The sequence below is a fragment of the Pristiophorus japonicus genome, chromosome 2 (assembly GCF_044704955.1).
Source record: "Pristiophorus japonicus isolate sPriJap1 chromosome 2, sPriJap1.hap1, whole genome shotgun sequence".
In the NCBI taxonomy this organism is placed as follows: domain Eukaryota; kingdom Metazoa; phylum Chordata; class Chondrichthyes; family Pristiophoridae; genus Pristiophorus; species Pristiophorus japonicus.
In genome coordinates this window covers 333,190,885-333,335,063 of record NC_091978.1, presented here as the reverse complement: position 1 = coordinate 333,335,063, position 144,179 = coordinate 333,190,885, and the positions used below count along the sequence as shown (strand labels likewise).

At 43.3% G+C, this 144,179-nt stretch overlaps 1 protein-coding gene across 3 annotated transcripts; it reads right to left on the bottom strand.

Annotated features, from left to right (window-relative positions):
• Positions 1–53,838: 53,838 nt before the first annotated feature.
• tbc1d9 (TBC1 domain family, member 9 (with GRAM domain)) lies at positions 53,839–133,380 on the bottom strand. 3 transcript variants are annotated; one of them, XM_070872138.1, is made up of 21 exons: positions 132,726–133,380; positions 115,683–115,793; positions 108,071–108,189; positions 106,781–107,009; positions 104,485–104,746; positions 104,133–104,340; positions 101,443–101,643; positions 99,264–99,440; positions 98,310–98,460; positions 97,364–97,578; positions 90,758–90,875; positions 80,891–81,176; positions 79,196–79,325; positions 73,999–74,106; positions 73,800–73,868; positions 62,385–62,625; positions 61,458–61,523; positions 59,130–59,219; positions 55,480–55,557; positions 55,145–55,251; positions 53,839–55,052 (listed from the first exon to the last, which is right to left on the bottom strand). In XM_070872138.1, exons 1-21 carry the CDS (start codon positions 132,844–132,846, stop codon positions 54,357–54,359), a joined length of 3,783 nt encoding a protein of 1,260 aa, XP_070728239.1. In that variant the 5' UTR covers positions 132,847–133,380; the 3' UTR covers positions 53,839–54,356. The 3 variants fall into 3 exon arrangements, with proteins under 3 accessions (XP_070728239.1, XP_070728241.1, XP_070728240.1); XM_070872140.1 differs by having other exon boundaries at positions 74,011–74,106; XM_070872139.1 differs by having other exon boundaries at positions 74,008–74,106; positions 132,726–133,379.
• Positions 133,381–144,179: the final 10,799 nt, after the last annotated feature.

Genomic DNA, 144,179 nt, shown 5'->3' with positions numbered 1-144,179 from the left:
GTCCTAAATGGCTTACCCCTTACCCTTAGACTGTGACCCCTGGTTCTGGACTTCCCCAACATCGGGAACATTCTTCCTGCATCTAACCTGTCCAATCCCGTCAGAATTTTATATGTTTCAATGAGATCCCCTCTCATTCTTCTAAATTCCAGTGAATATAAGCCAAGTCGATCCAGTCTTTCTTCATATGTCAGTCCTGCCATCCCGGGAATCAGTCTGGTGAACCTTCGCTGCACTCCCTCAATAGCAAGAATGTCCTTCCTCAGATTAGGAGATCAAAACGGTACACAATATTCAAGGTGTGGCCTCACCAAGGCCCTGTACAACTGCAGTAAGACCTCCCTGCTCCTATACTCAAATCCTCTAGCTATGAAGGCCAACATACCATTTACCGCCTGCTGTACCTGCATGCCAACATTCAATGACTGATGTACCATGGCACCCAGGTCTCGTTGCACCCCACCTTTTCCTAATCTGTCACCATTCAGATAATATTCTGCCTTCCTGTTTTTGCCACCAAAGTGGTTAACCTCACATTTATCTACATTATACTGCATCTGCCATGCATTTGCCCACTCACCTAACCTGTCCAATTCACCCTGTAGCCTCTTAGCATCCTCCTCACAGCTCACACTGCCACCCCCTTAGTGTCATCTGCAAACTTGGAGATATTACATTTAATTCCTTCATCTAAATCATTACTGTATATTGTAAATAGCTGCCTGCCATTCTGAAAAGGATCCGATTATTCCTACTCTTTGTTTCCTGTCTACCAACCAGTTCTTTATCCACGTCAATACATTACCCTCAATATCATGTGCTTTAATTTTGAACACTAATCTCTTGTGTGGGACCTTGTCAAAAGCCTTTTGAATGTCCAAATACACCACATCCTCTGGTTCTCTCTTGTCCACTCTATTAGTTACATCCTCAAAAAATTCTAGAAGATTTGTCAAGCATGATTTCCCTTTCATAAATTCATGCTGACTTGGACCGATCCTGTCACTGCTTTCCAAATGTGCTATTACAGATGATGGCTTGGAGTTCAGCCTCTGAGTGTGCGCAGAAGCAAGCATTGTCTGCGTGCTGTAGTTCGATGACAGAGGATGGGATGATCTTGGAACTAGCCTGGAGGCAGCGAAGGTTGAACAGGTTCCAATCAGTTCTATAGTTTAGTTCCACTCCAGCGGGGAGCTTGTGGTGGGTGAGATGAAGCATTGCAGCAAGGAAGATCGAGAAGAGCGTTGGCATATGGGTGGCGAGTTGATTTCTTGACGTCACGTTGGATGGATAGATATATAAAGGTGGATTGGAAAGTTTACTTTATGGTGGCTTTTACTTCAGCATCGTGGCCAAGAGGACATTCTGATGCTCAGTAACAGAGGGAAGGTTAGGTGTGGGACTAATGCAGAAGGGGGAATTGGGGTTGTGGTCACTGGGACTGCAGGCGGATGATTCATCCCGGATATACTGACCACAAAGGGACTGTCTGGGTTGCATCCTTCCTTTGGCTTCCCTCTTTTCTGTTTCCTCCTCTTCTGCATTTTCCTCTTCTGTGCCTTCCTCTTCCCTCTGCAAGCAGATGCTGCAAATATGAAATGACAGCATGAAATGCTGGAAATACTCAGCTGGCCAGGCAGCATCTCGACCTGAGACGTGAACTCTATTTCTCTCTCTAGGGATGTTGCGAGAGCTGCTGAGTACTCGCAGCATGTTCTGGCTTCTCAAAGGCCTTCATTTACCATCCGAGCCCTTGCAAGCATCGAGCAGCACTCCCTACACACTTAACAAAACTTTTCACATCTATCGTAGCAAGCCACCACTTCAGAAATGTTTTTTAAAAACAATCCAAAACCTTACATTTAAAATTACTTAATGATGTGTGTGTCCCTTCAAGAGGTGCAGATATCGCCACTGTTAACCTGCTTAACCTGCCGTGCTTAGGACCCAGTGCTGAATTCAGCACTAGGGTCGATGTTTCACGTTGGTGATAAGTCAGCGTTGCATGTCAATTGACGTCACCGCGCTGCCATTTTCTCTTTCAGAGCGCTACCAGTTACCAGCAGCGCAAAAGGGGACACAAATATGGTGGCCACCGCCAGACCACCACCAGCTGGCGAAAGAGCGTCCCCCGCCATTTTATTTCCATTTCATGGTACTGCGGAGTGGTGGTAAGTAGATAAATTTCTAGCCCAATGAGCCTGAGCAGCTCACAGGAAAAGTTTAACCACTCCCTCCTCTTTTTTTTTTGATCACAAGACTGGCAATATTCCAGCCACCATCCTTTTAGCTTAACTATGCAGTGCAGCCCTTCTCCAACTCTGGTTGCAAGCTAAATTGTAAAGACTCACTTTAACTTAAATGTAACTATGCTCATTGAAGTTCAGAAGAATGAGAGGTGATCTTATCGAAACGTAAGATAATGAGGGGACTCGACAAGGTGGATGCAGAGAGGATATTTCCACATAGGGGAAATAAAACTAGGGGACATAGTCTCAGAATAAGGGGCCGTCCATTTAAAACTGAATGAGGAGGAATTTCTTCTCTGAGGATTGTAAATCTGTGGAATTCTCTGCCCCAGAGAGCTGTGGAGGCTGGGTCATTGAATATATTTAAGGCAGAGATAGATAGATTTTTGAGCGATAAGGGACTAAAGGGATTTGGGGAGCGGGCAGGGAAATGGAGCTGAGTCCATGATCAGACCAGCCGTGATCTTATTAAATGCGGAGCAGGCTCGAGGAGCCAGGTGGCCTACTCCTGCTCCTATTTCTTATGTTCTTATACCCAAATCCTTATATCTGTATGTTAAAATAATTGAAAATTCAACAACATGCAAGAGTCTTAGCTACAATATACTTTCCACTCAGTGGTGTTTAAGAGGATTGCAACCTCCATCTTCATCTTTGATGTCACCTTTACAGTAACTTTTTTTTTTAAAAGCTTGATTTATGGGGAGAAAGCTATTCTTAAACTCTTTAGAAATTAAATTAGTAAAAGGAATGCTAGCAACAGTTTCACATTCGACTACCATCTTCAATATTGCTGATTAGGACTCAGTGCTGCTGGTATCAGTACCTGCTGTTCTCAACTTTTACCTCAAGCTCCTTTACCTCAACAGAAATGAAATATTGAAATTATAAAATGCCTTGCCATATTGTTGAAATGTCTCCACTTCACACAATGATTTACTTTTGACGTGTAGTGTCTGTTATTTTGTAGCAAGGCCGTGAATCATCTTTAGCTTTTCAAACCCTTTAGTCTCAGGCTGTAACTGCTTAAAATCTTAATTTTAGATTCAGAATTGCAATTTATCAAATGCATGAATTTTGTTCATTCTTGTCTGGGACACCAGGTGGCACATCATAGCAACTAAAGAATTGGTTCAACACAGACCAGTGATATGAAGCAACTGAATGTAGCTTGTGATTCTCAAGTTTACAACACTATGCACTTGACAATTGCAATTTATTATTCGTAACCGGATAGCTGTAAAGGTTATTTTGTTGTTACTTAAATTATTAAGTACCTCATATAAAGCAGGGCAGCTAGTTGGTTCCCAGGACACTGGGGCAGGGCCAGCAGCCAGAAGCCATGCAAGAGCAGCTCCGAGGTCATTTCTGATCCATCCAACACCTCCTCTCAGCAATTGAAATTGGAAAGACAACAGAATAGGCGCTGAGATTGGGAAAATAACAGAACCTGCATTGCTCCATTCTGTGCCACCATATGTTGGTACTAAAAAGCACTGTACATGTATTTTTAGTCCATTTTCCCATGCTTACAAATATTAACCAGCCATTCTAAAGTTTCTGCCAATGCCAAATATTATAGGTAACTGAGGGCCTAGCAGGGAATCACTTCAGGTTTCCTGCTATACCTACAACTTTTCAGCAATTTGGGACAAAGAGATGGCCTTGAAGAGAGTGGCCAGGGCCAGTGAAGGGAGATGGGCCTGGAATATCTGCGGGAGTTCTCCTGATCTCCAACGTAATTTTTGTGCAAGATCGGCAGACCATCTGGAGAAACAGCGCTGTTTACAGCCCCTCTTCCTCCTCTCCTCATCACCCTCCTCATTCAGAACGACCACCTTGGCTGACCTGTGTGAAAAAACCAGAAGGTTAGAATGGCTGTCTTTGTCAGTGCTGAGAAGTCCCACATAGTTGGAATGCCTTGTTCGCTGTCTTGTCCTGGAGTATTGAGAAATAGCAAGCGGACAAGTACTCACCTTGTTCTAGACACCCTTCCCCCTCCCCCCACCTCGGCCACAGTGGTGTAGCAGTCCATCAGCTCCATTGCCTTCTCCTCGAGGGGGTTCAGGGTTCAGAGGTTACAGTCATTCCCTCCCTCCTGTCCTGGGCATTATGACCCTGTAGAGACAAATCGAGAGAAAAATGAGGCTTGGAGTTATTTGAATGAGTGGAACAATTGAAGGAGCTACTGGGTCCGTATCTTTCCAGGGGTTTTTGCTGAAAGGTCACTGAGCAACTAGTTTCACCTCAGACTTGAGTGTGGTGCCCACAGTGGACAAGGAAGAAAGAGAGAGTATGCTCAGTGCCTTACCTTCCCTGCTCTGTTCATGTCATTGAATTTCCTGCAGCACTGCTCTGCCCTGCTGGGCTCTATAGCTGTGACACTCAGTGCCTCTGCCACCTCCATGCCCGCCTCCTAACCGCATGTGAGGACTGGGCTGTAGAGAAGCTGAAAAGCTGGTCATGCCTTCCCTCTGTCACATCCAAGAGGGCCTGCAGATCTTCAACAGCAAAGATAAAGGCCCACTTCCTGCCAGCCTTCCCTTGTGAAATCAGTCATCTGTGAGAAGGGGAAGATTTGAGACAATTGAAACTCTCTTCGAGCAATTTAAATGAATTAATTTAAAAATCATTATGATAGAGAGCTGTCTGCCACTTGCAATCCACAGCCTCATACTGTTGCCTGGACCCTAAGCTCTGGAATTCCCTGCCTAAACCTCTCCGCCTCTCTATCTCGCTTTCCTCCTTTAAGACATTCCTTAAAACCTACCTGTTTGACCAAGCTTTTGGTCACCTGCCCTAATTTCTCCTTATGTGGCTCAGTGTCAGATTTTTCATCTCATAATACTCCTGTGAAGTGCCTTGGGATTTTTTACTACGTTAAAGGCGCTATATAAATACACATTGTTGAAGGGAAACTTTTTTTTCTCCCACTTTTATCGTCCTACCCTAACAACTTGAGTCCCCATTAGTTCTGTTCCAATTATGCCTAAGGTGCACAGGTCAATTACGCTGATTTATGCACATTTTTTGGTTGGGCGTATTCTAATGAGATTGGCAGGATAGTTGGGCGTAATTTGACATCGACAGAATGGGTCATTTTCGGGTTCAATTTCCAGCAGCGCCCACAGAGGTAATTCCAAGCTAAGCAACGTGCCACTCATTTACTCCTAATGTCCTTCTGCCTCATCCAGGAATAAGTCTAAATTGTTTGCCCAATGTTGTCTTTCCTATTTGGTGGTAGCACCTTTCTCTTTCTTTCTCCGTTCTCTTTTGATCGTCAGTCCTGATATCTCCTTCTGTGACTCAGTGTCAAAAATGTTTTTATTGATCCTGTGAAGCGCCTTGGGATATCTTGCTCCATTAAAGGCACTATATAAATGCAACTTATTGTTGTTATTTCTTATTGTATCTATGTTTTCTTTTAATTTAGTTCTTTTTCACTCTTTAAAAAAATATACTATTTATTAGTTGGGGAAAGGGGTGGTGGGGGAAGTTAAAACACAGTAACATTTCCTGCCAGAAGATTTGTAACTTTGGAACTTAATGTGCTTGCACTATGTTCCTGTGGTGCTATTTTTACACAGGCATGACCTCATTTATACTTCAATTGCTCAAAATAGGGAATTGATAAATTGCTACACCACGAACAAAGATTTCAAAATAAATCGTTTCGAACTAGCAAGTGGACCAAACAATTACACAGCACTAGCATTCGCACTGAGGGACTGCCTAAGAAGAAGAGTCATCCTACTGGTTCTGTTATATCTCAAATAAAGCAATGTGACTCAGTACTGTAGACTTGAGTAAGTGTGACCTTAGTCTCTTTATTCTGACTCCAGAGTGCTGGCACAGCATGGGAGGCCTGCTTATATACAGTGCTCCCAAGGGATGCTGGGATCTCTTGGGACTCCAACAGATGCGCCCTCTGGTGGCAGTAGAATGCTGGTTACAAGGTGTTGCATACATAACATCACTCTCTCTCCCTTCCCCCCCCCCGCCCCCAAAAGTCAATAGTACACTTATTTACAGGGTGAGACGATCTGGGACTTTCCGCTCCCTAGTCGATCGTCTCGGTACAAACACAGCTGCAGGTGAGTTGGTTGGGCCTTCGCTGGGCTGCTGCGCAGCTGGCCTTGCTGGGCTGCTGGGGATGATGAGTTCAGCTTCGTGGTCAACCATGATGTCGGTTGCCACTTGTGTGTGTATCAGAGGATCGAAGTTGGTGGTGTCCTCTTCAGGTTGCTCGTGGCTGTCTGTGAATCGCAGTTTGGGTTGGTCCAAATGCTTTCTGCAAGTTAGTCCATTTGCAAGTTTGACCTCAAACACCCTATTCCCTTCTTTGGCTACGACAGTGCCAGCAAGCCATTTGGGACCATGTCCATAGTTGAGTACAAATACAGGGTCATTGACTTCAATATCGTGTGACAAGTTTGCGCGATTATGGTATATGCTTTGTTGACGCCGCCTGCCCTCGACATGATCATGGAGATCAGGGTGGACTAGAGAGAACCTTGTTTTGAATGCCCTTTTCATGATCAGTTCGGCAGAGGGAACCCCGGTGAGCAAGTGGGGTTTGTGCAGTAGCTGAGCAGGACTCGGGACAGGCGGGTCTGCAGGGAGCCTTCCGACATGCGTTTCAAGCTTTGCTTGATGGTTTGGACTGCCTGGCCATTAGATGCGGGCTTGAACGGGGGGCAGATGTGATGTGCTTGATCCCATTGCGGGTCATGAATTCCTTGAATTCAGCGCTGGTGAAGCACGGCCCATTGTCGCTGACAAGGACATCAGGCAGGCCATGCGTGGCAAACATGGCTCATAGACTTTTGTTTGTGGCAGTGGACGTGCTTACAGACATTATTACACACTCAATCCATTTTGAATAAGCACCAACAACAACCAAAAACATTTTGCCTAGAAACGGACCAGCGAAGTCAACGTGGATCCTAGACCACGGTTTTGAGGGCCATGACCACAAACTTAGCGGTGCCTCCCTGGGTGCATTGCTCAGCTGAGAGCAAGTGTTGCATTGGTGCACGCAACACTCCAAATCTGAGTCGATTCCCAGCCACCACACATGGGATCTGGCTATAGCTTTCATCATTACTATGCTTGGGTGGGTACTGTGTAGGTCGCGTATGAGCGTTTCCCTGCCTTTCTTAGGCAATACCACATGATTACCCCACAAAAGATAGTCCGCCTGTATGGACATTTCATCTTTGCGCCACTGGAACTGCTTGATCGCTTCATGCATCTCCGCTGGGACGCTGGACCAGGTCCCATGGAGGACACAGTTTTTTTACAAGGGACAGTAAAGGATCCTGGCTGGTCCAGGTCCTGATCTGGCAGGCCGTAACGGGTGACTTTTCATTTTTAAATGCATCCATCACGAAGAGCAAGTCTGCAGGCTGTGCCATTTCCACCCCAGCGGTGGGCAATGATAGCCGACTGAGAGCATCAGCGCAGTTCTCTATGCCTGGCCTATGGCGAATTACATAATTATATGCAGACAGCGTGAGCACCCATCTTTGGATACGAGCAGAGGCATTGGTATTAATACCTTTTGCTCTCTGAGAATAGCGATATGAGCGGCTTATGGTCAGTTTCTAACTTGAACTTAAGCCCAACAGATACTGGTGCATTTTTTTCACCCCGTAAAAGCATGCCAGAACTTCTTTTTCAATCATGCTGTAGGTCCTTTCGGCCTTGGACAAACTCCTGGATGCATAAGTGACCGGTTGCAATGTTCCCGATACGTTTGCTTGTTGTAACACACACCCGACCCCATACGAAGACGCATCGCAAGCTAGTACTAAACGTTTACATGGGTCATACAGAACAAGCAGTTTGTTGGAACATAACAGATTTCTGGCTTTCTCAAAAGCAGTCACTTATGATTTTCCCCATACCCAGTCCCTTGCATAGCAACATGTGTAGAGGTTCTAGCAAGGTGCTTAACCCGGGTAGGAAATTACCAAAATAATTGAGTCGTCCCAGGAACGATCGCAGCTTCGTCATGTTGTGTAGTCTCGGCACGTTCTTGATGGCCTCCATCTTGGCGTTGGTGGGTCTGATGCCGTCTGCCGCGATTCTTCTCCCCAAGAACTCGACCTCTGGTGCTAGGAAAACACACTTCGAGCGTTTCAACCTGAGTCCCACACGATCTAGCCCACTTAGAACCTCTTCCAGGTTCTGCAAGTGTTCGATGGTGTCCCGACCTGTGATCAACATGTCATCCTGGAAAACCACGGTGCGCGGAACCGACTTTAGCAGACCCTCCATGTTCCTTTGAAAAATAGCCGCAGCCAATTGGATCCCAAATGGGCATCAATTGTAGATGAACAGACCTTTGTGCGTGTTGATGCAGGTGAGGCCTTTCGAAGATTCCGCCAGCTCCTGCGTCACGTAGGCTGAGGTCGGGTCCAACTTGGTGAATGTCTTCCCTCCTGCCAGCATCGCAAATAGGTCGTCTGCCTTGAGTAGCGGGTACTGGTCTTCCAGCGAAAAACAGTTAATCGTTACTTTATAGTCCCCACAAATTCTGACTGTGCCATCGCCCTTGAGAACCGGAACAATCGGACTAGCCTACTCGTTGAACTCAACCGGCGCGATGATGCCCTCTCATTGCAGCCTGTCGAGCTCGATCTCCACTTTCTCTTGCATCATGTATGGCACTGCACGTGCCTTGTGGTGGATGGGTCGTGTACCGGAAACCAAGTGGATCTGCCCCTTCGCCTCCGAGAAATTTCCGATGCCTGGCTCAAACAACGACGGGAACTTGCTCAAAACCTGGGCACATGAGGCGTCATCGATGGACGAAAGCGCTCGGATCTCGTCCCAGTTCCAGCGGATTTTTACCAGCCAGCTTCTGCCGAACAGTGTGGGGCCATCTCCTGGTACAGTCCATAGTGGTCGTTCGTGCACCGCTCCATCATGGAGACTTTTACTGCTGCACTGCCAATTACAGGGATCAGCTCTTTAGTGTAGGTTCTCAGCTTGGTATGAATAGGGTTCAGCTTGGGCCTTTGTGTCTTGTTGCACCACAGCCTCTCGAAGGCCTTTTTGCTCATACAGTACTTGCCGATGCATCTTTATGCTGCAAAATTTGTTTGGTGTTATCGCTGGTGGACATAAATGCCTGGGCTATCGTTATGGCTTTGCTCAGGTTCGGTGTTTCAACAGGCAACTGTTTGCGAAGGATAACCTCATGGCCAATGCCAAGCACAAAAAAGTCTCTTAGCATTTGCTCCAGGAATCCACTGAATTTACAATGTCCTGCAAGGCGCCTTAGTTTGGCGACGTAGCTCGCCACTTCCTGGCCTTCAGACCGTTGGCATGTATAGAATCGATACCTTGCCATCGGATTGCTCTCCTTCGGATTTAGGTGCTCCCAGACCAGCATACACAGTTCTTCATATGATTTGGTTGTTGGTTTCACTGGAGCAAGAAGATTCTTCATGAGGCCGTAGGTTGTTGCCCCGCAGACGGTGAGGAAGGTCGCCCTTCGTTTGGCACTGCTCTCATTCCCTTCCAGCTCATTGGCCACAAAGTATTGGTCGAGTCGCTTCACGAAGGCTTCCCAATCGTCACAGTCTGAGAATTTCTCCAGGATACTAACAGTTCTTTGCATTTTTGCGTGATGGTTCATTAACTATTACTTGTCACCATTTGTTATTTCTCAAATAAAGCAATGTGACGGAGTACTGTAGACTTGAGTAAGTGTGACCTTAGTCTCTTTATTCTGACTCCAGAGTGCCTGCACAGCATTGGAGGCCTGCTCATATGCAGATGTGCCCTCTGGTGGTGGTAGAATGCTGGTTACAAGGTGTTGCATACATAACAGGTTCTATTATAGTATCCCGACTATTCCCTGGAGCAGTGTGGGTGGACAGTGTCAGGTTATACTGCTCGCACATATCACCCTTTAAGTTGGGAAATCAGGGCTCTGCACACAGGTACTTGAACACTGCACAGATTCTGCTCACTGACCTCCAGCTGCCAGAGTCATTTTGTTTCAAAAGATAGAAAAGAGCTGATTATCTGTCCTGTACGATTCTATGATTCTATGATTCCCATCCTCAAAATGTAAGATTCTAGCTAACTTCTAGCTAACCTTGTCTTCTTAGTTTAAGATTCTGGCTAACTTATCAATGGTCATATGCTGTACCTACTATACTAGTTAACCCACGATGATTTATGCTCATGTCAAGTTATCCTAACATAACTAAATGTTCTATTACCTCTAAAAGCTACGCAGTACAGCTACTACTGATTCTATTGGAAGACAACTCAGGATGTTGGCGTATGGATCCGATCCTGCTAATGAGCCAAAGTTCTGCCAGCTTGGATATTCATGTAACAGTAAGACATTAGCATGAAGGCCAGTTCTCCATCCATCGTGAACAAGTGGTTCTGGCATTGTTAGCATAAAACTCTGCTGCCCATATCCTAACTTGCACCAAGTTCCATTCGCTCATCACCTCCGTGCTCGCTGACGTATATTGGCTCCCGATCTGGCAAAGCCTCAATTTTAAAATTCTTGTCCTTGTTTTTAAATCCCTCCATGACCTTGCTCCTCCCTATCTCTGTAATCTCCTCCAGCCCTACAACCCGCCGAGATCTCTGCGCTTCCCCAATTCTGGCCTCTTGCGCATCCCCGATTTTAATCACTCCACCATTAGCGGCCGTGCTTTTAGCTACCTAGGCTTTTCACTGACAGCTATGGCTCAGTTGGTAGCACTCCCAGCTCTGAGTCAGAAGGTTGTGGGTTCGAGTCCCACTCCAAAAACTTGAGCACAAATATCTAGGCTGACACTCCAGTGCAGTACTGAGGGAGTGCTGCACTGTCGGAGGTGATGTTAAAGCGAGGCCCTGTCTGCTCGCTCAGGTGGATGTACAAGATCCATGGCACTATTTCGAAGAAAAGCAGGGTTTTATCCCTGGTGTCTTGGCCAATATTTATCCCTCAATCATCATCACTAAAGCACATCGTCTGGTCATTATCACATTGCTGTTTGTTGGAGCTTGTTGAACGCAAATTGGCTGCACTTCAAAAATAGAAGTAAAGCTGTAATAGTTGTAAAGCGCTTTGGGACGTACGAGGATTGTGAAAGTTGCTACAGAATACAAGTCTTTCTTTTTTCTTTTCTAGGAATTCCCTGCCTAAACCTCTCCGCCTCCTTACCTCTCTTTCCTCCTTTTAAGGGAGAAATTTAGAACTCAGCAGAGGAGGACAAAGGGTTTGATTAGGGCAGGGAAAATGGAGTACGAGAAGAAGCTTGCAGGGAACATTAAGGCGGATTGCAAAAGTTTCTATAGGTATGTAAAGAGACAAAAAGGTTGGTGAAGACAAACGTAGGTCCCCTGCAGTCAGAATCAGGGGAAGTCATAACGGGGAACAAAGAAATGGCAGACCAATTGAACAAGTACTTTGGTTCGGTATTCACTAAGGAGGATACAAACAACCTTCCGGATATAAAAGGGGTCAGAGGGTCGAGTAAAGAGGGGGAACTGAGGGAAATCTTTATTAGTCGGGAAATTGTGTTGGGGAAATTGATGGGATTGAAGGCCGATAAATCCCCAGGGCCTGATGGACTGCATCCTAGAGTACTTAAGGAGGTGGCCTTGGAAATAGCGGATGCATTGACAGTCATTTTCCAACATTCCATTGACTCTGGATCAGTTCCTATCGAGTGGAGGGTAGCCAATGTAACGCCACTTTTTAAAAAAGGAGGGAGAGAGAAAACAGGGAATTATAGACCGGTCAGCCTGACCTCAGTAGTGGGTAAAATGATGGAATCAATTATTAAGGATGTCATAGCAGTGCATCTGGAAAATGGTGACATGATAGGTCCAAGTCAGCATGGATTTGTGAAAGGGAAATCATGCTTGACAAATCTTCTGGAATTTTTTGAGGATGTTTCCAGTAAAGTGGACAAAGGAGAACCAGTTGATGTGGTATATTTGGACTTTCAGAAGGCTTTCAACAAGGTCCCACACAAGAGATTAATGTGCAAAGTTAAAGCACATGGGATTGGGGGTAGTGTGCTGACGTGGATTGAGAACTGGTTGTCAGACAGGAAGCAAAGAGTAGGAGTAAACGGGTACTTTTCAGAATGGCAGGCAGTGACTAGTGGAGTGCCGCAAGGTTCTGTGCTGGGGCCCCAGCTGTTTACATTGTACATTAATGATTTAGACGAGGGGATTAAATGCAGTATCTCCAAATTTGCGGATGATACTAAGTTGGGTGGCAGTGTGAGCTGCGAGGAGGATGCTATTAGGCTGCAGAGTGACTTGGATAGGTTAGGTGAGTGGGCAAATGCATGGCAGATGAAGTATAATGTGGATAAATGTGAGGTTATCCACTTTGGTGGTAAAAACAGAGAGACAGACTATTATCTGAATGGTGACAGATTAGGAAAAGGGAAGGTGCAACGAGACCTGGGTGTCATGGTACATCAGTCATTGAAGGTTAGCATGCAGGTACAGCAGGCGGTTAAGAAAGCAAATGGCATGTTGGCCTTCATAGCGAGGGGATTTGAGTACAGGGGCAAGGAGGTGTTGCTACAGTTGTACAGGGCCTTGGTGAGGCCACACCTGGAGTATTGTGTACAGTTTTGGTCTCCTAACTTGAGGAAGGACATTCTTGCTATTGAGGGAGTGCAGCGAAGGTTCACCAGACTGATTCCCGGGATGGCGGGACTGACCTATCAAGAAAGATTGGATCAACTGGGCTTGTATTCACTGGAGTTCAGAAGAATGAGAGGGGACCTCATAGAAACGTTTAAAATTCTGACGGGTTTAGACAGGTTAGATGCAGAAAGAATGTTCCCAATGTTGGGGAAGTCCAGAACCAGGGGTCACAGTCTGAGGATAAGGGGTGAGCCATTTAGGACCGAGATGAGGAGAAACTTCTTCACCCAGAGAGTGGTGAACCTGTGGAATTCTCTACCACAGAAAGTAGTTGAGGCCAATTCACTAAATATATTCAAAAGGGAGTTAGATGAAGTCCTTACTACTCGGGGGATCAAGGGTTATGGCGAGAAAGCAGGAAGGGGGTACTGAAGTTTCATGTTCAGCCATGAACTCATTGAATGGCGGTGCAGGCTAGAAGGGCTGAATGGCCTGCTCCTGCACCTATTTTCTATGTTTCTATGTTTCTATGTTACCTCTTTGACCAAGCTTTTGGCCATCTGTCGTAATATCTTCTTATGTGGCTTGGTGTCAAATTTTGTTTATAACCCTCCTGTGAAGTGCCTTGGGACGTTTTACTGTGTTAAAGGCGCTATATAAATGCAAGTTGTCGTTTTGTTGTTGTATATTACCTCCAGATATAAACATTGAAGCAATGTATTTTGAACACTGGTTTCAGAGATTTGAATATTTAAATAAAACTAGTTGAGCTCCTGTGATGTGCACATGAGGGGATGGATCTTGACAACACTGTGCGATACTGTAAAAGGGGTGATAGCAAATCAGCAGCCTGACTTTTATTTCCATTGGCTTCATTGGCTCCACCAAATAAATAAATTAACGAAAGTTGGCAATGATGGGGATAATAGAATTAAATCAACTGGGGAGCAGGTTGGCAAAATCAACTAAATAAAGATGAAATAAATTGAAAGACACCTTACACATCAATGACCTGAATTAAATAAAGACCTGGGCTTCAGTCAACAAAATCAATTAGAGATCGGGGCTTCACTGGGGAAAATTAATTAAATACAAGGTCATCATGAGGCCGATCTGCACAGATGAGAGAAGCAATGCTGGCAACTAGATTTTCTCTCTGGTTACTACAGAGACATTAGAAATGAGGGGCAGGGCTGCAGTATTGCAAGGCCAGTGGGCAGGTAGGTGGACTGACCGGCGAGTGATCAAGCGAAAGCAGCAAGGTGGCAGCAGGCAGAATGGCCCAGCGGATAGGGTGGCCATTTAATAGCTGCAGGAAGATGGACATAGCAGCAGTGGCAATATTGCCGCTGAACATAAGGGACTGGCAAGTGGAGGGAGCCCAGGAGCTGGCCCCACACTACTCAGCATAAACAGGAGAACCTGAGTTGTGTGCAACTGACATACCTTTACATACCTTCAGAGCGATATCTGCCATTCACTGACACATGAGCTACTGCAGGGCCACCCTGTGGTACATGTTAAATATGGCAGCGAGAACTGGCACAAAGGACTCAAATTCAGTTGATTGATGATCGCGTAGCATTAGATAGTGTAACATTACCTTCACAGCACCACCTAAAGGTGAAATTTGATTAGAATGCTGGGACCACTGAGCATTTTTAATATATATTAGGTGCACATATTTGGGTTGAATTCTATTCTCTTTTAGAGATTATTCTACTACCTTTTGGCATCTGTTTCTATTCTGTGAAATGTCATGTGCCATAACATGGATACATTACATTGCCATTAACTTGGACACAACATCACCCTGCCATTAACATGGGTATATCACAGCACCGTTAATATTCAAACCAGACAATGATTGGGCATTTACTGAACAATGGCCCAGATTTTATGTCAGCAATGAAGGAACGGCACTCACCATTGACCGTGAAAAAACTGCTGACAATTTTTAGCGGGCTCCGGAGTGCTCTATTCCGACGACAATTTGAATGTGGTGCCTTCTGCAGGGGATCTGTGGTATTGAGCAACACGCAAGCAGGAGGCAGGCTGATGAGCCAATCAGATTGCTCACAGACGGCAAAGCAGGGAATATAAATCACATTTAAATCATTGTACAGAATGCAAAATAAAGATTAGGACATACACATCGGATTAAGGGAGAAACTTAAAGGTCAGACAAACTTTAAAAAGAAGATTTTTTTTTTAAATCTGCAATTTTTAAATGTTCTTGTGAGGAATCAGACTCTACACTTGTAAAATTAGTTGTTCAGGGCCAGAGAGGTTGTTCAGTATTAATTATGATTTAGTACGCCGTTAAAAACTCAGTTACTCCTAATTGAACAAGGCTTAACTCTTTCATTGGTCCTTACAGCGAAAATAGTAGGTAAATATTTCAAGTTCACGACAAATCGGTGATTACTATTTTGATTCCATTGGCGAAGACTGCAACAGAGCACAGATATCACTGACAGCAACTTCCAGATTTCTGCGTTTAACTGCGCATGTGTGGATGTCAGAAGTTGCTGTCAGTTTTACCCAGTAATAATGGCAAGTGCTGACAGCCTTGCCTTTAATACTATCTTAAATTCCAGGCCAATATGTTATTCCTGTTTTCTTCAGTTCACCTAGAATATGCCACGCAACAATCAGTTGATTGAAAATGAGGAAGTGCCACCCTTATTATTGAATGCAATTTCAAAACTGTTGGAGGTTCACCAATATTTTCTCACTGTGGCTGACAAATATCACAAGTAGCAAAGTGGCCATGACATCTCTCACCCTGCCTACCTGTCTCATATGAGCATTTGAAAAAAAGTGTTAATTTCTAATCATGTGGTTTAACAACTAGACTCCTTTTTAGTCCATATAGTTCAACACCTTTACTTCAAAGCAAAGAGAAAAAATCCTGTCTCTTGCCAGTTTGTAACTAAACTATTGACTGCCGACATTCTCTGTATTAACACAGCATCAAGGTACAATTACATTTCTTTATATATAATACCAGTAGATCTACTGTAGTGTTGTTCATGTTGAGTCAAGGGATACGTCAGGAGCATCATACATAATGCAGCCAGAATAAAATGCTTCTCCCATCCTACAACTGTCTCATTCTTTTAAGCTCTCATGATTTCTGTATAGTACTTTCTGTCTTTCTGTTTGTCCTCTCCTTTCCCTTTCTGTGTGCAACTGTTGCAACACCTTTGTTGTTAGGTCCACCTCTTTATTTATCTCCAATGTTGTTTCTCACTCTTTTCCTCATTCTTTGTGTGTCTTCTTCCCTTTGTCGTTTCTATATGTCTCACAGTCTCTTTGTACAGGTCTGGCACATATTCCTTCATTGATGGATTCATTTCTATCTCATACTTTTTCTGAGCTCCAGGGTAGGCAGGAAATATGCGGCAGGGCAGTGCAACGTAGGTTTACTATATTGATTCCTGGGATGAGAGGTTTGTCCTATGATGAGAGATTGTATAGATTGGGCCTATACTCTCTGGAGTTTAGAAAAATAAGAGGTGATCGCTTTGAAACATACAAGATTCTGAAGGGTATGAACAGGGTAGATGCTGAGAGGTTGTATCCCCTAGCTATAGAGTGTAGAACAAGGGGGCATAGTCACAGGATAAGGGGTAGGCCATTTAAAACCATGAGGAGGAGGATTTTCTTCAGAGGGTTGTGAATCTTTTGAATTCTGTGCCCCAGAGGGCTGTGGATGCTGAGTCCTTGAAAATATTCAAGGTTGAGCTAGATACATTTTTGGACTCTAGGGGAATCAAGGGATATAGAGATTGGGCGGGAAAGTGTTGAGGTCGATGAACAGCCATGATCTTATTGAATGGCAGAGCAGGCTCGAGGGGCCGTATAAGCCTACTCCTGCTCCTATTTCTTGTGTTCTTCTTATATTCTTAGGTACCAGGATACCTGGCTCAGGCAGGCTGCGGGCGCCATGAACTGCTGGAACATGTGAGGATGAGAAATAAAATGGAGAATTGGGAGCTCAGACCAGAAAGGGGTTGGAGTGGGGCTGAAGCAGGTAGAAAAAAAGGTAGGCTGGAGCCTGCGTTTGGTATATTGAAGACAGTAAGTCGAGGGTTGGGACTGATAAAGGAGTTTGGAGAATGGAGACGGTGGGGTCTTACAGTGCTCAAAAGGAATGTAGTGTGGGACTTCAGAGCACCTAGGGAGATGGGGCCACAAGGTGGAGGTAAGGATTTGGGAAGCACTCGAGGGCTATTGTGCCTCTCAACACTGTGCAGGTTGTCTCCTAAAATGCATAACACACAGGTAGGCTTAGATCGGCACCCTATTTGCCATGAATGATCTTTACATATTATTAAGATTGCTTTCTGAGATCTCATAAGATGGCTCCCTACTTCGATATCCTCCTGATGAACCACGTGCAACTTCCAACGCCATTCAACAGAGGAATCTATTACAATCAGACAGTATGCATAAGTGTTTTGGGAGCATTCCCATTTTCATCTTTGCAGACCACGAAGTCTCATAATCGCTGTGAGCAGGTGTGGACAGGCGGCGGTCCGCCTCAGACCCTGCCACTCACCGACATTGAGGACTGGGGGTGCTGAACCCCACTCGGATACTGAGGGTAGGTCCTGAACACTCCCTGGGATAGGTTGGGCAATGTCCTGCACACTCCCTGCGATAGATTGGGGCAATATCCTCCAGTGTCTCTGGACTAGCTATAATGGAGTAGCGGTGGTCCTTACAATGAGTCTGTGTTATGCGACCTTCCTCATGTCACCCTGCCCCCTCCCCTGCTGCTAACCACTCGTCTGTTGCTTTCTACTTCCAGATGACCAGACACTGGCACTGCATCCCTCAAGGAACCTTACTATGTCAGGCCATCATCTGCAGGAGGGGGAAGAGGAAAATACAGATGAGCCGACTCCGGCGCAGCATCAATCCACCTCTGTTCCACCATCGGCACTCAGCTCCTCTGAGGACGAAGTGACCTTCTCAGGGTTCAAGGAATCCGAGGCTCCTGGTACCAGTGGCGTGCAGCAATGCAGTGTTGGGGTTGAATCCCGCAGGCCATCTCTCCGGAGGGTGAGTCGGTAAAGTTAGTCTGCTGACAGACAGGCAGACATGGAACTGCACTTGGTAGGAATGTCCAGGGAGAGCATCCAAATCAGCCGTCAGTTCCTTGATGTCTTGGGAAGGATTCCCGCGAACATTGACAGTCTGAAAGCGACGAATACAGAGGTAGGGTCGCAGATTGTCAGTGCGAGTCTTGATACCAGTGAGGCTATCAATGCCCACACGAGGCTGGTGGCCTCCAGCAGTGACAGTGAAGTCCCGGAGAGTGTGGCGCGAGGCTTTGCAGAATATGGCGCATCACAAGCACAAGCTCTGCTTCAGCTTGGGCAGGTGATGCAGTCCATGCCTGCCGCCATACTCTCTGCGTTCCCCACTGTCACATGGGGAAGTAACAGTTCTGAAGCAGGCCAGCAAAGTGTTAGTTTACATCGTGCTCTGGTTGCTAGGGGCCAGCCCCGTCGGCGACTGAGTGGCTCCAGGGATATGGGAGGTGGTGTCATTCCTCTGGATGACAGCATTCCGTCTCCCCCCACTCAGTCGCCAATCAAGCATCAGCGACGGTTGGCACCCAAACCACCCGTGACTGGCGACGCCGATGAAGAGGCTCGCCAGTCAGAAGCCGGGCCTTCCATGCCACAAACTGGTCCAGTTCGTCCCCAGATGCCGTCTCCACTATCTTTCCCCCCAACACAGCAGTGCTCTGGCAGCCTTACTGCACTCCTTGGTGCCACTTTGATTCAGAGCAAGGGAGGGGGGTGAATGGAAGGGGGGCAAAAGACAATGGGAAAAAATAGTGGGGCAGGAGGACCTTGAGACAATCACTATCACTAGGGAGGTAGTGCTGGACAGGCCAATGGGACTCAAGGTAGACAAGTCCCCTGGTCCTGATGAAATGCATCCCAGGGTATTAAAAGAGATGGCAGAAGTTATAGCAGATGCATTGGTTATAATCTACCAAAATTCTCTGCACTCTGGGGAGGTACCAGTGGATTGGAAAGCAGCTAATGTAACGCCTCTGTTTAAAAAAGGGGGCAGACAAAAGGCAGGTAACTATAGGCCGGTTAGTTTAACATCTGTAGTGGGGAAAATGCTTGAAGCTATCATTAAGGAAGAAATAGCGGGACATCTAGATAGGAATAGTGCAATCAAGCAGACGCAACATGGATTCATGAAGGGGAAATCATGTTTAACTAATTTACTGGAATTCTTTGAAGATATAATGAGCATGGTGGATAGAGGTGTACCGATGGATGTGGTGTATTTAGATTTCCAAAAGGCATTCGATAAGGTGCCACACAAAAGGTTACTGCAGAAGATAAAGGTACATGGAGTCAGCGGAAATGTATTAGCATGGATAGAGAATTGGCTGGCTAACAGAAAGCAGAGAGTTGGGATAAATGGGTCCTTTTCAGGTTGGAAATCGGTGGTTAGTGGTGTGCCACAGGGATCGGTGCTGGGACCACAACTGTTTACAATATACATAGATGACCTGGAGGAGGGGACAGAGTGTAGTTTAACAAAATTTGCAGATGACAAAAAGATTAGTGGGGAAGCGGATTGTGTAGAGGACATAGAGAGGCTGCAAAGAGATTTAGATAGGTTAAGCGAATGGGCTAAGGTTTGGCAGATGGAATACAATGTCGGAAAATGTGAGGTCATCCACCTTGGGAAAAAAAAACAGTAAAAGGGAATATTATTTGAATGGGGAGAAATTACAACATGCTGCGGTGCAGAGGGACCTGGGGGTCCTTGTGCATGAATCCCAAAAAGTTAGTTTGCAGGTAATCAGGAAGGAAAATGGAATGTTGGCCTTCATTGCAAGAGGGATGGAGTACAAAAGCAGGGAGGTCCTGCTGCAACTGTACAGGGTATTGGTGAGGCCGCATCTGGAGTACTGCATGCAGTTTTGGTCACCTTACTTAAGGAAGGATATACTAGCTTTGGAGGGGGTACAGAGACGATTCACTAGGCTGATTCCGGAGATGAGGGGGTTACCTTATGATGATAGATTGAGTAGACTGGGTCTTTACTCATTGGAGTTCAGAAGGATGAGCGGTGATCTTATAGAAATGTTTAAAATAATGAAAGGGATAGACAAGATAGAGGCAGAGAGGTTGTTTCCACTAGTCGGGGAGACTAGAACTAGGGGGCACAGCCTCGAAATACGGGGGAGCCAATTTAAAACCAAGTTGAGAAGGAATTTCTTCTCCCAGAGGGTTGTGAATCTTTGGAATTCTCTCCCCAGGGAAGCAGTTGAGGCTAGCTCATTGAATGTATTCAAATCACAGATAGATAAATTTTTAACTAATAAGGGAATTAAGGGGTATGGGGAGTGGGCGGGTAAGTGGAGCTGAGTCCACGGCCAGATCAGCCATGATCTTTTTGAATAGCGGAGCAGGCTCGAGGGGCTAGATGGCCTACTCCTGTTCCTAATTCTTATGTTCTTATGTAGGAACTGATGTTACAGTATCACACTGTTGGATTATGTTCTCGATGCTTGATGCTGGATTATGTTTTGATGTCATTGAATTATCACACTGCTGAATGCAGCTCATTATTTTATTTTATTTAAGTCTCACAATGAAGGTTACAAAGTTTACAATGTTACAATGTTCAATAAATATTTTCTTTACCTTAACCATTTCTGTGTAGTGTCTCATTTGCAGAATAAGAGGGGGAATAGTCAATATGGTGGGATAGAGTGGTCAGGCAATGCTCAAACATGCCGTTCACTCTTCAATCAATGCGTTCAATTATGAGCTGCCGACGTAAGGCTTTTGCAGTGGTGAAATCTCCACGATGCCTCCCCTGTGGTTGTGGTGGTGGTGGCATGGGTTCCTCGCCAGGCTCCTCTTCCTCATCTTCCTCCTCCTCCTTTGCCTCCTCTTTCTCCTGAGGTTGTCCTGCAATCCCCATTGGCAATTCCTGTCCCCTCATGATGGCTAGGTTTTGTAACATGCAGTACACCACAATGAACTCGGAGACCTGCTAAGCGGAGTATTGTAGGCAGCCTCCAGAGTGGTCCAGGCATCAGAAGCGTTGCTTGAGCACACCAATTGTCTGTTCGACGATGTTGCATGTGGTTATATGGCTCTCATTATAGCGATGCTCGACTTCTGTCTGAGAGTTCCAGAGGGGGGGTCATGAACCAGGTGGTGAGGCCGTAACCTTTGTCCCCGAGTATCCAGCTCTGGCCTTGTGGTTGATGCTGGAACATGCGTGAGACATTGCTCTCATGCAAGATGAAAGCATCATGGGTGCTCCCTGGATATTAGGCATTGAGTGCCATGATGCGCTAACTATGGTCACAGACGATTTGTACGTTCATGGAGTGGAATCCTTTCCAGTTTCGGAAAACATCTGCATTCTGTAAAGGTGCTCGCAGGGTGATGTGCGTACAGCCAGCAAATCATCCAAAACCCTCTCATTTTGGGTCTCCCTGGTCATTGGGAACTTTATGAAGTCCATCGTGTGTGTGCACAGTGCATTGCTCACCCGGTGAATGCAACAATGTGTAGTATGCTGCGAGATGGAGCATATGACCCCTGCTGATGCCTGGAAGGAGCCGGAGGCATAGAAGGCAAGTGCCGTAGTCACCTTCACCTCGATGGGCAGTGCAGTCCTTTTGCTGCTGGTAGACTGTAGGTCTGCCTGTAGGAGCTGGCATATCTCTGTCAGCACTTCTTTTCGGAAGTGCAGCCTTCTAACGCAATGTGCCTCAGAGAGCTGGAGGTATGAGCGATATTCCCTGTAAACTCGTGGGGGGTAAGGCCCCCTCCCCATATGTCCGAGACTTCTTCAATTAGCCGCCTTCCAGCTTGAAGCTGTATGGCAATAGCAGCCAGGATGAATGGATCCCATCTTTTAAAATGATCTTAAATGTCCTTTATAAAACAAACTAGAAACTCACATAAAACTTCACAATCAAAAGTATGCAGTAACGCAGCGTTCTTCTAATCCTTTTAATCACTTACAAGTGCAACTTTCTACTTTGCTTCCAACATGGCACAATTAGCGCCTGGTATGCCCTGGGTCCATCTGGTTTTTCTGGGCGGGTCCTCAAGCGATGCTATATCGGGCGAAATGCTTAGAAGTTCCGCCCGGGACGCGAGCGCAGTGATGCATGACGATTTACGTCATCCCAACGGTCAAGACTGTTGCGGGACGGTAACTTTTAGCACCGCCGCAAAACCATTGGTGAAAGTTCCGCCCGGGTGCCTCGTTTTACGCCCCCAAAAAAATTATTTTTGTGCCCCGCCGAGGCGTTAAATGGGGCACAAATCAGCTGAAAATCCAGCCCATCGTGCTTTAAGGAAAAAGAGAGCAGTGGACACTAGGAGCACTTCGTGGGGACGAGGACAGCGTTGAGCCACTATGAACAGGAGTGGACACCAAGGCCATCAAGAGCAAACAAAGTGCAATTCACGGATAAAAGGAGGAAGCCGAGTGGTCGGCACCAATCAGGGGAGAAAGATGGTCCACAGCCACCTGGGGGAGGCAGACTGGTCTTTGGCTGCCAAGGGAAGGAAAAATAGTCTGTGGCCACCAGGTTTACAAAGTGATTGAAATTTAGCGAGCTCAGCCAAGGAAGAGCCCAGGAAGTTAAAGATGCATCAGTAGCTGTGTATGGAGACACGGACACGTGGTGGCTCCTGCGCATTGAAATCTAGCTGATTGACATAATCCCGAGTGTCTGAGACAGACTCTTTTTGAAATGGGGCTAGAAGGCCCATGGGAGCCGAGCAGCAGTAATAAGACGGTGCATTCTGCAGAGGGCGTCAAGCAAGGGTCAGATGAATGACCTAAGATAAAGAAAGGAAGTCAACCCAAGCTACAGTTTCAGGAAAAACGGAAGGCCTGTGGTGAGAAAAATTGTGGAAGAAATTTCTAACAGTCCATGGTTGTATTGCACTGAATTGTTTACATCATTATTGGCCCAGATTTTGCTGGAGCATGCTCTGTTAGTCAGGCTTGTTTATACAATTTTAAGTTTTAAAATGTTTTGCCCATAATGTCACTGGAAGGGCGAGGTGAAAAACGGGAGGCAAGGGCAACAGGGCATCTGGGCATCTGGGACCTTCGTAAATGACAGGACAAACAGGGTATCTCATTAACCAATGAGATTAAAAGATTGAGAAATAAACAGAGGAAGGATTGAGAAGGAGGGTGCACTAGAGTGGGTGAATTCAATGTCAAATCAGGAACAGAAAGATAAATAAATAAAGGGAAAGAAAGATTAGAGTAAAAGAGGGAAAAAATAGAAAGGAAAAGTAAGAAAAAGATTGATATTTAAAACTTGACATTGTTAAAATCTCCAACAATAATTCACAACATGAAGGAATGAGAGTCCACACTTTTTTAAATGTTCACTTTCTAGGCAAACGAGGTTCATTGACAGTCATCAACAATTCATTCATTCATTCATTCATTCATTCATTCATAGGCGGTCCCTCGAAACAAGGATGACTTGCTTCCACGCCAAAAAAAGGACGAGTTCACAGGTGTTTCAATGAAGGACCTGAATTACATCCTGAAGAGTGGAAGGCGCCTGTGCAGGAATTTTTTTAACACGGGATGGCCGTTGCATGCCAGCCACCACATGGGCTTGTCTGAGCTAGGTCTTGGTCCAGTGGCAAGGATTACCCAAGACAATTGGAGACCAGCTCTGCTGCACGGACCTAGTGCGCACACGTATCGCAGTGTGGCCTGGTCCGTGCTGCACCTGGGCCCCTGGCCCTAAACTCACGTCTTCCCTGGGCCCCAATCACATCCCTCTACAGTCTCTCGCCGCTCCTGCTGTATCTGGCCACGCTCCAATCACCGACCTGGATCTTGATGACTTCACTCTTCACAACTGTTGCCCTCCTGCACCAGCTCGTGCTTCTCCCTGAAGTGGCCGCCATGCTGCATTAACAATTATCACGTTGTTAAAAGTATACTTACATTGCTAATTGCTAGACTTAAATTTCTGTGGCGAGTTTATTGGGCAATTAATGTGCAAATAAAGCAACTTCATGAAACCCATGAGGAGGCTAAGGGTGAGGTGCTGTTTTTGCGAAGCAAACGGCAGAGCAGTGGAAATCGGCCAGCAATCTGTGGCGATTAACAATTCATGGGGTGTCTCTTCCTTGCTACAAGTTGCTGGCCAATTATCTACATTAATTTTTTCAGTAAATTCTGGGCCACTATTTTATTAATTCGATTTTTAGTTGTACACATTGGCATTGGTGTACAATCAACATGGCCGCTCAAAAAGTTTGGAAAGAAATTGAGCAATTTGATTGGCTGATTTTATGGCGGTTGGTTCATAAATGATAGCTATGAAAAAAAATGATTAGGCGGTTTTGAAGTGGTTTTTGGTTGTTTGGTGGTTTCTTTTCCTTAATTGATTTGCATTTAGTGAATGCTTAACTTAATAGATAGTCATTTGATCATCTGGAAATTCATTTGAAAATCTACCGCCATGATTTTTTTTGTCAGACAAGTGTATGATCTTTTTGAGGTATGACATATGTGACATGTACTAGATGCCAGATTTTTAATTATACAGATAGGTTCTGTGTAATTTTAACATTTATTTATTTAAAATGATCAGTAAAATTTTTATATATTTAAAAGAAGTTTATATCATTTGCAGGAACTGTATTTACACATGTTTGGGTTTAGCTGAGAACCTTTTGATTAAACAGTGCTGATGTTATGGAGTTAAAAATAAAACAGTGATGCAGAAAGAAATGAATGACAGCGAACAGAATTGCACAAATGCACTGAGGCAGGGAGACTGTGCAAGTGAATCATTCACATTACCTCATCGTGGTACCTCAACATACTCTGAACACCAATAGCACGTGAGAACACATCAACATCTCACAGGAACATTGAGAGCTGAGCCTCCACCTTCAATTAACGTTTAAAAAGATTTTGGATAATGTTTTCAATTAAGTGATAACAACTGAGAATTGGTTGGTAAACGCAATTCTGAATTGTTCCTTCTTACTAGATGAACACTACATGAATCATTTACATCACAGTTTTGTCGACAGTATGATTTACTGTCAATAAACGACATTTGAAACAAGATTGGGACTGAGTTTGCAGCCTTTTGTTGTCAGACCCAGTCGAATGCAACATTGACAGTGCCCTTAGCAACATCGACAGTGCCCTTAGCAACATCTGTTGACAATGGAGGTATTTGACTGTGAATGTGACTGTGACAGTTTATTTTCTTACACTTTTACAAATGCTGTCTTTATTGACAACTGACTTTCTGGAGCGGTTTTCCCCGATATCCTGCCGTAATTTTGGTGGGAGAACCCCTGGAAAAATGGCATAGACAACAGCTGGAAATGGCTGTTTACACAATTTTCACATTGAAAGTACAGCACAGAAACAAGCCGCACAAGCTCCCTCCCACCCCATTTCACCTAACCCCATTTTCCTGGGAGGTTCACTGATCTCTCATTCAATATATGGCAGGAGACGGGAGAACCTCTCTGGATATTCAGGACCAATACCTTTGAGGAATGCCAGAGCAAGGATGCTTTTCCACCTTTCTCCATCCCCTTCCCCCGCCCTCTCTCTATCCCAGGGTTAATGGGTAGGGACCAGGAGCAGGAATGCTGGCTGATATTCCCCCTCTCAATTCCAAGTTAATGGGTGATGATCAGGAGCTGGGGCCCAGGCTAATGTTCCCTCTCTATCCCAGAGCAAGGATGCTTTTCTATCCTCCCCCCTCCCCCGCCCACTTTTTATTTCTTCTCCTGAAGGTGTTGACTCTTGCAGGAGCAGAGTTCCCTCACGCAGGTGGCCCTTAATGGTGCGAAGTTGCACAGCAGGTTTTGGCAGACTTTTCAACTGTCGGGAGCAGCACAGCCACACCAGATCTTTGCCCTCAGCCAACATCTACAAACTCACACCTTGAAGTAGGGGGGGGGGAGGTGGGGGTAGAAAGAGGGGATGAGCCATTGAATACAAATCAGGAACAGAAACCTGGCTGATTTTTTCCTCCACGGCAGGGGTACCAAAGCCAATTGTTGCTGCCCTGGCTGAGATCAGTTAAGTCAGCGAAGACCAAGGATCAATCCTGGCACCTTCTGGCCCATATAGTACCACACCAGAGATTGATTTATTCACTCGGGTGATGCTACCATTAGTGGTATGATAATCAGTAGTAGTGAATCGTTCCTTCACAAGTCTATTACTTTTCAGAGTTTTACATTGGTTTAGATGTGAGTGGAGTCATTGAGGTCTAAATTTAACACAGTTGCACCCTTTTTGTGGCTTAAAATGAGCACAACATTAATCAATTTAGAACTGCAAAGGCATCTGCATGGGAGTTTGGACCACTGCTAAATTGGTCAGGGCCTTTTTTTTTAGCATATCTGGCGATGTGCAAGTTTCAACTGGAATTTTAGGGTCTTGAGCAGCCTGAAAGTGACTGGAGGCTGCTCAAAATAGGCCCAGAAACTTGGAAATTTCTTAATAGTTTGTGCAGTTGACGATGAGTGCTGTTCCTGGCTCCACAAAGCAACTGTGGACCCTCTCCCTGTCATCTCCCACCACCAGATTTAGCTCTGGGCCTTGGTGCCGGCCAAAATCCTCATTAGAATAAATCAGGCAAGCTGCATTGGAGTGCTTCATTGGTGCCTGCAACTCACCTCATGAGGCTTGAGGACAAATTTATTTCAGTCTTTGGGCTTCTCCATTCCAAAATCAGGCCCAGGTTGGGGCACTAAGGAATGTCAATAACCAATTTTGGCACAAGTCCCCAGATGTTAGTGCGGAGGACTTTGCGGGGCCTTTTGTCGTTTCCAAATCCGATGTTGAGTGGTCCATCCGGTTTTATTCTTATTGTAATGTTTTGTAGCGGTATGACAGAACTGAGTGGTTTGCTCGGCCATTTCAGAGGCCAGTAAAGAGTCAACCACATCACTGTGGGTCACATATAGGCCAGACCGGGTAAGAATGACAGATTTCCTTCCCTAGAGGACATTGGTGAACTTGTTGGGTTTTTAACGACAATCCAATAAGTTCATGCTCATCATTACTGATACTAGCTTTTTAATTACAGATTTATTTAATTAATTGAATTCAAATTCACAAACTACCATGGTGGGATTTGAACTCAAGTCTCTGGATTATTGGTCAAGGCTTCTGGATTACTAGTCCAGTAACATAACCACTGTGCTACCGTACCTCTTCATGAAACTAATCGATATTGACAGACTCAGTGAGTGGGCAAAAATTTGGCAGATGGAGTATAATATGGGAAAATATGAGGTTATCCACTTAGATAGGAAAAATAAAAAAGCAAATTATTTAAATGGGGAGAGATTACAAAATGCTGAGGTACAGATGGATCTGGGGGTCCTTGTACATGAAACACAAAAAAGTTAGCATGCAGGTATGGCAAGGTAATTAGGAAGGCAAATGAAATGTTGGCCTTTATTGCGAGTGGGATGGAGTATAAAAGTAGGGAAGTCCTGCTACTATTGTACAGTGCATTGGTGAGACCACACCTGCAGTACTGCGTACAGTTTTAGTCTCCTTATTTAAGGAGGGATATATTTGCATTGGAGGCAGTTCAGAGAAGGTTCACGAAGTTGATTCCTGAGATGAAGAGGTTGTCTTATGAAGAAAGGTTGAGCAGGTTGGGCTTATACTCATTGGAGTTTAGAAGAATGTGAGGTGATCTTATTGAAACATATAAGATTATGAGAGGGCTTGACAGGGTAGATGCAGAGAGGATATTTCCCCTCATGGGGGAATCTAGAACTATGGGGCATAGTTTCAGAATAAGGGGTCGCCCATTTAAAACGAAATGAAGAGGAATTTCTTCTCTGAGGGTCATGAATCTTTGGCATTCTGTACCCTACAGAGCTGTGGAGGAAGGGTAATTGAATATATTTAAGGTGGAGATAGGCAGATTTTTGAATGATAAGGGAGTCATGGGGAGAGGGTAGGAAAGTAGAGTTGAGGCTAAGATCAGATCAGCCATGATATTAAATGGCGGAGCAGGCTCGTGGGGCCAAATGGCCTACTCCTGCTCCTATTTCTTATGTTCATATGTTAAATGATACGAATACTAAATGAAACCAATTAGAAAGTGATGTCAGATGCTCTTTTAGTAAAGTTACGGGAATGTTACTTTCAGTTGTTGAAATAGCACATTGGAGAAACCCAGAGAGACATTTTGAGTCAGTGTTTCAGGAAGTGTTCTGTATGTCCAACAAAGAAAACTTCTGCATTTTTATGAACACTGCTTCTTTCTTTATGATTTCAAGTCTAGAGCTAAATCACATTTGATATTTTTCTCCCTTTAGATTATTATTAAACATACAGATGCAGGAATGGAGTTTAAAAAGACATATACACAATACCCCTTTGGTATATACATCATGATAATATCCCTTTGGTATTAAGGCACATGGAAAAGACAGTTTGGTTTCACCTCCTGCCAAAGAGGCTGGCTGAGAGGACTCACCTTTCCCCCCCAAGAGCATCCCCTCTTAAGTACCTATTACGTTAGGTATTTCTGGTTGTCTGACTTTGTCAGAGCACGTCAATGGGTGTCCATTCCTATGTGATCACACAGCACTGGGCAATTAGTGTTAAATAATCGACTGACAATAATTCTGTAACTATCCACAAACCTGGTATAGATTTCGATATCAGATGGTCATCATATGTTTCTAGAAATAATAACTGGAAACTCGATATGGTGTGCCTTACAGGAACTAAACTATGTTTTAAATCACCCCCCTCCCCCCTCCCCTCCCGCGATCACTCTGTGTAAGATGGATATTTGGAATAGCAACAGAAAATGTAATTACAAATAAGCCACAAACTAACTGTGACTGTAATATAAGTAGGATTAAGTTGCATTTTTGCATAAGGTAATTCGACATGTTTAATCCTCATTTAAGGTATGTGTGGGCTATGTGCAATATGCAGGGACTCGACACTGATGGTGCCTTTCTTTCTGATCAATTTTGTTTCAGCAAAGCAGGGTTTAATATTGCAATCAATAGCGATGCTGACTCTCCTTTCTACTTTCTTATCCATGTGATGAACAATTTTAGCTGGATCAGATGAGTCATCAGCTCTCCTTCAGGTACATGTGTATACCTCTATTGCTCAACATCACATTTAAATACAGCTGAACATTATTAAACGTGTCATTAGATTGGTAAGAAACCTTGGGATAGAAATTGCGTAGCGCCTCTTTTGTGGTAGCGCAAAGGTATCGCCGGGCGCTAAGCAAGTGAAGCCGACGCAAACCTCCAGTTTAGTGCTCCAGGAGGGAAGTGGAGCATTAAATCAAGCTCTACCACTTCCCTTGGAGCACTAAAGCCAGCAAGCGAGCCGGTAGCGGTGCAGTGCTGCCCAATGTCGAGGGCAGCGCTGCCAGGATCTGAGGCTCCTTCCCTCCTTTAAAGGGAAGGGCCAATGCTGCAGGCTCTGCATTGAAACGATATCCCTCCTCGCTGGCAGTAGCCACGGTCTGCGGCGATCAGCCCCAAGCACTCTAACAGAGCGCAGGTCTCATCAATCACGGCACAGCAAAATGGTAAAAAAATTACCTAAGGGGTAAAAACAAATGTTTTACTTACCCAAGCGGCATTACCTTTAAATACTGCTCCATTACACGTCTCCTGCAGCTTCCGGTGTTGATGCCCAGTGATGCTACAGGGGTTGGAACCGAAGTTTGCATCTGGCACACTACTGGGGTGCTACGCTGTTGGATGATGTCATGATTTCCGGGGTGCAGGAGATTGTGGTGCTCGGGGTTACCACCACTGGAAAATCTCCATGGCAAGTTCGTGGGCGTTGGTACTCTCGCATAGCCATAATGCCCCGTTATCACCCCCTGGACGTGCTAACGGGAGGTGCAAAGGAGGCCAATTTCTCCTCCTTATACATTAATGAGCATTGCTCAATGACATTGATATTATTTTTAGAGCTTCCAAGATTGCTGTTCACATCAATGAAAATTACCGTGTTATACCACGTCTGAACTGATCAACCACCCATCCGTACCATACTTAAGTCTTCAGCGATATTGCAAGAACAGTTGGAAAGCAATGAGGGAGCCATACCTCAGGCCGCTGTACCCTTGGGAACTGGTCATTCTGGTCTCTTTCATCAAAATTTAATTTTCTATACGCTCATTTTGGGATAGTGGTTGGTGCAGGGAGTTGGAGTTCCATCGTGTTGTGCCGTGAATTAATAGACCAGATTCACTTAATGAGGCCCCGAGTTCAGTTGCAGCATCATGCAGGGGTGGCAAGCAGGGACAAGGTGTTTCTGTACAGGGAGGAAGGGCGGGAGGAATAGAAAACTCTGGTTTATAGAGGCTTTAGTTCTGCCTTTTAAACTTTCAACTTTAAGAGAAAAAAATCTATTGTTTTCATTTTTTCTCTTCTGTCTTCAGGGATATTGCTAACATACTAAAAGCAACGAGAAATCCCAGCCACTCATTGGCTGGTCTTGTTACAATTGATGTAATAAGCAGTAACAAATATGTTGCTCTTTATTGCTGAAAAGATGCGGTCGAACGTTGTATTTGCCTCCAGTTAGAAGATTCGCTCACAATGTTTGTGAAGAACCACATTTAAAGCTATCTCACTGGCACTAATACAAATAAGCTTACAGTACGCAAACATTAGATGGTATTAGTTTCAGACACTCAGGTTCAGCCAAGGTGATCTGTGACAATATTCTAATCGGCCTTCAAACCAAGAAGTGCCAGAAAGCTGAAATAGATGATATTGGAAATACACAACAGATTAGTCATCGTCTGAAACAGGACAACAACGTTTCAGGTGAAACCCTTCATCACCAGTGTTAGTCTGGTTCAGTAATAGCATTCTCACTACTGAGTCAGAAGGCTGTGGCTTCAAGCTCTGGTCCAGAATTTGAACATATAATCTATGCTGATGCTCAGTGTTATACTGAGGGAGTGCTGCACTGTTGGAGGTGATGTTAACATCCTTTCAAACAAGTAGAAGGAGTTTAAGGATCCATGGAATATTTGAGAAGGAGCAGGGAATTAACCCAGTTAAGATTCATCCCTTAACTATCGCCAAAAAAACTCCCAGATTAACTGCCGATTGTTTTTTGTGGGATCTTGCTGAGTGAAAAATGGCTGACAAGTTTGCTTAGCGAACAGTGACAATTTCAAAGTAATTGAATGTGATATGTTTTTTCTGAGAAACTTCCCAAAGCATAAGGTGCTTTATAAAATCAAGGGCTAGAAATTCCGTTGCGCCTTGTTTGGAGCGTTAACTTTTGATATCTGAGAAAATTATCGCCAGGCGATAATCATTTTTTGATTTCAGATTTTAGATTTTTTAAATTTCAGCTTCCAGCATCCGCTGTATTTTGCTTTTGTAATCCTTTTTTGATTCCGTGAACTTCAGCTTTAGTGCTCCGAGGCAAGTGGAGTGCTAAATCAAGCGCTAACCACTTCTCTTAGGGTGCCAAAATTGTGTGAGAGGGGCGTTAGCGGCTGAGCGCTGAAGAATGTTCAGTGCAGTGCTGCCAGCATCAGGGGCTCTTTCCCTCCCTTAAAGGAAAGGGCCAATAATGGGTTGCAACATTCTTCTTACTTCTGTGGGGCCACGGGACCTGCGTGACTCACATTACAGCCCCAAGCACTCCGAGAGAGTGGAGGGCTTCAGCAGCACGCAGCAATGAGGCTTCCAAAACTTTCATCAGGCATCAGACTGGTGAGAAGAATAAGGTTTGGCCTACCTGACCACCACTGCCTTTAATTATCGCTCCCCAAGCGGCCAGCTGAGGAAACAACGCCTCCTGTTGTTGACTCCCGGCGATGCAGCAGGGGGGCAGGAGCGAATATCACATCTGGGGTGGTAACAGGGTACTACACACATGTTGATGTCACAATCTATGGGGCGCTAGAGACCGAGACGGTAAGTGTTAGCGCTTCACTAAGCCACTCACAATGCAGCGCAAAACCGCCAGGGAAGTTCACGGGCGTCGCTGCATCCGATCGGTAACCCCTGAGCGTCTTGTTACCCTTCCCCGCAGACGCTAACGGAAGGCGCAAAGCAGCCAAATTTCTCTCCCCATTCTTTATCAGAACATTGTGCTGATTAGAAGTGTTCAATATCATGAGGGGTCTAGACAGAGTAGATAGAGAGAAACTGTTCCCATTGATGGAAGGGTAGAGAACCAGAGGACACTGTTTTAAGGTGATTGGCAGAAGAACCAAAGGCGACAGGAGGAAAAACTTTTTTACACAGTGAGTAGTTAGAATCTGGAATTCACTGCCTGAAAGGGTGGTGGAGGCAGGCTCAATCATGGCTTTCAAGAGGAAATTGGATAAGTAACCGAAGGAAAAAGATTTGCAGGACTGTGGGGAAAGGGCGGGGAAGTGTGACGAGCTGAAGTGCTCCTGCAGAGATCCTGCACAAGCTCGAGGGCCGAATGGCCTCCTTCTGTGCTGTAACCATTCTATGATTCTATGATGTGTATTTCTAGCATTTTTTATTTTTTATCTAACTAGTTGTGCATGAGGAGTCAGGACCATATGTAGTCTTGTGGTGAAGCAGGGATGTTTGTAACAGAACACGCATTTTTAAATCATACATTATGTCTTTAATTGTATATTTCTGTGATAAATTCTATGGCTATATTTATAATCGAAGCTGCCATTGGACCCTTGCCATAGGGGGAGGGTGTCATTACTGCATGACACATTTACATAGCCAGTTTGCAATATTAATGTGAACATAGGATTTTATAATGGTAAAAGCTGGCTGGAAGTGCGTGCAGATGTAAGATTTTGCTGCCTTTACCTTAAGTGCACGTCAAATTTCTTGTTACACCCACTGGCTTGTTTTACCCAGAGTTTTTTTTCAAACATGTTGTTAATGTCTCATTTCAGTGTGGTAATGAAATGCTAGGCTCTGATACAATGCCGGAGACAGTTTCTGTCTCAATGAACAGTAATCTACAAGAAGCAGAAATGGGCTGTAAACATTTGCCTTAATTTCAAATCTGCTGAACCATGTTAGTGAATTTTGTAAATTTTGCCATTCTATGAAATGCCATACCCTGAAATGTAATTGGCAAAAATAAAGGTTGTGGTTTCACATATCAAGCTTTCCTATCCTGCACTACAGCTGACTGATGTTGGTTGATGGAAAGTGCCTTAAAAATATAATGAACTTGAAGTATGCACTTTGCTTTCTGCCCAAATCAATTCTGACATTCTGTAATGGATAATTAGCAGTTTTCATTTTTAGCTTCCAATGTGCAATTCAATGGACATGGATCATATTAAAGACATATGATCCATGGTCTATTAGTAAACATACGCTTACTATATTAGTAAGCATGCACTGGAAACCAACATTTCCGGTCTGTCAAGTTTTTGGTCTTGACAGATGGCCGCAGCTCAGGAGCTAGGACACTTGCAGGGTAAGATTTGCGATATTTACGAATATCTTGCCCTTCAAATGTCCTTTAAAATCCTGCGCCTGAAAAAGCAGTATAGCCTACTTTTACAGGTGCAAGTGTTTAAAAATACACATACAAATAAAAAATAAAGTTATAAAAGCACTTTTTATGTTTAAAAACCCTCCCCACTACGGTAAGTTTATTTTAAGTGTGAATAAAAAAATGTTTAAAGTCGGAAAACTGTTTTTTTTATATCAACTTTAATTTAAAAGCATATTAATTGTGTACTTTATTTTCAATTTTTTTTAGTTTTTAAAGTGTTTGAGGGGGGTGGGGGGGTTCTCATACTTACGAACCCCTATTGCTATGAATGAGAAACTATACTGTACCTGATTGGCTGCTGTCACTAGATCCCAGCCTGCACACGTCCCCACATGCACGAGCTACACGCGCAGTCGCCTCTGGGCCTCAGGCTCGGAAGTTCAGACAGTCGCAGCAGGTAAGTGCGTATCTTTTTGCTTTTTTTAGGTCGTTTCTCCGCAGGAAGAAGTCGAATAGAATTTCAGGGCCAATATAAATTAGCTTTGTATGTTGTGTATTTCTTATTTAGGCATCATCATTCTGTCATGAGGGTCCAGAGATTTACGAGGATGTTGCCAGGTCTGGATAATTTTAGCGCTGAGGAAAGATTGGATAGGCTGGGATTGTTTTCTTTGGAACAGAGGAGTATGAGGGGAGATTTAATTGAGGTGCACAAAATTATGAGAGGCTTAGATAGAGTGGATAGGAAGGACCTGCATCCCTTAGCAGAGGGGTCAATAATCAAGGGGCATAGCTTTAAAGTAGTTGGTAGAAGGATTAGAAGGGAGATGAGGAAAACAAATTTCACCTGGAGGGTGTTGGCGGTCTGGAACTCATGCCTCAAAGGGTGGTAGAGGCAGAAACCCTCATCACATTTAAAAAGTACTTGGATGTGCACAGGGCTACGGGCCTAGAGCTGGAAGGTGGGATTAGGCTGGGTAGCTCTTTTTTGACTGATACAGACAAGATGGGCCGAATGGCCTCCTTCTGTGTCATAATTTTCTATGATTCTATGTCTCCAGGTGGCAATTCAATAGGATTTTCAAGTTCTGAAGTTACCTGTCACACAGCTACTTCTACAGGTGCATACTTCTACCACTAGATGGAGCTTCATAAGCTCCAGAAGCTGTGGATGCCATGGAACATAGGAAGGAAGGAATGTCCGTATCGCCATATGTATACCTACAGCTTCACTCATGCACTCAGGAAAATTTGCTTTGTCCTGGGGACAATTTCTAACTACCAGCCACCTGTTTCTTGCCAGAGGAACGGCCAGCAGCAGTGGAAAATCAGAGGGGCACTCTGGCTGCTCCTTGGATGCCCAAAGCCCACCAGATTTTCAGCTGGGCCTGTAAATAAGTGTACAACACGCTCACCAGAAACAGGCAATTGGCTGCTTACATATGCACATCCAGGTCCTATACTGGTTATAGGGCTCTATTTGCAATTTCCAGGTATAAATGGATGGAACATGCCCATTTGTACCAGGCAAGGAGTGGCTTCATCAACGGTATTTAAAGGGGAAGCTGCTGGCCACTTCTGCAAAGCCCTCGCTGAATGACCACTTGGATGAAATACTTGCGGGCTGCTGGTGCTAATCGAACCAGGTCCTAGAATGAGTCACCACTCTCAAGGTGGGGACCATGCAGGACCAAGGACACTGCAAATCTCTTAAAGGGGCACCTATTGGATGGCAGGATCTTCATTTGAATATGAATATTGAACAAAGGAGAAATTATACAGAATAATATGAAGGAAAAGTCTGATAAGGATATAATGAAGCCATTCAAACAGATAGAGTAAGCATATGAGTAGGTGGCACAAACAGCACTGTACCAGGAAAATGTTAAGATTGGTTAGCTCATATGAGTTCTTGCCACATTAATTGTTCCAGTATAATTAGGTTAATTGCTCATGATAGTTCCACACTTCCTACAATTTAGTAAATTTATTCCTGTTTCCATGATGACATATATATTAACTGCATGGTTATGTTTATCACCCTGTGTTCGCTGATCTACATTGGCTCCCAGTTAAGCAATGCCTCGATTTCAAAATTCTCATCCTTATTTTCAAATCCCTCCATGACTTCACCCCTCCCTATCTCTGTAATCTCCTCCAGCCCCAAGACTCCCCGGGATGTCTGCGCTCCTCTAATTCTGCCCTCTTGAGCATCCCTGATTATAATCGCTCAACCATTGGCGGCCGTGCCTTCTGTTGCCTTGGCCCTAAGCTCGGGAATTCCCTGCCTAAACCTCTCCACCTCTCTTTCCTCCTTCAAGACGTTTCTTAAAACCTACCTCTTTGACCAAGCTTTTTGTCACCTGCACTAATTTCTTCTTATGTGGCTTGGTGTCAAACTCCTGTGAAGCACCTTGGGACGTTTCACTACGTTAAAGGCACTATATAAATACAAGTTGTTGTTTATTTTTCTTGCCATAAAAAACTAAAAAAGCACTGCCAGAGTCAATCTAATCCTATGGACAGTTGCACTTTATTGAAAAGATCTCCTAGCTAAATATGGTTTTATTTATTAATCAAGAGGTTTAATTTAAAACTACTTTTTTACCAGCCTATTAACTGGGTCTGTTTAAAAATTAGATTCTTAACCTATCACTGCAATTCAATAGATTATAATGTAGCTTTGCAGTGACCTTTTCTTTAGCAGCTTGAAGACTGCGATTTCCTGCAGCTTTAATTTTGCTGATCAGTGTGAAGGGAGGGCAGATTAGAATCTGCAAAATGCCTGAGTAATATTCATTGCTTGTTTAGCCCTTTCAAAGAGGCTGCGAGGACAGAGACCAATGCACATACCATGTGGTGCTTTTCAATGAACCCAGCATGCATTGTTTCCATGGAAACACGAGGAAATTTTGATCTAGTTTCAAGTTAAAGCTTTGGTTCTTCCTTTTACAAAAGGGAAGGTGATACATTGCAAAAATAAAATATACATTTGAGATATGAATTACACAGGATCAAAAATGAAAAAGAGCTGATTTAACTATATTCAAATAAATTCAATTTGGTAAGAAAAAAATGCAAATGCTGGCAATCTGATAAAAGACAGAAAATGTGGGAATACAGAACAGTGCCATCTTCATCTGATAAAAAGAAAAGACAGGTTAAAGTTCAGAGTGTGAACCATCCATCTGGACTCAGATTTATGTGTTAGTTAGGTTTGCTTTGAGTTAGAAGCCTCTCCCACTATGCACACATGATGGATCGACAGAAAGGCAAATTATGCAATAGGCCACAAATTAATTCGGTATCTCAGAATTTGCTCCATTTTGATTCTTGTTCGCAGTACTGTAATGTGGAAGAGATATCCTTGAGCAGCAGAATTTTATTCATGAACAGTGCAAAGTCCAGTAGCAGTTTGGTAGCAATTTTCTTTATGACAGAAAAGGCTCTTCAGATGTGTCAACCTTTGTACACTGTATCAAGTTGTGTTGCTTTATATTTTGATCCTGTACTGTGAATCATAATTTGACATTATCGTAATGTATACTGGTTGTAGAAAAGACTGATAAGTTTGCAGTAATGATTTCATTAACCCTGTACAGACACATGTAGCATTGTGAGTTCCTACCATTAACCTCCTCAACTTTCTAATAGGAAGGGGTACCATTCGCTAAATGTGCGGATTGTGTGTGACCAGATGCAAAGAATTCTTCGCATGAATGACCTATTTGCTGGAAGTTGCCATAAAGTTTTCATCCTCAGGAATTCTGCCCTCCCTAAGCTCTTCCAGGAAGATAGTTAAGCGAATGGGTGACTTGTGGGTGATGAGGTGCATCCCTTGCAACCATGGTTAATGACCCCACTAAGAGTTGCAAGAAAAGCTAAACAGCATTGCAAAGCACATGCCTTGACCATAAGACCATAAGAACATAAGAAATAGGAACCGGAGTAGGCCATACAGCCCCTCGAGCCTGCTCCGCCATTCAATAAGATCATGGCTGATCTGATCATGGACTCAACTCCACTTCCCACCCCCCCCCCCCCCCGCCCCCCGCTCCCCATAACCCCTTATCGATTAAGAAACCGTCTATTTCTGTCTTAAATTTATTCAATGCCCCAGCTTCCACAGCTGTCTGAGGTAGTGAATTCCACAGATTCACAACCCTCAGAGAAGAAATTTCTCCTCATCTTTGTTTTAAATGGGCGGCCCCTTATTCTAAGATCGTGCCCTCTAGTTTGAGTCTCCCCCATCAGTGGAAACATTCTCTGCATCCATCCTGTCAAGCCCCCTCATAATCTTATATGTCTCGATAAGATCACCTCATTCTTCTGAATTCCAATGAGTAGAGGCTCAACCTACTCAACCTTTCCTCGTAAGTCAACCCCGTCATCCCCGGAATAAACCTAGTGAACCTTCTCTGAACTGCCTCTAAAGCAAGTATATCCTTTCGTAAATATGGAAACCAAAACAACACGCAGTATTCCAGATGTGGCCTCACCAATACCTTATATAGCTGTAGTAAGACTTCCCTGCTTTTATACTCCATCTCCTTTGCAATAAAGGCCAAGATACCATTGGTCTTCCTGATCACTTGTTGTACCTGCATACTATCCTTTTGTGTTTCATGCACAAGTACCCCCAGACCCCGCTGTATTGCGGCACTTTGCAATCTTTCTCCATTTAAGTAATAACTAGCTCTTTGATTTTTTCTGCCAATGTGCATGACCTCACACTTTCCAACATTATAATCCATCTGCCAAATTTTTGCCCACTCACTTAGCCTGTCTATGTCCTTTTGCAGATTTTTGTGTCCTCCTCACTCATTGCTTTTCCTCCCATCTTTGTATCATCAGCAAACTTGGCTACATTACACTCAGTCCCTTCTTCCAAGTCATTAATATAAATTGTAAATAGTTGGGGTCCCAGCACTGCGGCACCCCACTAGTTACTGGTTGCCAACCAGAGAATGAACCATTTATCCTGACTCTCTGTTCTCTGTTAGCATGGATTGAGGATTGGCTAACTAATATATTACCTCCAACCCCGTGAACTTTTATCTTGTGCAGTAACCTTTTATGTGGCACCTTGTCAAATGCCTTCTGGAAGTCCAAATACACCACATCCACTGGTTCCCCTTTATCCAACCTGTTCATTACATCCTCAAAGAACTCCAGCAAATTTGTCAAACATGACTTCCCTTCATAAAACCATGCTGACTCTGCCTGGCTGAATTTTGCTATTCCAAATGTCCTGTTACTGCTTCTTTAATAATGGACTCCAACATTTTCCCAACCACAGATATTAAGCTAACTGGTCTATAGTTTCCTGCTTTTTGTCTGCCTCCTTTTTTTAAATAGGAGCATTACATTTGCAGTTTTCCAATCTGCTGGGACCTCCCCAGAATCCAGGGAATTTTGGTAAATTACAACCAATGCATCCACAATCCCTGCCGCTACTTCTCTTTAGACCCTAGGATGCAAGCCATCAGGTCCAGGGGATTTATCTGCCTTTAGTCCCATTATCTTACTGAGCACCACCTCCTTTGTGATTGTGATTGTGTTTCGTTCCTCCCCCGCTATAGCCCCTAGACTATCCACTGGCGGAATATTGTTAGTGTCCTCTACCATAAAGGCTGATACAAAATATTTGTTTAGTTTCTGCCATCACCATGGTGGTCACTGATGTGATACATCCTTACATCATCACTAAGGAGCACACACTGCAAGATGACTCTTACAAAAACTGTCATCATTTGTCACATGACCCTTTTATTATTTACATCAGTAGTTGCATTACCACAGTAGTCCAATAGGTGGAGCAGTAGTCCACTAGGGGAAGCTCTATTCCAACTGAGAGAACCATCAATGCGTTGACTGGGCTTATGATGCCTAACAGATCCTGAAACCACAGACAACACATTGAAAGTTGCTACACAGGGCGATACTTTCTCCTTCCATGTGACACGCGAGACATTTTTCTTCCTACCACAGGCATCTTGCAGTCTTTCCCTCCTTTGCTGCATTTCCTCCAGGAGTGTCTCAATGTCAGTCTCATTAACATTTTAGGCTTTTCTTTTCTTTTCTGCTCCTTTCTGAGACCCTGCACCATGCTTCAGGTGCCTCTGCCTGCCCCTCCACTTGAAAAGGTGCTATAAACACGGCACAAAGCATACATGCACCATCCATTGCAGTTATCCAACAGTCAACTCAGTGAGCCAAACACTTTCCTGCTTACCTGTTGCTTCCCCAGCCGGCTACTACAATTCTCAGCCACTTGACTTTTTAAAGGCTGCACTCCTAATTTCCAATGTCCCTCCCCGTCCCCCAGTACACCATTCCCATGTTACATGAAAGTTGCACAACTGAACCACCTAGGAATATGTTAATGAGCTGATCGCATGTTTTAAGGTGGGGTCAGTACTGCACAGCATCAGTGGGCACACACTTTGGATCAGGATTTGATTTTGTGGCAAATGTGCCCCCCTGGTAATTTTGAGGCCAGTATATATTACAAAAATAGCAGCTAGTAAGGAGTGACTGCAAGGCGGTAATCTAATCATGGGAGTCAAATTACATTTATAAATCATTAAAGCTTTGATCTCACACTGCATTCTGATACTATCTGCACTCCTCAATTAGGTTAACAGCCTTGGCTTCATTCCAGGTCTCACATTATATTCTCCATATTTTTGCAGATAATACAATAATGACTCCTGTCATTGGTAAGGCCAGCTCTAAATCAAGTTCATGTGTTTAAATGGGCTTTATTTCCACAAGTACAGAGAATTGCAATTTTGTAATCCACACTCAGAACAGGTCTGAATGCAGATGTGTGGCTTCTTAGCCTGTGCAAAAGGCACAGTTATTCTGTTCTTGTGCAGTGGTGCAGCTATAAGGATGCAATTTAAATTTATTTTCCCGCCTACATAATTTATTCCTGCTTCAAAGAGTCATGAATCCCTTCATCTATTGTCTGATTTATTTTGACATTGTAAATATTAGTTCATTAGCTTCTCTCAGCGTACCTGCTCTCGCTCAATGTAAACCATTATCACATAAGCTTGTCAAAAGATCGCCCTGTTTTCATACTAATGTGCTTTGCTTATTTTGCAGCAGGACAAGGAAAACAAAAACCGTTCGAACACTCCTCAATTTATATTTTGGGTAATTTTGTTGATACGTGAGGAACCTCATTGCAGAGATAACTGGCAGCAACTTCCTCAGGGGAGGGCAGAAAATTACTTTGATTCCCTCTTAATCTCCCTGATGCCAGCTGCAATTCTGGTAGTCTGCTGTGCAGGGATCATTCGGACGCCCAGGTCCCTATATATTCTGGAGGCGAGGAGGGTATGGGGAGCACGGCAGCACGTCTAAAACCCAGAAACCCCGGGGACGCGGAGACAGTGCGGATATTAATGGCAGGACCTCATTAACATTTTCTTCTGCCGTTTCTTGCCCAGCAGCTGACCAGTTTGGCAGGCTGCCTGTCAGGAAATCCAGTGGCAGGAGGCCACAGCTAGGGTCCCTTGGAGACAGTCCCTGGCATTTGGGAGAGATCAGGGCTTGGGATTGGAGCTTGGTGGCGGGGTGGGGGAGAGCTAGGCGGGTTCAGAGTTCACAGGAGGTTCGTGATTGGAGCTTGGTTGGCGAATCGCTGACCTCGACAGTGAGGAAAGGCCGTGATCGGCAGAAGGGAGGCCGAAGGCTCACTTGAGGGGCTGTGGGAAGCACTCCTGCTCTAAATAGCACATACCTTCTGGAGATGGCAGCTCTCGCCTCCATTTCGCTGCTGGGTTTTCCTGAGCCTTATTTAAATTTAAATCAGGCTCTCAACTGCACTGTGGGAGCTTGATTTAAATATGATAATGATGTGTCCCGCCTCTCCAAGACAGAGCACATGCATGCCTCGTAGCCTGCTGCCATAAAAATAGCGGGTTGGCTGAAATGGCCTCCTTCAGTGCTGTAAATTTCTAAGTTCCTTGATTTTTAATGATTGACCCCCTCTCCCGCCCATCGGTGCGACGATGTTATGGTGGGCATGATCACAACATTGGCAGGGATCACATCCTCTGTATCACTCTCAGCATGCTGGACAACACTCAGCTACAGTGAGCGCTGATCTTTCAATTCATCAACGTTCTCACAACATAAAGGGGGTGAAATTGGTTTGGGGCATTAGCAAATTGACAACCCGTTTTACACCCTGCTCGCCCGATTTTCATTTTCATTTCCATTGAGGTTATAGTTGTTCCCACTGCACCTGCTGCTATTGCTGCTTCCCTGCTGCTGTTGCCATTTTGGCTGCACTTGTACTGTTGGTGCCAACATGTCTGGTTTATTTATCCTGTATTTTGTACATTTTAGCCTCTAAGCCTCTGAAGTGTGCAAAGAAAGCAAAGGTACTGGGTTTAAAGAACTTGATGGGTTGATATCAGTGTGTGGGTTGGGTCTTGCACACTGTCAAAATTGGGGTGCACTCTGTTGTGTATGCATACCTGTTTACTGTGTGATGTCTACAACACTGTTATGCAACACTGAATGTACCTTTACACTGTACACACCTTGCCTGTACACCAGAGGGTGCTGCTGCTGGAAACCTAAGGGTAACCTGCACACTGCAGGTAACCCAGTATAAAAAGGAACACTCAGCTTGTTGTCCTCACTCAGGAGCTGCAAATAAAGGACTACAGGTCTACACAGTTTAAGTATCATACCCTGCCTCGTGGAGTCATTACTAAAGGTGCCTACATACGCTACAACTGGCGACGGGAATACGAGGTCACGAACCACACGCCGAATTTCAGCAACTTTCAGCAATTTACCGATGGGGAAGATTGGGACGCTTAAGGAGACTGGTTGCATCGTGCGATTTTGGTGACCACCTAAATGAAGCACTAAGAGACTCTAAACTGACGAGAGCTGTGCACTGCATTGATACTTCTAAAGGCAGAAATGCTGCCCCGAGTCCCGTAACCCTGAGTCCACCACATGGGGCAAACCGGCTAGCCCTGTAGAGGAAACCACAGGGCCCACCAGTGCCGCTACAAAGGCTATACATGCAAAGAGAAAAGGCACTTTCAAAGGATGTGCAGAAAAAGCTTTACTCACCGCGTCTCTGATGAGTTGGCTGATCACCGAGGCTCCGACACAGAGGAAGGTGAAATTGCTCAACCCCTGGAAAAAGAGTATGGAACTCATACCTGCTCCACCGAAAGTTCTCCGTGGGCGATGAAAGTAGACGTCGACGGGGTCCCAGTTTCTATGGAGAGCGACACAGGGGCAAGCTAATCTGTGATGAGCCAAGCGACCTTTGAAGAACTTTGGATGAATCCCGCCAATCGACCACAACAGCATCCTGTCCAAGCGAAGCTGCTCCCAAGCCTCCGGGCTCCGGCAATTGACTTTGAACATGGATCCATTGCAGTATCCGGAAGTTCCACTGTCCAGCTCGACTGCCCACAGCACCCCGGCAAAATCTCCGAGACCAAGGATCCAAACTCCACTTTCCAGGCCGGGGCAGCACTCCAAGAAGTGAACATCGATGAAAGAAATGGATTCCCATCATCCAGGATCGAACCTGTGGAAGAAAAGAGCACCACAGCCTACCTGCAGCAAGACCAGAAAATAGCTGCAGCACCACAAGCAGCAGAACCTGTAATCAAAATGGCCTCCGCCATGCCACGATTGAACATGGAGGAGCATCATGTGACATTGAGCGGCCAATCGGATTTGAAGGCTCCCTTTAAGGAGACCGGTAAACAAAAAAATTTAACGGGGAAGTTTCAACTATTTGAATACATGGACTTTAAAGCTAAAGATGCAATTAAAGGGTGCAAGTATGAAAATATATGCAATGTAACCATGAATTGTGATGCTATTTTAACTAATGTGACTAATGAGATGAATGCAGGTGTCAGTAAGATTAAGAACAAGTTTATTATGCTTAACAATAATGATAAAGAATGTGAAATGCCTAATGTAACTATGTCTGTTGAAACCAGGACACCAAAAAGTGATGCAAATGCTAGACTGTATAATGCAGACTCGACTATGTGATCAGAGCCAAGGTGTCATGTATACCAGTAGGACACTGCCAAAGGACATTGGGTCCTACAGGGACCATACTGATGCCAATGGAATCCCCCTGTGGGAGACCCCCAGGTCCAGCAGGCTACCTGACCATGTAGCCTGGACCTTTGGAACGAATGTGATGCCCCTTGCAGGACACACACACAGGCAGTGGGAGCACATCCACTACAGGGACAGTGATCAATGGGCAGCTCAGCCACCACCGATAGCAACCGGCACCAGATCAGCCCTACAACCCCTGGCCATCTGGGCCAACACCAGGAGCATGAGGCCAATACCCTCCAGCTTCCCTGGCAAACCCTGGGATGACCTGACCCTCATCCCAATTGGTGGACAAGGAGCCCACCTAGTCTTGTGGCCCTGCCCACAACACCCACTGCTGCCGTGGCTCCCTCCCCCCCCCCCACCAAGGGATCCCACAACAGTGACACCCACTTGGTCTGTGTGTGAGGGAGGGGAAACATACGAGGCCAGCCTCAAGCACAGGGATCACACCTGACAACTACACAACCCTCACCACAACCCCCCATAGCCCCCCACTGATCACCTCCCCTGGTCATGACAATAAGGATATGAAAAATGCTTAGGGAGGGAAGTGTTGTTTTGTATGCATGTCTGTTTACTGTGTGATGTCTGTAACTCTGTTATGCAACACTGAATGTACCCTTACACTATACACACCTTGCCTGTACACCAGAGGGTGTTGCTGCTGGAGACCCAGTATAAAAAGGAACACACACCTTGTTGTTCTCACTCAGGAGCTGCAAATAAAGGACTACAGGTCTACACAGTTTAAGTATCATACCCTGCCTCGTGGAGTCATTACTAAAGGTGCCTACATACGCTGCACACTCACTCCATCTATTCCTGCTTTCAAAATGTATTAATTCACACTGCATCAGCCACCTATCGGGCCAGCCTACCTCTGTCCTCCTGCAGTCTTTCTCGATCCTTGTCACAAGCTGTCATGCATCCATTTTGGTGTCAGCGGCAAATTTCAATAATGCTAAACAACTATAGCAACTTGCATTTATATAGTGGCTTTAATGTAGTAAAACTCCCCAAAGTGTTCCTTTAGGTGTATTATTAGACAAAATTATTTGACACCGAGCCCCATAAGGAGGTATTAGGACAAAAGGTTAGCAAAGATGTAGGTTTTAAGGAGCATCTTAAAGGAGGAGAGATGGAGACGTTTAAGGAGGGAATTCCAGAGCTAGGCCTAGGCAGCTGAAAGTATGGGCTCCAATGGTGGGCCGAAGGACATCGAGAAAGCACAAGAGGGTAGAATTGGAGGAACGCAGAGTTCTCAGAGGGTTGTGGGGCTGGAGGAGATTACAGAGATAGGATGGGGAGGCCATGGAGGGCTTTTAACAGATGGATGTGAATTTTAAATTTTAGTCAATGCTGGACTGGAAGCCAATGTAGGTCAGTGAGCACAAGGGTGATGGGTGAATGGAACTTGGTGTGAGTTAAAATAATGGCAGCAGAGTTTTAGATGAGCTGAAATTTACAGAGGGCCAGGTGATCATAGAAACATAGAAAATAGGTGCAGGAGTAGGCCATTCGGCCCTTTGAGCCTGCACCACCATTCAATAAGATCATGGCTGATCATTCACCTCAGTACCTCTTCTTTCTCTCCATACCCCTTGATCCCTTTAGCCGTAAGGGCTATATCTAACTCTCTCTTGAATATATCCAATGAACTGGCATCAACAACTCTCTGCGGTAGAGAATTCCACAGGTTAACAACTCTCTGAATGAAGAAGTTTCTCCTCATCTCAGTCCTACATGGCTTACCCCTTATCCTTAGACTGTGTCCCCTGGTTCTGGACTTCCCCAATATCGGGAACATTCTTCCTGCATCTAACCTGTCCAATCCCGTCAGAATTTTATATTTTTCTACAAGATCCCCTCTCATCCTTCTAAACTCCAGTGAATACAGGCCCAGTTGATTCAGTCTCTCCTCATATGTCAGTCCTGCCATCCCAGGAATCAGTCTGGTGAACCTTCGCTGCACTTCCTCAATAGCAGGAACATCCTTCCTCAGATTAGGAGACCAAAACTGAACACAATATTCCAGGTGAGACCTCACCAAGGCCCTGTACACTGCAGTAAGACTTCCCTGCTCCTATACTCAAATCCCCTCGCTATGAAGGCCAACATACCATTTGCCTGCTGTACCTGCATGGTAACTTTCAATGACTGATGAACCACGACACCCAGGTCTCGTTGCACCTCCCCTTTTCCTAATCTGCCGCCATTCAGATAATATTCTGCCTTCGTGTTTTTGCCACCAAAGTAGATAACCTCACATTTATCCACATTATACTGCATCAGCATTTGCACACCTAACCTGTCCAAGTCACCCTGCAGCCTCTTCGCATTCTTCTCACAGCTCACACCGCCACCCAGCTTAGTGTCATTTGCAAACTTGGAGATATTATACTCAATTCCTTCATCTAAATCGTTAATATATAATGTAAAAAGCTAGGGTCCCAGCACTGAGCCCTGCGGCACCCCACTAGTCACTGCCTGCCATTCTGAAAAGGACCCATTAATCCCGACTTTCTGCTTCCTGTCTGCCAACCAGTTCTCTATCCACATCAGTACATTACCCCCAATACCATGTGCTTTAATTTTGCACACCAATCTCTTGTGTGGGACCTTGTCAAAGGCCTTTTGAAAGTCCAAATACACCACATCCACTGGTTCTCCCTTGTCCACTCTACTAGTTACATCCTCAAAAAATTCCAGAAGATTTGTCAAGCATGATTTCCTTTTCATAAATCTATGCTGACTTGGACCGATCCTGTCACTGCTTTCCAAATATGTTGCTATTTCATCTTTAATAATTGATTCCAACATTTTCCCCCACTACTGATGTCAGGCTAACCGGTCTATAATTACCCGTTTTCTCTCTCCCTCCTTTTTTAAAAAGTGGTGTTACATTAGCTACCCTCCAGTCCATAGGAACTGATCCAGAGTCGATACAATGTTGGAAAATGATCACCAATGCATCCACTATTTCATTGGAATATATTAAAATTAATGAGTCTGAAAGTTTGCAGGGATCCTCCTGATCTCCCACCATAACTCCGGTGGGAGACCAGCAGAACCTACTAGGAATTTCAGCCTCAGTTGTGCCCGTTACCTTTTGCTCCTTCACCCGTTCATTAAATCGGCACTGATACTGCTAGCCAATTAAGATGCTCCTTCAATAAGAGCAAAATAATCTATCTTTTGATATCTTTGCCAATGTTGCTTCATGGCCAGCTAATTAAACATGTGCTCCTGCAAGACAGAAGTGGAGCAGTCACCATTTCTCCATACTGGAATGTAGCACCTTGTCTCCATCAAACCTATCAATTGAAGACGATAAAGAGTGAAAAACGAGTACAAGTTCCACCCCAAGACTTTAGAACATAATCTAGGCTGACACTATTGAGGGAGTGCAGCATTGTCAAGGTTCCATCTTTCAAATGAAATGTTAAACCGAGGCCCTGTCTGCCCTCTCAGATGGACATAATAGAACCCATGGTATTATTCAAATAACAGCAGTGGCGTTCTTCCAGTGTCCAGCTAACATTTACTCAACTAAAACAGGTTAACTTGACATTTATCTCATTGCTGTTCGTGAAACTGTTCCTTGTTTTGCATAAATTGTCTGCCGCATTTACCTATGAGTGACACTTCAAAAGTACTTCATTGGTTCTTAAGTGCTTTGGGTCACCGAGGGATTGAAAGGCACTATATAAATAAGTAATTCTTTTCTTAATGGCCTGTTTATTTCTGACTGGTTATGGCAGATGTCATTAACATTTGAATTATGTATATTATTACTTTTGGTTGCACTACTTATTCTTCAAATGAAGTGTACACCCCATATACCATGCAAAAGATCAGGGACTGCGACCAGAAACTTAAAAGGCAGAAACATTTTGTAAGCAAGTATGAGGAAAAACAGTTTTATGAATTCTAAGTAAAATGATCTCTTTGATATTTTGTTCAGCATAAAAGTTGTTGGGCTGGATTTTCAGTTTGTTGCTGCCTCGGTTTGCAACCCAGAGGGGCAGCAATGGTGGCAGAAATCGCTTCCGGGCGGGCGGCCAGCTTCGAGTGCCCCGCTGGGACATTAGGTGCCAAGTTTGTGGGGTACCACCCGGGAGAGGCTAGCGGTGTGCAACGCCCCCTGGTTGCGACACGGTTTCAAAGTTTGTTTCACGCGAGATCCGTAGCACCCCATAGTGGCACTGCCTGTGAAAGCTGGCGGTCCACGCTGCACTGGCCGCAGTGCGGGAAGGAATGTCTATCTGAGGTAAGTGTGATTTTTTTTTATTTTTGTGATTTACGTTGATGTGGCATCAGTATGGTATTGGGAATGTTTTTAGTGGTTTTTTTGCCGATTTTTTCCACCCCCAGGGAATCCTCTCTTCAGGCACTCTGAGGCCAGCTGTTTAGCTTGGGATTTTCAGTTGCTCATCTGGCCTAGCGCCCTAAAAGAAGTGTGGATCGCCTCCCTTAGAGCCCCGCTCCACATGCAGGGCCCAGCTGATAGATTTTGCCGCTGCAGATGCAAACCATTTCCCAGCGCAAAATTTACCGCTCCACCTGGATTAACGGCACAACAAATGCGCGACCGAATTTTCACCCTGTTGTGTTTTAAAGCCAGGAACCGTAAAATGTTTATATTTTTGATTTTCCTTAAATGAATCCTAGTCCTACTGGAAAGAGTTAAAAAAATCCCAAGTTCGACTGACCTGGTTAATAGGTACCTTACTACATCCATCCCACTCATCATGCCTGATAACTGTATATTTCTCACATTGATGAGAAAGGATTAAAGTGGGCAAGGGTTCAACCTCAGTCAACATTTCTCTAATCCATTTTGGCTGGTTACATCAGGGCATTTGATGAGCATGTGGAGATCTCTTTGGTCATTTGCCTAATCCCTCAACTGGGTATGGATCTGGAAAGCCATATAAAAAAGTGAGTGGGGCTTATAAAAAAAAAAAAGCTTAGAAGTGTCTGTGTTTACTGACTGACTTATGGTAGTAAAAAGGGAGAGGGGGTGATTTTAAAGAAAGGTGGGATTGGTTTGGCAGGGTGCCAAGGCGGACGGGAAGCCGTTCAGCCCACCGCAGCGTGAAGCCCGAGAGGTTTCAGGCTCACACCTGAACCCTGCGAAAAATGCTGCATGGCTGGTGGGCAGAAGTTGGATTTCGGGCAGCAGTAAAATCAAAACTTTAAAAAGACAGAAATGCTGATCGTTTTCATTGTAACGGTTGGTCAGTCGGCCCTGCTGATGAAACTCGAGCAGGTGACAATTATAAAGGAGCTGGAAGCTTACCCATTAGCCCCCTGTTCTGCTCCATTTTAATTTTCAGATGCCAAGGACACCTGCAATCTTAACCCAGGCAGGGTGAGAAACCTTCGTGGCTTCCCTGCCAGGCCACACATGTCAGGAACAGGAGCCGGGACTTGAAGATGCCTAGGAAGGGAGATTTGCAGGGACTGTTCGATAGGACACCCAACGGCAGCCTAAAATTCTCACCATTGTTCGTTTAATGGCAATTTCAAAATATAATGCAGATAAAGAACTCTAAAATCAATCTAACAAGCTGTGACCTCCACTTTCATACACAAATATGACAGCAACTTGTTTAATTATTGAAGTGCTAACAGTACTGATGTCTGTCTATTCCATTCCACAAGCCAGTAATTGTGTGTTTTTTCTCAGTTGATGAAGTCTGTAAAGCATTACTGGAAGACTCAATACACTGCAGTTGCTTCAAAGCAAATCCAACAGATACTTTTTCTTTTAATTGTTGTGCGCTTTTCACAGAAAAAATTGTGTCTTGGGGTTCGACGCTGGCATTGACCAGGGGACGCAACAGGGAAATTTAAATACAGGTCCTGCCACCATGTTGACTTGCAGTTCATGAAGACATTTCCTGACCAAGTAATTTAAAGTTTCACAATCCAATGCAAAACCATCTTCCAGGCACTTCGGATGATAGTGCTGCATCAGCACCAACCTTTCAGTGCAATATATTTACATCCAATCACTCGGTTAGCAAGTACAGAGGTGAGCATCAGGCAACATATTATAAAAAATATTATTGATTGCTGGGTACATTAGAATTTAATTGATGCTACTTAATGGATTTCCAAGGGTGGAAGAAAGGGGTGAAATTCAATACTGAATAGAAAAATGGTCCAGTAATCATAATGTGTTATGTTAAAGCAGACCATACAAGATGCAGATGGAAATGGAAGAAACTGTATATCTATTCCCCACGCCCATTGCTGTATGCTCTGTTCGCCTCTGCACAATATCAACAGCTAGAAGAAAATTTAAAGTAATTCCAGCGGGGAAAAAAAATACTATAGGCCTGAAATTTGCCCTGTCTTGAAGTTCATTTCCATTCACAGGTGAATCAATGGTACCTCGAAAACCAGCAAACCACAAATGTAAACAAAGTGGTATTAGCTGCCATTGGAAGTAATGCAAAATATTAATTTAACCTGCGTTTTGGACTATCGTGCTGCCTCAGACAGCAGCATAAAGACCAGTTTAAGAGGTGGTGTAAAATAAAACATGGCTGCCACACAGATAGCAGCAGAGGTACTCCTGCCTATCTTGTATAATCCACAAAATGATTGCTCTATACAGATCTCCCTCAGCCATTAGGCAACACATTTGTGGCCCAGACTTTCTAGGGCCTATGATGGTGTATGCGATGCACATGCACGAAAACCCAGAACTTGTGATCTGTCAAGTTCCAGTTTTATAGATCGTACGAATCTGCAGGAAATGGACATTCGCTGGTGCAGTGTTGGGCTATTTGTTTTGTAAATTTTTTTAATGATTTAACCATACAAAAACCTTTAAAATTAGTTTAGGTTACTTTTGGCCCCTTGAATTTATTTTTCAAAAATTAAAATTTTTGTTTTAAATGTTTTTCATTCATTTTGACACACGATGATTTATTTTTATTTCAGTGTTGTGAATGCGTTTTTTTTTTAAAAAGGAGATTCCGTATGTAAATCGAATCCCCATAAGCATAATGGGAATCCCCCCTTTGTACTTGATTGGGCCAGCCCACGTGATTTCAGGGACGCTTGCGAACTGCGAGCATATGGCTTCAGACCCAGGAGCACGAGTCTTTTAAGATACGGAGACACCAAGTAGGTTTAGAGTTTACTTGCGGTTCGGAGGTATTCGCCTGCAGGAAGCCTCCGACTGCAATTTCCAGCCTGGTCATTTTAAAGTCAGTGCTGCTGCTATAGAAACTACGCTACAACATAAAATGGAACCATTTCTGCAGTAGCAGGAGCAGAGCAGCTGGTATTGGAGAATAGCTTCACAAATATATTTGATATAAAAGACTTGCATTTACATAGCGTCTTTCACGACCACCGGATGCATCAAAGCATTTTACAGCCAATGAAGTACTTTTATTTTTTGAAGTGTAGTCACTGTTGTAATGTAGGAAACATGGCAGCCAATTTACGCACAGCAAGTTCCCACAAACAGCTATGTGATAATGACCAGTTAATTTGTTTTTTGTTATGTTGATTGAAGAATAAATATTGGCCAGGACACCGGGGATAACTCCCCCTGCTCTTCTTCAAAATAGTGCCATGGAATCTTTTACATCCTCCTGAGAGAGCAGCCATCTCATCTGAAAGACGGCACCTCCGACAGTGCAGCACTCCCTCAGTACTGCACTGGAGTGTCAGCCTAGATTTTTGTGCTCAAGTCTCTGGAGGGGACTTGAACCCACAACCTTCTGACTCAGAGGTGGGAGCGCTATCCACTGAATCACAGCTGACACTTGATGCTGCATTCCATTCTATTCATGAAGTGCAAACATTTTTTCACCATCTAGCGCTTGGAGCCAATGAATTTGCATTTTGAAATAAACAAATTTTAAACTTACTTGATAACTGCTGCGAGTGTTAGCAGCCTTGTGTCATTAGATGGGCTGCCGTACTTGCTGAATTGCACTAAAATATAGGGACTCCGTGCATTGTAAATGTGTTTTTTCTCAGAATGGATGATTGCCATTAAGAATTTAAAGATTAGAAATGATAGCCCATTTGACCAATCCATACTGTGGATTTGTCTTCCAGATAGGCATTTCTTTTGGCATCTTGTTCCTGAGGGAAACCTGGTTTACATACCTTCAATTAGCTCCATCAGTGCCAATTGTTATTAATGCTACCATTTAATTCCAGGCATGAACAGGCTGGGCTAAAAACCATTGCATACAGGCCAGAAATACTTTTAACAGTGACTCTACAGATCTTCTTCCAACATGAGAAAACGTCTGTCACAAGAATTACAAAGTAACAAATGCAACATGGACACTGTAGTGTAGTAGTTATGGTTCCAGAGATTATAAACTCAAATTCCACTATGGCCTGTTGTAAAACTGAATGAATGAAATGGTAATTTATGGGCTTCAGGGAACCTACCACCTATTACTTGGCTTGGTCTACAGGTAACTCCAGTCTTAGATTATGGGCCTAAATTCATTCGCGGTCGTCACCAGGCGTGATCCATGCATTGTGCATCGAAGACAAATTTAGGATGGTCTTTGGGCATCATCATAATTGTCATCAATCGGCCGTACGAACTATGTCCGGCTCAGATGCTGGTCAAGGCACAAAGAGGAGTCCTTAGTGGGGAGGGGGCCGGCAGCATCCGCAGTATTATTGTGAAGGCAGGAGGAACACTTACTCTTGATAAAACATACCCAAGACGACTTCTATGGCCTCCAGCGTTCCCTGGACGACTTCTATGGCCTCCAGCGTTCCCTGGACTGCTGTCGAAGCCACTTAGAGCCTGAAAGACTACTCAAAGCTTGCAGTGGCGAAAGCTCCAACTATTTTTCACCAATTTTGGGAATAGATCTGGGTATGGGCAATATTGTACTGAAGCCTAGTCATTGCCCCTAAAATAGGCCCTGCTGCACACACAAATCAGACGCGGGCCTTCCCAGTGCTAAATTTGTGATGCTCCTCTCTCTCTGTTCCAGAGTGTGCATGGTTCCCTTTCTCCAGCAACTGTGATTCTCTTTTCCCTCTGCCCCAGTGTGCGTGGTTCTCTTTCTCTGCCCCAGCAAGTGTGATTCTCTATTCCTCTCTGCTTGTGTGGTTCGCTCGCTCTTTCTCTGCCCCAGTGTGTGGTTCTCTCTCTCTCTCTCTGCCCCAGTGTGTGTGGTTCTCTCTCTCTCTCTCTGCCCCAGTGTGTGTGGTTCTCTCTCTCTCTCTCTGCCCCAGTGTGTGGGGTTCTCTCTCTCTCTCTCTGCCCCAGTGTGTGGGGTTCTCTCTCTCTCTCGCTCTGCCCCAGTGTGTGTGGTTCTCTCTCTCTCTGCCCCAGTGTGTGGGGTTCTCTCTCTCTCTCGCTCTGCCCCAGTGTGTGTGGTTCTCTCTCTCTCTGCCCCAGTGTGTGGTTCTCTCGCTCTCTCTCTGCCCCAGTGTGTGTGGTTCTCTCTCTCTCTCTCTGCCCCAGTGTGTGGGGTTCTCTCTCTCTCTGCCCCAGTGTGTGGGGTTCTCTCTCTCTCTCGCTCTGCCCCAGTGTGTGTGGTTCTCTCTCTCTCTCTGCCCCAGTGTGTGGGGTTCTCTCTCTCTCTGCCCCAGTGTGTGGGGTTCTCTCTCTCTCTCGCTCTGCCCCAGTGTGTGGGGTTCTATCTCTCTCTCTCTCTCTCGCTCTGTCTGTCCCAGTGTGTGGGGTTCTCTCTCTCTCTCTCTGCCCCAGTGTGTGGGGTTCTCTCTCTCTCTGCCCCAGTGTGTGGGGTTCTCTCTCTCTCTCGCTCTGCCCCAATGTGTGGGGTTCTCTCTCTGCCCCAGCGAGTGTGGTTCTCTCTCTCTCTTTCTCTGCCCCAGTGTGTGTGGTTCTTTCTCTCTCTCTCTCTCTCTCTCTGTCTGTCCCAGTGTGTGGGGTTCTCTCTCTCTCTCTCTCTCTGTCTGTCCCAGTGTGTGGGGTTCTCTCTCTCTCTCTCTGCCCCAGTGTGTGGGGTTCTCTCTCTCTCTTTCTCTGCCCCAGCAAGTGTGATTTTCTCTCTCTCTCTGCCCCAGTGTATATCTATTGATTACCCATCTCTCCCTGACCAGGACATAACATGTGGTTTCCCCCTCTCTTTGACCCAGGATATATCTATTGTTTCCTCTCTTCATCTACAATTCTTAGTTCAAAATATGTTTACTGGCTAATTCGTACACTCAAATAATTTTTAGGATTAAACAAAAACGTAACTGTTTTCACCAGATGCCTAAAATCAATGTACCAACAAATGAATCAGCCTAACAGAGTACTTTTACCTTGGGTTTTAATTTTATTCTATACATTGTTCCTTTCACTTTGAAGGTCAAGCCAACATCCCTAAGAATCCTTTTAAAAAAAAAAAGGAAAGAAGTCAATTTAAAACAGCAACTTCAGTTGGAAAAGAAAAGATAGAAGTTGTATTAGTACTGTACGTAGTATAAAAATGAAATTTCCAGGAATGGTTTCAGTAACATAAAGAGTCAGAAATGATTAATAAACAAACATAATTGAGCCGGTTTACAAAACAGCATGGAATCAAAGTGCAGGTGCTCCAGTTTTCTACAGAAAATGTTTTAAATTAAAGTGTAATGCTCAATAATATGCAATGAAACATGGGGTTAGGAGGGAGATAATTCACCTAAATATTACTTAGAATTTACAATACAAGGAGATACAGTACATATGACAAATCTTCTGAAACTACTGTACACTCAGTTTACTAAACATTACATTGGTCTATATGAATCAGGTTTATAGGACGTTACTTCACGTAATCTGTTGACTAAACAGCAGCAACCACCTCATCCTGAGATTGTAGAGATCTCATAGTCACTTGCTGAGGTGATTGGTTTTCCCATCATTCTGACATTCTTAGCATTTGTAATCCTCGCCATCACTACCCCAGCTTTCTCAAAGTATCTCACCAAAGCGGTCTCAGTTAAAAGGGAGGCCAAAAATTGCTCAAAGGTGATAGCCCAGTCTTTATCTATGCTACTACTCCTGGGAAGAGGGGTCTCATCGTTATTACGCACAAGCACGGTGTCCTCAGTGATGTCCTCACACTGCAACTTATCATCGTCATTAGAGCCAGCACTCAGCACAGAGTATGAGGACATGGAGGTATCATCTTTAGTTTCATCATCTGAAATCAACATGGCTGAAGACACCCCATTGTCTTTAGGTGAACCACCATCCAATTTAATATCCTGCAGCTCACTGGAAGCCACCTTTTCATCATCCATCCCATCGAGGATGGGACAGAAAGAATCCCCCTGTCCATAATGTAACGGTTGGTTTTCCTTTTTCGGGTGCACTCTGCTTTTATTGTCATGACTGCTGCCTGGTTCCTGGAGTGCCTGACTGATGAACTGTTTTCCTACTTCACCAATCTCCAGAAGTAAACTGGTTACAGCTGCAGTAGAGTGGTACAATTCTTGCTCATTTGCATCTTCACTGAACATGTTGTAGAGAGTTCTACATAGTTCAATGAATTGCTCCTGTAAAGGATTAAGAATGTATTTACTATCAGTAATTTGGAAAATATGGACATGTAAGTTACTGGTTTTGGTATAAAAGGACTGATGCTTACTTGATTGAGTTTAGGCAGGTCTTTGATACTCTCCAACTTAGGCTCCCTTTCTTGGGCCCACATCCTGATGTAATGTCGATAATCACGTGGGTTTGGTCGCTTCTCAACTGTAACAGAGCAAAAACCAAGTTAACAATGTATGGCTATAAAATTCATTTTTAAGAATTATATAAAATAAAACCATTGATAAATGCTTGTCTCAAACATTTACAATGAAGTCAGTCAATATCCTTGTGCAAATTATATTCAAAAGTATTTCAATATTTCACATTTAAAATTATTTTAACTGTTTAAAATCAGCTTATGAAACATTAGATTATATAATCTGTCTCTACCTTTCTCATTTCTCAGGTTTACAGTGACAAAACCATCTTCTGTTTCACTTTTTGTCCTCGACTCAACTTCTGTAACAACTGAAAAGAAATAAATATTGACAAGTTACTACACTTGTTACCAATAGACAGGGTAGATGCTGGGAGGATGTTTTCCCTGGCTGCGGAGTCTAGAACTAGGGGTCACAGTCTCAGAATAAGGGGTCGGCCATTTAGAACTGAGTTGAGGAGAAATTTCTTCACTCAAAGAGGGTGGTGAATCTTTGGAATTCTCTACCTCAGAGGGTTACGGATGCTCAGTCAAAGACAAAGATCGATAGATTTTTGGATACTAAGGGAATCAAGGAATATGGGGATAGGGAGGGTAGATGGAGTTCAGTTAGAAGATCAGCGATGATCTTACTGAATGGTGGAGAAGGCGTGAAGGGCTGAATGGCCTACTCGTGTTCCTATTTCTTATGTTATTATGTACAGAACATCAAAATGTAGACCACTATTGCAATTTTCTGTTGTCAATATCCTCAATTAGATTTCAGCATTGTAAACAATATTCATTCGTAAATTCATCAAAAGTTTTGGAAACTTTTACTGAAAAATCTCATATGGAATTAATAGAAAACATTCCTTGCTAGTGCTATGCCAATCAACCAGCTTAGTGCCCCATGAAAATTGGCTAGGATCCCAACTACCATGGAACTGCTTACAATAAGTTGGATATTATGTGGACAGGAGAATTATACAATGTAAAAATTATGCAATTATTTTGCTGCTAAAGTGGAGCTGTGTTTATGGTGGCAAGTCTCTAAGACTACAAATTCTAATTGCCGTAAATTTACACAAACCTGAAGTGTATTAGGGTTTAGTTGAAAAAGGGTCCCCCACCCAAAACATTAGCTAGTCTGTTCTCTTCTCAGATGATGTTTGATGAATGACTTGATTTACTTGATTAACTTTACGAATGCACTCAGCAGAGATGGGATAAAAGCAGTATTTAGTAAGTAGGCTTTGGTTACATTTCACCAACTACTTCAGTCTCTCTGCAGCTGTCCATGAATTGGGCTACAGACTTGAAGCTCCCTTTTATATATTACTAGCAGACACCCGCAAAACATTGGCAGTCAAATCAGTATCTTTATTGCAACAGTACAGGTTGGACTTCTCTGGTCCAGCATCCACAGGACCTGACTAGTGCCGGAACAGAGAATTTTCCGAACCATGGGAGGTCACATTTACCGGTACCTGTCGACAGTGCATGGGCTCGTGTGTGTGTGCGCGCGCATGTGGGCGGCACCCTCAACACCCGCGCACACTGGTTGACAGTAGCTCCAGCCAATTGCCGAACACATTCACTGACTGACAGCCACTCCAGCCAATCAAAACTTAAAAAAAGAATAAACTCTCTTCTCCCTCAGGCCCAGCTAATGTCGAACTACGGATGTTTCCGGACCAGAGCCGTCCAACCTGCACTTGTTTAGACTGTTATCATCTTCTTGGTCTATAGAATCAATGCCGATGACCTCCCACCCTCTCCCTCCCTCCCTCCCACCCTCTCCCTCCCTCCCACCCTCTCCCTCCCACCCTCCCACCCTCTCCCTCTCCCTCCCTCCCTCCCTCCCACCCTCTCCCTCCCTCCCTCCCTCCCACCCTCCCTCCCTCCCACCCTCTCCCTCCCTCCCACCCTCCCACCCTCCCTCCCTCCCACCCTCTCCCTCACCCCCACCCCCGCCGCGTGCTACTCTCAGCTTCGCAGCAACACCCGGGGAGGCCCCGTACCCACATCCATTGGCCCACCACATCCATTGCTGCCTCCAAATTGAAGCCGACCCATCGCTCCCCGCCCTGATTGATTGCAAGGCCAGGCAGGCCCTGATCACCCATTGGTCGGTGCAACTGTCACTCAGTCTGGATCATATGTTCCCAGCCCCCGGACAGACAAAACCTGACTATTATTATTATAGATATTTTATGGAAACACTTACAAAATTCCAAAAACAGCTGTGACCATTATTCCCTTAGACTCTTGCATACAGTGCTTGGTCTGCTCAAGCTGGGCAAGAATCGATTGCACAGTTCTATTTTAGCAGCAAGATGTACACCGTCACTCTAGTAGAACCTAACCCGACCCCCCGCACAATATCAAAATCCTTGTGAAACACCTACTAGTCAGAGCGAATATTGCATAGACTACATCTGGAACTGAAACATAGAAACATAGAAAATAGGTGCAGGAGTAGGCCATTCAGCCCTTCTAGCCTGCACCGCCATTCAATGAGTTCATGGCTGAACATGCAACTTCAGTACCCCATTCCTGCTTTCTCACCATACCCCTTGATTCCCCTAGTAGTAAGGACTACATCTAACTCCTTTTTGAATATATTTAGTGAATTGGCCTCAACAACTTTCTGCGGTAGAGAATTCCACAGGTTCACCACTCTCTGGGTGAAGAAATTCCTCCTCATCTCGGTCCTAAATGGCTTCCCCCTTATCCTTAGACTGTGTCCCCTGGTTCTGGACTTCCCCAACATTGGGAACATTCTTCCTGCATCTAACCTGTCTAACCCCGTCAGAATTTTAAACGTTTCTATGAGGTCCCCTCTCATTCTTCTGAACTCCAGTGAATACAAGCCCAGTTGATCCAGTCTTTCTTGATAGGTCAGTCCCGCCATCCCGGGAATCAGTCTGGTGAACCTTCGCTGCACTCCCTCAATAGCAAGAATGTCCTTCCTCAGGTTAGGAGACCAAAACTGTACACAATACTCCAGGTGTGGCCTCACCAAGGCCCTGTACAATTGTAGCAACACCTCCCTGCCCTTGTACTCAAATCCCCTCGCTATGAAGGCCAACATGCCATTTGCTTTCTTAACCGCCTGCTGTACCTGCATACCAACCTTCAATGACTGATGTACCATGACACCCAGGTCCCTTTGCACCTGCCCTTTTCCTAATCTGTCACCATTCAGATAATAGTCTGTCTCTCTGTTTTTAACCACCAAAGTGGATAACCTCACATTTATCCACATTATACTTCATCTGCCATGCATTTGCCCACTCACCTAACCTATCCAAGTCGCTCTGCAGCCTCATAGAATCCTCCTTGCAGCTCACACTGCCACCCAACTTAGTGTCATCCGCAAATTTGGAGATACTACATTTAATCCCCTCGTCTAAATCATTAATGTACAGTGTAAACAGCTGGGGCCCCAGCACAGAACCTTGCGGTACCCCACTAGTCACTGCCTGCCATTCTGAAAAGTCCCCATTTACTCCTACTCTTTGATTCCTGTCTGACAACCAGTTCTCAATCCATGTCAGCACACTACCCCCAATCCCATGTGCTTTAACTTTGCACATTAATCTCTTGTGTGGGACCTTGTCGAAAGCCTTCTGAAAGTCCAAATATACCACATCAACTGGTTCTTTGAGGGTCTGGAACTTCTTCCCAAATGTAACCTTTATCTATGATGTACCCACCAACTTTTCCCACATGCTCAGCCCATAACCATCGCTCCTCTTTATGCAATCCTGTCTACTGCACGTACTTGTCTTTATAACTATTTGTATGTATCAGAATCAACGTGACCTATAATATGCAATGTCTCATCTTGATTAATAAACCCTACAGATATTTAAATTAAAATAAACACAAAACCTACCATGTATAGTTTCAGGTGTTATATCTTCAAAAAAGTATTGTGTAGCTTCAAATGCAGAATCAGGATCCTCTTGTTCATTGAAAAATGGTTCTAAGGACAGTAATGAATAAACAGAACAAACATTTGCATTCTGTTCTCAAAAATATTTAAACACAGAAGTTCCCTTTTCAACAAGAAGAATACGGATAGGCCTTCTGATTTATGGTTTGACTTGATTGAACCTCCGGTCCAGAAAAATTTAGGTTTGGTGCAATAAAAATCTTAAAACACAATGGGGCTGTTTGCATTGGAAAATTGGGCAGTAATGACTGAGAAATGGAGTGGAATTTAGTCCCATCCAATTTACACCAGTTATGGAAGCCAATTTTCTTGTGTGGAGAGGCAGACCAGGTGGTGCACAGACCTCCTGTTCGTTGCAGGTAGGAGTTTCCTTTCCTATTTACAAAGGGGCAGAAAGGGTCACAAACCATTTTTCAGCTGTCTTCAAGTCTCCAACATACCTATGGAAACCGGTCAGGAAGAAGGCCTCAGGTGGGAGTATCTCGGAGGTATAGCAGGAGGAGTCTTTAAAGAGCCTGCAGATTTTCCAGGTAATTGTTTTTGTTTATAATTTACCGTTGGCACTTGGGCTTCCAAGTCTTTATACAGTTGTCAGTATTTTTCTCCTAAGCTTCATTTATTGGCATCAGAGTTTGTCAACAAGGTTCCTCCAAGCGGTTATGTTCAGAGGAAGAGGAGCTTTGGAGGAATGCCAGGTATGCCAATGCCCGCTTCCTGCTGACCACATCCCTGCATCCACAGAGGGGAAATGTATCTCACTTTGATAGATGTGGTAGGAGCTCCTCTTCCCAAAGGAAGCTGTGCTGTGCCGATGGTATGACTATGAGATATGAATGCCTGACTAACCTTTGTAAGACCGTTCTAGAAGCAGCCAAATCACACCATGTTATGCATTATGTGGTACTGCATGAAATAAGCCATGCCAGGGTGATCAAGAGCCAGCATTGGCTATACCTGCAAGATACTCCCACCATTTCTGAAGGGCCCAACAAACCTACCTATGAATAACTGCGGGAACCTGGGTCAGCAGAGGGACTGATACTAAGCTGTCTCATCTGCTACAAGGATACCTGTGTCTACCATGCAGCATAGCTTTTGCACATGCAGGAACAGTAAGGATCAGTAGTGACCTGAAACTTGGCTGCACCTTTTTGGAGGTATGCTGCAGTGTTGACCTATGGAATTGGGCTGTTGAGTCGCAGAGGCAACCCTCTTAGCATGCCTCTCATGAGGTACCACTTGGACTTCAGCAACCAAAGAAGAGGCTGAGTGCTGTATTGCATTTTTACTTGTCTACAGATTCATGCCTGAAACTAGGAAGTCCTTTCCCTTCATCATGGCCAGCTAGTTCCCAATTGCCTGCCCTTTCAGTTTTGGTAAAAGCTGTTGGATTGACATGTATTTTAATACTCTCCAGAATCTTTTAAAATGACCTTCCTTGCCTGGGTCTCTCCACTTTAGTTCTCCCCAACCCATTAACAGCGCGCAATTTTGGTAATATAAATTTTATGTCTGTAGGAAGTAATAATTTTAAATCACTCTTAAATAAAACAAAAGTTTTACAGATGGCTGCACAGGGAAACTTTTTAGCAGAAGACTCATTGATACTAATGAATAATAGGATGGTTGTAATTTGTAGTCCAGCTAAGAGAAGAATTTCTCACTCTAGAATGATGATCAGGGAGAGCTCCAAAGTAGTTATGCAGATTGGAGGACAGTTTAATAAGAGACCCTGCAGTAGCTGAGCATGATGTCAAATGAAGCATCAGTTCCATTACGAGCAGCGTGCATGAAATTCCCATTCAAAATGGAAGTAAATTCAGTAATGATGGAAGATGGAACAGAGATAACGGACTATAAAATGGCAAAATATTAATGTATATAAGCCAAGCATGTAAATGAAAAGTTTAAGCTACTGTAAGAGGAATACTTTCAATTTAAAATAGTCTTCCCCGTCTCGTCTCCTGCCTTATAGGATACATTTTAATTTTATGGTCATTTCTTCTTCTCCGTGGAAACTTTCCATTCTGGGCCTGCAAACATCAGCTACAAGATCAGCCAGCAGCCCACATGGAGCATAGTTGGTTAGCATTTTATGTACACAGCAGTAAGACTTGGAGGATTTTAGAACAATTGTATTTACTTGTCCTACTGAGGGAAAATTATCTTAATACTACTATTTGCTAAAAAAAATGAATGTACTATAAAACTGTGTTCGAGGAACTCTCAATTTAACATGATTCTAAAACACCAAATTAAGTTTCTTACCAGGAAGTACATGTACTTTATACAGCAGTTTCAGTTTTTCTACAAGATCTGCATGGCACATTGTACCTATGAAAACAAATTACAGAACTTGATTAAAAGATCTGAAAAGATTATATACTCTTTTTAAAGATAAGCACAATGATCACTGTCTAGCTCGAGTGCTTGGATTTTTTTCATTTTGAAGCCTTTTTGTTGTTATAAAAGCCATTATAATAAAAACAAGTTTAGCAAGTTTAAAAGAGTAGGTCTTAATAAACATTATGGTTAAATAAAAACAATGAGCAACTTATTCAAAAAAACTATTTCTTGCACTATTCATAAACCAATGGATGAAATCACTTTGAATCAAACAAAAGAGAGTGGCAGTAGATGTAATAATTGACCTTGGGAGCAAAGGATAAGTCTGTCTGGCAGAAATGAGACACACTAGCACTTGAATGGTCATAAAAATGGTTTGTGTGTGTTAACAAAAACTTTAATGCATTTCAACTGGACTGGAGTGGTGTGCTATTCCCAGTTCTATGCCACTAGGAGTGCAAGTAACCCAAATTAAACCCAAAGCATCAGATTTGTTCACCATGACAAAGTGTATAGCCATTCCTCAGCATCAAGCTCACTGGGAATAATCTTTCTCTCAAACTGATGTCCTACACTGTATATTGCAGCATGTTGGTATATCAAATAATGATCAATCATTAGTATATATTCAATTATTTTCTCTTTTTTTGTTTAAATTGTTGATGTGAAAATTTCAACTGGATTTTTTTTGTACTCTCATTTTTGTTTTTAATAGTTTGATCTGTTAAATGCACCAACTTGCATACCCTATTAAAAATCCATTTGCCTATTAAAGATTGGGCTAAGTGTACTAAAGACAAGCAGTATAAGCTTTACACAATGGTGAATGAAAAATACATTTTTACTTACTTAATCCTGTGACAAATTCTTTGAAGTTTATTAAAGAGTCTCCATTCTCATCTAGTAGTCGGAATAAGCGTCCAGCTAATATATCTGAATGTGCACCACATGACCAGGGGAAAAGAAGTGCAAACAATCCTTTAAACTGTTCAAAGTCAATACGGTACTGTTCAAGATAAGGCAGGCTAGGATCATGGCGTTCTGTAGCGTTACTGTTTCCACCCCAGTAACAACTGGTGAGATGCTCAGCCTAAATATAACATTTTAAAAGGTCAACATGTTAACAATTTTCAAGTGGCGAATATAAAGATAACAAAGCAGTATTTATGCTGCATTATCATATTTTTTTTTAAATGAATAGAGAAAGAATATATTTAAAGAGAAAAATTTTAGAGGTTGTGCAGGTTATATTTGTGGAAAGGTCTGTGGTTAGTTTTCAGAAAGATGGCTAGCTGCATTTTTCCGTTTACTGTTTAAGCATTAGTGGAAATGGTAGAAGCAGTTCCCAAAGAACACATGGAAACATGGCTTTTATTGCTCCACTCTGCCTATCAAGCCTGCTTCAGTCACAGAACATGTAAAATCTTAATTTCCCGACAGCAAATTTTGCATAAAAACTACTTAGTCCCTAAAAATTCCAGAACATCTATTCATCCCCTCATCTCCAAAATTCAACCTTTCAGACAATAACCGGCCTCAGCAGCAGTAAGCATTGTACTGCAGCAATTGATTATCCCAATCTATTCTCTTTAATCTTCATTGCCAGTATCAAGCAGATGGATAAACATCCTTTTCTGGAAGAGAGTTAACTCGATCTACATTAAATGTTTTCACTGGGAGTTTGTTCAACACTTCACTACTTTATGGCGGGGGGGGGGGGGGGGGAGAAGAGAACAGAATTTTGATTGTTCATCTCTCGTTAATTTTGAAACTGTGCCCTCCAATTCTGTGTTCACATTCCATGCTAAATAAATAGCTTATATCCACTGTCATTCAGCATTTTAAAAGCCTAGATCATGTTCTCCAATCAAATCAGGAAGAGCAGTGCAAGGAAGGTAGTGCATGGGTCCTCTGCGGTCATCCCCCTGGAAAACGGACACACCGCTTTGGGTACTGTTGAGGGGGATGACTCATCAGGGGAGAGCAGCAGCATGGCTCTGCTGCACAGGAGGGCAGGAAAAAGAGTGGGACAGCAATAGTGGTAGGGGATTCTATTGTAAGGGGAATAGATACCGTATATACTCGCGTATCATGTGACTTTTGAAGACCTAAATTGTAACCTAAATTTGGGGGGTCGCATGATACGCGAGATACAAAATTTGCAGGTGTGAAGTGCTGGCCAAGATTAGGCTGTTAGGCTGTTAAGCAGAATCTCGGCATGCTCCAACAATCCTCTATGTAAAGACATTTCTCTTGGTTTCTCCTCTCACTCTCCATGATGGTTGTAAATCGAATATCCCTGGTTGATATTAGTTCCTCGATGCTCATGACCAAATCGTTAGTTTATGTGGAAAACAAGCCAAGTTCCTGCAGCACACCACTAACTACATCCTCCTAATGCAAAAAAAATCCATTTGACTCCTGCTGAAATTCTTCTCTTCAGGGGGAGAGAGAGTCGCGGAGGTCGGGGGGGGGGGGGGGGGGGGAGAGAGTCGCGGAGGTCGGGGGGGAGGGGGGGAGAGAGAGTCGCGGAGGTCGGGGGGGGAGAGAGAGTCGCGGAGGTCGGGGGGGGGAGAGAGAGTCGCGGAGGTCGGGGGGGGGAAGAGAGAGTCGCGGAGGTCGGGGGGGGAGAGAGAGTCGCGGAGGTCGGGGGGGGGAGAGAGAGTCGCGGAGGTCGGGGGGGGAGAGAGAGTCGCGGAGGTCGGGGGGGGGAAGAGTACGGAGAGAGAGCACGGAGAGAGAGCACGGGGAGAGAGTACGGGGAGAGAGCACGGAGAGAGAGCACGGGGAGAGAGTACGGGGAGAGAGCACGGAGAGAGAGCAGAATCCACTCGATGTTTCATGTTAAGGTCTGTATTCGATCTCAAAAAAGTGACTCGCATGATACATGAGATATATGGTAAAATCATGTTTTGGGGATGAAAATTTAGGGGTCGCATGATACGCGAGATCGCAGGATACGCGAGTATATACGGTAGGCGTTTCTGCGGCCGCAACCGAGACTCCAGGATGGTATGTTGCCTCCCTGGTGCAAGGGTCAAGGATGTCTCGGAGCGGGTGCAGGGCATTCTGAAAAGGGAGGGTGAACAGCCAGTTGTTGTGATGCATATAGGTACAAACAATATAGGTAAAAAACGGGATGAGGTCTTACGAGACGAATTTAGGGAGCTGGGAGTTAAATTAAAAAGTAGCACCTCAAAAGTAGTAATCTCAGGATTGCCACCAGTGCCACGTGCTAGTCAGAATAGGAATCGCAGGATAGCTCAGATGAATACGTGGCTTAAGAAATGGTGCAGAAGGGAGGGATTCAAATTCCTGGGACATTGGAACTGGTACTGGGAGAGGTGGGACCAGTACAAACCGGACAGTCTGCACTTGGGCAGGATCGGAATCAATGGCCCAGGGGAATGTTTGCTAGTGCTGTTGGGGAGGAGATAAACTAATATGGCAGGGGGATGGGAACCTATGCAGGGAGACAGAGGGAAATAGAAGGGGGGCAGAAGCAAAAGATAGAAAGGAGAATAATAAAAGTGGAGGGCAGAGAAACCCAAGGCAAAAAGCAAAAAGGGCCACATTACAGCAAGATTCAAAAGGGGCAGTGTGTTAAAAAGACAAACCTGAAGGCTCTGTGCCTCAATGCAAGGAGTATTCGGAATAAGGTGGATGAATTAACTGCGCAGATAGCAGTTAACGGATACGATGTGATTGGCATCACGGAGACATGGCTCCAGGGTGACCAAGGCTGGGAACTCAACATCCAAGGGTATTCAGCATTTAGGAAGGATAGACAGAAAGGAAAAGGAGGCGGGGTGGCGTTGCTGGTTAAAGAGGAAATCAATGCAATTATAAGGAAGGACATTAGACTGGATGATGTGGAATCGGTATGGGTGGAGCTGCGGAATTCCAAAGGGCAGAAAATGCTAGTGGAAGTTGTGTATAGACCACCAAATAGTAGTAGTGAGGTTGGGGACAACATCAAACAAGAAATAAGGGATGTGTGCAATAAAGGTACAGCAGTAATCATGGGCGACTTTAATCTACATATAGATTGGGCTAACCTAACTGGTAGAAATGCAGTGGAGGAGGATTTCCTGGAGTGTATTAGGGATGATTTCCTTGACCAATATGTCGAGGAACCAACCCGGGAACTGGCCATCTAGACTGGGTGATGTGTAATGAGAAGGGACTAATTAGCAATCTTGTTGTGCGAGGTCCTTTGGGAAAAAGTGAGCATATGATAGATTTCCTTATTAAGATGGATAGTGACAAAGTTAATTCGGAAACTAGGGTCCTGAACTTAAGGAAAGATAACTTCGATTGTATGAGGTGTGAATTGGCTATAATAGACTGGCAGAGGATACTTAAAGGGTTGACGATGGATATGCAATGGCAAACATTTAAAGATCACATGGATGAACTTCAGCAATTGTACATCCCTATCTGGAGTAAAAATAAAACTGGGAAGGTGGCTCAACCATGGCTAACAAGGGAAATTAAGGATAGTGTTAAAACCAAGGACGAGGCATATAAATTGGCTAGAAAAAGCAACAAACCTGAGGACTGGGAGAAATTTAGAATTCAACAGAGGAGGACTAAGGGTTTAATTAAGAAGGAGAAAATAGAGTATGAGAGGAAGCTTGCAGGGAATATAAAAACTGACTGCAAAAGCTTCTATAAATATGTGAAGAGAAAAAGATTAGTAAGGACAAACGTAGGTCCCTTGCAGTCAGATTCAGGTGAAGTTATAATGGGGAACAAAGAAATGGGAGACCAATTGAACCAATACTTCGGTTCTGTCTTCACAAAGGAAGATACAAATAACCTTCCGAATGTACTAGGGGACAGTGGGTCTAGTGAGAATGAGGAACTGAAAGATATCCTTATTAGGCGGGAAATTGTGTTTGGGAAATTGATGGGATTAACGGCCGATAAATCCCCAGGTCCTGATAGTCTGCATCCCAGAGTACTTAAGGAAGTGGCCCTAGAAATAGTGGATGCGTTTGTGATCATGTTCCAACAATCTATCAACTCTGGATCAGTTCCTATAGACTGGAGGGTAGCTAATGTAACACCACTTTTTAAAAAAGGAGAGAGAAAACGGGTAATTATAGACCAGTTAGCCTGATATCAGGAGTGGGGAAAATGTTGGAATCAATCATTAAGGATGAAATAGCAGCCCATTTGGAAAGCGGTGACAGGATAGGTCCAAGTCAGCATGGATTTATGAAAGGGAAATCATACTTGACGAATCTTCTGGAATTTTTTTGAGGATGTAACTAGTAGAGTGGACAAGGGAGAACCAGTGGTGTATTTGGACTTTCAAAAGGCTTTTGACAAGGTCCCGCACAAGAGATTGGTGTACAAAATCAAAGTGCATGGTATTGGGGGTAATGTACTGACGTGGATAGAGAACTGGTTGGCAAACAGGAAGCAGAGAGTCGGGATAAACAGGTCCTTTTCAGAATGGCAGGCAGTTACTAGTGGGGTGCCGCAGGGCTCAGTGCTGGGACCCCAGCTCTTTACAATATACATTAACGATTTCAATGAAGGAATTGAGTGTAATATCTCCAAGTTTGCAGATGACACTAAACTGGGTGGCGGTGTGAGCTGTGAGGAGGACGCTAAGAGGCTGCAGGGTGACTTGGACAGATTAGGTGAGTGGGCAAATACATGGCAGATGCAGTATAATGTGGATAAATGTGAGGTTATCCATTTTGGGGGCAAAAACACGAAGGCAGATTATTATCTGAATGGCGGCAGACTCGAAAAAGGGGAGGTGCAACGAGACCTGGGTGTCATGGTTCATCAGTCACTGAAAGTGGGCACGAATGTACAGCAGGCGGTAAAGAAGGCAATTGGTATGTTGGCCTTCATAGCTAGGGGATTTGAGTATAGGAGCAGGGAGGTCTTACTGCAGTTGCACAGGGCCTTAGTGAGGCCTCACCTGGAATATTGTGTTCAGTTTTGGTCTCCTAATCTGAGGAAGGACATTCTTGCTATTGAGGGAGTGCAGCGAAGGTTCACCAGACTGATTCCAGGGATGACTGGGCTGTCATATGAGGAGAGACTGGATCAACTGGGCCTTTATTCACTGGCATTTAGAAGGATAAGAGGGGATCTCATAGAAACATATGAGATTCTGACGGGACTGGACAGGTTAGATGCGGGAAGAATGTTCTCGATGTTGGGGAAGTCCAGAACCAGGGGACATAGTCTTAGGATAAGACGTAGGCCATTTAGGACTGAGATGAGGAGAAATTTCTTCACTCAGAGTTGTTGACCTGTGGAATTCCCTGCCGAGAGAATTGTTGATGCCAGTTCATTAGATATAATCAAGAGTTAGATATGGCCCTTATGGTTAAGGGGATCAAGGGGTATGGAGAGAAAGCAGGAAAGGGGTACTGAAGGAATGATCAGCCATGATCTTATTGAATGGAGGTGCAGGCTCGAAGGGCCGAATGGCCTACTCCTGCACTTATTTTCTATGTTTCTATGTTTGGTGAGTGTCCACTGAAACTTAAAGAAAACAAAGTTCCAGAATCACCCTCATCACTCTTCTCTAATCGCTCTCTAACATATCCTTGTGTGTATCAGTATCACAGAATCATTAAAAGGATTTACCAGTTTTCAAAGACTCACTTGTAATTGTCCATTCTCTCAAACAAAGTGACTCAAATCAATTATTTTAAGAGAGAATGAGTGATTAGAATGGTTTTGAAATTAAGCTATAGGATTATAGAAACATGCAATTCAATTGTCGGAAGCTTCTCCCTCCATTATTTTAATGGGGCATTAACCCATTTAAAATAAAGAGACTTATACATCTCTAAGTTGGATTGTTGTGATATATTGTGTGGAGGGATTTAAAAAAAAAAAATTCATTCATGTGATGTGGGTTTCACTGGCAAGGCCAGCATTTATTGCCCATCCCTAATTGCCCAAGGTGGAGATGAGCCGCCTTCTTGAACCGCTGCAGTCTGTTTGGTGAAGGTTCTCCCACAATGCTGTTACGGCGGGAGTTCCAGGATTTTGACACACGACGATGAAGGAACAGCGATATACTTCCAAGTCAGGATGGTGTGCAACTTGGGAGGGGAACTTACAGGTGATGGTATTCCCATGCGGCTACTGCCCTTGTCCTTCACCAACGATGTCTCCGCAAGATCCTGCAAATCCCCTGGGAAGACAGGTGCACCAACATTAGTGTCCTTGTCCAGGCTAACATCCCCAGCATTGAAGCACTGACCACACTCGATCAGCTTCGCTGGGCAGGCCACATGGTTCGCATGCCAGGCACGAGACTCCCTAAGCAAATGGTTTATTCGGAGCTCCGTCACGGCAAACGAGCCAAAGGTGGGCAGTGGAAATGTTACAAGGACACCCTCAAAGCCTCCCTGGTAAAGTGCGACATCACCATTGACTCCCTGGCCGAAAACCGCCCTAGGTAGAGAAAGTGCATCCGGGAGGGCATTGAGCTCTTCGAATCTCAACGGCGAGAGCGTGAAGAGTTCAAGTGCAGGCGGCGGAAGGCGCATGTGGCAAACCAGTTCCACCCAACCCTTCCCTCGGCGAATGTTTGTCCCACCTGTGACAGAGTCTGTGGTCTCGTATTGGACTGTTCAGCCACCAAAGAACTCACTTCAGGAGTGGAAGCAAGTCTTCCTCGATTCCGAGGGACTGCCTATGATGATGATGATGATCTAGGTGGTAGAGGTCGTGGGTTTGGAAGGTGCTACCGAAAAAGCCTTGGCAAGTTGCTGCAGTGCATCTTGTAGACGATTCACACTGCAGCCACTGTGCGCCAGTGGTGGAGAATGAATGTTTACGGTGGTGGATGGGGTTCCAATCAAGCGAGCCACTTTGTAGTGGATGGTGCTGAGCTTCTTGAGTGTTGTTGGAGCTGGATTCATCCAGGCAAGGGGAGAGTATTCCATCACACTCCTGACTGGTGCCTTGTAGATGGTGGAAAAGCTTTGGGGAGTCAGGAGGTGAGAAACTCGCCGCAGAATACTCAGTCTTTGACCTGTTCTTGTTGCCACAGTATTTATGTGGCTGGTCCAGTTAAATGCCTGGTCAATGGCGACCCCAGGATGTTGATGGTAGGGGATTCGGCGATGATAATGCAGTTTAATGTCATGGGCCGGTGGTTGGACGCTCGCTTGTTGGAGACAGTCATTGCCTGGCTCGCTTGTTACTTGCCATTTATGTTCTTATCAGTCCAAGCCTGAATAGCGTCCAGGTCTTGCTACATGCGGGCATGGACTGCTTCATTATCTGACAGTTTGCGAATGGCACTGAACACTGTGCAGTCATCAGCAAACATCCCCACTTCTGACCTTATGATGGAGGGAAGTCACTGATGAAGCAGCTGAAGATGGTTGGCCCAAGGATACTCCTACAGCAATGTCCTGGGGCTGTGATAATTGACCTCCAACAACCATAACCATCTTTCTTTGTGCAGGGTATGACTCCAGCTAGGAGGGTTTTCCCCAATGACTTCAATTTTACTCGGGCTCCTTGATGCCACACTTGGTTAAATGCTGCCTTGATATCAAGGGCAGTCACTCTCGCTGCACCTCTGGAATTCAGCTCTTTTGTCCATGTTTGGACCAAGGCTGGAATGAGGTCTGGAGACGAGTGGTCATGGCAGAACCCAAACTGAACATCGTTGAGCAGGTTATTTGTGAGCAAGTGCCGCTTGATAGCATTGTCGACGATACCTTCCATCACTTTGCTGATGATTGAGAGTAAATGGGGTGATAATTGGACAGATTGGATTTGTCCTGCTTTTTGTGGACAGGACAAACCTGGCCTGTTTTCCACATTGTCGCCAATGTTGTAGCTGTACTGGAACAGCTTAGCTAGAGGTACGCCTAGTTCTGGAGCACAAGTCTTCAACACAAGAGCCGGGATGTTGTCGGGGTCCATAGTCTTTGCTGTATCCAGAGCGCTCAACCGTTTCTTAATATCACATGGAGTGAACTGAATTATCTAAAGACTGACTTCTGTGATGGTGGGGACCTCAGGAGGAGGTCAATATGGACCATCCACTTGGCATTTCTGGCTGAAAATAGTTGCAAACGCTTCAGCCTTGCATTTTGTACGCATGTGCTGGGCTCCACCATCATTGAAGATGGAGATATTCATGGAGTCTCCTCCTGTTAGTTGTTTAATGGTCCACCATCATTCACGAGTACACTATTAGTTTTATTTGAGCATACAGACAACGGAGGACATGGGAATATTCGATGAAGAGCAATAATAAGCAAATTATTCCTGAAATCTGGAACAGCGCTATTAACTTAATACCTGTATTATTAAGTTGTTGAGTATTGCTGTGCATAAGCTAATTAAATCTGGTAAATCCAAGGGATACTGAATTCCTGAGCTGTCTAAGGATGAATTATTGGGCTGTCTAAGGATTAATGCCAAGATATAGTACTTTGTTGTACAAATGCAGTAAATTTCCATTTGCTACATGAACATACAAATGTTCAGAAAGAAGAATATTTCTCGTTTTAATGAAATAATCATTGGAACTTTCAACTTTGACTGGGGCCCAAAATGGTGAGATTGGATTGGCCGCTTCTTATACACCTTGCCCAATTTTCCTTTCCATTTCCACGGGAGGTCGATCTGATATCACCCTTTTGCGCCCCTGCCGGAGTTGAAGGTTCCGTTTGATGTGTAGGAAGTTGCTAACTTATGCTCAGAAATAGAAGCAAATAATTTAATTATTTTATGAATGAAATCACAAAACCAAAAAGACTAAGAAACCTGCTTGAACCGTAACAGGCTATCAGATACGTATACATTAAAGACCATCATGTTAAAAATAGCTGAAGTAGTTCCAACTTTTCATTTAGTTCTTGATCAATGCTATTCTAATTAAGTTGGGATACAACATTTAAATAATACAAGTAAGTAGTCCCAATAAGAGTTAGCACAGTTTTATGAAAGGGAAATCATGTTTGACAAATTTGCTGGAGTTCTTTGAGGATGTAACAAGCAGGTGGATAAGGGGGAACCAGTGGATGTAGTGTATTTGTATTTCTAGAAAGCATCCGATAAAGTGCCACATAAGAGGTTACTGCACAAGATAAAAGTTCATGGAGTTGGGGGTAATATATTAGCATGGATAGAGGATTGGCTAACTAACAGAAAACAGAGAGACAGAATAAATGGGTCATTTTCCGGTTGACAAACAGTGACTAGTGGGGTGCCGCAGGGATCGGTGCTGGGTCCTCAACTATTTACAATCTATATTAACGACTTGGAAGAAGGGACTGAGAGTAATGTAGCCAAGTTTGCTGATGATACAAAGATGGGTGGGAAAGCAAATTGTGAGGAGGACACAAAAAATCTGCAAAGGGATATAGACAGGCTAAGTGAGTGGGCAAAAATTTGGCAGATGGAGTATAATGTGGGAAAATGTGAGGTTATCCACTTTGGCAGAAATAATAGAAAAGCAAATTATAATTTAAATGGAGAAAAATTGCGAAGTGCTGCAGTACAGAGGGACCTGGGGTTCTTGTGCATGAAATACAAAAAGTTAGTATGAAGGTACAGCAAGGCAAATGGAATGTTGGCCTTTATAGCAAAGGGGATAGAGTATAAAAGCAGAGGAGTCCTGCTACAACTGTACAGGCTATTGGTAAGGCCATACCTAGAGTACTGCGTACAGTTTTGGTCTCTGTATTTAAGGAAGATTTTACTTGCATTGGAGGCTGTTCAGAGAAGGTTGATTCTGGAGATGAGGAGGTTGACTTATGAAGATAGGTTGAGTAGGTTGGGCCTATACACATTGGAGTTCAGAAGAATGAGAGGTGATCTTATCGAAACATATAAGATAATGAGAGGGCTCGACAAAGTGGATGCAGAGAGGATATTTCCACTCATAGGGGAAACTAAAACTAGGGGACATAGTTTCAGAATAAGGGGCCGCCCATTTAAAACTGAGATGAGGAGGTATTTCATCTCTCAGAGGGTTGTAAATCTATGGAATTCTCTACCCGAGAGAGCTGTGGAGGTTGGATCATTGAATATATTTAAGGCGTAAACAGATTTTTGAGCGATAAGGAAGTAAAGTGTTATGGGGAGCGGGCAGGGAAGTGGAGCCGAGTCCATGATCAGATCAGCCTTGATCTAATTGACTGGCGGAGCAGGCTCGAAGGGCCAAATGGCCTACTCCTGTTCCTATTTCTTATGTTCTTATAATATGCTTTAATTATAACCTCAGAAAATAACCCAGTATTGCACTTGGTTAATACTTTAATTTCTTTTAACAACCACAACTTTTTGTGTCGTCCTCTCTGTAACAACAGATGTATGTTGATCAATCTGGTGGGATTTTGTTTCAGTTTTTCCTCCAAATACCAGTCCAACTATAACAGTACACTAATCCAACATTTCAGCCTCAATGTTGCATTAGAAGCAGAATGTGCTATGGACTGGAAACTAAACTGAGACAGATCAAGCTCATTTCAGGACTCTTATCAGCTGCTGCAGAAATAAACTTTTAAATTCTATCGGAGCTCGATTCAACTTCAGATCCCAGAGGTTGGAAAGAATGATTTAAATCACTGCACTACTAATTCATCCACCATAACTTTCTACAAGTGGATGGTACCTGGCTAAACCAACAAAGCAGTTGTAAAACTACGAGTATTGGCGCAAGGAAGACGACTGAAAGAGCTTGATTATATACGCACAACTGGGCCATAACATGTTCTGCAATGTGGGGATGCTGCTGGGTGATCTGAATTGACACCATTTACATTGCAGGATGGACTGAGCAGCAACAATAGCAACATCAAATTACCCACACATCTGTAAGACAAAGTTGTGAATGTCATGTTATTTCTGGCTATGGATTGGATCCCGTGGAAGATCTGCTCAGGCAAGCAATATATTTTTAAAAATTGAACTCCTGTTTGAACAACCTTGAGAGCTCAGCTTCATGGCCTGAATAAAGTGGCAGTTTGGCACTTACGTAGTTTGCCTTTGAAGGGAGAAAAGTGGAATATTTCAGGAGCTGGTGTTCTGTGCCTCTGCAAGTGGTACACGGCCTCATTTATACCAATAGCTTTGACACTGTGTTGTTGGAAACACTTCCCTATTATCTAATGGGGATTTAAAAGCAGTTTATCTGCATATTAGCCATGCACAGAATATTATGAACAATGATGGAAGCTCACTGAACTAAAAAAGCAATTCACATGCCAATTAAGACAAAAACATCATTAGCATATGAAAGTTGCCTACCTTAAAAAGGACATAGAGTTCTTCCAGTTCATCTATAGTGAATGCTGTGTCCGTCACAATGGCTCGAACCTGGACATAAAAAGAAATTAAAAACAAAAGCGTATATTTAGATTAAAATGTAAACAATATATTCTGTACTATATTTGTAATTGTAAATAAGACTGTTAAAATGTGAAATGATTGAGAATATTTGCTTAACTGCACTCACTACATTACGCTTCGTGGTGTCTTCAAGAGTCTGGATCACTCGTAGTCGCTGCTTAAACCGCATCTGTTCAATCACATCTGCTCTGATGCTACCAAATTTCTGAGAAGATTAAATATGCACTGAATATAGAGTATACTATTAATAAATCTATAATAAAAACCTATTCAATAGTCTATCAAAGCTCCATTTCACAAAAAACACTTAATTGGAATCGCACATGAGCACCTCACCAAGTGTGATAAAACGGCAATTTCTATAAAGCAGGAAGCAATAAAAATCAAACCTGGAATGGTGCATATATAGCCCATTTGCCTAAATTTCTTCTAACTTACAAGGATAAATACAGTATAACATCTTAAAAAATTAAATACAAATGCTCAAATCTTGTGACTTTATTTGTAATGCATTCTGAGATTTTGTTTGGTGGTGATCAGAAGTCATCAACCTCCGCACTGTCAAGTGTTTCACTATCTTGTGACTCAATTAATCGATGCACAATCTGCCTCTAACTTTGGGAATTTTCAGTTCTCGCACATCTTCATTTATATCCTCTGGAGCTTGTTTCCGAGTCTTTCAGAGAAGAAATGAGTTCTGCATCAGTCATCTCTCTGCAAATGTCAAGGTCATCACCCATCAAAATTAAAGATCAAATTCTGTTTCATTCAAACCGGTGGGAGTTCTTTGACCAAAATCCTCAACTTTGACTGGGCTATTGTTTTCCCTCCCAGCCACTTTCCAAAAATTGCTGGAGTCAATAATACAGCGTTCATAATCAGTTGTAAAGATTTTCACATCTTTAATGCAACAAGGGTTCTTGCTTTTCCTGATCATGACAGGCTTCATCTTGTTCAAGCCTGTTTGCTTAGCGCACAACAACGTAAGGCATTCTTTTCTCATTTTGCCACAGCTCACTTTCTTTCCATTTGTTGCGTAGGTTTGATCAAGCAGGGCACGATAAAAAAAAGTCTGGTTTTGTCACAATTGTTATAATCAGGTGGATACTCTTAACAAATCCAGCAACACATTCTCAGTCTATGCATCAGCTGTGGGTTTGTCACTCTCCGCTATTTGTAAACAGGGATGTGTTTCATTTTCCAGTGGCATAAGAATCCATTTTATGCTTCAAAAGCTTTCCACAAAAGGTTCTTTGGCAAATTCATTAGCTTTAACTTTCAACAAGCAACTACAAAGCCAGACTTTGTGAGCTACTTTGTTATTAAACCACCTAAACATCACTTCATCAACATTGGCCATCTTACTTCCACGCTTCAATTTCTTATTCCAGTTCTCATTTTTTTCCCCCCCAGTCCTTCAAGATGTCCGCTTTTCTTTTCAAAATTCTAGAATCCAGAGTTTCTGAAATAACAGGCTTCTGTGCGACTAGCTTTTGAATCGTCAATTCCTTCACACTATTCAAAACATCCACTTGCTTGTGCAACAAACTATGGCACTTTTTTATTGTTAAGCGATCTTGAAATTTGACGTTCATTCCTCTCTCACCCACATAACACGAACAAACATTAGAGATAACTGAAAATCAAGTCAAACTGGTTTTAGACATATTGACTAATGAGCCCAATCAGACAACAAGGCGAAAGCCTAGGGCTAAAAGATGGAAAGTTTTGTTAAAGCGAGATTTTGGTGCACCACACTTGCATATAAACAGGAATTGCAAAAAATGAAATCGCATTGAAACAAACTTTTCACAATTGTTAATATAGAGAAAAAAAAAAGAGACTATATAAATTCTGTTAAAACAAGAATTGCAATTAAGCGAGTTTCAAATAAACGGGTACAACTGTACCAATGTCTCAGTTTGATGGAACAAAGTAATTTGGTCAATAGGCTTGTAGATGAAATTTTATCCAACTCAAACATACTTCCCTCGCCAGGATATTGTAAATCTAAAATTGTGAATATAATTCTCTATTGTTTTTCAAATGTTGACACAAAAGTTGCCACAAAAGTTGAATATTTGGGCATCCACAAGGAGAATACAGAATGCAGTGATTCATCTTAAAAAAAACCAATTTTCCCCCATGTGCAAAGACACCTCTCACTTTCAAATTGCACCTATGTTCCTTCAGCCACCATAACCTTTCTTTTAAGCCCAATACTTTCAGATCAACAGTCATCAATGGAACTATGCAATATGCTGCAAGTATTATTTTATGGGGGCAAACAAACAAATGAATAGTTTGGTGAAATAGCACAGTGTGGGAATGGGAAATTCTTGCTTGAACATAGGTCAATAATGTAGTCATGATGAAATCAAATGCTAAATACTAACAAAATGGTTACATAGCAGGGTATTGTCGTAGGGAGGAGAAAACAATGATTTTTATATGGGTGATTGGTGCTACTTTTAATGTGTTTTGGGTTGTTTTCCTAGAATTTCTCTTTAAACCACTTTCCGCCCTTATTGGTATTGGTATACTACAGGTACATGCAAAATATGCTCTCCACTCAAGGCTTTAACAGTAAAACAGAATCGGAGGCAACAAATTACTGAGGTAATGTGGTTAGAATTGTTGCTAGGCCAAAGTAACATAAAATCAGACATCACAATGTTTATTCTAAATCTTATCTTTAGGTCTGTGCCCTGCCAGGTAAGTGTTACATTGTAGATCTTAAGAATGAATAGAGCTGTTATAGTGACAACCCTCCAATTTGCAACAAGAGGATGGCAGTTGTACATCATTTTCAGGGATCTCTGGCAATGTTGGATCTTCATGTTTATTGAACAAACAGATTAAAATTTATTGGGGTTTTTGCAGATCACACAGTGGGGACATATACTGGAATAGTGTTCATGAAAAATATGTTACACAGACTGTCTATAATTTAAAAATATCTAGGATGAAAAGTTGTGCGGGCTGCATATTGGGGCACGCTATCCTCCCCGATCAATATTCAAAGATGCACTCCCAGCACTTAATCCTCTGAACGGGGTGCGTAAAAATGGAAAATGACATCTTAAATGCCAAAGGTGCAGGATTACATAAATCCACAGGGGTGATTGCTTTACCAGATTCATAAGAGGTATTGCTGACAGATCTAGGGAAACTTAATTGGAAATTGAAAGACAAGTTGCTTTGTTAAGACAGAATGCAGTATTAAAACCTTACAGGGTACGAAAACACTGGACGACAGATTTTATAGCACACTCAACATGGAGTTTCCTTCATTGGGAGAGCATGTCGGAACCTCAGGCATACAGATTGTTCATCTATTAAATTGTGCAAAGCTTCTATCAAAAGCATGAATTTATAAAATCTACCCTTTTAATGTTTTGTGTCAAACAATGCCTCTATAACATTCTTATGCATTACCCTGTACCTACATTTTTGCACCAAAATACAATGCAGTATCTTACAAAGTAAACATGGAAATGATAGACATGCGCAAAAGCAGAACCAGTATTTTCTACATTCAGATAGTACTGAGATGGTTAGAATAAATAGATGACATTGGCTGGAATTTCAGAATTGTAGGGCCTAAAATGTTAAAATTCATTAAAAGACATCAGGAATTCAAAGCACGCACAAAGCACCATGCCTTTCATCCTTCAGGAGCAGCTATATATAGACTGAAGTATCTATTATCTCCACATGATGAGGCATGTACTGAGCTACACCAAGCTTCCAAAACAGATTTTATATATGCATTACTTAATTTTTTCTTGAATATACATTTTTAATAAGTTTTTACTTACTTACATGAAGGCCACATCCTTCTTATAAAGTAATTATTCCTGACCCAGTCTTAGCTCTGCCAACCTGCATCTAAGCTCTCTGAACTTGGATTATCAGGGTGTATCCCTACAGTGAGTTAGCAATCTTACGTGTGTGAATTTCTCAGGAATTTGATTTGGAGACTCTTAAATATAGCGATGGCTTTCCACACAGTCATATACTCAAACAAAAATCTCAAAATAAATCTGGGGTGAGGGGTTTAAATCCCAATTAATGGATCGTCTTCTGTTAAAGAGAAATCCTCTTTAGTTGACTGTAATGCTCCTCAGCTGTTTGTGCACCACAAAATAAGCATAGTGAGAAATGGACATTACAGAATGGGCAAAGGATTGTACAGAGTTGAGACGACGATCTTATAATGCTCTGTCATTTATCCACCACATAGGCATTTAATGGTGACAGTATCAGACATATCTCTCCTTCCGGTACACATTGGGCAGAGGCTCATCAGTTCATAGACCTGCGAGCCAACTCAACATTCCTCCAGAGCAGCACAGCTGAAATGGAGATGGAGTTTCAATTATATTGATCGTATAATGCTTCATTTCTGTAGGATAAAGCTGTCTAAATCATAGGTTTATGACTTGCCACAAGGAATGGTTGAGCAAGAGATCACTGTGTCTTTTAGGCGAAAATTGGATAAACATTTGAAGCTTCAGGACTAGGGAGAAAAGCAATTCAGTAGGATTAGTTTTGGATTACTTTAGCAATGAACCAGAATAGACATAATGGGCTGAATGACCTCCTTTCGTGCTGTACATTTTTATGGTAAATGTTTACCTATGTAATTCCTAGTATGGTGCCATTTAATTTGTGATGATTTGTATTATAAGGAAGTGAGGGTAAAACATTATGCAAAACACCATCAGCAGTCTCCGTTATTTAAAAATACAACCGAGACAGCTGATTGCCAGCATCAGTATGTTGCAAGAAAGTTTCACTTCCCCATAACAGACATTAATCATGAATTCACCAAATTAAATTGTAGAAGCAGAGGTTTACTCTTAAAATAATCATAATTTGATTTTAAATTGGCACCAAGAACAGTAAGGGGGTTATGTGGGAAATTGCAAGTTTTCTATATTACTTCCATCTTTAAATCAGTAACAGACAAAGCTTAGAAAACGGAGTGTAAGATGGATGACTAAAGAATATGACCGAGTCATCACTGAATCAACTAACCTATCCTCAATTCAGTATGCAATAAGTGTGGTTATAAACGATTTAGTCACGTTAAACTTTTTTCTTCATATAAAAGGTTTTCTTTATTTTCCAATTTATTTTTTTCTGAACTTGGATCATCCTCCCCGCTACTAAACATGATTGAATTAAGTTAGACATCAACAGCATTCAACAAAAATCCTCAGCCACCACAGACCCATTTACCCAAATCCGATTTCACATTAGGTATGACTGAACGCTCAGTTACTCACATCATAGGAGCTCCTGATTAGTTTGAAGATATCAACTTCAGGGTAAGGATCCCCATCATCACTGAGAAGAGAATGAAGATGAGGGATGGGTGGCAATGTGCTGTCCTTGTTTGTCACACTGTCCAAGTATCTAGAGAACAAAAAAAAAGAGTTCATGCTGTGAAACTCTTCATCTTATTAAATAAAAAACATTAAAGCTGACGTATGTCTAAATTAGGGAGATGGACTTCTGTTTTTATGACAATTGACCATCACAGATCATGCGATGAGGAGAGACAGTTCCCCAATACCTGAAATTTCAATTTCTGGCAGCCTTCTAGTATTTAAATTCCAATTCATTTCTCTTCCAATACTTAAGTAATTTCTCCCCATTTATTACAATTAAGTTTTTAATACTAATAATAAAGAGCACATATCCAAGGTTCATCAATGCATTTATCATCAGTGTTAGTGCAGGTGGAAATTACAATAAACAGAAATTACAATAAACAGAGTTGGGTGGCAGTGTGAGCTGCGAGGAGCATGCTATGAGGCTGCAGAGTGACTTAGATAGGTTAGGTGAGTGGGCAAATGCATGGCAGATGAAGTATAATGTGGATAAATGTGAGGTTATCCACTTTGGTGGTAAAAACAGAGACACAGGCTATTATCTGAATGGTGACAGATTTGGAAAAGGGGAGGTGCAACGAGACCTGGGTGTCATGGTACATCAGTCATTGAAGGTTGGCATGCAGGTACAGCAGGCGGTTAAGAAAGCAAATGGCATGTTGGTCTTCATAGCGAGGGGATTTGAGTACAGGGGCAGGGAGGTGTTACTACAATTGGACAGAGCCTTGGTGAGGCCACACCTGGAGTATTGTGTACAGTTTTGGTCTCCTAACTTGAGGAAGGACATTCTTGCTATTGAGGGAGTGCAGCGAAGGTTCACCAGACTGATTCACGGGATGGCGGGACTGACATATCAAGAAAGACTGGATCAACTGGGCTTGTATTCACTGGAGTTCAGAAGAGTGAGAGGGGACCTCATAGAAACGTTTAAAATTCTGACGGGTTTGGACAGGTTGGATGCAGGAAGAATGTTCCCAATGTTGGGGAGGTCCAGAACCAGGGGTCACAGTCTAAGGATAAGGGGTAAGCCATTTGGGACCGAGATGAGGAGAAACTTCTTCACCCAGAGAGTGGTGAACCTGTGGAATTCTCTACCATAGAAAGTTGTTGAGGCCAATTCACTAAATATATTCAAAAAGGAGTTAGATGTAGCCCTTACTACTAGGGGGATCAAGGGGTATGGCGAGAAAGCAGGAATGGGGTACTGAAGTTGCATGTTCAGCCATGAACTCATTGAATGGCGGTGCAGGCTCGAAGGGCCGAATGGCCTACTCCTGCACCTAATTTCTATGTTTCTATGTTTCAAACAAAGTAAGTTCCACTTTTGCCATCTTTAAATAATTATTTAGTACAATCATCTCATGTCGTTCAAACTGAACAATGTATACATTTTTATTAGAAGCATTAAAATGAGTTATTGTACATGAAAATCTTGCTTCAGCTAAGATTACTGAAAATATATCCATTTGTGTCCTAACCCAAAACAACTGTTCTGGAATCCAATTTTTGAAATTTTATTCGTCCCACTTTATTGCAGAATTGTTACAACAAACTATAACCAAAAGAAAGCAACTAAAATGCACTCACTTTCCAAGTATAGTCATGGCCTCTCCATCATCCTTACAATTCAACAGTTTGTCAATATTAGCATCCAGCACAGAAAGAGCGAGTTGAAAGATGACTTTAATTCCCTCAAAGAAGAAGCAGTCCACAACAACAACAGCACTTTCAAAAGGCATTACACTGAGGAAGAGAGTGAGGAACCAGGAGAGCGAGATGGTGGAGATAACACCCAAATATTGCATACAGTCATAAAGCTGTGGCACATAATCCCTGGTAAGCTCCTCAAACACACCTTGATCCACCAATGCCCCTACAAAAAGCAGCAACAGAATAAACAACATTAAACCTTCATAATAACTGGTTTAAGTTCAAATTAAAAAGCGAAATATTTGTAATACAATATCTTTTCCACAATTTTCACCCTAAATGGCTTAGATTTTTTTATCTGTTTTTTGCCATTTCCAGGAGATCCAGGCTCTGGGTGGATTGTGAGTCTACATATCGTGATGCATAGGGCATCACAACTAAATGGGACAGGATAGGTGAGCCTTTTCCTGTCCATCACTTTTGTATGCAAGGGAAAAGTAGAAACAAAAATCTAAAAGGAAAACAATACCACATTGGTCTTCTTGAATATCTGATCCAGTTCATGCATTGGTGAACTAGAAAGATATACAGTAAAAATAAAACATAGGTAAAATCCACTAAATTAAAATCATGCTTGAATATTTTACAAACATTGAAATTGGCACATAAAACTGATAATTTGAAATCCTCATTCTAGCTGAAGTCAGAGCCAGTAACCATGATGCCTCTAATGATGGTCCTAGTTCAATCTGTAGTATAGCTACAACTGATCTGAAACTGGAATCAAAGGTAGCAAAAAACATGAACAAGCTGAGCAGCTGAAAAGTACTCCACCTTTTCCTGGAAAGAAGTTGTATTATCATTCACCTGTATTGAATTTCCTGAGCAACTGGGGAGTTACAGATGCCAAGGAAAAACATTTTTAAAACTTCTCAGAGTATGATGCAATGATTTTAAACTTCTTTCCTACACTCTTATTTTCTCGGGCCCCAAATTACTGGAGAAATTCTGTACCTATTAATAATAATGAAATTCCTTCACTATTTGTATAGAAGCAGGAGCACTTAAAAAATTCAGCCTAGTAATGGTTGTTTTTGGTCACTTATTTTGCCCTTACTACTATTAAAATCTGGTGCTTTTAACAGCAGCAGGACAAAAGTTGGATCAGCAGAACTGCTCTTGAAACAGCCCTTCTACAATTTAAAGTGGCTTTGGTGTCTGTAACATCAGATAATTAATGTCAACACCTCACCCAGCATTGAATTACCTCCTTTCATGTCCTGAGTGAAGGTGTTGCTACTGAACTAGGAGATTTTCATGCTAAGTTTAGGTTTTTATGGGTGTAAATTTGGTTACGATAGAAAGAGCACAAAATGAAGACGACAAATTAGATCTAATGTTTCTTGGTGTGTCGACTTATGACTTCTACTAGGAAAGATTCTGAGCTGGGTTAGCCAGGGGTAGACAGCAGGCAGCTAAATACAGAGAACAGTCTATTCCCCAATGATAGTGAAGCCCAAAATGCAGAACACCAAACTCAAAATTCCAATGGGGTTGCACGCAGAGAGTCAAGACTAAATGTAGCTTTCAGGTGAAATAGGGGTAGAGGGCAGAGGATAATTGGAGCAGGGCACACATACTTAATTCAGTCCCCATTTTAAAGTAATAAATTCTGTAATAGAAATACTTTGAGTTCATATTTAGATAACTCGGGAAGCAGAGAAATAGAGCCGGTTAGAGTGTAGTATGTTCTCTGCAGTACGGGCTGAGGAGCAGTTAGGTGCAGAACTGAGGAACTGTGGCGCAGTCACTGGTAGGAGGGTATAATTACAGTATGATAAGATTACATTCTTTGGCCTGGAACTTGCAGTCAGTAGCGAAGCGAAGGCGTTTACTGCCGGCCCCGAACTACACTTCGCACAAGGATCTCGCGATTCCTGTGTCAAGAACTTTTGAGTTTTCGAACATCCAATTCAAATCAACGGAGGTTAGTGGGGATCTCCTTATGTGAACTGCTGTGAATTCAACAAGTTATCTCAGCAGCCCAACAAAATGCAGAATTCTCAGAGACAGCAAGCAAGGAAATTCTAAGATTGGGGCTCTCACATGGGGAAAATGCAAACCTGAAATAAAGATGGACAAGTTTCTTAAAATGTTATATTTTTATTAAAATGGGCAAATTTCACACTGCACAAAATTAAAATTAGTTTTTCAGGCGCACAACATTAGTTTAAAAACAGAAAAATAGGAGTAGTAGGCTATTCAGCCCTTCGAGTCTGCACCGCCATTCAATATGATCATGGCTGATCCTCTATCTCAACATCATGGGCCCAAGTTTCCACAAGAAAAAAAACGGGCGCCCCTCCGAGCTGGGCGCCCGTTTTTCGCGCTTAAAAAAATCCTCGGTATTCTCCACCTACTTGCAGGTCCTCGGCGCAGTCAGCACGAGCTGTGGGGGGGCGGAGCCAGGTCCCTGCGCTGAAAACAGTGCCGGGACCTCTGCACATGCGTGCTACAGTGGGCACGTAAGTACAGTAGCTCCAGGCGCCGAACTGTGTGGGAGGGGCCTGAAAGGCTGCGTGAATAAGGCTCCTCCCACAGCCAGCTCCTGCTTTCCCCCCCCGCCCCTGACTGGACCCGACACCCGCTCCCCCCCTGCCTCCAGACCAGACCCGACACCCGCTCCCCCCCGCGGACCAGACCCGACACCCGCTCCCCCCCTGCCTCCAGACCAGACCCGACACCCGCTCCCCCCCGCGGACCAGACCCGACGCCCGCTCCCCCCCGCGGACCAGACCCGACACCCGCTCCCCCCCGCGGACCAGACCCGACACCCGCTCCCCCCCGCGGACCAGACCCGACACCCGCTCCCCCCCCGCGGACCAGACCCGACGCCCGCTCCCCCCCGCGGACCAGACCCGACGCCCGCTCCCCCCCGCGGACCAGACCCGACGCCCGCTCCCCCCCGCGGACCAGACCCGACGCCCGCTCCCCCCCGCGGACCGGACCCGACGCCCGCTCCCCCCCGCCGACCGGACCCGACGCCCGCTCCCCCCCGCCGACCGGACCCGACACCCGCTCCCCCCCGCCGACCGGACCCGACACCCGCTCCCCCCCGCCGACCGGACCCGACACCCGCTCCCCCCCGCCGACCGGACCCGACACCCGCTCCCCCCCGCCGACCGGACCCGACACCCGCTCCCCCCCGCCGACCGGACCCGACACCCGCTCCCCCCCGCCGACCGGACCCGACACCCGCTCCCCCCCGCCGACCGGACCCGACACCCGCTCCCCCCCGCCGACCGGACCCGACACCCGCTCCCCCCCGCCGACCGGACCCGACACCCGCTCCCCCCCGCCGACCGGACCCGACACCCGCTCCCCCCCGCCGACCGGACCCGACACCCGCTCCCCCCCGCCGACCGGACCCGACACCCGCTCCCCCCCGCCGACCGGACCCGACACCCGCTCCCCCCCGCCGACCGGACCCGACACCCGCTCCCCCCCGCCGACCGGACCCGACACCCGCTCCCCCCCGCCGACCGGACCCGACACCCGCTCCCCCCCGCCGACCGGACCCGACACCCGCTCCCCCCCGCCGACCGGACCCGACACCCGCTCCCCCCCGCCGACCGGACCCGACACCCGCTCCCCCCCGCCGACCGGACCCGACACCCGCTCCCCCCCGCCGACCGGACCCGACACCCGCTCCCCCCCGCCGACCGGACCCGACACCCGCTCCCCCCCGCCGACCGGACCCGACACCCGCTCCCCCCCGCCGACCGGACCCGACACCCGCTCCCCCCCGCCGACCGGACCCGACACCCGCTCCCCCCCGCCGACCGGACCCGACACCCGCTCCCCCCCGCCGACCGGACCCGACACCCGCTCCCCCCCGCCGACCGGACCCGACACCCGCTCCCCCCCGCCGACCGGACCCGACACCCGCTCCCCACCCCCCCCACCCCCCGCCGACCCGACTCTCTCTCTCCCCCCCCCCCCCCCGCTCAGCGACACGAACGGCTGCAGAATTCTCCCTGGCTGAAGCACTTTCACACAGGTAGGAAGATGGTTTATTTAATCTTTTCTTGGCTTATGTTTATTCAGGTTGGATTTATTTGTATAATATTTGTAGAAGTATAAATAAGGATTTATTGTAGAATTTAATGAGTTCCCTTCCCCCCCCACCTCGTTCTGGACGCCTAATTTGTAACCTGCGCCTGATTTTTTAATGTGTAGAACAGGTTTTTTCAGTTCTACAAAAATCTTCACTTGCTCCATTCTACTTTAGTTTGGAGTACGTTTTCACTGTGGAAACTTTCAAATCAGGCGTCAGTGGCCGGACACTCCCCCTTTTGAAGAAAAAATTCTGTTCCAAAGTAGAACTGTTCTAACTGACTAGAACTGCAGAAAACAAAATGTGGAGAATTGCGATTTCTAAGATAGTCCGTTCTCCACCAGTTGCTCCTAAAAATCAGGCGCAAATCATGTGGAAACTTGGGCCCCATATTCCTGCTTTCTCCCTATTCCCCTTAATGCCTTTTGTTTCTAGAAATCTATCTATCTCCCTCTTAAATATATTCAGTGACTTGGCCTCCACTGCCTTCTGTGGTAGAGAATTCCACAGGTTCACCACCCTGAGTGAAAACATTTCTCCTCATCTCGGTCCTAAATTTCCTACCCAGTCATCATCATAGGCGGTCCCTCGAAACAAGGATGACTTGCTTCCACGCCAAAAAAAGGACGAATCCTAAGACTGTGACCCTTTGTTTTAGACTTCCCAGCCAGGGGAAACATCCTCCCCGCATCCAGTCTATCCAACCGAGTCAGAATTTTATATGTTTCAATGAGATCCCCTCTCATTCTTCTAAATTCTAGCGAATACAGGCCTAGTCGACCCAATCCCTCCTCATACGACAGTCCTGCCTCTATGGCAAGTATATCCTTTCTTCGGCAAGGAGACCAAAACTGCACACAATACTCCAGCTGGGGTCTCACCAAGACCCTGTATAACTGTAGTAAGACATCCTTACTCCTGTACTCAAATCCTCTTGCAATGAAGGCCAACATACCATTTGCCTTCCTAACTGCTTGCTGCACTTGCATGTTTGCTTTCAATGACTGGAGTACAAGGACACCCAGGTCCCTCTGTACATCGACATTTCCCAGGCTATCACCATTTAAATAATACTTTGTCTTTACGTTTTTCCTCACAAAGTGCATAACTTCACATTTATCCACATTATACTGCATCTGCTATGTGTTTGCCCACTCACTCAACCTATCTAAATCACCTTGCAGCGTCTTTGCATCCTCCTCACAACTCAAAACATATTTTTGTGTCGTCAGCAAACTTGGAAATATTACATTTGGTTCCCTCATCCAAATCATTTATATATATATATTGTGAATGCTTGGGCCCCAGCTAATGATTCCTGTGATGCCCCACTAATCACTGCCCACCACCCCAAAAAAGACCCGTTTATTGCTACTCTGTTTCCTGTCAGTTAACCAATACATTACCCCCAATCCTATGTGCTTTAAATTTGCACACTAACCTCTTATGTGGGACTTTGGCGAATGATACTTTAGGGGTTGACTGTGGATGGGCAATGGCAGACATTTAGAGACCGCATGGATGAATTACAACAATTGTACATTCCTATCTGGCGTAAAAATAAAAAAGGGAAAGTGGCTCAACCGTGGCTATCTAGGGAAATCAGGGATAGTATTAAAGCCAAGGAAGTGGCATACAAATTGGCCAGAAATAGCAGCGAACCTGGGGACTGGGAGAAATTTAGAACTCAGCAGAGGAGGACTAAGGGTTTGATTAGGGCAGGGAAAATGGAGTACGAGAAGAAGCTTGCAGGGAACATTAAGGCGAATTGCAAAAGTTTCTATAGGTATGTAAAGAGAAAAAGGTTAGTAAAGACAAACGTAGGTCCCCTGCAGTCAGAATCAGGGGAAGTCATAACGGGGAACAAAGAAATGGCAGACCAATTGAACAAGTACTTTGGTTCAGTATTCACTAAGGAGGACACAAACAACCTTCCGGATATAAAAGGGGTCAGAGTGTCTAGTAAGGAGGAGGAACTGAGGGAAATCTTTATTAGTCAGGAAATTGTGTTGGGGAAATTGATGGGATTGAAGACCGATAAATCCCCAGGGCCTGATGGACTGCATCCCAGAGTACTTAAGGAGGTGGCCTTGGAAATAGCGGATGCATTGACAGTCATTTTCCAACATTCCATTGACTCTGGATCAGTTCCTATCGAGTGGAGGGTAGCCAATGTAACCCCACTTTTAAAAAAAGGAGGGAGAGAGAAAGCAGGGAATTATAGACCGGTCAGCCTGACCTCAGTAGTGGGTAAAATGATGGAATCAATTATTAAGGATGTCATAGCAGCGCATTTGGAAAATGGTGACATGATAGGTCCAAGTCAGCATGGATTTGTGAAAGGGAGATCATGCTTGACAAATCTTCTGGAATTTTTTGAGGATGTTTCCAGTAAAGTGGACAAAGGAGAACCAGTTGATGTGGTATATTTGGACTTTCAGAAGGCTTTCGACAAGGTCCCACACAGGAGATTAATGTGCAAAGTTAAAGCACATGGGATTGGGGGTAGTGTGCTGACGTGGATTGAGAACTGGTTGTCAGACAGGAAGCAAAGAGTAGGAGTAAATGGGTACTTTTCAGAATGGCAGGCAGTGACTAGTGGGGTACCGCAAGGTTCTGTGCTGGGGCCCCAGCTGTTTACATTGTACATTAATGATTTAGACGAGGGGATTAAATGTAGTATCTCCAAATTTGCGGATGACACTAAGTTGGGTGGCAGTGTGAGCTGCGAGGAGGATGCTATGAGGCTGCAGAGTGACTTGGATAGGTTAGGTGAGTGGGCAAATGCGTGGCAGATGAAGTATAATGTGGATAAATGTGAGGTTATCCACTTTGGTGGTAAAAAGAGAGACAGACTATTATCTGAATGGTGACAGATTAGGAAGGGGGAAGGTGCAGCGAGACCTGGGTGTCATGGTACATCAGTCATTGAAGGTTGGCATGCAGGTACAGCAGGCGGTTAAGAAAGCAAATGGCATGTTGGCCTTCATAGAGAGGGGATTTGAGTACAGGGGCAGGGAGGTGTTGCTACAGTTGTATAGGGCCTTGGTGAGGCCACACCTGGAGTATTGTGTACAGTTTTGGTCTCCTAACTTGAGGAAGGACGTTCTTGCTATTGAGGGAGTTCAGCGAAGATTCACCAGACTGATTCCCGGGATGGTGGGACTGACCTATCAAGAAAGACTGGATCAACTGGGCTTGTATTCACTGGAGTTCAGAAGAGTGAGAGGGGACCTCATAGAAACGTTTAAAATTCTGACGGGTTTGGACAGGTTGGATGCAGGAAGAATGTTCCCAATGTTGGGGAGGTCCAGAACCAGGGGTCACAGTCTAAGGATAAGGGGTAAGCCATTTAGGACCGAGATGAGGAGAAACTTCTTCACCCAGAGAGTGGTGAACCTGTGGAATTCTCTACCACAGAAAGTAGTTGAGGCCAATTCACTAAATATATTCAAAAGGGAGTTAGATGAAGTCCTTACTACTCGGGGGATCAAGGGGTATGGCGAGAAAGCAGGAAGGGGGTACTGAAGTTTCATGTTCAGCCATGAACTCATTGAATGGTGGTGCAGGCTAGAAGGGCTGAATGGCCTGCTCCTGCACCTATTTTCTATGTGTCTATGTTTATCAAAGGCCTTCTGAAAATCCAAATACACTACATCCACTGGTTCTCCCTTATTTATTCCATCAGTTACATCCTCAAAAAATTCCAATAGGTTTGTCAAACATTTTCCTTTTATAAATCCAAGTTGACTTTGTTTAATCCCACTAATATTATCTAAGTGTGCCATTATCACATCCTTTATAATAGCATTTTCCATACTACTGATCAGCCATGATCGCATTAAATGGCGGAGCAGGCTCGAGGGTCCGTATGGCCTTCTCCTGCTTCTATTTCTTATGTTATGATGTCAGGCTAACTGGTCTGTAGCTCCCCGTTTTCTCTTTCCCTCCTTTTTTAAACAATGGGGTTACATTTGCCACTCTCCAATCTGTAGGAACTGTTCCATAATTTATAGAATTACACCTAATCCTTTTGGGTCTAACTTTCAGTGGGGAATTTAACAGTGTACTTACTGCGGAAGAGCCAACATTTGCGTCGGGGGGTGAAACCACAGCGCAGCCGGTGTTGGAGTTGTACATGTGCCAAACCTCGAAGTTGCAGTCAGTTTCAAAGGCGGAACAACAGCAAACGCTACCAGTTCACCATCATCCTGACCGCAAATTCTGGGCCATAGTTTCCATTATAAGGGCTCAAAATTGGCCAGGAGTTGCTCCGTTTTTTTTGGAGTTACTTGGTTTTTATGGCGCAAGTTAAAAATCCCCACTTTCCCCAATAAGCTTGCTCCAGAGTAACTGAGTTAGTTAAGATTTTTTTTAGTTTAGTTTTTTTTCTCAAAAGGGGGTGTTCCCAGTCACCTACGCCAGTTTTGGCCATTTAGGCAACTTTGGCCAGCTAATAGTTACTCCAAATCTACTTAGGTCAGCGTATTTGGCCACTTCAGAAAATTCTTGGGAGAGTTAAGAAATCGGCACAGGTTAGTACATTTTAAGCACCAAGACTTACAAAGCACTAAACAAAGCACAAAAAGTAATAAGCATTCAAGATCAAATAAAAAAAAATAGAAGGAAGCAGAGAGGAACCGCACCTAAAGCACCAGACTTACAAAGTTTTAAGGAAAGATTAAAAGAAAATAAAAGGAACTCGGCAAACATAAACTCTGCCTGTTTACCAAAAACACCACCTCCTGCTTTACTATTATAAGGAGGTCCCGCCCGACCAAACCTGAAATGAAAATATTGGACCAAAAAGCACCCTTATTCATCAAACACCGATGATTAAACTTTCTACTTAACCTCAATAGTCTTAACCTATTTAACACTACTCTTCCTGACATTGACCCTGACCATCTCAATCACAGTAGTTTAAACCACGAACACAAGCAGCTACTTACACACCAGGCCTGTGCGGGAGACCACTCGGCCAGGGCTAGGGGCGGCAACTGCAGCATCAGGTCCCTCTCACACAGGCTGCAGGACGCGCTGGGGGCGAGGAACTACTGCGCATGCGCGCACACTCGAACGTGCATGTGCAGACATCCCGACACTGTTTTCAGTGCCAGGACGCTGGCTCCACCCCCAATTCACTGGCCACACTATGCCACCACCGAGGAGAGGCGAGACAGCGGCCAAAGTCGAGAGGAAGGTTTTTGGCGTGCTTGGAGTCATGGAAAAGCGGCGCACCTCGGGTGAGTGCGCCCAAAATCAGCAGAGGCCAATTTTGAGCCCTAAATGTGGACATAGAGATGCTTATAATAGAAAAAGTTGATGGAAGGTGCATGTAGATGTAAAATTTTAATATGTTTTATATAGATTGACAAAATATCAGAGATACTTGATGTGCAACTTAAGGAGGGAACGGTAATTATTGAGTTCTGTATGAAGCATTTTTATGACATTATAAACAAAAAATTGCAACAATGACAATCATTAATGATGCATTCATTTCACAGTTTACATCTCTGTGCTGGGTGTTGATAAATATTGCTTTAAAAGATCTGCCTGAACAATTTTACGGAGACATCTTAATTCACAAATCAGTTCTAATTTGACAAAATTTAACATGAAAAATTGTGTTCTTCGCTGTCACGATTCAATGTTTGCACTTTCAGAAACTAAGCAACACTTACCAACCACTCTAGTGTTGTAGTAGTCTGGCAGCATCCGTTCACAGAGTGCAACTAGCAACCAAAAAGCTTCCTCCTCTTTTGCGTATAGTAGCAGCACTGACGTGACAATGTTCATTGCCTGTATGTGTACATAGAGACATTATTCAGTAAGAAGCTGTACAAACTATTCTACATCAAATTCCAATTAGGATTTGTTTGTGCCAGTGGTGAAAAAGACAACAAAAAGTTACCACTGAATAGAACCACAGAATTTTACAGCACAGAAGGAAGCTATCATTCTGGCTCTCTGGATAGCTTACCACTTAGTCTTGACTTTCCCCATACCTTTTAAAAATTTTCTCTTTTAAATATTTATCCACTTTACTTATTATGGAATCTGCTTCCATCACTGTTTCTGGTAGGACTTTCAACAACCCTCTGCATAAAAAAAAATCTCCTAACCACTCTTTGTCCTTTATATGAAAGTCTGAAATTTGCTACAAACTCATCGACCAGTGGAAATAAATTTCCCGCTATGCCTTATTGAAACATAGAAACATAGAAAATAGGTGCAGGAGTAGGCCATTCGGCGCTTCGAGCCTGCACCACCATTCAATAAGATCATGGCTGATCATTCCCTCAGTACCCCTTTCCTGCTTTCTCTCCATACCTCTTGATCCCCTTAGCCGTAAGGGCAATATCTAACTCCCTCTTGAATATATCCAATGAACTGGCATCAACAACTCTCTGTGGCAGGTAATTCCACAGGTTAACAACTCTCTGAGTGAAGAAGTTTCTCCTCATCTCAGTCCTAAATGGCCTACCACTTATCCCAAGACTGTCCCTTGGTTCTGAACTTCCCCAACATCAGGAACATTCTACCTGCATCTAACCTGTCCAATCCCATCATAATCTTATATGTTTCTATGAGATCCTCTCTCATCCTTCTAAACTCCAATGTATAAAGGCCCAGTTGATCCAGTCTCTCCTCATATGTCAGTCCTGCCATCCCTGGAATCAGTCTGGTGAACCTTCGCTGCATTCCCCAAATAGCAAGAACATCCTTCCTCAGATTATCAAAACCTTTATAATTTAAAGCACTTTTATTAAATGTCCTCTGACATTCTTTTGTCCATGAAAAAGAGCCCCAATTTCTCTAGTCTTTCCTCATAACTAAATCCTCTCATCCCTGGTATTATCTTAAACACTGTCTTGATGACCTTGACATCTTGCCTACAGTAAGGCGCCCAAAACTGGGCATAATATTCCAACTGTGGCCAAACCAATGATTTGTATAGGTTTATCTCTTTGCTTTTGTGATATCTTACCCTTATTTATAAAACTTAGGATCCCATATCCTTTTTTGTAAGCAGCTTTTTCAACCTATCTTACTACTTTTAAAGATTTGTGTATCTGATTTTTGCATCACCTCAATGTTTTCTATATCTGGCTTGATGTTTTGTTTTATTATTAGCCCTAGGTTTATCAGATGCTTCTTTAAGTCTCATTTTAATTTTATCTCCTCTACACATCCAAGGAACTCCTCGTTTTTGCTGCAGCACCTTTACTTCCTGTGGGAATATGTTCAGTCTGTATCATAATTATCTCCTGTTTGAACAATTCCCATTGTCTGTGCAGTCTTATTTTTCTTCCAGTTTAACTAGCTTAGTTCCCTATTCATCTCCCTGAAATTTGCTTTTTCCCAATCAAGCACCTTATCTTTGACTGTTCCTTCTCCTTTAAGTATATTAAACCTAATTATGTTATGGTTCCTGCTTACTAATTATTCCTCTATCCTTGCATTACCTTTTGGCCCACTTCATTTCTAGAACTAGATCCAGCACTCTCTCTTTCCTGGTTTGCCTAAAGGCCATCCATTATATATCCTTGTTGTTCCTACATTTTTCCCTAATTTTATATATATTCGTTATATATATCCCCAAAAGCGTATCAAGTTCCCTTCTTATTCAGTCACTAACATAATAGATTCAGCTTTTGCGCCATTTCCTATATTATTTTTATATTCTAGCGCTGTAATGGATTATTTCATGAACATTACCACCTCTCCTCCCTTTTTTCCTACTATATCCTGCCTGAATATTATTACATAGAATATACAGCTCAGAAACAGCCGAACTATTCCAGGCCAGCGTTTATGCTCCACTCAAGCCTCCTTTCAGCTATCCTCATTTAACTAACAGCATAACTCTCTATTCCCTTCTCCCTCATATGCTTATCTAGCCCCATCCCACCTTAAACCCATCTATACTATACACCTCAAACACTCCTTGTGGTAGCAAGTTCCACATTTTCACCACTCTCTGGATAAGGAAGTTTCTTTTGGATTTCCTGATGAATATCTTGTGTTGATGGCCTCTAGGTTTGCTCTTTCCACAAGTGGAAACACTCTCTCTCTGTCTACTCTATCAAAATATTAGAGACCTAGTCTGTTCATTATTTCCAGATAGATATAACCTCGCATTTCTGGTATCATCCTTGTAAATCTTTTTTGTACCCTCTACAGTGCCTCTATATGTTTTTTATGAAATGGCGACCAGAATTGTACACCGTACTCAAAGTGTGATCTAACCAAGGTTTGATACAAGTTTAGCATAACTTCCCTACTTTTCAATTCTATCCCCCTAGAAATAAACCCTAGTGCTTGGTTTGCTTTTTTATAGCCTTATTAACCTGCATCGCTACTTTTAGTGAGTAATGTATTTGTATTCAGAAATCCCTTTGCTCCTCTACCCCATTTAGATTATTTTCCAAGTAATATGTGACCTCCTTATTTTTCTTACCAGAATGTACTACCTCACACTTATCTGTGTTGAAATTCATTTGCCAATTATATGCCCATTCTGCAAGTTTATGAATATCTTCTTGTAATTTGTTGCAGTCCTCCTCAGTATTAACTATCCCCCCAATTTGGTGTCAGCCGCAAAATTAGAAATTGTGCTTTTGATTCCAAAGTTTAAATCGTTAATATAAATTGTGAACAACTTTGGTCCCAGCATTGATTCTTGTGAGAACCCCCTTTCCACCTTCTGCCACTCTGAATAGCTACCCTTTACCCTACTCTCTTTCTGTCTTGAGACCAGCTAGCTATCCACTCTACTTGTCCTGACTCCATTTGATCTGACCTTATTCGTTAGTCTATTATGTGGCACATTATCGAAGGCCTTTTGGAAATCTAGATAAATTACATCTGCTGCATTACCCTTATCTACTCTCTCTGTGAGATCTTCAAAGAATTCAATGAGGTTGGTCAAACACGACTTTCCCTTTTGAAGTCCATGCTGATTATTCATTATATTATTTTTGGTTTCTCCTTTAGTAGGGATTCCATTATTTTTGCTACCACGGATGTTAATATTTTATAACTAGGAATGTTCAGCTCCCTAGCCTAGTCTAACACACACCTCTGTTAATACTAGTATACCATGCCCTCATATCAATTTGTGCATTAATATTTATATACAACTCAAGCCCTTCTGTTGGGCAATCTTATCTTTACTAACTTTAATCAGTGGAACTGATTTTTTTTTAATGCACATTTTGTAGCTCATGAATTATGAAATACAGTGGAGTAAGAAACAGACTTCAAAAGATCAAATCCACAGGAAACCATATTAAAAATCAAACACAATATCACATTTAGTCCATTCCTTCCAAGAGCCATTTACAGTTTGCTAAGGGTATTTAATTTAATTTAATCCATGGATAGTAGGAGCATGTGTGCGCACTAGGTCCATGCAGCAGAACTTGGGTCTCGTGTCATCTTGGTTAACCCTTGCCACTAGATCAAAACCTAGCTCTGACAAGCCCGTGTGGTGGCTGGTGTGCAATGGCCACCCCACGTTAAAAGAATCCACGCACAGGCATCTTCTACCCTTCACTATGTAGTTCGCGACCTAAAATGTCAGGCCCCTCATTGAAACACCTGTGAACTCATTCCTTTTTGGTACGGAAATGGGTCATCCTTGATACGAGGGACTGCCTAATATTATACTATACCAAGGGAAATGAGTAACAATAGATAAAACCCTAAATTTCTCAACACCTAAAAGTAGAGAACTCTGGCAGATTAATCCAAGATTTTATGAAAATCTGAACGAATACATTCCACAGATGACATTCCAGACCACTGTACGAACATAGGAACAGGAGTAGCTCGTTGAGGCTCTTTGCCATGAAATACAATCATGGTTGATTTGTATCTTAACTCCATCTGCCAGCCTTGGTTTATTATCCCCAACAGCTTTACCTAACAAAAATCTATCAATCTCAGTTTTGAAATTTTTTTTAACTGACCCAGCCAAAACAGCTTTTATGGGGAGAAAGTTCCAGATTTACACTATCCTTTGTCTGAAGAAGTGCTTCCTGACTATATCCTTGAATGGTCTAGCTCTAATTTTAAGGTTATGCCCTCTTGTTCTGCACTCCCCCACCAGAGAAAATAGTTTATCTCTACCCAATCAAATCCTTTAATCATCTTTAACATCTCAATTAGATCACCCCTTAGTCTTCTAATACTATATACTGAAGGTAATACAAGCCTACTCTATGTTATGTAACCCGTCATTGTAATTTAACCTTTTTAGCTACAGTATCATTCTGATAGATCTGTGCTGCACCCCCTCAAAGTTCAATATAGCCTTCCCGAGATGCAGTGATGCCCAGAAATGAACGCCATACTCTAAATGAGGTTTAACCAGAGCTTTATATAAATGTAACATAACTGCCACCTTTTTGTATTCCAGTCCCTTGACATAAAGGGCAACATTCCATTAGCCTTTTAGATTATTTTTTGTACCGGTCCACCGGTTCTGTACTTGGATCCCTAATTCTCTCTACTCCTCCACAGTTCCTAGCTTTTCACCATTTAGAAAATACTCTGATCTATGCTATACCAGTATGACTGGAACCACAGACTATTTGATCATGTAGCTATCCTTCAATCCTGTTCTCAACCACATTCTTATTCAGTTTACCTTTAAACAAGTTAATCAAACACAGCATTAGCTACTTTAAATGAGTCTGTCCTACATTACCACTATTTTGTAAAGGCAAAAATTTCTAACCTCAAATTTCCCGGTGAAGAATTTTGATTAACCGAGGGATCTTCTTGTTAGGCGCCAAGATTGCTTAATTTAGGTGCATCAGGTTCTCTTGAACCATCAATCAGATTCAACTTTTTTCTTTACCATCTTTTTGAAGTTGCTTTCAGCATGGTTTAATTTTTAGATATTTTCTTTTTTTATTTATGTGTCCTGCTCTGGAGATGGTTGGGATTTAGTCCAGGAGAACATACATATCTGAGAATTTTATTAACCATTTGATTACAATAATCAATCTCAAATCAGTAAAGCATGGATATCAGTTTCCCTTTTCAATTTGATTTTGCACCTTTACTGTCTGTACTTCCAGCAATGCACATTAATGGCATTAACATGCACAAGCACACAAAGGGCTTCACTGAGGCAATGTATTTGATTAACCCCATCTCCAATAATGAAGCTAAGTAGATGCTACTTATTTAGCATTTGGCCTCAGTGGCAATTGCAACAGTTTAGTCTTCTAAGCTGCCTTAATATCCACACAACTGAAAATCATTCCCACTGAGACCAATCACAACAATTTCAGCAGCACTTCAGTTAAAATAATCTAATTCACTACAGATTAAAGGATAAGATTTCTGACTGTGTGCTCCTGATGTGACGACTTGCCTGCTGGGATTGCATATTGAGAAATCACAGGTACATAGCTCATGAGTTTCCAGCAGCATTGCCCTCATGGGCTCAATCATGAGCTGCACATGCAATTTCCTATTACTTTCTCCCAGTGCACAAGGTTTGCTCTGGAAGCACAAATGGGAAAATTTACCTCTATGCCAAATCTAGGTCATTACACCAAGTGATGCCGTATCGTATAGTATTAGGCAGTCCCTCATACGAGGATGACCCACTTCCACACCAAAAAGGAATGAGTTCACAGGTGTTTCAATGAGGGACCTGACATTCTAGATCCCAAGGGTGGAAGATGCCTGTGCATGGATTCTTTTGTGGGGTGGCCTTTGCACACCAGCCACCACACAGGCTTGAGAGAGCTAGGTCTTGATCCAGTGGCAAGGGTTAACCATGATGACTGGAGACCAAGCTCTACTGTACGGACCTAGTGCGCACACATGCTTCTATTGTCCATAGATCGCAGTGTGGGCTGGCCTGTGCTGCCCCTGGGCCTGAGCCCCGACCCCGTGCCTCTCCTGGGCCCCGATCGATCTCCTCTCCTCCGCCCCGATCAAAAATGGAGCAGTCAGTAACAGGACATCAATTAGTCTCCTCTTATCTTGGAGACATCAAATATTGACACAGTTATTTGAAATATAAAAATATTAAACTCCAGCCTAGTTGAAGGGTTATGATGCATTTACTCACTGAATCACAAAGAATGTTTATTTTCTTCTAACTCATCCAACAATTTATGATTTTCAGCAGGCTTTTTATACTTCATGATAAAAGAAGGTATTTAAGCACCAGGATTCTGAGCAAATTAAACTCCATCATTGTCTTTGTTAATGGCTTTGTAAGTTCAAGTACATCACCATTGCACTACAATACTACTTACCTGGCAATATCCTATGTTAGGATTTCGGAAAGCATAGGCAGTGAGCACTCTTCGCAGAGCACCAATTCCCATCTCATTCTGAAATGCTGGATGCTCAGGAAGTGAGCGGTGTAAATCACGCTCTATTTCTTCTGTGGCTAGGTTATACTTTCCAATGGATTTCTCCACCAAATCAGAGTAATATCCAGGATGGGTGGCCATCTCATTAATGGCACCTGAAGGCAAAGGGGAGATTTTAAGTTGCACCAAATGAACACACATTCTATATTTTATCTCAGGATGTTGCCAAGCTCAGAAAACATGTTTCTAGGCTTCAGTGTATTCCTCTTAAACTGGCCATTAAGAAGTGTAAAAATGGTGGAGGGGTGAAAAAGAAGTGCAACAGAACTCAAGACTCTTCATGTTTCCAGTTTGGGATGCAATGCACAAATGCTGCCTATTATTTCCTCTTTTAAACATGGTCAACTTGAACTCAATTTTGTCATTGTTTATCTAGCATCTCACCCACTGAGGGCAACCAAGTTTGAATCATGTCAGGCTACGATATGACTTGAACTCAGTCCACTGAATCAAACTCATAATTTGGAGATAGCCACATCATTTTAAACATTAATTTTGCTTAATATAAAAGCCATGAAATATTTTAAAATAAGACTTCAATGGTACAATCCTAAAATTCCAGTTATTTTGAATTACATTGTCGAGCCTATGTAACCTATGCAATGCCCATAATAAACATATTTTATTACATAATTTTAGACATACTCAATGATTAATCGTTGGAATAAAAAAGATGTAAAAAGCCTGTAATAAAATAAACTCTAAATTAGACAGGAACAATATAGAAATGTTCTGTTTAATGAAGATCTATTTTGCCAAGTAACCTTAATGGAATTTTCAAAAAACACTACGTTTAGTGGAGATCTAATCTTCTGCCTTTGCACACCTGAGAACAGTAGCCAAAGTTCCCCCCTCATGCTTTCCGGCATGCCTTTCAGTACAAGCTCCTGGGTCTTCTCCGTGCGATACATGCACACTCCACGGCCATATTCAGCAAAGTGAATTTTCCAGGACTGTTCCTTCATTAGTTCCTTTGCCTAATTGTCAAATACAAAGTGTCAAATACAATCAGTAATGTACCCCCTTGAACATGTGCAACGTGAACTTTCCAAGTTTGGATTTTTATTTATGAATTATAGCAATATCAAAAAGCCACAACTAACAAATTATTTTAGCGGCGTTTTAAAATAATTGAAAGTAATATTTATGGCAGTAAAGTTTACATAAAATTAGTTGCACAACTGAGCCATTTTTAGAGATCCTTAACCCATCAGTCACATCACACCACCCCCATGTCTGTTTTTTTAAAAAGCACCTTGCTGTGAATAACCAAGTATGTGCTTCATTGGCTAAAACAGTGATGACTCTGTAGTCCTATTTCCAAATTTGAATTTCAGTTTTCCAGAATCCAATATAGTTTTGCAGTGCAGTACTATAACTCAATGCTGTTCCAACATGCTGTGAAGTGGTAGGATGCAATTCTGCTCCACAATTCATACAATCCTTCTGGCTAGTGCACAGTTGTCCTGATGTATACCTATTCCTTTAGTTGGGGAATGTGTAGCTAGGCCCTAAAGGAAATGTGGGGGGAAAATTTTTTTTCCTCTAAAGTTAAATGTATGTCTTTCAACAAAGTTTTATCTTGTATGTAACTACATGTGTACAATTCTCTATTACTTCACGCATTACTGTACACCAGACCAGATCATATCAGACAAAAAGAAATTCACTGAATTTAACACTTACACTTGTGAAATGTGCATCAACGTAATATAAGACAAAATGTGCATGTTAATAAAGGGCAGGTAATTATTTAAACACATCAATAAGCAACATGTACCACTTTGGGATTGAACTCTTCGGGTGATCTGCGACGGTACATTGTCATGAGTGTTTGCGTGGCTATTGGAACACTATTTCCATTCAGATTGAACTGGCGCTCTCCATCTGTGTCTGAGGTGGAACTGAGACTTCTCTGTGGGCTACCTGAAATGATACTGCTTTGTCTTGAAAATACCTGGAAGGAAAATAATTGACAAACAATGGATCATGTTGCTCAGATAAACCTTTCATGCTTTCAATGAACGTAACCAATAATAATACATGTTATTTTAAAACAAACTTTTTTTGAAGAAACAGAACTTGTGTGTTCAAGAAGTTTTCCCTTGGCCTTCTCCTATGCTTAAATAAAACATCAGCCTCAATAATCTATCAGGTAATTTTACTGCACAATCATACAATAATTATCCAATAAATTACAGATGTAATCATTGTATTATTCACAGCATTTCGGAAGGCATTGGCTGAAAGCAGCAGTATATGGTTTGCCTGTAATTAAAAATATTCAGATAAACTACCGAGTGCTCCCTTTATCTTGTCCAACAGCATGGCCCAAGGCCAAACTCACTGAATTTTTCATTTTCTTGTACTCAAAAGTACTTGTGGGCCCGGATTTCGCATTTAAAATAACGGTGAGGCTAACTGTGCGCACCGTTATTATGGAGTAAATCGGACAGCAACTTCCGCAGTTAAACATGGTAATCTGGAAGTTGCAGTCCGAGTTAGCCTGCTCCTCCACAGATCTTGAGAGATTCAGCAATGAAGTCCATGTAAGGACATGAAGTTGTGGTACTTACCTACTAGACACGCCAGAAAAAGTTGGGGCTGGTGAATTTAGGTGCAAGTGATTTTTAAAAGGTGTAATCAGACATTATTACTGTCAACCACCTCTCGGGGCCCTGAAAATTTAATTTTACAAATGTGGAGTCTCATTCTTTCAGAATGTAATGTGTTGTAAATTTATAAAATGTAATTTATTTTGTTACTTTTTCTGTCTGTCTCTTTTATCTCTCGCTTAATCCCATCTTTCTTTCTCAATCATTATTTCGTTTTCTGTACATGATTTAAATCTAATTTAGAATTCCTGGTTCAAACTCTGCGTGTCTCAATGAGGATTCTTCAATCTGACTGGTTGAAGAGCTTTGCTGCATCTTGCTCTGCTCACAGACACCACAGATCCCCTATAGAGAGCACCATGCTGGCTCAGACACCCGATGACAGCAAGTCTCTGCTCAGAAGCCCCCAAAAATTCAGTGGGCAGCTGTCAGCATAGTGAACAGCGAGTACTACTGAATGCAAAATCCGAAACATGGTCTCCTGGAAAGAGAATTACAATCTAATTCACAGTTGTAGCTACCTAGAAATTGACTAGAAATGCCGAGACACATTTCACTTAGAGCCTTTTCAGTCATCAAAGAGAGGCGAGCAGTGGGTCTTTTATCTCATCATAAACTGGATGTAAACACAGGAACCAGACTTGAAAGAAGAAAGTGCTAGCTCACTGCATCAACCAGCTACTACATTTCTGATTACAAATAACATACTGATTTGCATAATTAAACAAAAAATACACCCATCAACTGGATAAGAATGTGAAAAAATGTATTTACCAGTTTCTTTTTCTTACTTTAGGCTATTATAATTTGCAGCACTTTCTAAAATGATACATTCTATGACTGAACTAGCTGAAGTACAAAGTAATTTTGATTTACAGAAATTGTTTGGGCAATATCTTAGTTTTGTAAAATCTATAACACTTCTAATTATAGCTTCAGATTGTACTATATGTGGCTATTTTAGATTGATTTCTCTGAAGAAGGGAAAAATAAATATTGTGACCATTTTTTATGTTTTTTTCAATCAAACAACTTTTTTAAGCTTATATCTATTTAATAGTTTTCAATATCATGAAAATAAGACCATCAAAAATATGACCATACTTTTATACATAAGAAATAAATTCATTTAAAAGTCCAAAACTCAGTGAAAACATTTTTCAAATTGTGAATTGTTCAGAATTAATTCAAAATATCCTTGATTTAAAAGATATTTTCAAATATTCTTCTACCTCCCCGAAAAACCTCAGACAATAAGAAATTCTAGTGTTTCAGAATTTAGCAATAGAATGTACATTACTAGTTTCTTAAAATCTACTTTACAGATTTTTTTGTTGCACATACCTCATCAGAATTAAGACTTCCCACAATTTCTTTGTCAAAGTAAATTTTTGATGTTGTTTGCTGTAGGAAGTCAGAAATTCTTTGCACCAGGAAGTCTCGGTCCTTGAGATTGGCAAAAAAGAAAGTCATCCTGTTCTTGGTACTGATAGACAATGGGCTGGGAAGCACACTCGAGCTGTCTGCTTTTTCCACTATTGTAACCTAAGAAAAAAAATATATATATAACCTTCAAGGTACAGTTTAATTTGTACTCACATCAACAAGTTCGACTGTAATTATCAATGAAAAACTAATAGGTGCCCACAATGTCATCATAGCGCAGATAAAACTTAGAATTCTACTGGACTTTAGTATTTGGTTTAAGTCAGAGGAATTTCCTTTTCAAATGCATGCTACTGCTGCTTGAAGTTATACTGTACAGGATGCTGACACATTTCCAGATGTTCAATAATTAAATATCTAATTATATTGACAATATATAAAATGTCAACTGTGATCTGTGCATCAGTTGATTTTTTTGTCACATCTATCATCAGAGAGATTACATTACAGCAGTGACTACACTTCAAAAGTACTTAATTGGCTGTAAAGCATTTTGGGACGTCCTGAGGTTGCAAAAGGTGCTATATAAATGCAAGTCTTTCTTTTTTCTTTTTAGAAGATGGGTGTTCTTACTTACAAGTTTAAAAGTTACCCTTCAAACTAATAAGGATCACAGCATTTGACATTCACAGATTAACATAGAGAAATAACTAGTATTGACAATAATTCTACATACACTTAAGCCAAAACCTTGTGATTTTGCCGAGAATCCCAAACACATTAGTTTTGAGCTCAAAGTTTTTAAGGCTAATCAGATCTTAATGAATTCTGAGGTATCTCTCTTTACACTCACTTTTATACCCCTTTTCCACAACTGATACATGACAATTTGCATGTTCTATAGCAACCTAATCCCTTTCCCATGTCCCTTATCAATAACTTTAGTTTTAACTCTCCAATTGTGTTACAGTTTCACCTTGATTAAACTGTCAATCAAATCATTAGATGGAAGATAGTTGCAGAGAAATTAACAAAAAACCCTAAAGGAGGCATTTTCACCTGTCCACATTCCTTTCACAGAGGTGGTCGTGGAGGTGGAGAGTTTAAGGGCTAGAAATTCCATGGCGCCCCATTTGCAGCGATAACTTTTGAAATCTCGGAAAAGTATCGGCAGATGATAATGATTTTCTGCTCCTGGGAAATTCAGTTTTAGCGCTCCAAGAGGAAAGTGAAGCACAAAATCAAGCGCTAACAACTTCTCTTAGGGTGCTAAAATGTGAGAGCGGAGCAGTAACGGCAGAGCGTTGAACAATGTGGAGTGCAATGATACCGGCATCAGAGGCTGCTTCCCTCGTTTAAAGGGATGATGGTGCACAACATTCTTCTCCTTAGTTCTGTGTTGCCAGGCGACCTTTGCAACTGCCATTTACAGCTCCCAAAACTCTCAGAGTGGAAAGCTTGGACATCTTGCAGCAATGAGGCATCGAAAACTTTCAGCAGGCAGCAGACAGGTGCAAAGAATAAAATTTGGCCTACCTGAAAACCACTGCCTTTAGCGCTCCCCAAGCAGCCAACCGAGGTGACAACGCCTGTTGTTCATGCCCAGCAATACAGCAGGGGAGGGGAGGCAATTTCACATCTGGGGCGGTAACGGGGCGCTGTGCACTTTATGACATCACGATCTGTGAGGCGCTCGAGGCCGAGGCGTTAAGTGTTAGCACCAGCGCTAAACCGGCACTGAAGTTTGTGGGCATCACTGAATTCACTGCCCAGTCTCTAACCCCTTAGCGACCCTTTACCGCCACCCCCCACCCCCCAGGCACGAACGGGAGATGCAAAGCAGCCAAATTTCTCCCCCTAAGTCCCTAGAATATATTTCTATCCCACATGAATGTTAGACCTTGGGAATCGATTGAAATTATAACTTCTTGAATTGATAGTCAAAACATGTTTTTGTACATGGTTTCCTGGGGCAGGGGCGTGGGAGAGATTTAACTGTCAAAGACGTCACAGTCACCTATCTCCTATTTCTTGGTAAAGTTGAAAGATATATTGGGATAGAGGCAGTCATTCTGTCTCTCTCTTTCTCTCTCACAAGGCTTGAGGGAACAAAGGAAGCTTGTTTGTCCACTGCCGAATCTGTTACCAACTAAAAGTTCTCTGGCTGTCTTTGTCTGGTATTTCTTTTTATTCCCACTGTTTAAATTGAAACACTGATAAAACACATGTGTATCCAAAATAAAGCAAGCCTGTCTTATGATTACATTCCCATCCTTCTAACAGAAACTCACTTAACAGGTAAAAGCAAAAAAGTATATAAAGAAATTAATATAAAAGTAAATCAATCAGTACCATCTGATTAACATTGTTCTTGCAGAATGACAGAGCACAAATGTATACACTCACTGTTCAATGTGAGGAAACTGTAGCCCACTGCATATGGCATGATTTTCTGCTTGAGTACTGCAAATTTTGCATAAAAGTCTCAAGAGGGATTGAAAATGTTGGACTTTGAGCAGATCAGAGCCAGAACAAATCACTTGTCCTATTTATAACTCCATAAACTTCTAACAAGGACAAGTGTGGGCCAGAAATTCACAATGTTTTCTAACAGAAGACCAGTTTAAGTAGCTTTAGTACATACACACCTCTCTCAGAGGAATAATAAGACTGCACAGGTTTTCCTCTTTACTGGTGAAGCAGATATAATTAGTAGAAACAAACATCTGACCCACGACGTGCATTTTACTGAATGGTGTCCAAAGGGTGCAGTCTGTGTGCCCATCCAGACGTTCATCTTTAGGAAGTCGGAATAAAGCCCTGTATCGCTCACTTTTTGCTCTAGCATCAAGGTCCCTTCAGTTTCAGAAAAATATTAAGTTTCATTAGTGTCTTGACCTCAAAAGTGCACTGTATGGTGAAATAACAATGAAATAACTGACAGTAAAATGAGTCACAGGTATTTACTAACTCTAGGTAGAATTACATAATATTACTTACCGTTTTAACACAGAAACCTTTTGAGGAGACTTCTTCTTTAGTCTTGGAAGTGATCTGTCTTCTTCAAAGCCTTCATTATCAAGAAGCTGCCTCATGGCAATATTGGCTAATTGTTCCATTAGTTTAAAGGTTTCACCAATATTGAGGAAGACAGAGAAAATATGTTCACTGCATCTTGTGCTCACTTTGATCATTTCAGGAAAGAGCAGCGTAGTATTCTTCTCCAGCTGGGTTATGTCCGCCCACCGGATCACTAACTTAGCTAGAAAAAAGAACAATTCAAATTGTTTTTTGTACTGATACATTGCCACAAAGAGAATGTCAAACAAATTCTATTTCTTAAGTACCTTCACAGAATTATGAAGTGGAGGAAATGAATCTCAATTTACAAATATTTATATTTCCAGAGACATCATTATTAGCTTATTTACTTACATCACAAAAGTTAGTATTAGACACTTGTCACAATACGAAATGACAGTGCAACTAATATATTTAAGTAGCTAGTAAAGTCTTTAGTGCAATAAAATCAAAAAAAAGTACAGCTGCTTTATCAGCAAAACATCTAAAGACTTGATTTTGTAAATATCTGATAATTACCTGCTAGAAAGGTTTCACCAGAAGCCTGCAAGTGGAAAATAATTTTTCCTATCATATTGGGTTGTAAATTGCAGTCTCTCCAGGTGCGTACGATGTGTGCACGTGCCCAAAGAGGCCTAGCAAATGCCAGTTCTCAGCGCGCGATGTACATGCGCCAAGAACCGGCATTTGCGAACTGTCAAAATTTCTTTTGATAGATCGCATGCATCTCCGGGGGAAGGACATTCGCGCGCAGAGATTTGGGCTATTTACCCAACTCCTGTCCAGCAAATGTCATTCAAACTCTTACACCTGGTAAAAGCAGGCAGCGCAAGAGTTTTAAAAGATAGAAAAATTAAATGTTAGCACTAATTTTTAGATTAAAAACCCTGTCCTTTAAGGCAAGTTTATTTTTACCCCTATTAAAACATATTCAAAAAATAAATTTTTGTCTGAATCATTTAATTAAATTTAATTTCAATTAATTTTAAATATGTGAAGTGTTTATTTTATTTATTGTGTTCTGTTTCGATGTTTTGGGGGGTATTCTCATTGATAATAATGGGAGTTTGTACATACAGAACTCTCCATTATCAATGAAAAAACTCCATGTTCATTGGTGGTCCAGACCCGTGATCCTAGGTTGCGCTTACGTTCCTGGACTGCGAATGGAGGCCTCAGACCGTAAGTCTACATTCCTCTGGGACCACCAGGTTCTTGCGTTAAAAAAAATTTGGTTGGAGGCATCGGCTTGCAGGAAACCTCTGATCGCAATTTCTGGGCCAAATTGTTTTCTTGACAATGATCATGTTGCTATATTTCAGCAAAATACACCTTTATGCATCTTGTGCTCCGTGTTGTCTGTAGGCAGTTATTCCTCCATTTAGAAAACAATCATACTTACCTAACTGAATATACAGGTTTAAAGTATTTTACAAACAATTTTTACCATCAATCCTGCTTTAAAAACTTAAGCAGTTATAATAATGCATTTAGTTTAATGTCCTTTTGTGCATTTTTATTTTGTTAAATATGTTTAAATAGGTGAGTATGAGGAGAACAAATTGAGGGAATTAGCTGAGCAGTCACTACTGTAAGGGAGCTATAATATCAGCAGACATGGCCCAGATTTTAACATCCAGGTGGATTCCCTGCTTAGGCCTGAATTAAAATGAGTCGGCTCATCGGGCCGCAGCATGTGTGTGTAAAGAAGGATCCCGATGGCTCCAGTACGTGTCCTTGCTACGTGCTCAAGAAGCAAGTTAAAATTGCAGATGTTGCAATCATGGTGGCTTTCGGACAGGTTAAGAGCCAGGGTGATTTTAACAGCCCACCTGCCAGGTTTCTGCTGAGCGAGTAGGGTTAAAATCACCCCATAGTCATTAACTCAGAGTATAAAATCTGGTTATTTTAAACTCAGATTGCACACTGTTTCGCTTATTAACTTACCTTTGAGTCTCATCAGCATTCTATACAAACATAGAATTGGTAGGGGGTTGTTAATTCAGATCTCACACTATTTAGGTTATTTATTTGAGTTACCTTTATAAGGTTTATCAGCATTCTAACCTGGGGGTTGCAGTGAAAAAAAAGCTGTAATTTATATATTAATGATTAAGAGTTGTAAAAGAAATGTGCAAACTCCAAGGATATAGATAATGAACTGGCTACTTAAAAAAAATCCAAATTGAAGATAAACTTCAGAAGAATACTACACCTTCTTTTCCCAGCAAAAATGAATAAAAGCATAAATGGTTGATGCTGAGATACATCCAACCCTGTCGTGGAACCCGACCCTTCCAATAACTGCATGAGTAGTAGTTAACCAGCTTTTCTTCTTCTGGCATCCCAAAGAGCTTACGAAACTTCAAAATAGCTTCCTTAAATTTATCTGTGTCATCATCCTCCTTTATGTCATTATTTTTATTGTATTCTGCAATTATACCCTAAAAATCAAAGAAAAATATAAACAGTAAGTTCAGTTTAATGCCATATCATATTAAAAACACAAGTTACAAATTCACAAAAAAATTAAAAGCATATCAAGTTTATCTTTTCAAAATGATCAATGAATTGAGAAAAGAGAAATAAAAAATTATTAAATCTATTTATACATCTGATTATAGCAAATATTTCCAAAAATTCCTAAGTTGGACATCAGTATATAGTTATTAAATTGGTACATCCATTCTGAAGATATCCGTATTCTGCCTTAATATTTTTCTATATTATTGTTATAAATTCTTCAATGCGGGACCTGGGGGTACTTGTGCATGAAACACAAAAGGATAGTATGCAGGTACAGCAAGTGATCAGGAAGGCCAATGGAATCTTGGCCTTTATTGCAAAGGGGATGGAATATAAAAGCAGGGAAGTCTTGCTACAGCTATACAGGGTATTGGTAAGGCTACACCTGGAATACTGCGTGCAGTTTTGGTTTCCATATTTACGAAGGATATGCTTGCTTTGGAGGCAGTTCAGAGAAGGTTCACTAGGTTGATTCCGGAGATGAGGGGGTTGACTTATGAGGAAAGGTGGAGTAGGTTGGGCCTCTAGTCATTGGAATTCAGAAGAATGAGAGGTGATCTTATCGAAACATATAAAATCATGAGGAGGCTTGACAAGGTGGATGCAGAGGGGATGTTTCCACTGATGGGGAAGACTAGAACTAGAGGGCATGATCTTAGAATAAGGGGCCGCGCCCATTTAAAACTGAGAGGAGAAGAAATTTCTTCTCTCAGAGGGTTGTAGATCTGTGGAATTCACTGCCTCAGAGAGCTGTGGAAGCTGGGACAGTGAATAAATTTAAGACAGAAATAGACAGTTTCTTAAACAATAAGGGGATAAGGGGTTATGGGGAGCGGGCAGGAAGGTAGAGCAGAGGCCATGATCAGATCAGCCATGATCTTATTAAATGGCGGAGCAGGCTCGAGAGGGCGTACGGCCTATTTCTTATGTTCTTATGTTCATCTTTCCATTCAGTTTTAGTAGTGTTTTGCTTGGTTACCTGTATTTTACCCTTAACAAATGTAGTGATATCATTTTCATTCTCAAAGATTGAAAGTGTCTGCAGTAGATTGTGCTCCATCCATTCCCAGTGTTCAGTTATTTCCTTTCTTGAACCACCTAAGGAAACAATACAATTGCAAATATTAAGTGATCAACTTTAACCCTTTCTAATCAAATCAAATATATCCAAACTCAACATGTTATCTTAGCCATTGAAGGTATATTTAAGAATATTAACAAATATCTAGCAGGTAGCAAATATATGGAACTAACAATATTCCTCCTGAAAAGGGTTTTGTTAACTGAAATAAAAATACTGCCAAATATCAGTTACAAGTATTTCTTAATCATTCTTAAATAGTTTTGACCCAAGGTTGTTTTTGGAAATGATAGGCTGTTTCAATTATTTCTCATTCCAATAAGCTTTTAGGTCTCTGTAACAGTTCAAGGCCAGCACCTGCAGTAACCCAAGGAATGTAGCCTATATAATATATATATGTATGCAGTACTGTACATCATAGGTACCCATCAATATTTACCTCGCGTTAATCACGTCACTTTATACAAATTTTATAAAAATTTTAGCATAGAACTTACTTCACTTTACTTTTTAACATGTTACCTTTTCCCTCAGTTCTATCTTCACATTCTTATCCTAACTCTTATTCTTTCTTCAACAACAATTTAAATTTATATAATGCCTTTAACAGAAACATATCCATGGCAATTCACAGAATCACAAATACTGGGCACCAAGCCAAATAAGAAGATATTAAGAGAGGTGGAGGGGTGACTAAAAGTGTGGTCTATGAGGTGGTTACTTTAAGGATATTCATAAAGGAGGAGAGGGAGGTAGAGAGGCAGAGGGGACAAGGGAGGGAATTCCAGAGTACGGGGCCCAGGGTGGTGGAAGGCTCGCATTCATTTCCTATCCCTACTTGACCTGAGAAGGTGGTGATATTCAAAGGGCATTTAAGATTTAATTGACTTCAGTGGAAAGAAAAATCAGGTAAGGTGTATAAAAGGCAGCCGATCCGTTACTGCCCATTTAACACCCACTGAAGTTGAAAATCTCACCCATTTTAAATTCAGTCTAGGCATGGGGGGGGGGGGGGGGGGGGGGGGGGGGGAAGTGATAGATCACAGGCCTGAGGGAATTGGAAGCCGATGGCGGGGGCGGAAGGAAAGATTGGAGGCTTCAGGGTGGGTGGGGGTAGGGGAAGATCGGATGGGTCAGGTATTGTCTGATCCCGGGGGATTGGCAAGGCAGGTATTTTGGATCTAGCAGGCAAGTGGAAAGGCACTTTGCCTCCTGGAACCAGCAGCCCTCGCCTCCCTTTAGCTGCCAGTTTCCACAAGACCTGGGAATTCCAGCCAGCCACAGTGAAGTTTGAAATTGTGGATCAGTATGTGGCACACAGCTTCATTATAATATTTAAATTGCCAACCTGCGTCCTAAATGAGAGTTGGCTGCCCGCCCTCCGTTAAAACCGAAGTGGATGCGTTTGAGTCTGAATCCCGACCCTAACATCGACCCAAACCCGCCTGTTTTGGGGGTTATAATTAACCATCCCCTCCAGGAGTCATTTACCACAACCATGATTTGAACCTTACTGCACTGTAATTCTCAGACAGTGTAATTTTTCCTTGGACAAGTGCAGCATGGGCTGAAACTTTTGGACAGTTTTTTTCAAGGTTGGGGGTTAAAGTATATTGTTGGCAGAGTATACAGCTCCTTACTCGGCATCTAGTTATACCATAATCGGACCACAATGCTGATACTAGGAGCAGAGTGGAAAAATGTTTTGTTCCCTAGTACAGATATCCTTCAGCCCTTGTAGAGGTCGTCTCATAAATGATTGGGCTTAATACTTCATGAAGTTCAAGTCCAGTATGGCAAGAACATAAGAAATAGGAGCAGGAGTAGGCCATACAGTCCCTCGAGCCTGCTCTACCATTCAATAAGATCATGGCTGATTTTCTATCTCAACTCTACTTTCCCGCCCTATTCCCAAATCCCTTGATTCCCTTAATATACAAAAATCTATTGATCTCCAGCTTGAATATACACAATGACTGAGCACCCACAGACCTTTGGGGTAGAGAATTACAAAGATTCACAACCCTCTGAGTGAAGACATTTCTCCTCATTCCAGTCCTAAATTGCCGACCCCTTGTCCTAAGACTATGACCCCTAGTTCTCGACTCTCCAGTCTCGGGAAACAGACTCTCAGCATCTAACCGGTCAAGCCCTCAAGAATTTTATACGTTTCAATGAGATCACCTCATTCTTCTAAACTCCAGAGAATATAGGCCTATTCTACTCGATCTCTCCTCATAGGACAACCCTCTCATTCCAGGAATCAATCCTTCATTGCACCTCCACTAAGGCAAATATATCCTTCCTAAGGTAAGGAGACCAAAACTGTACACAGTACTCAAGGTGTGGTTTCACCAAAGCCCTATATAATTGCAGTAAAACTTCCTTACTCAGACTCCAACCCCCTTGCAATAAAGGCTAACATATCATTTGTCATCCTAATCGTTTGCTGTACCTGCATGTTAACTTCCTGTGATTTGTGTACAAGGGCACCCAAACCCCTCTGCCTACCAACATCTCACAACCTCTCAACATTTCAAAAATATTGTATTCTTCTGACCAAAGTGGATAATTTCATATTTCCCCACGTTATACTCCATCTGTCACCACCTTGCCCACCCAATTAACCTGTCTATATTGCTTTGCAGCCTCTTTGCATCCTCCTCACAGCTACTTTCCTACCTAGCTTTGTATCAGCAGCAAACTTGGATACATTACACTCAGTCCCCTCATCCAAGTCATTGCAATAGTTGAGACCCAAGCACTGATCCTTGCGACACCCCACTATTTACAACCTGTTAACCCGAAAATTACCTGTTTATTCCTACTCTCGGTTTTCTGTCCATTAAACCAATCGTCAATCCAAGCCAATATATTATCCCCAAATCCCATGAGCCCTAATCTCATGTAATGTCCTCATGTGTGACACCTTATCGAATGCCTTTTGAAAACCCAAATCTACTACCTTCACTGGTTTCCCCCTTCAAGGGTTCTAGGGAGTGGGCAGTGAAATGGAGTTGAGGCCAATATCAGATCAGCCAGATCTTATTGAATGGCAGAAAGGCTCGAGGGGCCGAATGGCCTAATCCTGCTCCTATTTCTTATGTTCTAGTTACACCCTCAAAAAATTCTAATAAATTTGTCACACACAATTTCCCGTTCATAAAACCGTGCTGACTCTGCATAATCCTGATATGATTTTCTAAGTGTCCTGTTAATACATCCCTAATAATAGATTTTAGCATTTTCCCTGCTACTGATGTTAGGCTAACTGGCCTATAGTTCCCTGTACTCTATCCCTCCCTACAGCTGATATTAAGCTAGGTTCAAAACAAGCTCAGAGGTCTATTGGACCTCCTGGGCAATTTATAACAAATGACCACAGGATAATTATGGAATTCAGCCGCATGTGTTTCTGGTCAAGATCCACAGTATAGCCCTGGACAACGTGGACCATTTCCCATACCTCGGGAGCCTCTTATCAACAAGGGCAGACATTGACGACGAGATTCAACACCGCCTCCAGTGCGCAAGTGCAGTCTCAGGCCGCCTGAGGAAAAGTGTGTTTGAAGATCAGGCTCAAATTTGCCACCAAGCTCATGGTCTACAGGGCTGTAGTAATACCCGCCCTCCTGTATGGCTGAGACATGGACCATATACAGTAGACACCTCAAATCGCTGGAGACATACCACCAATGATGTCTCCACAACATCCTGCAAATCCCCTGGGAGGACAGACGCACCAACGTTAGCGTCATTGACCAGGCCAACAGCCCTAACATTGAAGCACTGACCACACGATCAGCTCCGCTGGGCAGGCCACATTGTTCGCATGCCTGACACAAGACTCCCAAAGCAAGCGCTCTACTCGGGACTCCTACACAGCAAACAAGCCAAAGGTGGGCAGAGGAAACGTTTCAAGAACACCCTCAAAGCCTCCTTGATAAAATGCAACATTCCCATCGACACCTGGGAGTCCCTGGCCAAAGACCGCCCTAAGTGGAGGAAATGCATCCGGGAGGGCGCTGCGCACCTCGAATCTCATTGCCAAGAGTATACAGAAACCAAGCGTAGGCAGCGGAAAGAGCATGTGGCAAACCAGTCCCACCCACCCTTTCCCTCAACGACTGTCTGTCCGACCTATGACAGGGACTGTGGTTCTTATATTAGGTGACTGAACAGTCCAAGAACTAATTTTTTTTTTTTTTTTTTTTTTTTAGAGTGGGAGCAAGTCTTCCTCGATTCCAAGGAACTGCCTATGATGATAATGGGGCAGAATTTCCAATGTCCCGGGCCCGTACGAAGTTTCTACGGACCCGGGAATGCATAGGAAAAGCCGGTTTTCAGCGCGCAATGCGCATGCGCTGAAAACCGGTTTTTCTGATCGGTCAAGCTGGAGCTTGACAGATCGTAGCCAAATTGAGAGCGAGGACATTTGTACTGGGCAAGACATTGGGCCATATCTTGCCCAGCAAATGTCCTCAAAAATCTTGTGTCTGAAAAAGCAGGCGTATAGGCTACTTTTACATGTGCAAGTGTTTTAAAGCATACAAAAAGAATTGTAAAATAAAATTATAATCACAGTTTATTGTTAGAAACCCTCCCCACCACAGTAAGTTTATTTTTAACCATAATTTAAAAAACTTTTTTTTTAAAAATCGGAAAATATATTTTTTTAATAAGACATAATAACTTTAATTTCAATTAATTTTAAATATGTGTGGTCTGTTTTTTATTATTTTGTGTGATTGCTTTTGTTCCCATTAATAGCACTGAGAACTTGTAGTAACGCGAGTCTCAGTGCTATTAATGGGAACCTGTGAAATACTTACCCGATTGGCTGAGCAGTCACGCATGACTGCATCTTCTACATCAGGATCCTCTGCACAGGAGAAGGCCTCCCCATTGGAAATCAGGGCGCCTCCTAGACCACCAGGTAAATTCATAAAAAGTATCCAGCGAGGAGGCAACTGCCCCGCGGGAAGACCCCCAGAGGAATTTCTGGGCCGATGTTGCTGGTAAACTGCAAAGAATATGCTGCTTCCTCTTTCCCAACAAGCTAAACCTTTCCCTAACCTCTCTGCAGCCTTTAACATAGTCAACCATAACATTCTCCTCCAACACCTCTCCTCCATTATCCAACTTTGTGGAAGTGTCTTTGCTTGGTTCCAGTCTTACTCAACTGATTATAACCAACGAATCTCCAGCAATCACTTTGCTGCTCACCCCAGCACTGTTACCTCCAACATACCCCAGCCCCCTACCCGACCATGGATCTATCTGGCCCTCTCCTCTTTCTCATTTACATGCTGTGCCTTGATATCATCTGCAGACATGTGGTCAGCCTCCACATGTATGCCGATGACATCCAACACTCTCTCTACCACCTGTCTTGACCGCTCCACTACCTGTGTTGTCAGACCACTTGTCTGACATCCAAACTTGGATGAACTGCAATTTACTCTTAAGTTTTGTGAAAACTAAACCCATCGTCTTTGGCCCCGCCACAAACTCTGTACCCTTGCTACTGATTCCATCCCCTTTCCAGGCACTGTTTTTAGAAGTCTAAGCACACCACACAATGGGGCATTCCACAGTTCAATTGGGTTGTCACTTCCAAGTCAAGGTGGTTAGTTAGGCAGGATCTTCCTTTCTAATTCCATGCTGACTATGGTTTACTTGGTTATTTTTCTACTGTGTCTTTTTGAATATGGGCGCCATGTAAGCCTGTTCCCAATCTACTGGTACCTCCCTAATTTCCATTGACTCTCTCATAATGATTGTCAATACAACAGTGTGCATTTATATTGCGCATTTAACAGAAAAACATCCAAGGTGCTTCACAGAGCTGTAATCAGAAAAATGGACACCAAACCAAAGATGGAGATCTTAGGAGTGATGACCGACCACAAGCTTGGTCAAAGAACTGTTTTTTTTTTTAAAAAAAGAAGAGTCTTGGAGGAGAGGGAGGTGCAATCTCCCTTATGGCTTAGCATTCTGGGATAAATACCATCTATCCATGGGATTTATTTATTATGAGGTCCTTGAGCCTGTTTAGGACATCCAACTTATTTATAATGAAAGCCAGTAATTTTGTCTAGACCCGAGGCAGTTTTTGTAACAATACTCGCCAGTAATGGAACTCTACTCATACGCATTTATATGCATATTCTGAACTTGCTCATGGTCACCGAGTGTAGATTCGCAAGTTGCGGTATCATACTGGTGCTGCTCCTTGCTGCTACTGGTCTCTGATGGATAACGTAGCGTAGTATAACCACAGCCTAAGACATGTTATATGGGACTTTAGATTACCTCAAAAACATCTTGTTAAGGTTGCAAATAAATCAATGTGACTACACTATCAAAGTTTCCTTCAACAGTTATTGTCTCCTGAATCCATTAATAGACCTTGGAAAAACAGAAGGGAAAAAAAACTACAGAAACCCACGATTAAAGTTTATGAAAGATTTATATTGCAAAGAGCTATTTCAAGTGGCAAAAATTCTGTATGCAGCAACTCCCAGTGCTGTTGAGTTTGCCTTATTTACATTGTTGGGGGAAAGATTTGCATTGGAGAGAAAAACCAAGACAACATCACTGGCTTGTAAGTAGCATCCTCAATTTGCCGATGACCAGAAAAAAGGTGTCATCTAGCACTGTGAGCAGCAGCCATTTATGTTTGCCACCATCAGTGTTTTATCCCAGCTACCTAATTTATACTCACCACTGCAACATAAATGTAGTATTATGCAGGAATAACTTTTCAATAGTACATTTTACTCAATTTTATAACCTGGATGCTGATTGTGAAAACTAACAGTGAGGCACCTTGTTGAATGTGCATTGGTTTTAAATAAATTAAAAAGATAACTGAAAACTTTGTAGGTCCTAAGACGGAGAAAAAACAAGTCCTAAAATGGAGAAAAATATTAGAAAATGCCCACAGCTGGAGTCAATCTGCCAAAGATATACAAGCAACACGATGTGTTCAATTAAAAAAAAACTTTACACCAATTATATAATAGTTATTTTCAACATAAAATGGCCTTTATTTTTTTCCTCCTAAAGTTCATGCCTAAGGCACGAGTGCATTCTATCAAAAGATATATAGTAAGCTCAAAATAAAACTAACCATCGTGTTCAATGTTTCTATTACAATAGTTGTTCAGAATATAACTTTTCTACAGCGTTCAAAAAATATTTTGCTTTATTTCTGTACTACTCAAACATTTTGAATGAGCTGAATTCAAACTAGGGTCCTCAGAGGTGAAAGCTTTTCACTAAGCATTTAGTGCACCATAATGTAATGCATTGACACTTTATGAATGATATACAGTATTAGCCCTAGCTTTAGCAGTACTACAAGAAAAGCTCTGACCAAAAGTAAAATTATACCAAATATTATTCCAGCTCCAGATATATTAAAGCATTTTCCAAAGGAATAAAAACACGAGGAAGTTTTAATTTCTAAGTTACATAAGAATGAACTTGCTCTTTTAGAACTTACCACATGCAATTGTCCAGTAGGCTAGAGAGTCAGGAGTCTGGTAAAGGATTCTATATGGTGCAACTCGAGCACTGGAATCCAACACAACATCAAGTGTCCCCACAAGCAAGCCTGCATTGAAAGTCCCAAACAAAAACGATTATTGGGATAATTACACTTGATACACAGAGATAGCCAAAAGTACATGTTTAAATTTTCATATATAACAGTCATGCATTTTAGCTGTAAAAACAAATTCACATGATTTATAATTGGCCCATTACCGCCCTAAGTGGAGGAAATGCATCTGGGAGGGCACGGAGCACCTCGAATCTCATCGTCGAGAGCATGCAGAAATCAAGCGCAGGCAGCAGAAAGAGCATACGGCAAAACTGTCCCACCCTCCCTTACCCTCAACGACTATCTGTCCCACCTGTGACGGGGACTAACTATGGCTCTCGTATTGGACTGTTCAGCCATCTAAGGACTCATTTTAAGGGTGGGAGCAATTCTTCCTCGATTCTGAGGGACTGCCTATGATGATGATGATTACTGCAAAATACTGTGGACTACTTAAAAGGTTTTAAGAGACCCAATTACTGCATTCTTACATTAGGTGTAAACAAGTAGAACATAAAATACTTTTGATGCAGAATATCTAGTTTTTCATTATTGTACTGTGTTAATTGACAAAATGTTCTTGCATTACAATCTGCTAATGGAATTTAATAGTACCTGGATGCAACCATTGTTTAAAATGATTCTTTAAAAACAATCTTCCCATTTCACATTTTACACAAGTAAACACATTTTTCACAATAATTTTACTAATCTGAAAACCACAGTAACAATGTGAGTCAATAGCTGGAAGGGAAAGTAATAAGCTGTGGGGAAAGATTGGATAGGCTGGGGCTGTTTTCTGTGGAGCAAGGGAGGCTGGGGGGAGACTTAATTCAGGTGTATAAAATTATGAGGGACCTAGACAGAGTGGACAGGAAGGACCTATTTCTCTTAGCAGCGAGGTCAATAACCAGGGGGCATAGATTTAAAGTAATTGATAGAAGGATTAAAGGAAAGTGGAATAAAACTTATTTCACCCAGAAGGTGCTGGGGTCTGGAACTCACTGCCTGAAAGGGTGGTAGAGGCAGAAACCTTCATCACATTTAAGAAGTACTTGGATATGCATTTGAAATGCCGTAACCTACAGGACTACGGACCAAGAGCTGGAAAGTGGGATTAGGCTGGGTAGCTCTTTTTTGGTCGGCACAGACTGGCTGGACTGAACTCCTTCTGGGCCGCAAATTTCTCAGTTTCTAACAACTCTTGAAAGTTGTAAAATTCAGAAAATTTTGATTTAAGGAAATGTTGAAAATTAATAGTTTAACCAGATTATATACCCCTTGCTTAGGCTGTTATTCACCCCTGCAGAATGATCTCTACAGATCTTACTACTCCCCTTATTTATCTTCACACGACCAAGCAAATTTACAACAAATCCTTGCTTTCCAAAACTAGGGACAACAGATTCTTTGGGATCTGCCAAAGAATCCCATGACGGATTCAGATTTCTGTCCTTCTGGAGCAGACACACCACACACTAATAGATCAGCCCTCAAGGCCTCCATAACCATCACCTGCGAAGAGACGCTCGTTCACTCAATCAGGAAACACCAAGACAGGTTTGACGAGAACGACCCGGAGATCCAGGAGCTAATAAGCCGCAAGCGCAAGGCATTTCTGAACTTAAAGCTGCAACCCAATTTGGGAGCAGCAAAACAGCTCTACAGGCGGCTGAAAGCCGAGGTCCAACAAAAAAACCGTGACTTAAATAGATGGTGGATGGACTCTGCCTTTTACTTGAGTGTTCTCAACTCCATCCCGCAGCATGCAACCCGCCACCACCTCAGTGAAACTCCAACGCTGCAAGAAGTAGACAAAGCCATAAAACAGCTCAAGAACAACAAGGCTATGGGTGCAGATGGAATTCCTGCTGAGGCGCTAAAATATGGCGGAGAGGCGCTGTTGGAATGGATACATGACCTCATCTCTCTCATTTGGAGGGGGGGGGGGGGGGGAAAGAGCATGCCAGGGGATCTCAGAGATGCAGTGATCGTGTCCATTTTTAAAAAGGGGAACAAATCCGACTGTGGCAACTACAGGGAAATTTCCCTACTATCAACCACTGGGAAGGTTGCCGCTGGAGTCTTCCTCAACTGTCTTCTCCCTGTGGCTGAGGAGTTCCTCCCGGAGTCACAGTGCGGCGTTTGTCCCCTACGGGGAACAACGGACATGATCTTTGCAGCACGACAACTGCAGGAAAAATGCAGGGAGCAGCGCCAGCCCTTATACATGGCCTTTTTCGATCTTACAAAAGGTCTTTGACACTGTCGACCGTGAGGGCTTATGGAGCAGCCTCCTGCATTTGACGCCTCCAAAAGTTTGTCAACATCCTTCGCCTGCTCCACGACGACATGCAGGCTGTGATCCTTACCAGCGGATCCATTACAGACCCAATCCACGTCCGGACCAAAGTCAAACAGGGCTAAGTCATCGCTCCAACCCTCTTTTCAATCTTCCTCGCTGCCATGCTCCACCTCACTGTCAACAAGCTCTCCGCCAGAGTGGAACTAAACTACAGAACCAGTGGGAAGCTGTTTAACATATGCCGCCTCCAGGCCAGGTCCAAGACCACCCAAACCTCTGTCGTTGAACTGTAGTACGCGGACGATGCCTGCGTCTGCGCACATTCGGAGACTGAACTCCAGGGTATAGTCAATGTATTCACCAAGGCATATGAAAGCATGGGCCTTACGCTTAACATCAGTGAGACAAAGGTCCTACACCAACCTGTCCTCGCCGCACACAACTGCCCCCAAGTCAACAAGATTCATGACGCGGCTCTCGACAATGTGGACAATTTCCCATACCTCGGGAGCCTCTTGTCAACAAAGGCTGACATTGATGCGGAGATTCAACATCGCCTCCAGTGCACCAGTGCAGCCTTCGGCTGCCTGAGGAAAAAAGTGTTCAAAGACCAAGCCCTCAAACCTACCACCAAGCTCATGGTCTACAGGGCTGCAGTAATTCCCGCCCTCCTATATGGGTCAGAGACATGGACGACTTACAGAAGACACATCAAGTCGCTGGAGATACATCACCAACGATGTCTCCGCAAGATCCTGCAAATCCCCTGGGAGGGCAGATGCACCAAAATCAGTGTCCTCGCCCAGGCTAACATCCCCAGCATTGAATCAGTGACCATGCTAGATCAGTTTCGTTGGGCAGGCCACTTATTCTGCACGCCAGACACGAGACTCCCTAAACAACTGCTATATGCGGAGCTCCTTCGTGGCAAATGAACCAAAGGTGGGCAGCGGAAACGGTACAAGGACACCCTCAAAGCCTCCCTGGTGAAGTGCGACATCACCACTGACGCTTGGGAGACCCTGGCCGAAGACCGCCCTAGATGGAGAAAGTGCATTCGAGAGCTCTTCGAATCTCAACGCTGCGTGAAGAGATCAGGCGCAGGCAGCGGAAGGAGCGTGTGGTAAATCAGTGCCACCCCCCACTTCCCCCGACGACTATCTGTCCCACCTGTGACAGAGTCTGTGGCTCTTGTGTTGGACTGTTCAGCCACCAAAGAACTCACTTTAGGAGTGGAAGCAAGTCTTCTTCAATTTCAAGGGACTGCCTATGATAATGGATGGAGAAAGCACAGGAGATCCAGCAGCTGGCCGACAACCACGACTTGCGAGGATTCTTCAGCGCAGTCAAGACCATCTACAGCCCAAGCACCCAAGGCCCTATCCTACTGCTGGCCAAAAACAGAGAGGCACTCATTAAGGACACCAAGGCAGTCAGTGCTCGCTGGAAGGAGCACTTCAAAGATCTCCTTAACTGAGACTCTGCCTTCGACGCGAGTGTCCGACTCCATTCCACAGCATGCTATTCGCCACCATCTCAGCAAAATCTCAGCCTTGCACGAAGTAGAAAAGGCCATCCGTCAGTTCAAGAACAAGGCATCAGGAGCAGATGGAATCACCGCCGAGACACTAAAGTATGACGGAGAAGCACTATTGACACGAATGCATGACCTCACCTATCTTATCTGGAAGGAGGAGAGCATGCCAGGAGATCTCAGAGATGCCGTAATCGTGACCATCTTCAAAAAAGTGGACAAGTCCGACTGCGGTAACTACAGAGGAATCTCCCTGCTGTCAGCCACTGGGAAAGTCATTGGAAGAATCCTCCTCAAGCGTCTTCTCCCTGTGGCTGAAGAGCTCTTCTCAGAGTCACAATGCGGATTCTGTCCACTAAGGGATACAACGGACATGATCTTCACCGCACGACAACTACAAGAGAAATGCAGGGAACAGCATCAACCCTTGTACGTGGCCTTCTTTGACCTCACAAAGGCCTTTGACATTGTCAACTGTGAGGGACTATGGAGCGTCCTCCTCCGTTTTGGCTGCCCCCAAAAGTTTGTCACTATCCTCCGCTTGCTCCATGATGACATGCAAGCCGTGATCCTGACCAACGGATCCACCATAGACCCAATCCACGACTGGACCGGAGTCAAGCAGGGCTGCATCATCGCACCAATGACCTTCTCCATCTTCCTTATTGCAATGATACATCTCACTCTCAACAAGCTCCCCGCTGCAGTGGAACTAAACTATAAAACCAATGAGAACCTGTTCAACCTTCGCTGCCTCCAGGCTAGATCCAAGGTCGTCCCATCCTCTGTCATCAAACTACAGTATGCGGACCGATGCTTGCGTCTGCTCACACTCAGAGGCCGAACTCCAAGGCATCGTCAACACCTTCACCGAGGCATACAAAAGCATGGGCCTTACTCTAAACATCCGTAAGACAAAGGTCCTCCACCAACCTGACCCCGACACACAGTACTGCTCCCAGTCATCAAAATCCACGGTGTAGCCTTGGACAACGTGGACCATTTTCCATACCTCGGGAGCCTACTATCAGCAAGGACAGACGTCGATGACAAGGTCCAACACCAGTGTGCCAGCGCAGCCTTCGGTCACATGAGGAAAAGTGTGTTTGAAGACAAGAACCTCAAATCTGGCACCAAGCTTATGGTCTACAAGGCAGTAGTGATACCCGCCCTCCTGCATGGCTCAGAGATGTGGACTAAATACAGCAGACATCTCACCAGTGCTGCTTCCGCAAGATACTGCAAATTCACTGGGAGGATAGACTCACCGACGCCAGTGTTCTCGCTCAGGCCAACATCGAAACACTGACCATGCTCGACCAGTTCCGTTGAACAGGCCACATCGTCCGCATGCCCGACACGAGACTCCCTAAGCAAGTGCTCTACTCAGAACTCCTACACGGCAAGCGAGCCCCAGGTGGGCAGAGGAAACGTTTCAAGGACACCCTCAAAGCCTCCTTGATAAAGTGCAACATCCCCACCAGCAACTGGGAATCCCTGACCAAGACTGTCCAAAGTGGAGGAAGAGCATCCGGGAGGGCGCTGAGCACCTAGAATCTTGTCGCCGAGAGCATGCAGAAATCAAGCACAGATAGCAGAAGGAGCATGAGGCAAACCAGGCTCCCCACCCACCCTTTCCTTCAACCACTGTCTGCCCCACCTGTGACAGAGACTGTAATTCCCATATTGGACTGTACAGCCACCTCACCTGAGAACTCACTTTTAGAGTGGAAGCAAGTGTTCCTCGATTTCGAGGGACTGTCTTTGATGATGATAATAGATTGTTAGCTATCTTCAGTTCGAAAAAAGGATGGTTTGAATTCAAAAGCCTGTAAATGCACGATACCAGGAAAAAGTTTTTTTTTTTACATTTGATTTCCTGGCCTAGAAATTCATCTCGGATAGTGGCACAAAATGTGCGACATCAAATCGGTCGCCCATTATAAGCAGCGCCTGATATTCAGTTGCACAGAGAGCTATACTCATAACGGCAGACCAATCGATACCGCCCGTTTTGGGTCAGCGCCAGAGATAAATTTCTAGGCCAGGAACTCTTCTTTAAAAAAAATAATTCCTGATATCGTGCATTTACAGGCTTTTTGGGCCACAAAGCCCAGCCAACTCAATCCAGCTTATATTTCTTACTCGCTGGTTTAGTCGGTATGGAATTTCAGGAGCCTGAGGGTTGGAAAGGACTGTTCTTAGCATCGTTGCCTCAGCAGTGAATAAATTCTAAATCCGAGTACTAAGACCTGTTCGTATAAATGACTCAAAATATAGACAAATTAATGCATTTATACTTCACATGGCCCCCAAAACTCCATCATACAGATTTATGTGACCCACATATAGAAAAGCTTGGGCAACTCTGTCTTGAGCTGAAACTCAAAAAACAATTCCTAATGAATTAGTTTGTATTATTCTATTATCTACACCAAGTATCTATTAAGAGCACATTTACTTTATGAACTTGCACCCACTATAAACTATGTTGAGAATGTCCTAGTTTCATATAGCCATCCGCCCCCCCCCTCCCCCGCAGCTAAGAGCAAAGCTACTTTCATCCCAGTCAGGGTGAAATTAATCCCAGGTGTGGCCGATGAAAACACTCTGGCTAAGCATGCTGAATTATGCAATTGACTTCAATATCTATTAAAACCGAATAGTATATGGTGGTCATTACATCTAGGAACTTACAACCAAGTATTCCTGCTGGATTCAAAGTGTCTATGTGCCACAACTTTACTTATAAAAATATAGTACAACTTCTGAGTAGTGTATTCAGGCTTGATTAGCCCAACCAAAATGAGAAAGGGTTAAATGAACTGATAACAGAATAAATGTTAAAATGTCGAATCTTGTAGAACAATCATTGACACATTGGAATCTCAGACTGCCCAACATTAAAAATTGCTAACTGCAAATCAGTCCGTGCTTGGACTGGCTAGATGAGATGTGAATGGCATTTATTTCACCTATCTAATTCCTTCTTCATTCCCCCCAAAAACTCAGATAATCAAGGAGTTAATTGGGACTTGGAACATTTTGGTTGCCCAAGTTTACTCTTGACTCAATCTGTTCATAAAGGTGCAACAGCAAACTCCTACAATTTGTGACATTACCCCCAAGCTTAATCTTGGCTATTACATCAGTCATTGGAAATGTATTTTTCAGCAACAACTTGCATTTATGTAGCACCTTTAATGTAGTAAAACGTCCCAAGGCACTTCATATGAACATTATCAAACAAAATTTGACACTAAGCCACATAAGGATATATTAGGATAGGTGACGAAAAGCTTGGTCAAAGGTAGATTTTAAGGAGTGACTTAAAAAAGGAGGTAGAGAGGCGTAGAAGTTTAGGAAGGGAACGCCGAGCTTAAAGTCCAGGCAGCTGTGGCGCGATTCAAAATCAAGGATGGGCAAGAGGTCAGAATTAGGAGAGCACAGAGATCTTGGAGAGTTGGAGGAGGTTAAAGAGATAGGGAGGGGCAAGGCCATGGAAGGATTTGAGTACAAGGATGAAAATGTAAAAATCTAGGCATTGCTGGACCGGGAGCCAATATAGGTCAGTCAGCACAGGGTGATGAGTGAATGAGTCTTGGTGCAAGTTAGGATGGGAGGCTGGCCAGTAGAACATTGGAAGAGTCAAGTCTAGATGTAACTAATGCATGGATGAGGGTTTCAGCAATAGATAAGCTGAGGCAGGAGCAGAAATGAGCGAAGTTATGGAGGTGGAAGTAGGCGGTCTTGGTGATGCAGCGGATATGCGGTCGGAAGCTCATCTCAGGATCAAATAGGACAGCAAGGTTGCGAACGGTCTGGTTCAGCCAGGGAGAGGAAAGGAGTCGGTGGCTAGGGAATATAGTTTGTATCGATGATACAAGACAATGACTTTGGTCTTACCAGTTGGAGAAAATTTCTATTCATCCAGGACTGGATATCAAACAAGCAGCATGACAAATCAGAGAGACTGTGGAGGGGCCGAGAGAGGTGGTGGTGAGGTTAAGTTGGGTGCTATCAGCATATATGTGAAACTTGATGATGTGCTTTCAGATGACAATGAGGGCCAGCATGTAGATGAGAAACAGGAAGGGACCGAGGGTAGGTCCTTGGGAACTCCAGAGGTAACAGTGCAGGAGTGGAAAGAGAAGCCATTTCAGGTGATTCTCTGGCTACGACTGAATAAATACGAAACCAACCAAGCAGTCCCACCCAGCTGGATGATGGAGCAGAGGCATTCCAGTAGGATGGTGTGGTCAACCGTGTCAAAGGATGCATACAGATTAAGAAGGATGAAGAGAGATAATTTACCATGGTCAGTCACATAGTATGTCATTTGTGACTTTGATCACTGCTGTGGCAGGAGTGGAAATCTGATTGGACGGGTTTAAACATGGTGTTGCGGGAAAGATGGGCACAGATTTTAACATAGAAAAATATCCCATGAGGCTTTACAGAGACATCAGGCAAAAGGAAAAAAAGCCAAAGGAGGAGATTTTAAGAGTGGTGACCAAAAGCTTGGCCCAATTGGTAGATTTTAAGGAGGGTCTTAAAAAAAAAAGAGGAGGGAGATGGAGAGGAGAGAGGTTTAGAGAAGAAATTTCAGAGCTTGGCGCTTAGATGACTGAAAGCATGGTCAACAATGTTGGGGTGAAGCTGGAATCAGAGGAATGGAGAGTTCTTGGGGGGGTGGGGTGTTATTGCACAGAGGAAGTTACAGAGATAGAAGGGGGGGTCATTTACGATTGATGCACAAGGATAAGAATTTTAACTTGAGGCATTGGGGAATTAGGACTCAACGTAGGCTAGTAAGGACAGGGGTGATAGGAAAAATAGTATTTGGTGCAGGTCTACACTTACAATAGATTTCATGTACATTAAAATAAAAGACTTTTCATACATAAATAAATTAGATAAAACTTTAAATCCAAGTGTTATAGTACTGTAATACACCTGAACAAATACTTTATAATACTTCTTCAGTCAGGCAATGAAATGATCATGTTGATGTAATGCAAATAAGATTAGCACATAAAACAGTTTCTCAGCTGTATCACTTATAATCATACACTTGCAAAGTATGACCACTGAATATCCCATCAATGGAGGAATGGTGACCCAAAACAAACATGAAAATCTTGAAAACATATTATGCCAGATTTTGCTGAAAAATAATAATGTGTGAACGACACACGCGGTTATCAATGCACAATTAGGCCAGCAACTTGTAGTGAGGAAAAGATACCCCGTGAATTGCGAATCGCCTCAAGTTGTTGACCGATTTGTGCCATTCCGCCATTAGCTTTGTGAAAATGGCGCTTAACCTCCCTGTGATTTTCATGAAGTTGCTTCATTCACAAATTAATTGTCCATCAAACTCACCACAGAAAGTTAAGTTTTGTAAGTAACAACACAAATACTCTTAACGACATGATAATTGCTAACGACTACCAATTAACCTCATTTGCCCAGAAAGTATATAATTATAAGTGTAGAGTTTCATTCCTTCAGGTTGTGAATTAGTTTAGAAGATTTTAAAAATAGCAAATTTTAGAATTAAAAAAAATAATCTTACTTTTCCTTGGTCTCTTTTTTCCACTCTCCATTAATCCAATCTTTTTTTTTTACTTCTCTAGTTCTTATTCTGTACCTGATTTTGACATTGAATTCATCCTCCTTCTTAGACCTTCCTGTTTATTTCTTAATCCTTTAATCTCATTGATCAAAAGAGATGCACGGTGTGTCCCATTGTTCCAGATGCCCTGTTGCCCATGCCTCATCGTTATCAGCTCGCACTTCCAGCAACTTTTTGGACAGCATTTTTTTAAACCTAAACATGCACGAATATGTCTAACTAATGAGGCGCATCTCAAGATGCCCGCTCCACCAAAATCTGTAAGAATTGAAACACGTCATAAACATGAAAACATTAATTTATACACAGGCAACTCTGCAGTCTTATTTACTACAGAACACCCTAAGTGTAATGAGCTAGGTTCTTATCCTTGTGTTTAGGAACATCAGAACAGGAGCTGGCCATTCAGCCCATCGAGTCTGTTCCGCTATTCAATGAGATCATGGCTGATCTGAATCTTAACTCTATCCACCTGCTTTGGCTCCATATCCCTTAATACCCTTGACTAGCAAAAATCTATCGATCTCAGATTTAAAATTATTAACTGAACGGACATCTATTTCTTTTTGTGGCAGAGAGTTCCACACTTCTACCACCGTGTGTGTGAAGATCTTCTTTCCTGAATGGCCTCATTCTGATTTTAAGGTTAATCCCCTTGTCCTAGAATCCCCACTAGTGGAAAAAGTTTCTCTCTGTCTATTCTATCAATTCCTTTCAAAATCCTATAAATCACAATCAAATCACCAGGGAATACAAGCCTAGTTTATGTAATCTCTCCTCATAATCTATTACTTGGAGCTCTGGTAACATTCTAGTGAATCTGTGCTTTCCGCCTTCCGTTAAAGCTAGGGTAAATTGTATTCCAAATGTGCCTGCATATAAACTTTCAAGAATTTTCAAGTTGTAAGGACTCCAAGAGATGCTGGACTCTAAATGCTTTTCCAGTGTCATTGCAGAATATTGATCCTGTCAGATAGAAGATGACTTAGCAATAGAGCCAGCAAGAACTATCCCATTAAGAAATGAGCCATGATCTTATTGAATGGCAGAGCAGGCTCGAGGGGCCGTATGGCCTACTCCTGTTCCTATTTCTTATGTTCTTAAATCCCTTAAAAATAGATCCAATCCAATCTCAGTTCCCAGCACAACAAGGCTTCAGATGACTCTATATACAAAGACCATTTCTTTCCAACCTAATCAAGAATGTCTTAAGATTAAACTGTAACACATTGTGTATGTATTAGCAGTCTTTAATCTCTGCACTATGAAATATGTTTTTCCAACTCATTTGTGGGATAAAAATGAATTTACTGTAGGGACAGTTCCAAAAGATCTACAACAAGATGAAAGTTTCATTTCAGGTTAAATGAAAACTTATACTGTGAACTGGGCACTTTGAAACCTAGCTTAAAAATGTGTTCAAGACTTCTGGTACAGCAAAGTATAAGCTGATGATTTTGAGAAAAGGCTTAAGTTAAAGAATGTAATAAAGGCATGCAGTGCCAAACATTCTGTAGCCAAGATCCACTTAAGAACATAAGAAATAGGAGCAGGAGTAGGCCATATGGTCCCTTGAGCCTGCTCCGTCATTCAATACGATCATGGCTGATCCGACCATGAACTCAGATCCACTTTACCTCCCGCTCCCCATAACCCCTTATCAGTAAAGAAACTATCTTGGTCTTAAATTTATTCAATGACCCAGCTTCCACAGCTCTCTGAGGCAGTGAATTCCACAGATTTACAACCCTCAGAGAATAAATTTCTCCTCATCTCAGTTTTAAATGGGCAGCCCCTTATTCTAAGATTATGCCCCCTAGTTCTAGTCTCCTCCATCAGTGGAAACATCCTCTCTGCATCCACCTTGTCAAGCCCCCTCATAATCTTATACGTTTCGATAAGATCATCTCTCATTCTTCTGAATTCCAATGAGTAGAGGCCCAACCTTCTCAACTTTTCCTCATAAATCAACCCCCTCACTTTTGTGTGCATCTGTTCTCAACTGGAGAAAGACTACCTCGACCTGCAAATCAATAATGCATATGGATAAGCTACTGTACTACTGCATAATTTGGACCTTAATAGTACAACTGAACAGGTGATCCGAAAGAATGGAAATATAATAATGCATGCATAACATTAGCATCCATATTGCCTGGAGACAACTGCTACTGGTAAAAGGCAGGTTAGAAAGTCAGTCTGAGGCTCCATTTACACTTTGCTGACAGGACTGTCATAATAATATGAATGGAAATTATTGTACATCTACTAAGGTTCTAAGTGTGAAAACAAAGTCTCAAAAATTATAGAAATCAGTAGAGGTAGAGTTTGTTTAATGAGAGGTTAGGCATTAAATCAATAACAAGGTTAGGACTGAATGGGGTAAATTTTCATCTTCACCACTTGGGCCTAAATCTGGAATTTAGAACCAGCCCAATTTTAATTTTTCTAATTTCAACAGGATGACAATCGAACAAGTTCTACAACATATGGGTGATCCACTTCACTAGATTACCTCCCAGGCAATTATGAAAATTTACCCCCAAATTATTTAAAACTCGACGAAGAGAGGTGGTCAGGATGGCAAAAGAAACACTTTACCTTCACAAAAGGTGATCATAAAATATTTAGTTTGGGGCCAATCTTTCAACTGCCTCAAACATAAAGCTATATGTTTTGCAAGGGTTGGGCAGAACCCGTGAAATCAGACTCTTATCAAATTCACCAATGAGTTTTACATTGTTAAGAAAGATTCATTAAATACAGGGGTTCCCTGACATGGTTGAACTTCACGCATTCCATGCAAAATGTACATCTCAGGAGTCTTTGAACTACTCAGCTAACATCTCATAATTCTATAGCACATAAAAATAATCAAAGCTACATCTCAACTTGAGAAATTCCTCTAACAACAAAGGTTTCAGAATTCATGCACATTTCATAAGTTTGTATTTCCTTAGTGCTGAAATAATTATGAACCCTGGACACATCCTAAACACTGCTGTTGAAACAAATTTGTTGAACTTAGAAGTGGCACCAATTCACAGGAGTTTGGAAAAAGTCCTTGAAAATCTTTACTTTTTATACAGTAGGCCTATTATACTTTAGTTAGTTATATATTTGTTGCATTAAGATTTATAACATTAAAGCAAACTTACATCTGTGCATACTGCTTGCCAACTATTCAATTTTAAATTCATATGTCCACATTTATAACAGAAACTGCTTATGTAAACGCATCGCACTGTAATTACAGCCCATCACCAGTGGTGGCACTGTAGCACCTCAGTTTTGCTATTTGACTGTAAATAATCGAAGTATTACACCTGTATGAAGGTATGGAGAGAGCATGACTAAATAAGGACTGAATTACAACTGCATGCCCTGCTTCAATGATCCCAGCCCTGTAACTCAGCTTCACCTGAAGACTATATTTGACCTGGACTCCCATGTGCAACATCACAGAAGATTGACAAGTATTTAATTAAACTTGTTGCTATAAAAGAAAATGCATGAGAAATGTGACCTGCTGTCTTTGGCTGGTAGTACAAACATCTTTGAAGTCTAATTATACAAGTTTATTTGGAAATTATAAAATGTTTTCTTTGCATGCGAGCAGCATAATGTAGTTACGCCACTAAGTCAGTTCTATATAGATCGTTTGCCACCTCCCTTAGGAAGGTGCAAGGTTGAATTTCAAAAAAGGAAGCTACAATACCAGCATGACCAACAGAAAACACTGTAAACCAGCAACACAAAGAAACAAACTTTTATTTAAGCTACTGAGAAATCGCTATGATTCCATTTGTGCTCGGTTCTGGATTTTGTGTTTCAGTTCATTATTGCTGTTACACTAGTATCAAGAGCGAACAAGCGTTTTTTGTTTCTGTGGCCACAACGATGCATGCCAGAGCCTCAAAGGCCACATATAAAGCTTAAATCTATGCTTCATTATTTTACATGTCACAGTGCTGATCTTGCTGTACTAATTCAGAATTTATCTCATCATCATAGGCAGTCCCTTGGGGTCGAGGATGAATTGCTTCCACACTAAAAAAGGAGTACTCAGGTGACAGATGCCTGTACGTGAATTCTTTTAAACATGGGGTGGCCGGTGCTCACTAGCCACCACATGGGCTTGACAGAGCAAGGTCTTGGTTCAGTGGCAAGGGGATCGAAGACGACTAGAGATCAGGCTCCGCCGCATGTGCCAAAACATATACACAAACTCAAACATACTCCTACTGTCCTCCTTCCCACAGGACCTCTCTGCACGTGAAATTCATAGTACGCAATGAAAGCCTCACAACCTTGCTATTGGCCTGTGCTGTGCCTTTCCTTAATCTTGGCCACGCTGCTCCACCTCTGGGCTCTGACCTCTCCACTCCTTCGTGCCTCGTCCATCCTCTCCTCTCCATTCCCAACCTCCGAAACGCACCCGTTCCCGACCTCCGCTTCTCGGAGGTCGGGACGGGCGAGGAGCGGAGGTCGGGACGGGCGAGGAGAATTTATCAATGCGGTAACAGAGCAAAAACAACAAATTCCAAACACAAAGCTCAAACAGAACAATCCATAGAATAAGAAATGCAAGTAATTAATACTGTGCTGCCTGGACGTCTAGGGCCAGATTGTCAGAGCTCAGTGGGTCTGCTGCAGATTATCCACTAACAAAATATATAGCGTGCCCGGACGTTAAGTGCTTTCCTCGGGTTGGATGGCTTTGGATTGGCTTACAATCATTAAAATGAATGCAGCCGGTCTCCGACTGGAGGATCAGTGATAAGAACATAAGAAATAGAAGCAGGAGTAGGCAACCTGGCCCCTCAAGCCTGCTCCGCCATTTAATAAGATCATGGCTGATCTGATCATGGACTCAGCTCCACTTCCCTGCCCATTCCCCATAACCCTTTACTCCCTTATCATTCAAATATCTGTCCATCTCTGCCTTAAATATATTCAAAGACCCAGCCGCCACAGCTCTCTCGAGCAGAGAATTCCATAGATTTACAACCCTCAGGCGAAGAAATTCCTCCTCATCTCAGTTGTAAATGGGCAGCCCCTTATTCTGAGACTATGTCCCCTAGTTTTAGTTTCCCCATGAGTGGAAATATCCTCTCTGCATCCACCTTATTATCTTGTATGTTTCGATAAGATCACCTTGCATTCTTCTGAACTCCAATGTGTATATCTTCATAAGTCAACCTCATCCCCGGAATCAACCTAGTGAACCTTCTCTGAACAGCCTCCAATGCAAGTATATCCTTCCTTAAATACGGAGACCAAAACTGTACACAGTACACTCCAGGTGTGGCCTCACCAATACCCTGTACAGTTGTAGCAATACTTCTGCTTTTATACTCCATCCCCCTTGCAATAAAGGCCAACATTCCATTTGCCTTCCTGATCACTTGCTGTACCTGCATACTAACTTTTTGTGCTTCATGCACAAGGACCCCCAGGTCCCTCTGTACTGTAGCACTTTGCAATTTTTCTCCATTTAAATTATAATTTGCTTTTCTATTTTTTCATTCAAAGTGGATAACCTCACATTTTCCCATTAAAGTCGCCTAGAGGGAGATCTAAGGTGGTAGGTTTCTGTTGGGGTGAGGTTGTTATATTTATTTTAAAACAGCAAGGAATATATTACACATTATATAGTATTTACATAGACATTTGAACACGAAATAAAGTATAATAATTTGAAATTGAGAGTACCTTTAGTTAAACAAATAAATCTATACATTAACTGCTAGAAAATGTTGTTCATGTTACAGGCCATTTTCAGGTTTATGGAGACTGACTTCAGGGTTCTACTTCTGGCTTCGGTGATGCAGACTTCACAGACACTGATTTTCATTGGAGCTGACACTTTGGCAGCTCAAAGCTGATCCAGAGCTGGCTGAGCCCCAGAAAAACAATGTCTGTCTCCATGACTCTGTAAAATGGTCAATATAATTTTCTAGCAGGTGATAATGTTTCTTTTAAATAGAAAATTTTTTTTTATTTTGAACAAAAAAAAACATGCCTTTTCTCCTTTAAAAGGAGCAAGAGCTAATGGAACTTTACTTTGCATCCTGCCATACTATGCCTGAACAGGCATAGCTTGATGTTGATACAGGATACCAGAAGCAGAAGGGTTCTAATCACCATTACTACCTTTAAATAAGTCCTCCAAAATAAAATGTTTTGCTTTAAAATTATTTACATCAGGAGATGCCAATTCTTATTGTGTTTCTCTTTTCCCATATTCTCATTCATTAGATAAAACACTGCATCAACATTTAGAAACTGTTTTATAAAACAATATGAATTTCTATGATTAAAAATATCCATTAAATCCAGATGCCTTGTTATTCCATCTCTACATTCAGTGGTTCCTAGACTGAGAAATAGCTTTGATCACATGACAAGAAACAAGGTTGCTTTGATTACACAGGAAGCAAAGCTTTTGCCTCGGATGCCCTTGGGATGAGAGCCTGCAGTACAAAGAGCCTTTCGGTCTGCAGCAAAGCTCTGTAAAACCGTACTTACAAATATCTGCAGCAATTATCAATGAAAAATACAATACTATAATAAACATCCTGCAGAGGGTTTATTTACATGTAGCATTGAAACCCCACAACAATGATTTCTATAGCACAATCTTCATATGCAGATATTTAAATGGAAATCTATTGTTAAAACGTGTCAAAAATAACCCAGTGAAACAGAAGAGATCAACTAGGCAAAAGGAGAGACAGTTGTGTAAGTTATGCCATACCTCCAATATCCTGTAAAGGGTATATTGATATTTTAACCAACAGATATTGCTTGCATCTCTGAACTAACCTTATTTCCAATGGATTGAATTCTACTACTGTAAAATACCGTAATCTGTCCACCCCCCCCCCCCAGAGAAAACTGATCAAAGCAATATTCTTAGTATACAGTAGTTCTTCCATTATTTTTCTTACTTAAATTTCACTCAATGAAATTCAAAAGACATTTTACATTATTTCACAAATGATTTGCAGGTACAGCAAATGATCACAAATCATTAATTAGATAATGAAATTGATCATTTTTACTCCAAGAACGAAACAAATCTTTTGACTTACAGTACAGATCTTAACTGGAGGTGAAATGACATATTTTGTAGAAACTATTTAACAAAATTTTACGTGCTACGTAATTGGAATACTCCAAGATGTGCATTTAAATTGGTAATTTGCATCCGCATCATAGTAAAATTATATCGCTGAGATAAAAAAAAAGGGTGACATACCCAGGCGGCTACATTATGTTTACATCTAAAATATTTTGTTCCTTCCCCTCCCCAGAAAGTATAGGTGTCCTAAATCCAACATAAATGATCAAATCACAGCAATTAACGTTGAACCGCACAGCACTCAAATGCACACTTGGAACACGTTTGCATTGCATTCCCGTTTGGCACAGCAGATTTTCAGCTTTCACTGGTTGCCTTACCAGCCAGCCCTCCGCCCCCTTCACCGTGCCCCTTTCTCCTCTGCAGCACGAAGTACGGGTTGGCTCTCTCCGTCACCCACAGCGCGTTGGCCAGCAGCACTTCTTCGGGATTGAGCCACATCGCTGGCGGCGGTGGCTGCTGATGCTGCAGCAGCAGCAGCAAAGTGGTGCGAACACGATAAATCTCAGCGGCTCGCGGAACCGAGCTCGCGGCGGGGAGCCCGGGCACCGCGTGACAACACTAGCCGACCTGCGACAACCGCAGCATCATAGAAAACACCGCCGAATGGAGCTCTCTTCACACAGCGGCCGGGGGGGGGCGTCCCTCCCTGTGTTTATATTATATATATCTTAAAAACAACCCTGATTAAAAAAGTATAAATTGCTGTCGCAAAATAAATAAAAAAGCAGGCATTTAGTCACAACAGAGGTTGTCGACAACCGAACTAAAGAAAAACAATCACCGAACCCGATTCAAACACGCTGCTGCGTCCGTGCACGGTGTTATTGTTACGTCATGACGTAAACCGACGCGCCTATAAAATAAAAACAATCGAATTCGAACTCCGCGGTTGTTCAAAAGAATACAACTGCGCGGGACGGAGGCAGGAACCAACGAACGCGAGTAAATGTCGCGCGAGGCGCCCGTTGTTGCAATGGGACAAGCGCCAGTGGCTGATTCACATCTCGAGAATGTCAACAGCGGCGGCTCCGTCACCGTCACGTTGTCAGTGAGCACCGCCCTGACTCTCTCCATTGCGTCTTACATCAGCCACCCGTGCTATTGTGCTGAAGCATCCGTTAAACGTTGCAGATGATGCACTTCGCAATTCATCATCATCATCATCATCATATGCAGTCCCTCGGAATCGAGGAAGAGTTGCTTCCACTCCGAAAGTGAGTTCTTTGGTGGCTGAATAGTCCAATATGAGAGCCACAGACCCTGTCACGGGTGGGACAGACATTCGTCGGGGGGGGGGGGGGAAAGGGAGGTGGGGCTAATTTGCCGCACGCTCCTTCCGCTGCCTGCGTCTGACCTCTTCACACTCGCGCCGTTGAGATTGGAAGAGCTCAACGCCCTCCCCCATGCACTTTCTCCACCTAGGACGGTCTTCGGCCAAGGACTCCCAACTGTTAACCTTCGCAATTACCCAATTGCTGTTGCCTCATCAACTGGACAGAGAAAAGGCAGCTTAACCTTGTGGACGCAGACCATTCTTATGCGCCTCGAATAATGCGAGGTTGGAAGTGTATTAAAATTTTGCCTCATATGCTGCTTTTTGAGGGTTGGGGTACAAAACAAGTTTCCTCAGTAATATGGCCTTACTATACAGTATAAATGCACACGAGGCCCATACTTGAGAGAAGGTCACTCTGTGACCACTAACCTTTATTAACCACCACTGAAGTGAAGGAGGTGGGTGGAGCTTCCCCTTTTATACCTGAAAGTCCAGGTTAGGCGTGTCTCCCACAAGTTCACCACCTAGTGGTCGGTGTTCTCACGGTGTACAACTTAGGTCAGTTGATATCTGTGAGCACGTGTGGTTGGGATCTATTGGCCAATGACATTTGAATACATGACATCAGCTTCTCCCCCCCCCCCCCCAATAGTCTTATTGGGATCACAGGTTAAGTCTCTCTGGTGGTTTACGCTCCCTTGTAGAGCGCCTGAGTTGGGGCTCCGGTTGTTGGGCGCTGGCCTGAGTGTCTCCTGTTTGCGGTGCCTCAGGCCTGTCCGAACTGCCCACAGTGACTAGGCTCTCCTCCACTTGGTTCCGGTGTTCGGTTACCTGTGGTGGAGCGAACTCTACATCGTGATCTTCCTCTGCTTCTTCTATGGGGTTGCTGAACCTCCTTTTTGTTTGATCCACGTGTTTGCGGCAGATTTGTACATTGGTAAGTTTAACTACCAGAATCTTATTCCCCTCTTTGGCAATCACAGTGCCTGCGAGTCATTTGGGCCCTGCAGCGTAGTTGAGGACAAAGACAGGGTCATTGACATCAATACATCGCACTCTCGCATTCCCGACATGGTAATCACATTGTGACGGCACCTGCTCTCAACAATTTCTTTCATGGTGGGGTGTATAAGGGATTACCTGGTTTTGAGCGTCCTTTTCATTAGCAGCTCTGCGGGTGGAACCCCTGTGAGCACGTGTGGTTGGGATCTATTGGCCAACAGGATCTATTGGCCAACAGGAGGCGTGATAAGCGGCTTTGTAGGGAACCCCCTTGGAGTCTGAGCATCCCCTGTTTGATTATCTGCACTGCTCGTTCCACCTGGCCATTTGAGGCCGGCTTGAACGGTGCCGTTCTGACATGGTTGATACCATTTCCTGCCATGACGTCCTGGAATTCAATGCTTGTAAAGCATAGACCATTGTCGCTGACCAAGACGTCCGGTAGACCATGGTCAGTGAACATTGCCCGTAGACTTTCTACCGTGGCAGAGGATGTGCTTGAATTGAGAATGTCACACTCGATCCATTTGGAGTAGTCTATGACAACCAAAAACATTTTTCCCATGAAAGGACCTGCGTAGTCCACATGGATGCATGACCATGGCTTGGCGGGCCAGGATCAGGGGCTAAGGGGGGGCTTCCCTGGGCGCATTGCCCAGCTGGGCACATGTGTTGCACCTGCGAACATAAAGTTCCAGGTCTGCATCTATCCCTGGCCACCAAACGTGTGACCTGGCAATTGCCTTCATCATGACAATGCCCGGGTGCTCATTGTGGAGTTCTCGGATGAACACCTCTCTGCCCATCTGGGGCATGACTACTCGGTTTCCCCATAGTAGGCAATCGGCCTGAATTGAGAGTTCATCCTTGCGCCTGTGAAATGGCTTAAATTCCTCAGGGCATGCCCCATACGTGGCTGCCCAGTCCCCATTTAGGACACATTTCTTGACTAAAGACAGTAGCGGGTCTCTATTTGTCCAGACTTTGATCTGATGGGCTGTCAAGGGTGAGCCTTTGCTTTCGAAAGCTTCAACAGCCATGACCATCTCAGCAGCATGCTCGGTTGCCCCCTCGGTGGTGGCAAGTGGGAGCCTGCTGAGTGCATCGGCGCAGTTTTCAGTGCCCGGTCTGTGCCGAGTTGTATAGTCATCGGCGGCTAACGTGATGCCCACCTCTATATGCGGGCCGACGCATTTGCATTTATGGCCTTGTTGTCAGCCAAAAGGGACGGTAGGGGTTTGTGATCTGTCTCCAGCTCAAATTTCCTGCCAAACAGATACTGGTGCATTTTTTTTACTGCATATACACATGCAAGCGCTTCCTTTTCTACCATCCCGTAGCCCCTTTTTGCTTGGGACAGATTTCTGGAGGCATAAGCTACCGGCTGTAACTGATCCTTGGCATTGATATGCTGCAACACACACCCGACCTCATAGGACGACGCATCGCACGTTAGAATAAGTTTCTTACATGGGTCATATAGCGTAAACAGATTGTTGGAACATAACAAATTGTGTGCTCTATCTAAAGCCCTTTCCTGACCCATTCACGACATTTGCGTAGGAGCACGTGTAGCGGCTCTAACAGCGTGCTCAATTTGGGAAGAAAGTTACCAAAATAGTTCAGGAGCCCCAGGAACGAACGCAGCTCCGTCGTGTTACGGGGTCTGGGTGCTCTCTGGATCGCTTCCGTTTTGGATGCAGTAGGTCTGATCCCGTCTGCTGCTACCCTCATCCCCAGGAATTCTACCTCTGGAGCTAGGAAGACACACATCGACTTTTTCAGTCGCAGACCTACTCGGCCCAGTCTGCGTAGCACTTCCTCCAGGTTGTGGAGGTGTTCTTCAGTATCGCAAACCCGTGATAAGGATGTCGTCTTGAAAAACCACTGTCCTTGAAATCGACTTGAGGAGGCTTTCCATATTTCATTGAAAGATCGCGGCGGCCGAGCGAACCCGAATGGACATCTGTTCTACTGAAACAACCCCTTGTGTGTCGTGATGGTGGTCAGCTTCTTCGACTCACTTGCCATCTCCTGGGTCATGTAAGCTGAGGTCAGGTCCAATTTTGAAAAAAGTGCGCAAAGAGGTCCTCCGCTCTCGGAAGCGGGTACTGGTCTTGGAGTGACACCCGATTGATGGTGGCCTTGTAATCACCACATATCCTGACCAACCCATCCGCCTTGAGCACCGGCACAATCGGGCTCGCCCAGTCACTGAATTCGACTGGCGAGATGATGCCTTCCCTCAGCAGGCGGTCCAATTCGCCTTCTATCTTTTCCCGCATTATGTACGGCACCGCTCTGGCTTTGTGGTGTACTGGCCTGGCGCCCGGGTTTATGTGAATCACTACCTTGGTCCCCATGAACGTGCCAATGTCGGGTTGAAATAGTGGGTCAAATTTGTCCTGGACCTGTGAGCATGATATTCGCTCCACAGAAGAAATTGCATTGCCATCGTTCCATTTCCAGTTCATGACAGCAAGCCAACTCCTCCCCAGCAGAGCGGGACTGACCCCCAGGAAAATCCAGAGTGGCAACCTGTTCTCCGAATCTTTGTGAGTCACGTGTACTGTGGCGCTGCCTAGCACCGGAATGATCTCCTTTGTATATGTCCGTAGCTGTGCGTCAATCGGTAATAATTTTGGCCTCCTGGCCTTGGACACCCACAACTTGTCAAACTGTTTGACATGCATCAGGAACTGGCTGACCCCTGTGTCTAGCTCCATTGATACTGGAATGCCATTGAGGAGCACTTTCATCATTATCGGTGGCGTCCTGGTGTATGAACTGTATATGTGCTCCACATGAACTCACTGAACTTCAGCTTCCAGCGATTTCCCCCAGTGTCCATTTGGCCTCGTAGGGCTTACATCGGGCCCGTCCTCCTCGTACGTTAACCTGGCTGCAGGCTTCCTGCCCATACGCACCAAGTGACCGCTGACGTTGCAGTTTCTGCAGGTATATTGCTGATACCTGCAAGCTCTGGCTGTGTGTTTGCCTCCACACCTCCAACATGAGCCGTTGTTGGAAACATAAGGTCCATTATCAGTCGATCGTCTCTGACTGTCTCTGTAACTGTCCTTAAGCGCACCATTGACAGGTGTTGTTGGCCCCATTACTGGCCGCATTGTCCCTTGCGATGGCATGAATCGCCGTTCAGCTAGCCAGTGTCTCTGTTGAATTCCCCCTTTGGGTTCGACTACATGCTCAGGCATGTCCGATTGCCCCTGTCTGCCTGGAGAACTGTGTGTTGCGTTAACAATGTTGACTCCCTGTCCATTTGCTGCATTTAAACCAAGATTTTTGTCAAACATCATTCTGGTCTCTTCCTCCCCTGAGATAAATGTCTGGGCCATCAAAGCCACTGTTTCCAGGGTCAAGTCTTTGGTCTCAATCAGTTTCCTGAAAACCCCAACGTGCCCGATGCCCTCAATAAAAAAGTCTCGCAGCATCTCCGCTCTGCATGCACCTGGGAACTTACATAGGCTCGCCAGTCGCCGGAGGTCTGCCACGAAGTCTGGAACGCTTTGCCCTTCTCGCCGCCGGTGCGTGTAAAACCGGTGTCTCGCCATGTGCATGCTGCTCGCCAATTTAAGGTGTTCCCCGCTCAACTTACTGAGCTCTTCAAAAGTCTTGTCCGCCGGCTTCTCTGGCGCTAGAAGGTCCTTCATCAGGGAGTATGTCCTGGATCCACAAACCGTCAGGGGATGAGCCCTGCGTTTGTCGGCCGAATCCTGTCCCAGCCATTCCTTAGTGATGAAACTTTGCTGAAGTCTCTCAATAAAATCGTCCCAATCATCACCAACACAGTACCTCTTGTCTGTGCTGCTAGTGGCCATGCTCGTGTGGTTTAAATCCCAGTTTCTCGTCGCCAATAATATGTCCTTACTACACCGTATAAATGCACACGAGGCCCATACTTGAGAGAAGGTCACTCTGTGACCAGTAACCTTTATTAGCCAGCACTGAAGTGAAGAAGGTGGGTGGAGCTTCCCCTTTTATACCTGAAAGTCCGGGTTAGGAGTGTCTCCCACAAGTTCACCACCTAGTGGTCAGTGTTCTCATGGTGTTACAATTTAGGTCAGATTATACATGGGTTACAATGACGGTTGAATACACAACACTCAGGAGTTTACAATTGCATAGGTTGGTTGGATACCCTTGTGGAGCTGAGTATACATGGTTTTGGAAATGAGCCAAGAGACCCTGCTGCATATCTCATCCTCCAACATTGGTTCATATTCAGTTTATCTTTCAGGCAATGTGTTCAGGACTGTGGCTGCAATAGATTTACTTTATGTCACCATTCAGTAATGTCATTGCAAGTATCAAGTTCAATTTTCAAGGTTGAAAATACTAGTACATACTGTTCTTCGGCTTTTCATTGACATGGTGCATGACTGCATCTCAGGATGCATAGCTGCCTCATAAAAAATTGTTACTAAACTGCTTAGCTAGGCATCAGGGGTACACTACTTACCATTGCATAAGTACAGTTTCATTATCCACCTATCTTGAACCAAAGCAAAAAATTAAATTTTAGGGGTTTTGTTTCTCACTGGCTTGGATAAGGCCATCTTGATGTCAGAGATTGCTGTCTCCTCTTCACAGCATTATGGTATAACACTACCGTTCTTAGTTTATTGGTGAAGCCATCTGTGTGTATGTCTGCATCCTCATTGGTGTCTAACCATGGGGTAACATAGAAACATAGAAAATAGGTGCAGGAGTAGGCCAGAGAATTCTCAGGCAGAGAATTTCATAGATTTACAACCCTCTGAGAAGAAATTCCTCCTCATCTCAGTTTTAAATAGGCGGCCCTTTATTCTGAGACTATATCCCGTGGTTTTAGTTTTCTCTATGAGTGGAAATATCCTTTTTGCATCCACCTTGTCGAGCCCCCTCATTATCTTATATATTTCGATAAGATCACCTCTCATTCTTCTTGTTATGTATACAATAACTGTTAGACTGAGTAACTCCAAGAGGTATGACCTTGGCTCTGCTTTATTAAGGCCCAAAGTGACTAATATACAAATTGGCTGGCCTTTTATACTTGGGTTGGACACATGTGCGTGCAGCCCAGTGGCATCCAACAGCGACGCCATCTAGTGGCTAGTGATCCTAAAAGAACATACATGACACTTCTGAACTCCAATTTGTATAGAAACATAGAAAATAGGTGCAGGAGTAGGCCATTCGCCCTTCGAGTCTGCACCGTCATTCAATAAGATCATGGCTGATCATTTTCTCAGTACCCCTTTCCTGCTTTCTCTCCATACCCCTTGATCCCATTAGCCGTAAGGGCCATATCTAACTCTCTCTTGAATATATCCAATGATCTGGCATCAACAACTCTCTGCGGCAGGGAGTTCCATAGGTTAACAACTCTCTGAGTGAAGAAGTTTCTCCACATCCCAGTCCTAAATGGCCTACCCCTTATCCTATGACTATGTCCCCTGGTTCTGGACTTCCCCAACATCGGGAACATTCTTCCCGCATCTAACCTGTCCAGTCCCGTCAGAATCTTATATGTTTCTATGAGATCCCCTCTCATCCTTCTAAACTCCAGTGAATAAAGGCCCAATTGATCCAGTCTCTCCTCATATGACAGTCCAGCCATCCCTGGAATCAATCTGGTGAACCTTCGCTGCACTCCCTCAATAGCAAGAACGTCCTTCCTCAGATTAGGAGACCAAAACTGAGCACAATATTCCAGGTGGGGCCTCACCAAGGCCCTGTACAACTGCAGTAAGACATCCATGCTCCTATATTCAAATACCCTAGCTATGAAGGCCAACATACCATTTGCCTTCTTCACCGCCTGCTGTACCTGCATGCCCACTTTCAGTGACTGATGAACCATGACACCTAGGTCTCGTTGCACCTTCCCTTTTCCTAATCTGCCACCATTCAGATAATATTCTGCCTTCATGTTTTTGCCCCCAAAATGGATAACCTCACATTTATCCACATTATACTGCATCTGCCATGCACTTGCCCACTCACCTAACCTGTCCAAGTCACCCTGCAGCCTCTTAGTGTCCTCCTCACAGCTCACACCGCCACCCAGTTTAGTGTCATCCGCAAACTTGGAGATATTACACTCAATTCCTTCATCTAAATTGTTAATGTGTATTGTAAAGAGCTGGGGTCCCAGCACTGAGCCCTGCGGCACTCCACTAGTCACTGCCTGCCATTCTGAAAAGGACCCGTTTATCCCGACTCTCTGCTCCCTGTCTGCCAACCAGTTCTCTATCCAGGCCCAACCTATCTTCACAAGTCAACCGCCTCATCTCCGGAATCAACCTAGTGAACCTTCTCTGAACAGCCTCCAATGCAAGTATATCCTTCCTTAAATACGGAGACCAAAACTGTACGCAGTACCCCAGGTGTAGCCTCATCAATACCCTGTACAGTTGTAGCAGAACTTCTCTGCTTTTATACTCTATCCCCCTTGCAATAAAGGCCAACATTTCATTTGCGTACCTGCATACTAATGTTTTGTGTTTCTTGCACAAGGACCCACAAGTCCCTCTGTACTGCAACACTTTTCAATTTTTCTCCATTTAAATTGTAATTTGCTTTTCTATTTTTTCTGCCAAAGTGGATAACCTCACATTTTCCCACATTATACTTCATCTGCCAGATTTTTGCCCACTCACTTAGCCTGTCTATATCACTCTGCAGAATATTTATGTCCTCCTCTCAATTTGCTTTCCCACCCATCTTTGTAGCATCAGCAAACTTGGCTGCATTACACTCGGTCCCTTCATCCAAGTCATTAATATCGATTCTAAATAGTTGAGGACCCAGCATCAATCCCTGTGGCACCCCACTAATTACTGTTTGCCAACTGGAAAATGACCCATTTATCCCTACTCTATGGTTTCTGTTCGTTAGCCAATCCTCTATCCATGCTAATATATTACCCCCAACCCCGTGAAATTTTATCTTGTGCAGTAATCTTTTATGTGGCACCTTATCGAATACCTTCTGGAAATCCAAATACACCATATTCACTGGTTCCCCTTTATCCACCCTGCTCATTACATCCCCAAAGAACTCCAGCAAATTTGTCAAATATGATTTCCCTTTCATAAAATCATGCTGTTTGATTTGGAAAAGCATAATTCAATGTCCCACTACTGCTTCCTTAATAATGGACTCTACCATTTTCCCAATGACAGATGTTAGGCTAACTGGTCTATAGTTTCCTGCTTTTTGTCTGCCTCCTTTTTTAAATAGGGGCATTACATTTGTGGTTTTCCAATCCACTGGGACCTCCCCAGAATCCAGGGAATTTTGGTAGATTACAACCAATGCATCCACTATCTCTGCAGCCACTTCTTATAAGACTCTAGGATGTAAGCCATCAGGTCCGGGGACTTGTCCGCCTTTAGTCCCATTATTTTACCAACTACTACTTCATTAGTGATTGTATTAAGTTCCTCCCTCCCTATAGCCCCTTGATTATCCACTATTGGCATGTTTTTAGTGTCTTCTACCGTGAAGACCAATACAAAATATTTGTTCAACGTCTCTGCCATTTCCCTGCTCTCCATTATTAATTCCCTGTTCTCCATTATTAATTCCCCAGTCTGATCCTCTAGGGGACAACATTTACTTTAGCCACTCTTTTCCTTTTTATGTACCTGTAGAAATTCTTACTATCTGTTTTTATATTTCATGCTAGTTTACTCTCAAACTATCTTCCCTCGCTATCATTTTTTTAGTCGTTCTTTGCTGGTTTTTAAAAGTTTCCCAATCCTCTGGCCTCCCACTAGTCTTGGTCACATTGTATGCCCTTGTTTTTGATTTGATACCTTCCCTTATTTCCTTAGTTAGCCACAGATGGTTACCCTTCTCTTACAGTCTTTCCTTCTTATTGGGATATATTTATGTTGCAAGTTATGGAATATTTCCTTAAATGTCTGTCACTGCTCATCAATCGACCCATACTCTAATCTATTTTCCCAGTCCACTTTAGTCAACTCTGTCTTTATACCTTTGTAGTCTCCTTTATTTAAACTTCAGACCCTGATTTGAAAACCAACTTTCTCACCCTCCAACTGAATTTGAATATGGTCACTCATTCCTAGAGGATCCTTTACTATGAAATAATTTATTAATCCTGTCTCATTACACGGTACTAGAGCTAAGATAGCCTGCTCCCTGGTTGGTTCCGCAACGTATTGTTCAAGGAAACTATCCCGGATACACTCAATGAACTCTTTCTCAAGGCTGCCTTGGCCGATTTGCATGAAGGTTAAAATCGCCCATGATTATTGCTGTTCCTTTACTGCAAGTCTCCATTATTTCTTAATTTATACTCCATCCAACAGTGTAACTATTGTTAGGGGGCCTATAGACTACGCCCACCAGCGACTTTTTCCCCTTATTATTTCTTATCTTCACCCAAACTGATTCAACATCTTGATCCTCTGAGCAATATCATTTCTCACTAACAGACTGATCCCATCCTTTATTAACAGTGCTACCCGACCTCCTTTTCCTTTCTGTCTGCCCTTCCAAATTGTCAAATACCCCTGAATATTTAGTTCCCAGTCCTGGTCACCTTGCAACCACAACTCTGTAATGGCTCTCAGATCATACCCATCTGTATCAATTGGTGCCGTCAACTCATCTATTTTGTTACGAATGCTACATGCAGTCAGATAAAGAGCTTTTAAATTTGTTTTTTTACCATTTTTTTCCTACTTTGACCCCACTTTCTGATTCACATTTATGGTTTTACATTCTGTCCCTTCCTGGCAGGCTCTGGTTTTTATGTGCTACCCTGGTCTATTGCCTTCTCCTTGTTACTTGACTTTTTAACTTTTTGCTCAGCTGAATCCTCCCCCGCCCCACTAATTAGTTTAAAGCCCTCTCTACAGTCCTAGTTATTTGATTCACCAGGACCCTAGTCCCAGCATTGTTTAAGTGGAGCCCTTCCCAGCGGAACAGCTCCCTCTTACCCCAGTACTGGTGCCAGTGTCCCACGAACCAAAACCCATTTCTCCCACACCAGTCTTTGAGACATGAGTTTAACTCTTTGATCTTATTTACCCTTTGCAAATTTGCTTGTGGCTCGGGTAGTAATCCAGAGATTATTACCTTTGTGGTTCTGCTTTTTAAATTGGCCCCTAGCTGCTCATACTCGCTCAGTGGAACCTCTTTCTTTATCCTATCTACATCGTTGGTACCATGACAACTGGATCTTCCCCCTCCCACTCCAACTTCCTCTCCAGCCCTGAGGAGATGTCCTTAACCCTGGCAGCGGGCAGGCAACACAGCCTTCGGGACTCATGCTCTTGGCTGCAGAGAACTGTATCTATCCCCCTAATGATACTGTTCCCTAGCACTACAAAGTTTCTTTTTAATCCCCCCGCTTGAATGGCCCCTGTACCACGGTGCAGTGGTCAGTTTGCTTATCCTTCCTGCAGTCCCTGCTCTCATCCACACAGGGAGTAAGAGCCTCGAACCTGATAGT

Bases quoted from the DNA above. Each gene is read 5' to 3' on its own strand.
- tbc1d9 (XM_070872138.1), bottom strand. From the start codon at position 132,846: ATGTGGCTCAATCCCGAAGAAGTGCTGCTGGCCAACGCGCTGTGGGTG. The intron at 97,579-98,309 runs GTGTGCAAAGGC...CTTTGCCTTCAG, and splicing joins ACTTTGGCTACTGTTCTCAG to GTGCCATTAATGAGATGGCC. The intron at 79,326-80,890 runs GTGAGTGCATTT...TTTGTTCTCTAG, and splicing joins GCCATGACTATACTTGGAAA to ATACTTGGACAGTGTGACAA.